The sequence below is a fragment of the Takifugu flavidus genome, chromosome 18, assembly GCF_003711565.1.
Source record: "Takifugu flavidus isolate HTHZ2018 chromosome 18, ASM371156v2, whole genome shotgun sequence".
In the NCBI taxonomy this organism is placed as follows: Eukaryota; Metazoa; Chordata; class Actinopteri; order Tetraodontiformes; family Tetraodontidae; genus Takifugu; species Takifugu flavidus.
This window is the reverse complement of record NC_079537.1, coordinates 4,003,739-4,136,718: the sequence shown is the minus strand read 5'-3', so window position 1 is coordinate 4,136,718 and position 132,980 is coordinate 4,003,739. Positions and strand designations below refer to the sequence as shown.

The 132,980-nt window shown below is 47.7% G+C and overlaps 19 protein-coding genes across 32 annotated transcripts in view; 10 read left to right on the top strand and 9 right to left on the bottom strand.

The window, feature by feature from the left end:
* Positions 1-1,724, bottom strand: part of adsl (adenylosuccinate lyase) — a 4,206-nt gene extending 2,482 nt beyond the window's left edge. The window contains exons 1-2 of the mRNA XM_057013900.1: positions 1,471-1,724; positions 1-188 (exon numbers count right to left, since the gene is read on the bottom strand). The exon at positions 1-188 is cut by the window's left edge and continues 16 nt beyond it. Coding sequence (XP_056869880.1) covers positions 1-188; positions 1,471-1,614 — 332 coding nt within the window. The 5' untranslated portion in view covers positions 1,615-1,724. The remainder of the gene's footprint in view (positions 189-1,470) is intronic.
* A 69-nt stretch (positions 1,725-1,793) lies between these two features.
* Positions 1,794-7,560, top strand: si:dkey-110g7.8 (GTPase IMAP family member 8). The gene is made up of 6 exons (XM_057013899.1): positions 1,794-2,966; positions 3,549-4,104; positions 4,502-4,599; positions 4,683-4,814; positions 5,000-5,590; positions 5,674-7,560. Exons 1-6 carry the CDS (start codon positions 2,936-2,938, stop codon positions 5,745-5,747), a joined length of 1,482 nt encoding a protein of 493 aa, XP_056869879.1. The 5' UTR covers positions 1,794-2,935; the 3' UTR covers positions 5,748-7,560.
* A 176-nt stretch (positions 7,561-7,736) lies between these two features.
* On the bottom strand, positions 7,737-10,455 carry atf4b (activating transcription factor 4b). The gene is made up of 3 exons (XM_057013902.1): positions 10,233-10,455; positions 9,093-9,548; positions 7,737-8,998 (listed from the first exon to the last, which is right to left on the bottom strand). Exons 2-3 carry the CDS (start codon positions 9,439-9,441, stop codon positions 8,043-8,045), a joined length of 1,305 nt encoding a protein of 434 aa, XP_056869882.1. The 5' UTR covers positions 9,442-9,548; positions 10,233-10,455; the 3' UTR covers positions 7,737-8,042.
* A 471-nt stretch (positions 10,456-10,926) lies between these two features.
* LOC130514369 (uncharacterized) lies at positions 10,927-33,566 on the bottom strand. Of its 2 annotated transcripts, XM_057013897.1 has the most exons (13): positions 33,556-33,566; positions 15,712-15,795; positions 14,771-14,863; positions 14,540-14,680; positions 14,312-14,464; positions 13,666-13,779; positions 13,524-13,580; positions 13,309-13,440; positions 12,284-12,397; positions 12,133-12,210; positions 12,008-12,047; positions 11,876-11,930; positions 10,927-11,798 (listed from the first exon to the last, which is right to left on the bottom strand). In XM_057013897.1, the coding sequence occupies exons 2-13, from the start codon at positions 15,715-15,717 to the stop codon at positions 11,063-11,065; spliced, it is 1,719 nt and encodes a 572-aa protein (XP_056869877.1). In that variant the 5' UTR covers positions 15,718-15,795; positions 33,556-33,566; the 3' UTR covers positions 10,927-11,062. The 2 variants fall into 2 exon arrangements, with proteins under 2 accessions (XP_056869877.1, XP_056869878.1); XM_057013898.1 differs by lacking the exon at positions 33,556-33,566 and having other exon boundaries at positions 13,351-13,440; positions 15,712-15,845.
* On the top strand, positions 17,361-20,834 carry napsa (napsin A aspartic peptidase). Its single transcript, XM_057013903.1, has 9 exons — positions 17,361-17,540; positions 17,718-17,844; positions 18,292-18,415; positions 18,856-18,974; positions 19,111-19,304; positions 19,670-19,792; positions 19,900-20,044; positions 20,141-20,239; positions 20,538-20,834. The coding sequence occupies exons 1-9, from the start codon at positions 17,473-17,475 to the stop codon at positions 20,709-20,711; spliced, it is 1,173 nt and encodes a 390-aa protein (XP_056869883.1). The 5' UTR covers positions 17,361-17,472; the 3' UTR covers positions 20,712-20,834.
* Positions 21,008-26,017, bottom strand: mief1 (mitochondrial elongation factor 1). The gene is made up of 6 exons (XM_057013901.1): positions 25,892-26,017; positions 24,823-25,131; positions 24,469-24,622; positions 24,208-24,388; positions 23,531-23,802; positions 21,008-23,414 (listed from the first exon to the last, which is right to left on the bottom strand). The coding sequence occupies exons 3-6, from the start codon at positions 24,613-24,615 to the stop codon at positions 22,575-22,577; spliced, it is 1,440 nt and encodes a 479-aa protein (XP_056869881.1). The 5' UTR covers positions 24,616-24,622; positions 24,823-25,131; positions 25,892-26,017; the 3' UTR covers positions 21,008-22,574.
* si:ch211-256m1.8 (uncharacterized) lies at positions 26,983-34,584 on the bottom strand. 2 transcript variants are annotated; one of them, XM_057013896.1, is made up of 4 exons: positions 34,459-34,584; positions 32,275-32,733; positions 31,651-32,055; positions 26,983-31,149 (listed from the first exon to the last, which is right to left on the bottom strand). In XM_057013896.1, exons 2-4 carry the CDS (start codon positions 32,716-32,718, stop codon positions 27,265-27,267), a joined length of 4,734 nt encoding a protein of 1,577 aa, XP_056869876.1. In that variant the 5' UTR covers positions 32,719-32,733; positions 34,459-34,584; the 3' UTR covers positions 26,983-27,264. The 2 variants fall into 2 exon arrangements, with proteins under 2 accessions (XP_056869876.1, XP_056869875.1); XM_057013895.1 differs by lacking the exon at positions 34,459-34,584 and adding an exon at positions 33,892-34,040.
* A 1,333-nt stretch (positions 34,585-35,917) lies between these two features.
* LOC130514776 (thiosulfate sulfurtransferase-like) lies at positions 35,918-37,641 on the top strand. The gene is made up of 2 exons (XM_057014569.1): positions 35,918-36,672; positions 37,214-37,641. Exons 1-2 carry the CDS (start codon positions 36,081-36,083, stop codon positions 37,507-37,509), a joined length of 888 nt encoding a protein of 295 aa, XP_056870549.1. The 5' UTR covers positions 35,918-36,080; the 3' UTR covers positions 37,510-37,641.
* A 1,113-nt stretch (positions 37,642-38,754) lies between these two features.
* On the top strand, positions 38,755-40,445 carry mpst (mercaptopyruvate sulfurtransferase). Its single transcript, XM_057014567.1, has 2 exons — positions 38,755-39,367; positions 39,885-40,445. The coding sequence occupies exons 1-2, from the start codon at positions 38,779-38,781 to the stop codon at positions 40,181-40,183; spliced, it is 888 nt and encodes a 295-aa protein (XP_056870547.1). The 5' UTR covers positions 38,755-38,778; the 3' UTR covers positions 40,184-40,445.
* A 763-nt stretch (positions 40,446-41,208) lies between these two features.
* On the top strand, positions 41,209-43,812 carry LOC130514777 (SUMO-conjugating enzyme UBC9-like). Its single transcript, XM_057014570.1, has 7 exons — positions 41,209-41,527; positions 41,768-41,853; positions 41,949-42,032; positions 42,273-42,345; positions 42,487-42,596; positions 42,871-42,950; positions 43,036-43,812. Exons 2-7 carry the CDS (start codon positions 41,788-41,790, stop codon positions 43,097-43,099), a joined length of 477 nt encoding a protein of 158 aa, XP_056870550.1. The 5' UTR covers positions 41,209-41,527; positions 41,768-41,787; the 3' UTR covers positions 43,100-43,812.
* Positions 43,813-46,646: 2,834 nt separating this feature from the next.
* il2rb (interleukin 2 receptor, beta) lies at positions 46,647-51,586 on the top strand. Of its 2 annotated transcripts, none has more exons than XM_057015737.1 (10): positions 46,647-47,018; positions 47,438-47,532; positions 47,610-47,751; positions 47,835-47,898; positions 47,980-48,073; positions 48,145-48,287; positions 49,416-49,584; positions 49,654-49,756; positions 49,874-49,952; positions 50,100-51,586. In XM_057015737.1, exons 2-10 carry the CDS (start codon positions 47,454-47,456, stop codon positions 50,727-50,729), a joined length of 1,503 nt encoding a protein of 500 aa, XP_056871717.1. In that variant the 5' UTR covers positions 46,647-47,018; positions 47,438-47,453; the 3' UTR covers positions 50,730-51,586. The 2 variants fall into 2 exon arrangements, with proteins under 2 accessions (XP_056871717.1, XP_056871716.1); XM_057015736.1 differs by having other exon boundaries at positions 46,654-47,018; positions 49,648-49,756.
* Positions 51,587-52,685: 1,099 nt separating this feature from the next.
* On the top strand, positions 52,686-56,936 carry c1qtnf6a (C1q and TNF related 6a). 4 transcript variants are annotated; one of them, XM_057015741.1, is made up of 5 exons: positions 52,686-53,218; positions 54,100-54,276; positions 54,423-54,503; positions 55,763-55,945; positions 56,058-56,936. In XM_057015741.1, exons 3-5 carry the CDS (start codon positions 54,488-54,490, stop codon positions 56,606-56,608), a joined length of 750 nt encoding a protein of 249 aa, XP_056871721.1. In that variant the 5' UTR covers positions 52,686-53,218; positions 54,100-54,276; positions 54,423-54,487; the 3' UTR covers positions 56,609-56,936. The 4 variants fall into 4 exon arrangements, with proteins under 4 accessions (XP_056871721.1, XP_056871720.1, XP_056871723.1 ...); XM_057015740.1 differs by lacking the exon at positions 54,100-54,276 and having other exon boundaries at positions 54,386-54,503; XM_057015743.1 differs by lacking the exon at positions 54,423-54,503 and having other exon boundaries at positions 52,692-53,218.
* A 1,194-nt stretch (positions 56,937-58,130) lies between these two features.
* Positions 58,131-63,438, bottom strand: LOC130515472 (carbohydrate sulfotransferase 12-like). 2 transcript variants are annotated; one of them, XM_057015739.1, is made up of 5 exons: positions 63,339-63,438; positions 61,254-61,817; positions 60,265-60,411; positions 60,013-60,192; positions 58,131-59,937 (listed from the first exon to the last, which is right to left on the bottom strand). In XM_057015739.1, exons 2-5 carry the CDS (start codon positions 61,620-61,622, stop codon positions 59,389-59,391), a joined length of 1,245 nt encoding a protein of 414 aa, XP_056871719.1. In that variant the 5' UTR covers positions 61,623-61,817; positions 63,339-63,438; the 3' UTR covers positions 58,131-59,388. The 2 variants fall into 2 exon arrangements, with proteins under 2 accessions (XP_056871719.1, XP_056871718.1); XM_057015738.1 differs by having other exon boundaries at positions 60,265-60,417; positions 63,339-63,437.
* Positions 63,439-65,280: 1,842 nt separating this feature from the next.
* Positions 65,281-78,803, bottom strand: card11 (caspase recruitment domain family, member 11). 5 transcript variants are annotated; one of them, XM_057015728.1, is made up of 28 exons: positions 78,564-78,802; positions 77,284-77,332; positions 77,127-77,203; positions 76,886-77,035; positions 74,441-74,639; positions 74,174-74,311; positions 73,811-73,987; positions 73,451-73,599; positions 73,185-73,364; positions 72,840-72,986; positions 72,515-72,640; positions 71,743-71,937; positions 71,513-71,668; positions 71,265-71,328; positions 71,013-71,194; positions 70,820-70,926; positions 70,662-70,702; positions 70,461-70,584; positions 70,176-70,377; positions 69,970-70,096; positions 69,641-69,893; positions 69,352-69,436; positions 68,594-68,689; positions 67,484-67,580; positions 67,081-67,263; positions 66,878-66,999; positions 66,260-66,375; positions 65,281-65,923 (listed from the first exon to the last, which is right to left on the bottom strand). In XM_057015728.1, the coding sequence occupies exons 4-28, from the start codon at positions 76,913-76,915 to the stop codon at positions 65,719-65,721; spliced, it is 3,501 nt and encodes a 1,166-aa protein (XP_056871708.1). In that variant the 5' UTR covers positions 76,916-77,035; positions 77,127-77,203; positions 77,284-77,332; positions 78,564-78,802; the 3' UTR covers positions 65,281-65,718. The 5 variants fall into 5 exon arrangements, with proteins under 5 accessions (XP_056871708.1, XP_056871707.1, XP_056871711.1 ...); XM_057015727.1 differs by having other exon boundaries at positions 76,886-77,203; XM_057015731.1 differs by lacking the exons at positions 76,886-77,035; positions 77,127-77,203.
* A 206-nt stretch (positions 78,804-79,009) lies between these two features.
* On the top strand, positions 79,010-85,063 carry ap5z1 (adaptor related protein complex 5 subunit zeta 1). Of its 2 annotated transcripts, XM_057015732.1 has the most exons (18): positions 79,010-79,382; positions 79,724-79,861; positions 80,054-80,222; positions 80,407-80,551; positions 80,663-80,775; positions 80,860-81,034; positions 81,137-81,178; positions 82,097-82,237; positions 82,368-82,405; positions 82,501-82,663; positions 82,763-82,941; positions 83,012-83,154; positions 83,241-83,359; positions 83,706-83,833; positions 83,903-84,000; positions 84,093-84,225; positions 84,307-84,521; positions 84,598-85,063. In XM_057015732.1, exons 1-18 carry the CDS (start codon positions 79,342-79,344, stop codon positions 84,848-84,850), a joined length of 2,433 nt encoding a protein of 810 aa, XP_056871712.1. In that variant the 5' UTR covers positions 79,010-79,341; the 3' UTR covers positions 84,851-85,063. The 2 variants fall into 2 exon arrangements, with proteins under 2 accessions (XP_056871712.1, XP_056871713.1); XM_057015733.1 differs by lacking the exon at positions 81,137-81,178.
* Positions 84,971-91,203, bottom strand: mmd2a (monocyte to macrophage differentiation-associated 2a). The gene is made up of 7 exons (XM_057015744.1): positions 90,412-91,203; positions 88,122-88,203; positions 87,321-87,481; positions 86,935-87,009; positions 86,731-86,832; positions 86,565-86,634; positions 84,971-86,385 (listed from the first exon to the last, which is right to left on the bottom strand). The coding sequence occupies exons 1-7, from the start codon at positions 90,438-90,440 to the stop codon at positions 86,185-86,187; spliced, it is 720 nt and encodes a 239-aa protein (XP_056871724.1). The 5' UTR covers positions 90,441-91,203; the 3' UTR covers positions 84,971-86,184.
* A 2,120-nt stretch (positions 91,204-93,323) lies between these two features.
* Positions 93,324-98,601, top strand: wipi2 (WD repeat domain, phosphoinositide interacting 2). Its single transcript, XM_057015735.1, has 12 exons — positions 93,324-93,561; positions 94,172-94,254; positions 94,678-94,847; positions 94,967-95,063; positions 95,223-95,320; positions 95,470-95,562; positions 95,688-95,758; positions 95,925-96,038; positions 96,178-96,342; positions 96,510-96,617; positions 96,698-96,795; positions 97,279-98,601. The coding sequence occupies exons 1-12, from the start codon at positions 93,488-93,490 to the stop codon at positions 97,389-97,391; spliced, it is 1,284 nt and encodes a 427-aa protein (XP_056871715.1). The 5' UTR covers positions 93,324-93,487; the 3' UTR covers positions 97,392-98,601.
* Positions 98,602-102,989: 4,388 nt separating this feature from the next.
* On the top strand, positions 102,990-114,353 carry smurf1 (SMAD specific E3 ubiquitin protein ligase 1). 2 transcript variants are annotated; one of them, XM_057014613.1, is made up of 18 exons: positions 102,990-103,273; positions 108,255-108,293; positions 108,572-108,680; positions 108,768-108,901; positions 108,986-109,051; positions 109,128-109,203; positions 110,225-110,430; positions 110,543-110,627; positions 110,708-110,854; positions 111,022-111,238; positions 111,310-111,413; positions 111,552-111,666; positions 111,759-111,937; positions 112,021-112,158; positions 112,262-112,382; positions 112,470-112,671; positions 112,850-112,925; positions 113,005-114,353. In XM_057014613.1, exons 1-18 carry the CDS (start codon positions 103,219-103,221, stop codon positions 113,102-113,104), a joined length of 2,169 nt encoding a protein of 722 aa, XP_056870593.1. In that variant the 5' UTR covers positions 102,990-103,218; the 3' UTR covers positions 113,105-114,353. The 2 variants fall into 2 exon arrangements, with proteins under 2 accessions (XP_056870593.1, XP_056870591.1); XM_057014611.1 differs by having other exon boundaries at positions 112,841-112,925.
* A 5,031-nt stretch (positions 114,354-119,384) lies between these two features.
* On the bottom strand, positions 119,385-129,582 carry fscn1a (fascin actin-bundling protein 1a). Its single transcript, XM_057014665.1, has 5 exons — positions 128,538-129,582; positions 123,130-123,286; positions 122,380-122,501; positions 121,880-122,047; positions 119,385-121,127 (listed from the first exon to the last, which is right to left on the bottom strand). Exons 1-5 carry the CDS (start codon positions 129,376-129,378, stop codon positions 120,919-120,921), a joined length of 1,497 nt encoding a protein of 498 aa, XP_056870645.1. The 5' UTR covers positions 129,379-129,582; the 3' UTR covers positions 119,385-120,918.
* Positions 129,583-132,980: the final 3,398 nt, after the last annotated feature.

Sequence of the window (132,980 nt, the reverse complement as noted above, 5' to 3'; positions counted from 1 at the left end):
TAGCAGGAGGTGGCACCCAGGTGGATGATGGGCGCAGCCGTGGGGCAGCAGTGCGCAAAGGTGTGCACGTGGGCCATCACGTCGTGCCTCAGCTTGCGCTCCTCCTCAGCCGCCATGGCGAAGTCGATGTCCTTCTGGTGGCTCTCCATCTCTTTAATCTGGGCCTCTGTGATGGGCAGACCCAGGGACTGAAGGACAGGAGACAGAAAGACAGAGGTCACTGAAGCGTCACCGTACGTCTCTGGTCTCTGGTCATGAGGGGCCTGGAGCGATCTGATGATGACGCAGCTAATTTCTTGTTGTGAGCGTGGTCAGACCTCTTGTGAGGGGAATCAATATCCTGATTAGATTTTAGTTGCTCCCATTACAACAGAGCAGTCATAAGACAGAACCAGTGTGATCACAGTGGTGCAACCAATTAGCAGGAGAGGTCACATGACTCCCATCTTGGTTTCTCTCTTTACGACCCATAAAATCCAGAACAGATTTTTCCAGAATCCAGAATAGATCCAGATTAGACTTTTCCTGTCCTACACAGTCCTCAGAGGTGTGGCTCCATCAGATCTGGCAGACAGCGCCAGATCATCCCAATAGAGCGCTCCGCTCTCAGGCTGTCGATTGATTTTAGCTATTAGCATTTAGCCTTTAGCTTTCCAGATACCCCACAGACATGTGCAAGCCTCCCTAACTGAGTTTAAACAACAGAACCAATAACAAAGTTATGGCAAATAGGAACCGAATGGACTCTGATCAGCCACTATTAGCTGCTGGTCACATGAGACACTGCATGTGGGAGGTTATGTCCATGGACCCCCTTGAGTGAGGCAAAGGATTCAATTTAGGAATTTAGCTTTAAGCAATTTCTATTTTTTATGAATAATCCAAGATACCTAAACAAACTGGCACAAGTGGAGAGACGTGAATGTACTTTTGGAACATATAGGTATTTTTAGTGACAAGAGGATGAAGAAATAAATGTTTAAATTAATTTAGCAGTCATAGAGTTTGTTGGAATAGCTGTTTGAGCCACTAAATACTGCTAATTTATTTATTAACCTCTTTATACAGATTACTTCCTGTTTCAATATTTGAAACCTCCACCCAAATTCATGATCTATTTAAGAGTACTTGTTGCTTGCTTTGCATGGACTTCATACATATACATGTGGAGGCCTAAATACGCTCTTTATCATATTTTTATATGTGACCTAATAATGCAATTGTAAACCAAATGCATTTAGAACTTACAATTGTGCAACTTTGGTTGAATGTTTAAACCTACTGTTTGTTACAGAGTAAAGAGCTCAGGACTGACAGCAGGCAGCATTTACAGATGTACCCCCTGCCTGAAACTATATATAGCTGAGAACTTGATACGGCTCCCTGAAGGTCACAAAGATTGCAAAAGCACAAGTGGCCACGAACATGAAGACTGTTGCGGGGGTCCCCAATTTGTCCAGCATGTCAAACCTTCTCAGCCTTGGCCAGGTAGATCCACAGCTTCCTCCATGTGGTGAATTTCTTCCTGTCGCTGAAGTTGTAGGCCATTTCTTTGCTGGCGTACCGCGACACCAGCGGCGAGCGGTACTTCATGAACTCGTCGGCTCCGTCCATGTTTGGCGGTCTTCAAACGACTCAGCTGGTGTTTCGGCCGCTTTACCCTGCAGACTGATCCACGCACACGCCAACACACACGCTCAGATGACGCAGGCGTGCTGAACATGTGTTTACGTCACATGGTCGAGCAGGCGGCACGGTTTTACGACGCCTCCTGTCGGTGTACGGCAGTGAGATTGGTACACGCATAATAAATAGGTGGGTGACACTGGTGGTCCACTCACAGTTATCTCTTTTTAATATTTGTGGCTTTACGAGGTAAAGGTCTGCGGACTGGCAAAATGTAAAACTGTATTACAATATAATTGAAAAGGACCTTTAATTTGCGACTAAAATAAACTGCTTTCCTTGTCTAATGTCGCCGTGTTGGTCTTTTCCCTCGGGTCAGTGAATGTACCTCGCTCCAGTCTGTGCATAATTAACCTGAGAAGGAGCCAGAGATGAGGTCAGACAATTAGTGCTGCTTTGTACCATTTTCCACCAAAAACTCACATCGCTAAGTGTACGTGAGCAGAATGGGGTTTTACTGAGTGTTTGAAATTCAGCGCGGCTGTCATCTATGCTATTTATAGGGGCATATTATGCGTTACATAATCCCTGTCTCATATCAGCATTTAGGTGTATTCATGCGATGTGGCATCTCCCTGTTTTTCCCACAGCATTAGTGTATGATTCTGCAAGGAGCCTATAAATAATTTTGTTTGTGCATGATGCAGCAGCTAGGGAATACATCCAGCTGTAAACAGAATGGAGTGCTCTCTCTCGCCCACCCCTCTCTCTCCTCTGTCTATATATCCGTCCTCTGACTGCAGTCTGCATACAGTGCTGCTGCTGCTGCTGCTGCTGCTGCTGTCTGGAACGAGTGGGAGGACCTGCTTCCGCCTCAAAAAATGACGAGACATCCTTCTGAGACTGCTGCAGCAGGGCTGAATTTGGCTTCCTCTGTTGCACAATCCCTCTGCTCTGCTTGAGCTGGAAAATAAGAACAAAAGAAGAAGAGGTAAGGGGCTACAGTGGAAGCGGCAGGGGACACGGACTGTTATCAGTGAGGAGGGGGCGTGTGGAAGATTATAAAACAGATGGGGAGAAGTTGAATGGCACGGAAGGTAAGAGGACGCAAAGGGAGGCTGAGGGAGCCAGCGACAGAGTGGCTCTGCAGTAGAATGATGGTTGGAGTGAAGCGTTCCAGGCAGGGTTTCGCAAGCCTCTTGGGTTTCACCGCTTTCTGAAGACTCAAGGAGAGGCATTCACCGTGGAGGCAAGAAGGAGAAGGAGGCGGGTGGCAGAGAGAGAGGAAGCCAGAGGTTCTACACACAAGATGGCTGCTGTGTCCTCTGCTTCTGACACTGGTAAGTGGGTTTTCATCAGTTGCTGCACACCTCTACTACATCTTCACCCTTCACCGCAGCTCCCCGGCTGACAGGTTCAGGGATGGAATCTTTTGGTGCAGCGTGGAAACTGTTGCACCAAAAGAGCCAACTGCCTGTACTTAGTAGCTCATATGGAAAGAGTTAGCATATGAGAGTCAGTGAACCCTCTCATCATTTTAAGATTTACAGGCGTCATTTCCTTGGTTGCCGCTGGAATATATTTTTGGACCTGTGTCATCCAGTTAAGCAAAACACAGATACCATAAATGTAAACTTTCAGCCGAGTGTTGTCCTGGACAGAATTCAACGTCCTCCTCTGTGAGTCATTATTCCTGACGATGGAGATTAATGGGGAGAAAGTAGGCCTGGAGCAGGATCAGGAGTTTAAAAAAAGGACTGAGAATGAAAATGACACAGCAGAGGTAGAAAAAAGATGAAAAGAAAGGGGGGGGGGGGTAGCAATATGTTACAGTCGACAGCATCCCAAAAAATGCACACTGTATAAAGGGATGAAGCAAGGGGGAAAAACAATATTATTATCTAATCTCTATGTTTTAACAGGGGACCCCAGGGGTCGACACCCTCCTGAGCGCAGATTGCTGATTCTCGGGGGTCCACAGTCTGGTAAGACCTCCACTGCCAACACCATCCTGGGGGATGATGTTTTCGACTCCGGGACAGAGACCACGCACAGCAACGTGGGCCATACAGAGATGTACGGCAGACGGGTCACTGTGGTCGACACCCCACCCTGGGCCATCCCAAGTGACCCCACCGCCAGTGGCGAAGCTGACAGCAATGACAATGCTGAAACCGAACCAGACAGCCTGCCACAGCCACCACCAAGCCTTGACAGCGAGGGGCCGTGCATGGGGGCCATCCTCTGCCCCCCCGGACCCCATGCCATCCTACTGGTGGTATCAGTCTCCCAGCCTTTCACTGAAACCCAGAGGAGGGCTGCAGAGGAGCAGTTAGGAGCGCTCGGTGGAGGGACCTGGAGGTACTCCATGGTGCTGTTCACCTGTGTGGACAAGCTGAGTAAAGGTGTTTTCATTGAGGAGCACATAGCGAACACGGGAGAGGCCTTGCAGTGGCTGGTAGAGAAATGTGGAAGCAGGTACGATTCCTTTTTTCTGTCTTTTCTTCTCCAATGCCAAAATATATTTATGGTAAATCTTCAAACGCTAGCAATAATCAAAGCTGCAGCTTAACACACAGGCCATTGTAGCTAACACAGACTTGACTGAGGTCCTGGAAAGCACTGCATTGTGGGTAAAGCCATTGTGTAGTTTTTCGAGGGTTCTTGTCTGTCACGTCATGTCGGACAGGCCTAAATAAAAACCCCTAATCCAAACGCATGGAAGTCAAGTTGTGTCGTGCATTAACATAAGCAGCTCAATTTGACAGGGAATTATTCAAATTAAAAAGGCTTGTGTGCCATCTTCAGCGAAGCGAAGATCTTAAATTGAGCCTTAAATCCTACTGAAGACTGAAAGGATCTTGTTCACTCGTAGGTACCACGCTTTTGACAACACTCGGAAAGACGCGGAGGACAACACGCAGGTGCCAGAACTGATGGAAAAGGTGGAGGAATTGATCACCGACAACCAAGGTTCGCTTCCCAGTGTAGCAACGGCGCCGCTGGCTGTTAGCAGAACTGAAATTATTCAATGATATAACGCTGTCTCCCTGCAGGCTGGTACTTTGAGGTGAATGAGCTGATCTTGTTAGAAGAGGAGCAGGCAAGACGAGCCCTGGAGGAGGAGAGGATGAGGATGGAGGAGCACGCCCGACAGAGGGAGCAGATGATTGGAGGACCTCCCAGAGGTACGCAGGAGCCACGTGAATAAATAAATGAGTGTTAGGGAAAGAATGGGGGACTCCTGTAATGAAGGTAGACAAGTGGGCGTGTCATAATGCTGGACAACAAAGGTCACATTGTGGTGGTTAGGGTTAGCACTCTCCTTGGGCCCCATCTGGTGGTTTTGATCCTCATATCTTGGTCCCTACAGAGTTGAGAGTGCTCTTGCTGGGCTGGAAGGGCGTCGGGAAAAGTTCGGTGGGCAACTCCATTCTGGGCCGCCGATTTTTCGAGTCAGGCCAGGAGACGGAGTTGTGTCTGAGGCGACAGGCCCTGGTGTGTGGCCGCCGGGTCACCATCGTCGACACCCCAGGCTGGGATTGGTTCTCCGTGCGGAGGACCCCAAAGCGCATCCGGCAGGAGTCCCAGCGCGGAGCTGCCCTCCTGAGGCCTGGCCCCCACACGCTGCTGCTGGTCCTCCCTGTCGTTTCGTCCCTGACCGCCAGGAAAAGGCGGACGCTGCTGGCTCACATTGAGACGCTGTTTGGCGAAACTGCGTGCCTCCACACCATGGTGCTGTTCAGCTGTGGTGACTGGCTGGGCCGCACCCCGATAGAGGAACACATTCTCAGAGGTGGACGGGAGCTGCAAAGACTGCTGGAATACTGCGGGAACTACTACCACGTCCTGGACAGCAAGACCCCCGGCAAGGACCGAAGCGTGTCAGTCCTGCTGGATAAAATCGAGGAGATGATCAGGGAGAACGGAGACAAGGCTTTTCTCCCCATACAGGATGAGTGGTGTAAGTCACACTTCCGTTGCCTCGCGTATTCCGAAAAGTCGTGTTTTTCCACCTGTCTAACACACCTCCGTTGCTTTTGACAGTGAGCGAGGAAAGCTCTTACTCCTCTGACAACACGGAGCCCGAGGATGACTGTCGAGGGTGCCAGCTGCAGTAACCGGCTTTAGAAGAGAAGCGCTTCTGCTCCCTATCTACACCGAGTCTTAAATGAGCCCAAGCATCACCTCGTGCAACTTAAACCTCATTAACATATCTCCCTGAAGGGTTTTCAGGAAAACAGTCTCCGTCATAAGAGAAGACGTCGTCGACCCGCCGGCCCAGGCTCGATCCAAATGGTGTGAGGCGCGTTCTGCCTTAAAGGGACCAGAGTTGGATTCATGCTTCTCAACATGTCTTCAGAGAACTGCCTCCAAACAGAGGCTGAGCAACACAATAGGGCGAACAGTCACCTAAGGAGTGCATACGGTGGTTGAGGTTTCACCACGTCCACCCTGGACTCCGAAGATAAAAGTGGTCTACGAAGAACATCTCTAAGGTTTACAATACACTTAACTGCTTCTGCATCAAGTGCCATTTCTATCCTTCAGTTCAAATGAGCATTTTAAGGGCAAAGCCTTGAGGGAGAGCCACCTATTGAATACCGATACCAAGATAATGTCCAGACCTACAAATGCAGGTGACATCTTTGATCTTTGGCACCCGATGTTAAAAATATCTGCGATCATCGACATTTATTTAGTTTACGCTCAGGGATTCAGGAATGAAACGCTGAACTGCAGCTACTGAATCGAGTTTTGGGTTTTTTTGCGAGCTATAAAAACTCCGCGTTTGCACTTTGACGGGGGTTTGCTCCTGCTTGCAAAAACATCTAAATCCATCTCCACTTAATCATAACCAACAGTAGCCTGCCTCAAAGTCAGACGTAGCTAAATTGTGGATAATTCTACGCCACCACCCGGCCGTCATATGCATTTATCAACAATATAGATTCAGCTATGTGCCTCAGTATCAAAGGGGGGGGGGGGGGTGGAGGGTGTAGAACCCCGTAGGCTACGTCAAGCTTTTGCATGCTACACAAACAGAATGACCTCATGACCCACAGGAGCTCACGCAGGACTTTTACTACCTTTTTCTACAGGGCACAGCTGAGACTCCCCGATCCCAGCGCTGTTAGCAGCTTTAAAGATGTACAGTGTACTGAGGTCTCAGTGGCATGTTAAAAACACCGCATGCTAATATACCATAAACCAGTGCCTATAGAGCAGATGGCAACCTCACGTTTATTCCTCTGAGTTCGCAGGAATTTCTGACACCCTTCCACCTTTATGACTGCAAAAAAAAAAATGGGGGGGGACAAGTGAAAGCATATGCCACCAATAGCACTGCCCAGACGCAGACACACATTTTATACTAGCGCGTAGCCTGATGCAGTTTCCTTTCTGCTCTCCCTTTCTTTCTCCTGTGGTGTAGGTTCTCGCAGCACTTTGTGTGACAAGCATGGATGCTACCTGATGATGTGTGTGATGCTCATCTGGAGTCACAGTTAAAGTCACAGTTGAATATATCGTCTAAGTCGTGTATATTTACCGTAGGCCACATTGTACGCTTTTAGGGAAGCATTTTGCACTGTGTGTGAGTTGTGCCACTATACCGTAGCCAATGTGACGTTGCTTACTGTGTGGTCCCTGGTGATTGCAGTCAGAAAAAAAGTTAAATATAGAGTATTTTTGCCTTTCATACCCTTACTATCAAGGCTATTGTTATTGGTTTTTATGAATGGACTACAGGATTTCTAAAAGCTGCTCCTCTGATAGTCGTCAATCGTGTAGTCGCTTATGAAGCGTAGGATGATTTATTTGCCTGTCGAGAAAAGTGTTAGAAAACTCGAGTGTGGAAGAAAGCACTGTATTATCTCCTCCGTAGAGGGAGGGCTTGGATCGTTTAATAAAATCATTTCCAACCATCTGAAAGTTGTTCTGCTACATTCATCAGCTTCAGCTGATAGCTCAGGCCGTTTTAAATACTGACACGGCCACTTTGACTCGTCATTGTTCACTGTGCCGAACCACCTAAAATGGTGAAAGCCTCCAATTTACTTCAGCTTCATACCAACTTCTCCCCTTTTATGTCCAATAAAACAAAACAATTTGATTACATTATACTTTATTGGTCCATAACACACACGGTCCATTGTTTAATACATAGAGCTGTTAAAAACGGATAAATTCAGCATCGTACACATCAGGATACAAGATTACATAATGAGTGGGTTCCTATAAAGGTACTGAGAATAGGACAGGGGTGAGGGGTTACTATCAGTGCTGTAGATTTAAAGAGCATGCACGTTAAAACATAATTTCTTATGCTTGTTTCCATTAAATACATTGGAAAACGATTAAAAGTCGGCTGAGACCAACTTCCCCACTTCAACAGTTCATCCATGCACCAGCAATCAAGGATCTGCAGCCAGCCCCTTTTTTATTATGGTCTGCCGGACCTCCTCCATCAGCTCTTTGAGGTACTTTATCTCTCGGGCCATGGACTCCGCCTTCTCTTTCAGCTCCACGTTCTTCCTCTCCAAAATTGTGTGTTCTTCGAGAAGATCTTCCTTCTCAAGTTTCTTTTTCTGTCTGTAACGTGTGGCTGCCGTCTTATTCTGCTCCATCTTCTTCTGTTTCTTGCCCTTGGATTTCGCAGTCTGCCTGACTTTGACACCGCTGCCACTGGGAGACGGGGGGCAGGCCGTGGGTTCGGGGTACGGTCTGCTTCTGCAGGGCTTTTGTGGCGCACATACACCAATGACTTCTGCTGGGCTGGTAACAGCAGGGGCAGAGAGTGTAACTTCCTTTTTGGGGGCCAGTACAAACACAAGGCGAGTGGGTGACAGAGAGAGGACGACCCGTTGGACTGGGGGCACAGCAGAGCTCACCACCGGCCCCACCTCGCACTCCGAGACGTCGACTTCACTGCCCAGATCCAGAGTGCAGGCCGGGGAGGAGGGGGAATCTAATACTGGAGGAGATGGGTCTGGAGAAGCAGGCTCAGACCTGATTTCAAGCTCTTCTTGTGGCTCAGGGACACAAGGAGGAGGGGAAAGAACCACTTGGTCTTCAATATAGGATTCAGGATCTTCCACCATAACAGAGGGCTCTGAAGTGGGAGCGGGAAGAGTGGGGGTCAAGGTATGGATATTTAGAGGAGAGGCAGATGGAGGACATGTGGGCATAGGTGTTGACGGAGAAGGCAATGAGAGGGAATCGAGCTCCATGGGGCAATCCAGGGAGGCCAGGAGGTCGTCTGGAGAACTGGGGGCCTCATCAGGGCTGCGGGAGCCAATCAAAGACTCCAGGTCAAACTCAACAAGATCCACCCGTTCGGCCATCCAATCCAGGTCACTGAGCATTTCTTCTGTGGACACAAACATTAAAATCAAGTTATTGCTCAAAACCCAAACACGTGTGATTTCTTATCCCATTCCAGCATTTTGTTTTTAAATTAATACCTTTTCCGTCATCCAAAGCCACCTTCAGCGGACCTAGACGGCCTACCGAAGAGAGGGGCAGCAAGTCAGACTCAGTCCCGACTTTATCCTCATGGAAGAGGACAGCCGGTGGTGAAGGAGGTGGGGAGTAGAAGGGAGGAGATGAAGAGGAAGGAGGCGACAAGGAGTTGATGGGGGACACGGGAGGAGTGTCCCACTCCGGTGAGGCTCTCCCTCCTTCCTGCAGTTCTTGCTGGTCAGTGTAAACGGAGAGGAGGTCCACTGCATCAACCATGGGAGAGGAAGGCCCCCAGAGAAGGTCCTCCATGTCTTCCAGGCCAAACTGTGAGCTTGTCATCATCATGGTCATAGTGGCTGTTGTTCGTCACAAAGGGAGCGCGTGACAATGTGGTGTAGGTCTCGAAATCGTTTATGCTGTCAAATGCAGCAGCGGCAGTGAGGGTTTCCACGTAGGACCTGAGGGACAAGGAACAGAGCCAAGATGAGAAAAATCAAGATTTTTTATTTTATTTTTTTATAGAAGAATGAACCGAGTTGACCATTTTATATTTTGGCTTGTGTACATTTCAGAAGTGTTTGAGGGTAACAGACGGAAATCATGGATGAGGAACACTGCCCCCTGGTCTTCCATGTGGTCGGTGCACATCACGTGTTTTGAGCCAGACACCCGTCTTGTGACTGTGACGTCAGTCTGCTGACGTCTTAGCTCCTTGTATCACTTCCTGTAATTGTTCATATCTGCAGCAGCCATTTTGACAGGCTCGGGCACCTTTCTTCGAATGCCACGTTGACTTTGATGTCGTTCAAGACAATCATAACTCGTCTGTGACAGGTTATTATAGGTGACAGCTTGTAGGGAAGGTTATTCATTTTGAAAATAAAACAAAAATCGATTTCAAACTGATTCTGATTCAGTCACGTGTTGCATCATCGATTCTTTTCTCAGATACGATATTGTAACAACGTTGTAGTTAACATTTCTTATTTCTACACGTAAAAATAGTAGTTAAGAAATCATTTTTTAAATGTATCAAGTTCAATTTCTTATTACAAGTAACTTCTGGCTGTCAGGTCACGCGGACAATGTAGGCCGGGCAGCTCAGTCCAACTAGTTATTATCAAAAATATAAAAACACTTACGACATTTTTGCTGAATCAAGTGACTCAGTGCACTGGCTGGATGCACTGTTCTGTTGGCGGCTGTGTCACGGCACACTTTACACTGCCATTTCGGCTCAATAAAGCGATGTTCAACAACGAAGTCAGGCGGTGTTTTGTTCCAAGAAGATGGCGCTGCCACTCGCGTGGTCAACATATAGTGCCAAACCAACGGCTTCACGCGTGTATCCTTCCGCACTGCTCGTTGTTATCACTCCGCCGGGTACACTTTCCTCAGTGTTGGGAAAACTCACCGATTTTAAAGCTCGCAGTGGGAAAGTTTTTTTTAAAAAATAAATAAAAGAAAGAAAGAAAGAAATATGTTTATAAATCCAAAATGGGGAAAAAAATTGGCCCAATAAAAAAATTCAATGAAGAGCGAAGTCTGCACCTCTACTGAACAGCAGAAAAGGATGGATGATGTGTAATTTCAAGCTCATCCTCATCTCTCTGCTCATGGTTTTACAGACTTCTGCATTTATAATTGCAAAAGTCTGTGCTTTGTTGCAGCATATCAATGGTAAAGCTGTAGCCTATACTGGAACTGGATGTCTGATGTGTCAAAGTTAAAACGTTCAAATAAAATCACGTTTTTCCTGAAGTATCAGGCACTTTATGTTGCTACTCTGGTTACTGATATTACTGTATTATTTACTCATACAAAAGGAAGGACAGGTTTTAGAGTCACAACTTCAAGATAATACAAAAGGGTTTATTAAAAATAAGATATTCTGATGATTTTTAACACTGTCTCTCTCTCACACACACACACACACACAAATGAGCACACACGCAGCAGCCAGTTCTTTGCTTCAGCTGAACATTTCCCACATACAGTTCAGGTGATCCAGCTCATCTTGCAGATTTTCCGCCAGCAGGCGGACCCTCCCAGAGAACCTGCTCCTGCACGACTTCTTCAGCTTCTGACCTTGGTTTTCTGTGAAATACTGATCCAGTTCTTTGGCAAAAACCTGAAGCAGTCTCTCAGAGGACATTCCACTAGCGGAACCCTTCCTGAAGTTGTTCCTGCTGCTCATCACAGACTGGGACAGATGCGCCAGCTTCAGTGCTTCGGTCTCGACTCCGGATCTCTGCAGTCTGGGAAGGTCGTGCCTCCTCAGCTCGCTCATCACGGACAGGATGAAGTCCAAGCAGTATTCCAGGTCCACAATAGTTAGCTTATAATCATCCACTAGTTTCTCAACAGCCGTGCGAGTCACATTCTTCTTTTTGGCCTGCTTGGCCGTGTGGGCACCCATGCCCCCGGCGGACGCCATCATACCGGCACCGACAGCCGTGGCGATCAGCGAGGTCCCCATGGTGACGGGCGCCAAGGCGATGCCCAGCACCGCTGTCACGCCTCCCACCGCTCCCGTCGTCCCGCCGGCAATGCCCATGGTTTTGGTCTTCTTCTGCATCTTGTCCAGGCTGGAGGAGATGGAGCTGAACTCTGCGAGGATGTCGCGCAGGCTTTCGCTGCGCTTCATCATGAGGAGGCTGTAAAGGCGGAGGGCCTTCCTCAGATCTGCAGCTCTCTGTTGAAATGATCTGTAGCAGGAAAACCATAAACAATGTGTCTCCAGTCAGTCATAATTGCACAGAGAGGATTCATAGTTCCTGTTCACCTGATTTCTTCCTCTATACTGAGGCCGTACAAGGAAGGAGCCAAAGAATCTGATTCTGAGGAGAAGACAGATTCAGGTGATAACAACTTTTGTCATTTTAATATTGAACTGTTGACAGCAGAATAGGCTTACTTGACACTCTTCTCAACCATCTCAGCATCATGTTGATTTCCTTTACAAAAACAGGTAATTTTCCAGTTAGTGACCCTCCTGAATTCATGGTAACTCGAATCACAGTCGGAGGAGAGAACAGTCACCTCGGTGTTCGATTTGTTTTCGTTCTGAGGAGAATCTCGTGGGTGTTGACCCAAACGTGGCGCACACCTCCCGTTTGTCTGAAAGTGTTTAGTGAATAATGTGAGCGCACGTCGTGTTTAAATGCACGGAAAGGACCTACGACCCTCTCACCAGGACATGGTGATTATCCTCAGGTAGAATGTGCAGGTAGGGTCGGTATACTGCCTCACTGAACGTTGACTGTTCTCCTTTAGGTGGAGGTGTGGGAGGTTGTGGTGGTCTCGTCTGAGACAGAAAACAACAGCAAAAAACATCTTCCAAGATACATTAACATGATATGAAATATGGTTACACACACATCCAGGCATACAAGCAAGGTTACCCTCCAAATGCATACAACGTGTACACTTGGCACTTTTTGTTGTAGTTATTTTTCAAAAAGTTATTTTTCAACACCCCCCTCCTCTTCATCAACACTATGAGGTGGTCAGTTTACATGTCTGTGGGTGTGTGTGTGTGTATATATATTTTTGGGCACCTGTACCACCATTAACGAACTGTATTTCAGCCTTTTCCTGCTGGCAGGGTGGGACATACCATAATATGGCAATGAAATTAAAGGGTTGAAAATTTTAAAAGGCCTAATATTTGATATTTACAAATTAAATCTGACCTTGGTTTAGAAAAATAAAATTCAAATACAGCGGAAAAATAAATCAGCTTATATAATATATATAATATAGCTTTGTGCACATTTAATGTACAACTGTTGACAAGAGAAGTGAGCAAAGAATGATAATAAAATCAGCCAATGTTGCTCCTAATTAATATATTAACATGTGCCAAGCTGCAAGAATTAAAAAAAGTAATGCAATTATGATGTAGTACATTAAAAATAATCACGACATTTTTTTCTTTTGTTTGTTTTTTTTTTTGCTAAAATCTGTGGTTTGTTCATATAAGAAATGTAGCATTTAAAGGTTTGCATGATTCGTAAGTGAAGATTACGTGCTTTTGTTGGTTATTAACGGCCTCACTGGGAGCAATAGTGGGAGGGGGAATGAAAGCTAATGATGGACTGAGATATCACTCTATAGTCCAAAAGCAAGAGCAGAGATAACACAGGCGGAAATAGAGTAATAAAGAGCCGTGTGCATGTCAGCTTCCGTGACGTCAGCAATGACGTCTTCCAATACCTTGGTTGTATTCACGCGTGTGAGGGGGGATTTCTTGTGTACCTGTGCAGGTGATACATCACTCTCCGAGGCTCGCCGGGAGAGAGGGAAGTGTCGAGGAGGAACTACAGGTTTGTCTGCATGTTCTGCAGCCTGGATGTGAAAGACACAGGGTTGCGTAATCATTTCACTTTTCAATGGTTGGTTGCCATCCCAAATTGCTTTATACAACTCACCCCATCATTGCAGCCGATCCACGGAGATCCAGAACGCTCGCTGTCACCTGAGAGGGTCTAGCCAAGAAACGGGAGCGTTGAGATGCCATAAATATTGGGTTAAAGGGAGAGGTCGAAGGAGAGGTGTAAAATGCCGATATACCTCAGATTTACGTCTCATTGTTGGTTCTGTATTGCAGTAAGTGGAGGGAAGAGGAGGCCGCGGGGGTCGGGGTGGGGGGGTGTAATGGGTTCCATCAGTGGTGATAGCTGGAGACTGGAGAGAAACGAAGAGAGAGAGAGAATAGTCAGTGAAGTTCTCCTTAAAATCTTTGAATCATTTGAAATTATGATGCATAAGAACAGATGTGAACACTAAATTTATATGAAAATGCCCCTGGAGCCCCTCCAGTGCTACTATTCTCTCAGACACCTGCTCAATTTCCCTGCACTTGCAGGTGGAGCGTTACCTCCTCTCTCATGGTCTGAATTTGGCTTTAAAACCACCAACTGGGACTTATGATGGAAGGTTTAAACACTGCTGTATTTACTGGCTTGAAACCAAACAAAACTCCCGTTTCTGACTGAAATCATGTCGATTCGTCTGCCTGCAAATTGTCTTGTGTTTTTTATAGCTGGTGAATCGCAGAACCAACATAGAAATCAGACGCTAACTGCTTATTTCTGTCATTTTGCCTGTTACAACACTAAAACATCAGTTTTATTTAACGTCACAAGCTTCATAATGCAGCAGACTAAGGGTCAGCAGTCAAAAATAAAGGCATTAAATATAAGAACAGCTCAATTACCTCCTCAGAATTCAGGCTCACGGTGGAATTCCCCCCGCCCTCACCTGCTGAGGGTTTGTCAGAGGCTACCGACTTGCTCACCGGTGGTTTGGGAGGAGGACGAACAGGCCGCAGCCTTTTGTAGTCTGCGAGGTATTCATAAAAATGGGAATCCTGACAGCAGGACAAAGACGGAAACATCATGTCTCGGTGTAACAGAGACTGCCTGAAAAAAACCGGCTGCCTCACCATCGAGCTGCTGCTGTGCCCTGCGTCCGCTGCATCGGCATCGTTGTGACTGGTCACCTCGGGCTTGGACACTAACTTGGACCTGGGTCGAGGAACCGGCCTGACTTTGACCTCCGTCTGGTTTCCATCGGTGACAGCAGGCTGTCGAGAGATGAAGAGCCACTTTACAGTATAACCACTTCACCGCTCCACCAGCTTTAACCGGTGCTGCTAGCCCGGCTCTGCCTTTACCTGTAACGCATCAGGGTCCTCGTAGAGAGACTGCAGACTTTCATAGGTGATGGTGGGCTTCATTGCATAGCTTTTCCTGGGCGGATTGAGTGGCTGTGGAGTTGAACGTACCATAAGTGTGTGTGTAGAAGTAGTAACAGCTTCAAAAAGATGTTTGCTGTTGCCTGGTTTCTCGTCCATTACCTAAGAAGGAACTTAGGCCACAGCCTTCTTTAGCTCTACTACTGTGCCAACAGAAATCAGCAAAACATTTGTCCTCTGTCCACTCACATCTCATGGACGATCCGATAAAAATATGAACACTCAAAGTAACGTGAGACGGTCTCTTTTCAACAAAAACAAGCGCTAAAATTTAGTGTTGTGAACCGCCATAAAGAACTTCTGATGGATTGTGAGCAAAGATTGTCAGATTTAACAGCGCAAAGAGGCTTGCTTTCCTGCCGTTGTGGGGCGTCTGCACTGTGCTTAATTCATCTCCAAATAACCATGACTTATATTTTCAGCTGTTTATTTATTTTATTTTCCATCCCTCCATTACATCCTCCCCACCGGGCGGAATACTTTCATTGGTTTCAGAGCGAGCGCGCTCATCCTGCTATTACTGAGTGACTTAAAAGATCAAGTTCATCATTCTCAGCCAGAGAAAAATGAAGTGATGAACTAAGCAAACCTTCACCGATATGACGAGCAGTTCATCCAATAAGACTGTCGCTCACATGCTGCTGGATTTTGTAGCAGAGATTTCAACACCCATCCTGCTAATTGCAGTCAATTCCAGAAGAATTTTGGAATTCCGCAGCCAAGTGAAATTTATGACAGGTTTCACCAGACTAAATGGCTGTTTGCACCTTTATAAGAAATGACAGCCATATCGGCCTTTTCATCTGCTTTCTACAAGCCCAATAAATAAATGTCGTAAAGAAGAAAGAGCTGATCCTTACTGTCATAGTACAGGAATGAAGCCTCCACTGTCAATATTTTCTTTAATATTCCTTTAATATTGGAAGAAATGCTCTCAGAAATCCAGTTTGCCCACAAACCTCTCCTGCCTTGTCATTCAGTCTGTATAGTCAGAAAGGTGTGATTCCTGATGAGTCACAGCTCAGGGACAAAATATGTGGGCGTACACTCGAAAATAACTTCAGTGTGTAGGATTAAACTGGAAAGAAAAAGGAAAAAACCCATTAAAATCTGGTGACGCTGTCACTGACACGCCTCTACGTGGAAACTGGTCGCTTCAAAAGTCATTGTTTAAACACGCTGTCAACTGCCTGCAGTCTAACTGATGAGAGCAGGGAAAATCCTGCGCATATGTGGGCATACGCACAAGCCATTTGTGTCAGTGCCAGGTTTTGTGTTTTCTTGGTGGAGAATTTCATCTAAAACACGTTCAACAGGCTGAGTGAGTGTCTGCTCCTCTGTACGCCTGCTTTCCTCTGTGGCTTTCAGGGCTGTTGGGTGATTAATCTTCCAACTTGTTGGTTCTGTTTTAATATTACCACAATTTCAACAATGATATTGTGGCTACTTTCCTCCTAAACTACGAGGGGCAAAATAAGGAGGAAAGCGTAGCAAGAGCGGTCAACAAAAGGTATGAACTCCTTACTCAGCCCCTCAATAACCTAAATATCGCACAGGTGCCCCTTTTTATGAATGACGCCAACTGCTGGTGACGTAAGACGTGAGTCCTCTATACGTGGAAAGTGGACCGTGGCTCCAACCACTGACATGTGACAATGGTCCAATTATTTTATTATTATTTTTTCATTTCTGAGATAACATCGCCTCAGAAAAGGAAACAGAGAACAAACATTCAGTGGAGGGTATGACAGATGGGCAGAGGAAGCAGGGAGGTAGAAGAACCTAGAGGGCACCCTGGAGCACGCAGACACACACACACACACACACACACAAACAAACACACACACACAAACAAACACACACACACAAGAACAGGTTTGATCAGAGAGCAACACAATTAAAAGGGATGGAGCACAAGAAAACACCAGAATCGAAGATGATACAGCTCTTTTGAGTAAAGACGTGTCCAGCTGCTGTCTGAGAGGACACTGGACCACTTAATGACCCATCGAGGGTGAGAGATGGGTCACTCTGTGTATGCTTCTGGACTGGGACAGGAACCTGGGGCAAACACACGCAGGCCACGAGGCTGAGGTGGAATTAAACCCCAAGCTTTCTTCAATGTGCACTCCATCCATCCATCCACCCATCCATCCATCCATCCACCCATCCATCCACCCATCCATCCATCCACCCATCCATCCATCCATCCACCTCACCCTTAAGTGGTACGAAATAAAGAGCAGGCCACCAAATTACACAAATAAAAACTATTCTATCTATCTATCTATCTATCTATCTATCTATCTATCTATCATCTATCTATCTATCTATCTATCTATCTATCTATCTATCTATCTATCTATCTATCTATCTATCTATCTATTATACAGTCTGGATTCTGTCCAGATGCTCTGACTCTTGGGTTATAAAGCCTACTGCCACCCTCCACCAATCAGGACACCCCGCCTACTATCGTTCTCCAACCACAGGGACGTGTAACGCGGGAAGTCAAATACACGCGGACGCAGTCGAACTTTTGGCAGTCCTGGTTTGGCTGTGTGGAGCGCGCTCACCAGGTAGCGAAGAAAAGAACTTACCTGAGGTGTTTCTCTCCCGACATGGCACGGATCCAGGCATTTTTAATCATCGGGGCGCTGCTGATAACAGAAAGCGCCGCTATCACCAGGTAAATAAATGTACAGTACCTTTAGGTCAAAGCGGCACGACTTCATTCATCTTTATTTGTCTTGTTGAGTGAAGGAGGAGGTGTGTGTTATAGTGTTACCTGCTGCTCAATTGCTCATTGTTCCGTTTCAGGATATGAGAGCAACACCAACCCTGACCTGTGTGTCCTTCATTCCAGCATTTCTCTACATAGAGCGAGGAGTCTGCGACCCCGGATGAGCAACAATCAGAGGTCTCTGCTCCGTGTTGCAGCCAGCTCTACGGACCCCGAGTCACCAGCAGTGAGGCTGATCAACATCTATGATGTAAGACCATGTGGACGTGCTGCCAAAGCTCTCCTCCACACTGGAGGAGCTTAAAAAACCAAATCAGCCCAACAGGGTGCCGCCGCAGGGATCAAACTACTTCTCCAAGTTCAATATTTGGGAAGAGGAAGAACTGGTTACATATTAGACTTAAATTTCCATGATCAAGCAGGGTGACGTTGTAATTGCTCCGAATACGTCCACAGAAAGCTTCCTCACATTCCAGACTGTTCCATACACTCCTGTGGTGCCTTTCTGGGTGTTTTGTCATGTTTCTATAACATTGATTACATGTTTACTGCTAATTTCCCTGGTGGACACCCCCTAAAGGGATCAATAAAGTACTCTTGAATGTTTCCCAATTTCACTGGGACTGATCTTATACAACGAACTTAAGTGACGCAGTTTCGATGCAAATCTGAGTGGGGTCGCTTCCTGTCTCCACAGCTCCAGTATTTTGGGAAGATCAGCATCGGCACTCCTCCGCAGGAATTCACCGTGCTGTTTGACACGGGCTCCTCTGACCTCTGGGTCCCCTCCGTTTACTGCTCTCCCCTGTACCTGGCGTGTGGTGAGTTTGGTGTTTTGTGAGATGGACTGAGTGACTGGGAGCGCTTCAAACATCCACTGGATCGGAGCTTTCAGCTCCACTGTTACAGGCTCTCACCTCAGGGGCCGGTTTAGACCGCTCCTGACCTCGACTTTACATAGTTTGTTCTTAAATAACAAACAGTAATTCGTATAGTAACGCTAATGCGTATGAAAGGACCCATAAAGCCTTTATTAATCCCGCAAAGGGAACTTACCATTTTTAACATCTTTTTGGTCTGTGACTGGGACTTAAACCAGAAACCTCCTGACCCCCCTAGTCCAGTCACCTGCAGACTGAGCTCCTGGGGACTTTTTGACCTATAGACCAGGCCTCAAATTGGGGTGTGGAGGGTGGGGGGAAAGTGCCAGATAGTTGAAGGTGAGTGACATTTTCCTCTTCATTGGCTTTCCTCTCTTTAGGCCTCCATCGTCATTACAGGTCCTACAGATCGAGCACGTATGTTCAGTGCGACAGGAGGTTTTTCATTGAGTATCAGAGCGGCAGGTTGTCTGGCTTCGTCAGCAAGGACACTCTCTCCGTGAGTTCCAGACATTTCCACTGACAAACTCCTCCTGTTGAGCGGAACTCCTCAGTTTTGGGGGTCCCGTCATTCCTTCCGTGTATTAAAATGACTGGTGTTTGCCGCTGTCTTCTCCTGGCTCCCCTGCTTGCAGATTGGAGGTCTGCAAGTGCCTGGCCAGCTCTTTGGAGAAGCAGTGAGGCAACCTGGGGAAACCTTCATTTATACTCAGTTTGATGGGATCTTGGGCATGGCCTATCCGTCCATTTCAACCATCGCTCCGGTTTTCGACGGGATCATGGCGGCTAAGCTGCTGCCACAGAACGTTTTCTCCTTTTACCTGAACAGGTGTGTAACAACATAAGAGGAGGGTGCACCCTTCATTTGGTTTACTTCCACAATACACATTCGAAATGCGACCAAACTCTCCTTTACTGTTCGTTGGTTTGGTCACCACAAACAACACCTCAACATCTGCTAGTCGGTCCTTTGGATAAGCTTGGTTGTTGTTCCATGTCACTTCCTGTCTGGTTCCCTGGATAGTCCTTTTGCGTCCACGCTCTAAGCAAACCGCCTCAGGGTTCACTTGCAAGCGTTTTCAGGCTTAGTTAGTTAGGTTAGTTTAAAGTGGAACGAACAGTTCTAGAGTGGAAGCACCACGAGCTGTTAAAAAGTTGCCCTTTTGAGCATATTCTTTGTTCTGTTCCTTGCAGAGACCCAGAGGCAGCTATAGGTGGACAGCTGATACTAGGGGGGCTTAACCCGGAGCACTATGCCGGAGAATTGCACTACGTCAACGTCACGCGAAAGGCCTACTGGCAGATCGAGGTTAACGGGTGAGACGCTGTGAATGAGCTGGGGCACTAATGCTTGTTGACACACTTTCGGCTCCTTCTGTTTGTTTTGGAAGCGGAGAGATGCAACTCTGTGTTTCTTTGTAAAGGATCAGTGTTGGTGACCAGCTGAGCCTCTGTAAACCCAGTTGCCAAACCATCGTTGACACGGGAACGAGCCTCATAACCGGTCCTTCAGAGGAAATCAGAGCGCTGCACAACGCGATCCCAGGCATGTCGAGGCAAAAGGACGAGGTGCAGCCGGCTCTTTCAAGACCAGTGAGGAAAGGTGCTGCCCGATGATTGAAACACACCTTCAGCACCGTCTCCTCTCCCCTGCCTCCCTTCTAGAACATCATTGACTGTGAGCTGATTCCCTCTCTGCCCGTCATCTCCTTCAACATTGGAGGGAAACTGTTTCCCCTGAACCCAGAGGATTACATCTGGAAGGTAGAGCGCACGCACACACACGCATCATTATCGTGCCAAACAAAGCAAGTCTAAATTAGAACCTTGGGAATTCTTGATGAACTAAGGAGTTCACAGAAGATTGCTTGATACAAGGGCTTATCATTTCTACCTGAAATACTCATTTCTGTTGGTTAATCTGGGAGTTTTCTAGACTTTTTGGCATTTATGAAAAGGTTTTGCATCAAGTTTCAGAATCCTTCCTCAGCTCTATATTAGCAATACCGAGATCTTAGCATCTTGGTACATACGGTGGTCTAAACAATTTCTGGGCACACAGGAAATGGGCAGGGGTCCAGCAGTCTGTCAGTCCCTCTTCATGGCCTTGGATATGGGCCCTCCTGCAGCACCTTTGTGGAACTTGGGAGACGTCTTCATCATGAAGTACTACACCGTCTTTGACAGGGATGCGGACCGCGTGGGCTTGCCCTCGCAAAATAGCCCGCCGCTTTAGCGATGCAATGTTTCAATCACACCCAGACGAGCCGTGGTTCAGTAGATTCTAAAGAAAGAACAATCCTTAAGATCTAGGGACTGCTCAGGTCAGCTCATTCAATAAAGCTTGTGTTTGAATCAATTTCTTGCAAATGAAGGATTATCTGGCTAAAGCTGCTCTCCGGGAAAGGTGTACTAAGCAAATATTAACCAATGCAACCTAACCCCCCCCCCCCAAGCCAAGAAAAACAAAACCAAGACAACAAAACCCTCAAGTTTGAAAAGGTTACAGGGAAATGACGGAGATACAGGAGCTTAGTTGCAACATTTAATGAAAGTTACAAAGTGCTGCACAGTCCTCCAGACCTGGAAAATATATATCTACATAGCATGCAACACAGCATTATGGCCAATATGTCAGACATATAGCGACTTTGGGGTTTTATTTTCTTGCGAAGAACATAAGAATGTGGCATTGGGACCGCCCCCACCCAGGTCCAGTGGTGATTTGTGACATTAACCAGGTCTTATGGGACATACGGCTATATTGATTCAGTAGAATCAATGGAAATAAACCTCTTTTTGGTAACAAATGTAGAATAAATACAAAAATATTTACCCGTTTCGTCATGAATATTGAGAATATTCAAAGAACTCATGACAGATCTACAGAAATATGGTACACTTTACAGACAGGGAGTCTGGAGCCAGGAGGAGGACGCGTCAAAGATTCTTCTCAAACTAAGGCTAAACGTGAGAACATAAGACAGTTTAAAATCCTTGGCTGTCAAAGATTCTTCTGTCAAATGGTCCCTCTCAGAATGATCACCTATAATTACAACACAGAGACGCGACAGGTAGAACTACAGTCCAGGTCGGCACCTCTGAGCTAATTAGGGTTTAAATATGGCCTTCAGAATCTGCAGAAAGCTAGAACCATTAGCAGAAAAAGGCTCAACACACTGAGCAAGGCAGGGAACTGAAATTAAGACCAAGACGAATGGGTCTGACGACAAAAGCGGCAACGTTAACAGCGTTTTGGTACAGCAGACTTCTCCAACTCCAGCCAGCAGCTGCTACAGAAGCTGAAGCAGAAGTATGAAGAGTGGCTGAAGTTGATCCTGCGGCTCAACAACACTGAAGAAATTAAATTCAAAAAGCAGCTTTGTACTCGGGGATCACATGATCTCGTGTCACAAACAACCCCTTATACCCATGACGGGACGGTGTGAGTCACACATAGACAGCAGTACATTATTCAAGTGTATCCACATCTGGTTCGGACTTACAGGTCAGATAAATACTACATGCACTCTGCATTCACTCCTCAAAGAGCCCAACGCTTCGTTTTCAAGGACCCCCCCCCCCCCCCCCCCCCACACACACCCCACACACGTGCATCCAAATACCGCCGGTGTATTAATGAAGTTTTCTTCGCAGGAACTTTGGATTCTCGTAGGACGACTAATTCATTATTTCAAAGTTAAAAGAATGTTGAGTCTTAAAGAAAGATCAACAATTTATTAGCCTTCTAGTTGTCACACATACATCGTTACAGAATATTCCCTGTCACATAGGCACACGTCCACCTCGGAGTAAACATTTGATTGTATCGGGCACGTCCGTCCTCTCTGGAAGGTCCTGAAAAGCAGCCAGAGTTCGCCGCGGCTTTTCTTAAACTTCATTAATACGACGCCTTCTGCCGCGGCGGCGTTATATCACACGTTACGCAGGTGTTGTGTGAGGACTGACCTCGACACTGAGAGGCTGCTATCGTGGTCGTCACCGAGGCGTTCACGAATGAAGAGAGATGTTCCGGGGACCTCCCTACAACCACACTACCATATGATACTTATTTAGAATTAAGAATAGCATGAGGTCATCACGGACTGGAGGGCTGCATCGCAGCGCTTCTCAGCAGACCCTCTGGATCTGAGAGGGCGCAGTAAAGCGTATATCCCAGCTCGTCCACTTCCTGTTCGGTAAGCTCGCAGAACAAGTTCACTTTGGGACTGAGGGCGCAGGGCAGTGTCCCAGCCTCCAGGTGTCCCACCAGCGCCCGTAGCAACTGAAGGAAGCGGTCGGCCAGTGCTTCCTGAGTCCAGTCGCCTTCCTTTTCACAGAGCAGCAGTATGGCGTTGGTGAGCTGGCTGGCGTTGAGCCGGTTCAGCGCCGGGTTGAGCTTGCACACCGCTTTCGCCACCTTTAGGCAGGTGCATCGGCAGCCTCCGTCCTCCTGATCGAGGGCCCTGAGCCGTGCCGTCTCGGCCACGCGGAAGCTCTCCCGCCACAGGTTTTCGTGACGCTCTGCGGCAAGTCGGTGAGGTTTGGCAATCAGCGACGTTCCGTCCTCCATCACAAGCAAGGGCAGGAAATCCACGTACAGCTTTCTATCCGTTTCATACTGAACCTCCAAGGTGAGCGTTTCTGAGGGTACCACGGGACGGATGACGTAGTCCAGGATGCTCCCGATGGCTGGCCAGTTAATGGATCCAGCTACAAGCTTGTCAAAAACCTCCAGGACCGACTTAGGAGAGAGGTAACCCCCGACCATGCAGCGGTCCCAGTAGCTGCTGTTGCGTGGGAAATACTCCAGGTTCTCCCTGCGGATGAGCCAGAAACCCGGAACGTTCATGATAGTGTCCTCTCCAGGGATGGACGACCACAGGTTCTTTTCCAAGACGAGAGGTACCATGAGCTGGGCGTGGTCTGCTGTCACCACCTGCACAGGTAGTAAATACTATTATTAAACATTGAACGATATTATAAAAGTAGAATATGTAGCCACAACTCTTGTAAACATGCCGTACCGACAGTGTGGGATCTCTAATCTCTCACCTGGAGGTCATCATACAAGCTTCCACTGAGGTACATCTCTCTGAGGGGCATGTCGGGCAGTTTGGCGTGGAGGAACACTCGGAGCTCAGCGCAGATGTCGAGGGCCGCCTTTCTCGCCAGAGCCTGCTCTTCAGCGGGGATGTTGACATTGCATTTATAAAATTCCCACAGGTGCTCCTGCAGCGACAGACGCATCCGAGCCCGCAGCATGTCTGACTGGGAAGGGCCACTCCCTCCCGCAACGGCTCGGCCCACGGCCCTCCGCAGACAGTCTGAGGGAGTTCAAAATCATCACCAACAGCGGAAAAGTATCTATTCTAACACACGTTACATCACCAGACTGTTTATCACAGCCCAACTGCAAACCGCTAATATTTACTCTGGATAAGTAATCTGGAAGGGATACAGGGGTACAGAATGTGGGAGACATAAAGGTTGGATTTCAAATATCTGAGTCAATACAATCTAAGACATTAAAGTGTTTATGGATGTCATATTAGTGCAAACTAGCTGGTGACACTACAGCATTAGCTAGAGCCAACACCCACTGTAAAGGAAGAGCAAGAATCCTCCAAAGAGTCTGTCTGTCAGAGAGAAGTCATATAAAACACAATTGACGGGCCTATTTTGGGTAACATAATATGGCCGACATTTAATCTACACTTTCTTTCACTCACCGGGCTCCAGAGCGTGTGAAGAAGTGGGTAAAGACTGCAGTGACCTGCTAACAGTGGACTTCATGTCATGGTTCAACACCCGCGGGGAGGAACCCATCCACACTGGCTCCTCCCAACTTTTCTTTCCACTTTGCTCCATCTTGGTGGGGCTGGTGGGAGCGCTGATGGCACGGTCGTACATCTGTGAAGCAACACAGCGTCCATGACATTATGCAGAAATAAAAAGCAGGAAAGAATAAAGGGTCGATGCAAAGCTCTCACTCTTTTGACAGCCAGAGTTGCTATGCCAAGCATGGCTGCTCCACCCACTCCCAGCACAAGCTTAGCATTAGAAAGCATGAAATCAATGGCTGTGCCAATCCCATTGTCATCTTTCTTGCCTTTACGGTTTCCATTCCACCCTGCCATCCTGCCACTAAACACAGAGACAATAAAAGGGAGGAAAAAAAGAATGAGACAGAGATGAACACTCTACAAACCTAAATGTTGTGTGACAATGTTACTTATGGCTTAATCCAGTAGAGAATAAATAAGTAACCACACTCTTCAGTACAACCTTATAAACTCTATTTATCTACTGTCTTTATGTATTAGTATATTACATTGTAAACCTACCCGGTGTGCCTCCAGATGACTGTTTAACCCACCTCCTGATGACCTGTTAACCCTTGTGCCTACATAAGACCACCCAAGCGACTTTTAAGGAAGAACTGGCCCCTCTTCAGGGCTTCCTCTTTCTCCTCGGGTGCGGTCAGGGCTTGGCAGCGGCGGAATTCTCGAACCACAGCGTGACGATAGTAATTGCGATCGGTGTATTGAAGGTGACGCCCTGCGCGGAGCAGCGCCCGGTACAGCTCCAGCACAGCGCTGCGAGACCAGCCGCCCATTAGGAATCACACATGAAGATGGGGGACACCCTGGCTCCTGGGAAAGTGATAAGATGTATCATATTTAGCTTAATTTAAAAGCTTTATATTGGGCCAAAAGGAGTTATAGACAAAGTATATTAATAAGGAAGGAATAGACTTGGGTGCTGTGCTGATCTAATCTGAAAGACTATTGCAAGTACACACTGACTATCATGTGATAGCTAATGGCCTGCAACTAGTTGTTAATAATCAATCTGTTGTGAGACAAACATTCCTGGGAGGTGGGGGGCTTCTTTATGCCCAAGCTCATCTATTACAGAGGCAACAACTACATTGGTTCATTAGATTCTTACCTCACAGTTAATTAATGAGCACCTACAATAGCATTGTGGTATAACTCAGAACCGCCGCCAGTATAAAGTTTGTGTGTGCTGTGGTGATGAAATCAGTTTAAGAACCAAAAAAGCCCCTCAATAACAACAATATATGAATACAAGCAATATCTTATAAAATACTAGCTAGCCTCAAAAACTTCTCAATGACTAACCCACTTCAGACAAAGAGCCATTACAGTCCAGGATTTCTAGAAGCCGTAATTCGATTTTGCCTTAAACGAAGTTAAGGTTAGAAAATGGCTGTCTGAACGCAAAGTTACACATCTCTTGAATATTGACTTGGCTATTAGCTTAACGAGCTAACTAGCCATTAGCCTGACCTTACCGTTAGCCATGCTTGGTGACAAGACACGCTCGTTTATGGACACGTTGGAAGCTTAAATACCAGAGTAAACACAAAAGAAATACGAACAAACTTACGTTTAAGAAATTACATCAAAGGTTTTTGCTTCAAACAGAGGCGGAAAAATGTCCAAGCCGGGGGTCAGACGCGACACTGACACCCGGAAATAATAGTCTGTTGGCGGATTACATCCGGGTTGATATTGTCCTGTTCAAATGTATATTTATAAATATTAACCGTGATTTTATCTGCATGTTTCATTATACATACATCATATACATCTTTTTTAAACACGAGTCATGCATTTTAGTGGTTTAACGTAATTGAAGTAATATGTTCTCATTTTATGTTAAATAAAGACGAACAAACGACAACAAACGGGCTCCAACTGTCGAAAGTCGACTTCGCTTCTTTCTTCCCTTGGTTCGATTATCTTTTTGCGAAAAGAATGACCAAGACTACCAGAATTTAAGACCAATTATTTAACACATGGAAAGGCGCAGAACCACGTGTGGGACTTCCAACTACCCAAAGAATGGAGAGACGCTAGTAGAGGTTCTCAGGTCTGCTGGGCTCTCCCCATGTGAGGGAGCAGCTCTCCCCCATATGTGAGCAGCCGACCCTGCTGCATTGTGCTTTAGCTTGCAAGCTGTTGACATTGCAGTTCAAGCATCATCCACAATGAATTACTATTAGGAGTAATGGTTTCACATTTGTCAAACTCAGTCCTCGAGGGCCATGATCCTGCCGGGCTTTCTGTCCTACCAGGCTGAAAATGCATTCAGTGGGAATAGAAAACCCGGCAGGATCGTGACCCTCAAGGACTGAGTTTGACATGCCTGATTAAATTTAAAAATTTGGGGAAATTAAATTTCTATAGACCGAATTGAGAGAGACAGGCTGCATTCCTCCCCAATCAGAACTTAAATGTCATGTGATGGAACAAAAGCCTGGTCATGAAGTCTGGTTACAAACCAAATACTGTATGGGCCGTTAAGTGTTGAAAGACTTGAATGCATCATTGTAAAGAGATCAGTGACTACCCTTTGTGATGTACTGTACTTTTGGGAATTTGTGCTAAAAATGTCATCAGGTGTTTAATTTTAAAGAACCCACCTACATAGTGACAACTTTAAAGTTGTATTAAATGTACGAAGAAATCCAGTAATTTCATGCAAATTCAGTTTATTCATAACAATTCAGAAGCTTAACTGCTAGACACAAGATGGCATTTCAAGATTACAGCACAGGGAATGTGTACAAAGCAACCTTAGAGCCAAAGTCAGAAGATACACAGTCACAATGTTGAAGAGCAGAAAAATCTGCATTCACACAAACTTGGCATTACAAGTTCAAGTGTCCAACAACAAGCTGTGGGTGTTTTCTGGCCATCTGTATATCCAAGCGTTCAAGACATCATCCAAGACTGAAAGGCAATATGAACTTGCACTCAGGGCATGTACTTTATTCCTTTCATCCTGGGAATGATGACAACATCTCTGATATCGTCATGCTGAAGGAGCCAACACAAATACCTCTCGGAACCCATGCCCCAGCCACTAGTGCGCATGGGTTTCACCTGCCGCATGTTGATGTACCATTTGTAGGACTTGACCTGCACAGCATGCTGCCTCAGGGCAGCCTCCACCGTCTCTGGAGCAAGATGACGTTCACCCAGTCCCAAAGTCTCCCCCAGTCCAAAGAGAAGGTCAGCTGCTTTGGCTTTCTTTTGCCCTGTGCCCTCAACGTATGCCTGGTAGAACGGAACTCCTAAGTGATCCATTTCAGTCAGCCAAACCACGCTACCAAATTTCTTAATCAGGAAGCGCTCCCCTTTGCGCGTTAGCTTTCTGCCATACTGGGGCTGACCATCCTGCACCCACTCAAAACAGTCAGCCGAGGGCATCATGGAGATGGCGTCATCCAGTGGGACTTTTGGAAGTGGGGTCTTTCCATCCAGCTTCTCCAGCAGGGCAGTGACATGCTCAAGGGTCCCAGCAGTGTTGAGGATCATGTCAGAGTGATTTTTCAACATGGACTTGGTAAGGTGAGCCAAGTACCTCTCTGCTATGGCAATCGCTTGTTCAATGCCACCCACAAGTTCACACTCCACATGGTAGAACTGGTTTAAGTGAGTGGAATCAGGATCTTCGCCTCTGAAGCTGGGAGATATGTAGTACACCCCGGGTAGATTATCCTGGAAGCGAAGGAAATACTCAAGTGAAAACTGCATCGAGTCAGCCAAATAGACATCCTGACCCAGCAGGTTAACAGAAACAGGCTCAGAGTCAGATCCAAGGCCCAAGGGGGAGGAGATAGTATCTGATGTGACTGGGGTTAGGGCATAAGAATACTGGCATGAAGTGTGAAAATAGTCCACTGTGCTGTGGAACAGAGTGTTCTGAATCTGGAACAGGTTGCGATACCAGTGGTTATTGATGGCCAGCATGGAGTGAGATTCTGGGTCTTTCCATGAATGAGGAGGACGGCACTGCATAATCTTGGAGTGAAGCTTTTCAATTTCAACAGGGTCTGCAGCTGGACCATCCAGTGAGGAAACATAGCCAGGATAGTTTTTGTGGAATTCTGAATGCAGTTCAGTAGGAATGCTACCATCAGGGGACGGCAACAAAGGAATCAGCTTCACATGGGCGTAGTCGATCTCAAAGCCCTCAACCATCAGGCCAACATTTTTGGTTTTCATCGTGTTTTCCAGGAGCTTAGCAACTTTATAAGTGGCTAGGACTAGAGCTTTGTAGTCATCGTCCTCCAATTTAAATATGTTGCTGGACAGTGGCTTGCGTGGCACCATAACAGTAAGTCCTGGAGAGTTGGGGTATGGGGTCAAAAAGGCAATATGCTGATCATCTTCCCAGACTCGCCATTGTTGTTGCTCTCCACGTACAATACGACTGAACAAGTTTTCACAAGAGGCATCTCCAAAGAAGTCAAAGCACAACTCCCCAGCTGAATTTGGAAGTCCGGTTCTAATCTGGATCTGAACCTCAGCCAGCTCTTCATCGTCCCAACGGGGTCCACTTTTTGAAGTGCAATAACCTGGACTGCAAGGGTGGAACTCTTCTTCAATGGAAAGATAGGGCTGCCATTTTGCCTCCAGGCCATGAAGTGGAAGGATTTTTAGGCAAGCTGGTTCCCCTGGGGTTGGATTGAAAACCAAGGCACATCGCTGCACCCCCAGTCTCTCACATAACAAGTTTGAAACTGCTCTTGCACCATGTAGCATAGCCACAAAATCATGTACAGCCAACTGAAAGATACTGCTTGGCCCACCGAGAGTCTTTCTAGTCAGAATGGATGACCCAGGTGTCCACGGTTTGGGATTAAGATATGCAACCAGATCGTCAGTTTCCCAGATTACATTTGAGTAGCTTGTCATGGGCCTAAGGACCTCCACCTTTGAAATGCCATTTACCACTGATGCCACAAACATGACACTGCCATTTGTTTCAATAATTGCCTCACCTTTACCATCCACAGCTATAATGCCTGCACAGGTTCCATCCAGGTTCTCTGCCATCACCTCTTTACATGCCTGCCTGAGATGGGGTCCTTTGTGGTGGTAGAGACTAGCTATTTTCTGTGCAACCGTGTGTCTCAAAAATATATCACCATCACCAGAGCATGCAAGCGCAACCTTGTCATCAGCATATATTCCTGCCCCTACTACTGCTGTATCTCCAACTCGCCCTTTCAGCTTTCCAACCAGCCCACCTGTTGAGGAGGCAGCTGCCAGTTTTTGAAATCGATCAAGGGCCACAGCACCAACTGTCTGAGGGTGAACTTTAGAAGGATTTATGCGGTTGATCTTTGCCATGAGCTCTCTGTGACGTACATCAGTGTAGAAATACTCGGGTGCAACAAACTCCTGTTTTTCTTCCAACCCACTCAAAAACTCTTCAGCTCCTTCTCCAACAATGAGTGAATGTGAGCTTTTTTCCATGACACATCTGGCTGCTTTTATGGGGTTCTTCACACTTTGCAAGCAAGCAACTGACCCAGATCTCTTTTCATTGCCATCAACAATGGTTGCTTCGGTTTCATGTTTTCCATCTTTGTTTAACACAGAGCCTTTACCTGCATTAAACAAGAAACAGTTCTCCAGAGCTTCCACTGATCTTTGAACAGCATCCAGGCCACTGCCTCCATTTTGAAGCATTTGGGAACCTACAGTTAAAGCTGCCTCCAAGGCAAACTCTACAAGCTTCATCTCTTTGGTGTTCAGCATCATGTCTTCTCCAGCACCCCCATGAATGACCAGAGTGTAGTCCGAGTTAACTTCAGAGCCTAGACCCTTTGAATTCTCTTGGCGACGAGTCATCTCACCATCCCGTTTGTCAGTTTGACACTCTTTGAATATAGACTCCTGTGCTCCCATTTGGTGTGCAATAGCATCCTGGACAGCAAGCAGCATCATCAACTCCAGGTTTTTCTTCAGACTTTTTTGAAGCTTCCCCAATGACAGGCAAAATTTTCCATTCCCATTTAGCACAATGCAAACCTTGTCCCGTCTCCAGAGGTAGCCTACAGCCAACTGGTTGGGGGCATAAACATTTCCTACTAGACACTCCACAGGCTCCATCACGTCTGTGCCTGTGATGTAGACAGGCGGACAACGGAAATGATCCAGGTACTCCTTCAGGGGGTTGTCAGAGGGTAATGATTGACGCAGGGTGGCTATATGGGGACCAACACCTTGACCTTTCTTGGTATTTTTGATCAGGCGTTTATGCTCCATAAAAGCAACATGGAACAAGTGGAGCAGATCAGTTGAGTACTCAATTGTGTTCTCTGAACCAAAGTAGGAAGCCAATGCATCTACTAATTTGCGAGAGTGCACTGTGATCGAGTATGTCGGATCACAGCGGCCATGTTTGTAGTGGCGCATGTGGGTTGGGGTGACAATCAGGAAGCGATTAGCAGCAGACTCCCCAAAGGTCTCTCTCAGGGAAAGCTGCAAGGAGAAGTTGATCCAAGCATCAAACAGGCCTCTCTGTCCTCTGAGAGCTGAAAAAGCATCAGGGTACGAGATCACATCAAAAGAAAGCACTTGTTGGGGTAGTCCTGCGTCAAGGCCTGATTTTTGCATGTTCAGAGTGTTGAAGGAAAACATCAGGGGAGCTGGAAGAGCTGTATCACCATTTTCTTTGGAGGGTCCATTCATGTTTTCTGTGGTATTGCAGACCAGGTTTAGCTCGCTGGTTTCTGACAGGGTGTAGACACAATGGGCCACAAGGCAAGCCACCATTCCATCCACAGCACTGTGTTCAAACAGCATTCCAGCTGTGCCATCTTTGAACACCACCACATTCAGGACCTGCCGGGACAATACACATGTTTCACTCGTGGTTTGAACACCTTAAAAATCAGACTTGAGTTTCCAGATTCCTAATGCCAATTTTAGTTGTCGATTCTTTTCAAGGCACCAATTCAACTTTAGTGTTGATGATTTTTGGTCTGTATGAAAACAGTTCTACAAAGAAATGTCACTTAGTTTACATGTTACCAGCAGATGGCAGCACTGGTTATGCAAAATGAAATCAAGGTAGATGTACATTCTGCCTTTTGAATAATTTATAAGACAATAGGTAGTATGAATATTAAGATGGCATCCTTAGCCATAAGGGGCTTAAGGAGAACACATGTCTGTAGCCACCAATACATTTTAAGTAGCAGTGAATGTGGTATCAAAGTTTGCAAACATTAAGAGGGAAATGTTGGCAGTGAATACAACCACAAATACTTTGCATCTGGTGAGCAAGTGTTACAAAACCTTGTTGCGGTTTGGAGTAAGACATGTTTAGAGTCAGCACATTACCTTGTCATAGTATCTGAAGCCTGGACTCCCTTTTCCTCCACCTCCAAGCTTAAGTGCATCAAGGATAGCAGCCATCTCAGGGGGTGCATTGCTTTCATCCAAACAGAGTGCAAGCAGGGCACTTTCCATCATCCCTAGAGAGACAGCCGTGTCCTCTCCTTGCTCCAGAATGTCTTCCCTGGAAGCAGCCCAGGATTTGCGGTCCAGAGCTGAGAGGCTGCAAATGACAGAGGGATCATTCTCTTTGGCCGCTCTGGGCTGATCCATCACGCCGACCAACTGGTTATAGATGTCACGAAAGGGTCGAGCTGAGAGCGCGCTACCATCACAAGGCCGGGACATTACATCAATGGGGAACACACCACCGCCACAAATGACGATGGCATGGGTGCTATCAGGATAGACCTGAAAATGAGAAGAGTCAAATGTTTACAATATCCAAGCTACTTCAAGTCTAATACATTGTCCTGAACCATTGGATGCGTTGTAATTAACTTGGTGCAACCTGAACAGTATGACATGTCGTGGCACATCCTGACTGATAAGTGAATTGCAAATTGAGGCCGTCTTTGAAGAGAAAGCCAAACAACCCTGGCCAGAAGTTGTTTCTGCTGCATACTTCACCTTAATCTCATCTTGATTTCTGCCAGGAATGCGGGTCGCAGCAAATAGCTCCGACTGCTGGGTGCACTCCAGGGACGTGCTGCCCTCCAGCAAACAGGGCTCGGCGCGTAGTTTTGCCGCTGCCCAAAGAAGAGCAGCCGCCCTCCCCAGCTGGGAGCGTTGCTTGGCCTGGGAAGGAAGGAGCACAAAAGGGAGCGCCGTGGAGGTGGGCAGGGGATCGTCGCAGGACAACAGGCTCCTCTTGAAAATTTCAGTAACCCAGTTCTCTTGGTCTTTAGCGAGAGTTGTAAATTTCTTCTGGACTTCTAGGAGGACTTCCCTCTGGTGTTTCACTGAATTTTTGAAGTCAGAAAAAAGCTCCGGGCTCAAAATAAGCTCAAGGACACGATTCACTTCCTGCAATGTCACGGCCAAATCAGGAATGGGGAAATTGAGAAGGGCCATCTTGTTATGTGGAGGCTTGAGAGAGAAGGTGAAAGAAAACCACTGTTAATTATAGTTACATTACAGAATTAAACTAGGAAAGTGTGCTGGGCATAAGCAGGTAAATGTTTAATAATCAAGTAGTTTTGGTGTCCAACTAACCAAGTGCTTTGTTAGCCAATCAAGTTTGTAGATCAACCAAACCAAGTCTACTTTGTGTTAGTATAAAAAGCATAGTTACCTCAGACATACATTAGCACCATATACAAGCAACATGTTCCCGTACAATACAGCACCCTTGCTACAGTTTACATTATTGAAGCATGGTGCTCAGGTTCTGCCCCAATTTCAAAAGCCACTGGTGTATCATTCAATGGTGGAAAAAAATAATCCATGTCCAGGAGTCTACTCCTGTTTGGAATCTGGATTTTGAGGGGGCAGTTTCTCAATTTCAGTGTTCCATTTACTTATTACTTAACCTTAAATATCAGGGTTTGTCACCCCCCATATAACTGAAACAGGCACAATCTGGAACCCTAGATGCAGCCAAGCATATTGTCCACTTATTTAAATGACCCCTGAGCCTAAAAAAAAATAAGTAACTGGATGATCAGGCAACTTAAGGAGTGTCCATCATGGGCAGACTTAAATGCTTGTCACAGGCCTCTGAACGAAGAGTCAAACCAGGCCAGCCCTCAGGTGCGTCTTACAGGCCACAGTAACCAAGCTCATCTGCTCACACGTGAAATCAATCTTTCCTGTCAGACTACGTGCGTGGCGTCCATTGTCCCAGCGACAGCGGCATTCCTCGCTGTACCACTGCTTCTAAATTAGATTGCTCTTCATTTGTCTCACCAGTTTGCCTACAATGCCGTCTGTCTGAGAACCAAAGTAGTCATGCGACTGCAGGAGCGCGCACTGATGAATGCGGACAGCACTGAAACACTTAAAAAAAATAAAATAAAAAAAAATAAAATAAATAACCTGATTTGATCTTGAAACCACTCGATTGAACACTTTGAGTAAAACTTGGCTTTATTCAGCAAGTGCTTCAGATCAGATTTTAAAAAGCTGCTGGCATCAGAGAGGCTTCTGAAGACGATCTCTGATCAAGTCTGTGCCGTGAAATATCGACTTTAACTTAAACAAGCGCTTTATTTCGTCAAAAAGACTGATTAGAAAGTTTTAACGAACCTGACACGACGGCTGACAGCGGCGAGGAGGACTCCACACAACCCCGCCCACAAGGCTCCCTCTAATAAAGAACTTCTGACTCCAATTAAGCAATCAAATTCCTTCTCCCCGCCCACAGTCCTGCTCTTTGATTGGCTGCGTTAATTGTGCCTCATTAGGAACATTATGAAAAAGCTGAGTGACGTGATGATCGATAACTGCAGGGAAACTAAACTGGACTTTTATTTATTCACGAGAGAGACAAAAATCTAAAAAGATATTGTTGAGTTGAGTTGAGGATTGGTTTCCATTTGTTCAAAAGCGTGTTTGACCCAAAACAGAGCTCTTTTTAAAACACACAATACAGAAATAAGGGTTCTAATTTGCCTGTGTTGTTTTAAAATCATAATCTGATGGCAAAGAGAAGAAAATCGGATTCGTTTTACTTAAATTATTGCTCTATGGTGACGAAGAAGTTTGTTTTTTTAGACCATACTTTTTTAAAAGAGCAAACTGATGATTCACCGGGTGCCAATATTCCTGCTCCTACCTAAATTATTGATCATTTTAACAGATAAAAACACTCACCAGAGCACAGAATCTTCCGTAAAACCTGACCAGTCGACAGCAGGGCAGTCACTGACAAGTAAGCTCTGGACTGGACACACCAGTGTTCATCCCTAATAAAAAACTAGTGATTCCAATTAAGTTACCCCCCCCACACACACACACACACACACAGAATCTCTCTCTCTCTCTCTCTCTCTCATTCCAGTTTATTTTGTTCATTCAGAAAAGCTTCATGTTGATCCCACAATGATTCCATGAGGTTGGAATTAGGCATACACAGATTTATTAAGCAGGGAGCGAGTGAATGTCTTAAGATGAATGCCGTTAGTGAACATGGGCCTCAGATATCCAAAAGATGACAAAAGTGTTGGATTACTGGCAATGGCCTATGACACTGTCACAGTTTGGCCCAATGAATTCCACATATCTGACCTTAATTTTAGGAACACTTTCCCTCTTACCTCTTTGTAAGTCTAAAAGGTTGCTGCTGACTTAATGGTGGCTGAATTCTCCAATAATTATGCATGTCTGGCCTTTTCTTTCTCTTCTATTGCAGCTAGACGGTCAACAGCAGCACAGCACACCTTCTGTCACCCAAGAACAGGAAAGTGAGGCAACAAAATACACAGGCTCCCCAGAACAAGTGAGGCTGCCTGGTCTGACTTGTCCCAGTTCGAGGTGCATTCAGACGGTTGGGTCAGAATTTGGCATAAACAACCTACCTGATTGTTGCTACTGACCATGTCTGTATCTTTATGGCCACACAGTCCCCATCTCCAGCAGGGTAATGCACCATCTCCCATAGCTCATTTTATCTCATACTGGTTTCTCCAACATACCAATGAGTTGGCTCTAATCCAACGGGGGCCCCAGTCACCAGATCTCAATCCAATAAAACACCTTCAGGGTGAGGTAGAATAGGAGATGCACATCAAGGATATGCAGCTGCCACATCAGCAGCAAATCTCTGAGGATGCCATGAAGAATTAAGGCTGTTCTGAAAGCAAAAGGTGGGTCACCATTTTACGAGCAACTTGTGCCTAATAAAGTGGCCGGAAAGTGTATAGGGTGTGGTCATATATGATGTAACGAATGATCTGATTATGTCTAATTCAATCTGTAATTTTCTTCTCTTCCGGCATGTTTAACCTTAAATCACATGGGTGTTTTGTTGAATGCTGTTGCTTCTGTTTACACATAAATGATTAAATAAAGTCACCAGTATGAGTGTTATTTATTTTGGCAGAAAGAAATGAACTACAGGTTAAGGCAGCTGAATCTTTTCTGGTTTGAGACGATGTTAAGAAGGGCTGTGTGGGAGTTAATGGGAGACGTTATGAAACGTTTTCCCACAGGCCGGAGCTCAGATTAGATATACGATAACTGTTGTTCAGTTAAACGTGCATTTGCTCACATTTTTACTTCTTTTTTGAGGGTAGGATTACTTTTATTTCAGAATAGTTAACTGGTGTTGTAATAAAAACGTGTGGAAGAATTTGGTTTCACTTTGCTTTGTTTTAATCGTGATGCAATTTTTTTAATTCATGGTTCCAAACTCCGATTGCGTTGCATATTCAACCCAGTGGGGGCGCTGTTGAGCAGGGAGGTCGCAGGCTTGTTGCACAGAGTTCTGCTCCACAATGGGAGCACCAAGTCAGGTTCTGGTTTCGGCTAAATGGCTTTCGGACATGGTCAAACGCAACTTGGTGGGTCCGCGCCTGCGGATCCTGGATACGTCCTGGTACTTGCCAATGATGAAGAGGGACGGGAGGAAGGAGTTCGCCCAGGCTCACATCGCGGGCGCGTCTTTCTTCGACATTGACGAGTGCGTTGACCCCGCTTCCAAGTTCGATCACACCCTCCCCAGCCCGGACATTTTCGCGGACTATGTGGGGAACCTGGGGGTCGGGAACAACAGCCACGTGGTTGTGTACGACGCCAGCGACTTCGGATCGTTCACCTGCACCCGCGTCTGGTGGATGTTTCGGTTCTTCGGACATTCCAACGTGTCGGTGCTGAACGGGGGGCTGAGGAACTGGGTCAGAGAAGGTCACCCGGTCACAGCGGCTCACAGCAGACAAGAATGGGCCCGATTCACGGCCACCAGGAATCACCCGTCCTGGGTGAAGTCGTTTGAAGATGTCACCCGAAACATCAGGGAGCAGGAGTTCCAGGTGGTGGATGTGAGGCCGCACCAAAGGTTCCTGGGAAAAGAGCCGGAACCAAGAGAAGGCAAGTTTCTTTTATTACAAAACCGGAATCAAGCCCAATTTGGCGTCATTTTGAATTTATTTATCTGTTTTCTGCTACGATATTCGGTATTTTACACGGTTTTTCTTGTATTAATAGTTTTTCTGTACTTTCAAATAACAGATATTTCTGTTGTGATCGGTTCACTTGTGCACTGACCTTTTGTTTGCATTGGTTTATCAGGAAAATATAAAAGACGGGCATGATAGTTTGTAACCAGTTAAATAAATGTTTAACAAAAACTGCTTCTGCAAACTGAGGAATTCAATAATGTTTTACCCTATTTCAGGGTAAAATCTGTCATTTATCTGAAGTTCAGCCAGTTGGTACTGTGTTATCTAATAAACAGTGATATGATGGTGACCAGGGTGCCATGAACTTTTCACCTGTCCTCCTTTTAACTTGTGCCAAGGAACAAAAAATACAAATTAATTTGCGTAGGTGTTCTGTTGTGTTTAGTGGTAGTTGTGTGGTTCTTCTGGTGTGGTATGGAGGAGCCACACTGATGCTCTGCTGTCTCCAGGGGTCCAATCGGGTCACATCCCTGGCTCCAAGTGCATGCCATTCTTCGGGTTCCTTGACGATGAGGGCATGTTCCTGTCCACTGAGAAGCTGAAGCAGTTTTTCGAGATGTCGCAGGTGGACCTGAAGAAGCCCCTGTGCGGGTCGTGCGGTTCTGGCGTGACTGCCTGTCACATGGTGCTGGCTGCCCATCTGTGCGGGGCCCCCGGGGCGTCGGTGTACGACGGGTCCTGGTACGAATGGTTCACCAAGGCTCCACCGGAGCATGTCGTCTCCCAGGTCAAAAGTCAGCTTTAAGAAAAAACCAAATTCAGATCCCGACTGATCATGTTGATCATGTTGATTAATAACTGTGTAAATCACTTTTGAGAATCACTTTTTTATGCAAATCTCTAACTGAGAGATAAATAAACATACTCTTCTTTCGCAGGGTGTTTGACATTTTTCCAGTTCTTGATACCTCATTCTCATGTTATGTGTTACAACAGCTAGATAATAGTACATTTACACTGTATTTGACCAAAATGCAGTTAAGATGTTTTCTCTCCCACAAAATAATGCGGCATGCAGCATTGAAACAAACTAAATATCAGCATCTAAATGTCTCCCCCTGCTGGTCGCTCTCTGGTAAAATACTTACATAATTACGCTCCTGTTTCCAGTTGATGATGATGATATGAACACATGGATACATCTGTTTGGTTGCTGAATCATTTACCGAGGAGGATTTTTCTCATCTTAAAGTAAATAATGCGTCACATAAGTATTAAGATCCATATCAGAAATCATGTAATCATTTTAACTTTAAGAAAAAAAAATAGATTATCTTTATTTGGTTTACACAGAGGAACTTTTCAGCATTCCAAGACAAAACAACAGACAGTGATGGAAGGGAATAAAACATTAAATTTGCAAATAATTTACTGTTCAAAACATATAGGCCTGATTATGGGGAACACAATGATTTATATCATAATCATCTAAATTATTTGTGTCATTCATAAACAGTAAAAGACTGTAAAGGGAAATTGTAAAGAGTCAAAAATCACAAACATCCCCTTCATCTATATTCTAGTAATTTGTTACGCACTGATGCAGAACCAGTTTAAATGACAATAACACTGTTAAACATACTGTGATAACCACATTTTTAAAAGCAGTCATTTGCTTGCTGCATAAGTGGATTCTTCATTTGGAGGGGAAAAACTTTTCTCCGGGAATTTCCAAAATTTCTAATATTGTTTAATTAATTGTGACACATATTTTTACAAGCCATAAAATAAACCAGTAAGATAAAACTAAAGGTATTAAATAGTTTAAAGATTTCCACATCATGTGGTAGACTGAAGTTAGGGCCTAAAATCAAAATGATGGAGGAAATGTTTTTTTTCTTTTTCAAAAAACATCAGTAGTACAATTTTACTGACATTAATATGATTATTATTGCTATTATGGTGTTAATGGTTGGATGTTGTGGTAAAAGTGTGACGGAAGTTAAAAAGGGGGCAGCGCCTCTGACACTGGTGACCAACTCCACCCCCTGGTGGCGGATCGTTGTACTGCATCATGGCGGCTCAGACCCGGGCTCTGGTGTCGGCCCAGTGGCTGGCAGATGCCATCAGAAATAGCCTCATCGGGCCGAGGCTCCGCGTTCTGGACACTTCGTGGTACCTCCCGAAAACCAAGCGGAACCCGAAGGCTGAGTTTGCACAGAAACACATCCCCGGATCGTCCTTCTTTGACATCGACGAATGCTCCGACAAGACCTCCGCGCTGGATCACATGCTGCCCAGCGCCGATCACTTCTCCCGGTATGTGGCGGGTTTGGGCATCGGCCACGACACGCACGTCGTGGTTTACGACACCAGCGACTTCGGCTCGTACAGCGCGCCGCGGGTGTGGTGGATGTTCCGCCTGTTCGGACACAGCCTGGTGTCGGTGCTGGACGGGGGGATGAAGAACTGGCTGGCCGAAGGCTTGGAGGTCACCCCCGAGTACTCCCAGCCGAGCTGCGCGGAGTTCTCGGCGACCCTCAACCGGGACTGGGTGAAGAGCTATGAGGACGTGCTGGAGAACACCAGAACCGGGCTGGTCCAGATTGTGGATGCCAGGTCAGCGGGACGGTTCAGGGGGACGGAGCCGGAGCCCCGAGAGGGTAAGATGGGCCCTTAAACCTGTTGCCTGCAAAGTTTTGGATTTATATTTTCTTGTTTGTTTGTTTGTTTGTTTTTAAAGTAATTTATATGAGAGGGTGTTTAGATAGAAGGGAACGTATTCTGTGGGGCCTCCATCAACATGTTAAATTTTTTGCATATATATTTATAAAAGTTGCTCATTTTTCCTTTAAAATTCCATCAAAACCTGTAAATCTTTACATTACGGGCTTGTTTTGAACAGACTGCAGCATTTCCGCCAGGGTCAGTGAGTATTTGCTGCATCCGTGCTGCCTGAACCTTTGAACCATCATCACTTTATTCACTTTATTAGAGGCTCAAGTCTTTCACTGAAGTCAGGAAGGGTCCCTTTCTTTGGACATTTCGGGGCCCCTGGCTGTTCTGCAGAAGCCCTTGGCGTCGGTTCAACATTGGTTGCTAACGTTCATGTGGAGTGTGATGAATTTGCATTAAAGGTGGGGCGTCGTTGTGTCCCCCTCCTCTGTCTCGCCCTAACAGACACCCTCCCGGGTCACTTCCCCGGTGCCGTCAACATGCCCTTCACTTCATTCATGGATCCTTCCGGAAAGGAGCTGGGGAACGAGGACCTGATCAGACTGTTCCGGGAGGCGGGGATCGACCTGAACAAGCCTCTCTGGACCACCTGCGGGTCAGGCGTCACCGCCTGCCACGTGGTGCTGGCTGCTCACCTGCTGGGCCACCCCGGGGCGTGTGTTTACGACGGCTCCTGGTCCGAATGGTTTAAGAGGGCTTCTCCAGACCTGGTCATCTCTGAGGGAGAGGGAAAGAAGGTGTAGAGCGGGGGCAATGTTTAGTTACCGTGGCAACCCCAGTCAGAGCTTTTATAAACTATGCATCTTGCCTGAAGTTAAATTTACTTTTCCTTACAGCTGGTTATTTTACGAGTTTACATAGCTTATAATACCGTTCTATGTTTTGTCAATATTGATATTAGGACATATCAACATGAAAGTATGAAAATGGGAGCTTTTCCTGAAAGAAGTGCACTTTCTGAACTCATCTGTGACTGTTAAAATAAATGAAACGTTCAGCTTTTGACTTGGTGTTCTTCATTTGGGACCATGTTACGACTTTCACTGGAGAATCTGCCATGTCGGCTCTTTTATTCAGTAACCAGGAATGTAAATATTTACTCTGTTACGGGACCACTAATGTCAAAAGGGTAAAAAAAATATTTCAACCCATCAGAAGCGCTAAAGTCTGAATAACAGACACTCAGAAAAAGACAGGGCCAATTCAGAGAACTTAAAAAAAAAGCAGTTTGATTTAATTCCTGTGTATACTTTTTCTTTAAATTTATGTAATTTGAACTTTTAGTCATGTTGATTTTATCTCCTCGTGGGCCTTAAAGTGTTTTATTCTAAATGAGACATAAGAAATTACTCCAGATGATTGCAGTGAAAGCCAGCTTATTTTATGGCCCAGCTGGCAGGTAGCGAGCGAGGCTGTTGCTATCTAGTGTGTGATAAGAAAAACACACAAACCAGAAGAATATGCCTTCCTCAGCTGATATCTCTGGGGAACCAGCCTTGCCTGATTGACAATATCACTGACAATCACCTTTAAACTGCACTTCTTCGTGTTTTTGGTGTTCTATTCAACAGGTGACATCGCTTTGCAATCGTTTTATACAAGTTAAAATCTAATTTAATAGACTATTGAAACTTTGACCGAGAAATTCTGAGTAAATAGGACAAAACCTTCATGAACGTCACAAAAAATGTCCGCCTCTCTCTCTTTCTTTCTCTCTCTCTCTCTCCTCGTCATTTTTAGGTGTCCTGTAAACTGCCTGAAGGTCCTGACGAAATAAACAAATTGGGGTCCTTCCTGAGTAGCCACTCTAGCGGTGTTAGCAGTCACATTTTTTTAAAACCTAATTGCTGTATTCTGTCAAAGAATAGACGAATATATGTCGAATAGGGTTTGTTGGTGTGCGTTACATAAAGCGAACAGATATTCGGTTCCATTATTTGCGCTCTAACTGCTTCGTTACTTCTGATTTTGGACATCGAAGGGTGTGATTATCGCCGTCAACAAAATAACAGTCTTAGCGAAGCATTCAAGCTAACCCAACACGCCAAATCTCGAAATTTTACTAATAAGTCGTACCAAACCTATTGGTAAGTATTGTAAAATTGAAAATACGATGTTGCTACATCGCTCTTATTGTGTTGGATTTTCTTTTTGCGTCGTGTAACAAGTTAACCTGTTATTTCTATTTCTCTTATTATCAATACAGCTGACTATAAGTCACCTATAGCGATTGGAATTTTCCACAACCCCTAAGCGGAGCTAGGTTACCAGTCTGTAAACAGCTGGAAATGAATATTTTATGTTTTTGTGACGCTTTTGTTCCACAGGGAGGCGTTGATGAGAAGCAATGTCTGGCATCGCTCTTAGCCGCCTGTCACAGGAGCGCAAAGCCTGGAGAAAAGATCATCCATTCGTAAGCAGCACTCTCACCTAAATGCCCAAAGGTTCTTTTTTTTGGATCAGATTGTCATTTTGAGCAATATTCTGTGTTTGACGTGGTCTGAACAGGGTTTTGTTGCTGTGCCTACTAAAAACGCGGATGGAACCATGAATCTGATGAACTGGGAATGCGCCATTCCCGGGAAGAAAGGAGTAAGTTTGAACCTTTACCAAAAAATACAACTCATTTCATACCTGTAAAATGAGCAGCAAATGAACACTTGAGAAGATAGTTTTCCAACCGGATCTTAGGTTCAAGCTAACTTAGCCTAAATTTAAAGTTTAAGGCAGCAATCACCTGTATAGATTTTAATCCATATCAGCAACAGTTTGTGGCATTTTCTATCTATATTTTACTTCTAAATTTTTAATTACTCTTTTTATATTTGATAGACCTTGTGGGAGGGAGGACTTTACAAACTCCGAATGCTTTTTAAAGATGACTACCCCTCCTCACCACCAAAATGTGAGTTGTTTTTTCTTCTCTCGCTGCGGGTGTTGTTATGATTATGGGCTAGTTGCCATGTCCATTTTTTTAAACAAAATTCTTCAAGCTTTCTATTGTACTGTATTGTTGTTTTAAAAAAAAAAAATTATTTACACTCAGGCAAGTTTGAGCCACCCATATTCCACCCAAACGTCTACCCGTCTGGTACCGTGTGTCTGTCCATCCTGGAGGAGGACAAAGACTGGAGGCCTGCCATCACCATCAAACAGGTCACAAACGCTTGTTCGGTGGAGCTACACACTCAAATTTAGCATTTGTGTAGTGCAAAAAGTAAAGGGTGAACTGTCATCAGAGCAGAAAAAAAGGCTGCTTTATTCTGACAAATCCAATCAATTATTTTTAAGGCTTTTCACATATATTTAAATAGTAGAACTGTTGTGCAAAGATAATGAAGGGTTGAGGGTCAGCCAGACATGCAGTTCAACAGCAGGCCTTTATTAACCACCTCCTCACTGACTGGAGGATGGCTGATGGTCGTTTCAGATCCTGCTGGGTATCCAGGAGCTGCTGAATGAGCCCAACATCCAAGACCCAGCACAGGCAGAGGCATACACAATCTACTGGTACGTGTGCCCTCCCACTGCGTCATCGGGCATGCCTGCTCGACTACAAGAGATCGCTTAAATCTCCCTGTTTTGTGCGTTCCAGTCAGAACAGGGTGGACTATGAGAAGCGGGTAAGGGCACAGGCCAAGAAGTTCGCCCCGACATAGAGAGGAGAGCCCTGCTGAAGCGAGGAAGGTTACAGACAGGCAGCACCTGACGGACCACTCCAATAACAATTCAGTCTCGAGTATTAATACACAGTACAGGTGACAAACCTGTGCTTTATTTCTTTTCTTCTTTCTTTCTTGTCTCGTCACTCGTGTCTCCATTCATGCTTAGTCATCCTCATGTATTACCAGATCTGTAGATGATCATCCATAATCAGACCATGTGTTAAAGTCAGTCTTTTGTGACAGAAGAGCTTTTGCTTCCAGTTTCTATCAAACCCCATCAGATGTAGAAAAAATTTAAAAAAAAACAAGGGGGGGTGTCGGAGTCTCCCCGCCGTCTAAATTTGATCGCAGTGCAGCTTGGATGTCCCTCCAACAACCTCAACACTACAGCCAGCTAGAGAAACCCCAACACCCTCAGAGTTCTGTCCTCCAGACTGGTTAGAAATGGCAGAACTGGTCCTTTAAAGCTCCAAACTTCAAGGTCCATGTGGTCAACCGGAGCTGAAGGACGCTCATTGGAATGGCCTCTCACCCAGCCGAGAGGAAGCGGCCGGACCTTTCTCTGCCTCCGAGTTAATGTACATAATATAAATAAATTATGTGGGGCTTATGTTTTATATTGTTTTAGCCAGTCGACATTTGTGAGTGGTATAATAAACAATGGACACCATAAATGGCATAAAACTGTGGAATAAAGTTGAACAAAAGATGGTTTTCTGCTTTCCTTTTGAACGCAAACAGGATTGATTTGATGGAAAATGTCCAGTTTTTGATTTTCAGGAGAGTCAGGGAGGTTTTTCCAAATATAATAAAGCAACAAAATCTTAAAATGAAGGTTTTAAACAATTTTTTAAAACCTGTTTATTGCAGGTGAAGCTCTCGCTGTAGTCCAACACTAATCCAGGTGGTTATTTTAAGGTTTTTGAAGTGTAATGAGCGCCCCCTGCTGGGTCAAGCATGCACTTCGGCTGGAAAACGCTGCAAAGAAGATGGAAAAATAACGTGTTAATTAATTGACCTTTCAGCTCAACAGTTACGAAAGCATTTTGGTGAAGATATGTATCATAGCAAGTTTGGTTATGATGGAGTGCAGAAACCAGCTGATTTCTCCTTTGATAAACAGCAGTTTAATATTGTGATTTATGGTTAAACATGAGTCAGGACAAACCTTTCCTTCCATGCTATAAAGGCCGTTTCCTACTGATACTTGCTGATATTTCTTCATGCACTGTGTTTAAAATGGGAGCTTGCGACCCACAGTGTATTGCAAGTATTTTTGTGCATGGTGGAGGACTCTTAAAATACTGACAAATCGCACCGTTTCCTTCTGCCGGAGGCGGTAACTTTAATATCACAATCGTGGCTCGCAGCATTCTTGAGAAATATAACACCTTTTTTTCTGACCTGCTTCTCGATGATTTCACTGTGACCACGGAGTTAACAACTCATACTAAAAAAACCCAAAATACTCTGTTATCGTTGTATGGTGATATTGACGCACGCACCTGTCTCGAGTTTATTTAAAACAATGATTTTAACTTTTTTTTTTCCACGAAAAAAAAATCACAATTAGTATTGCACTCAGGCCGTCCAATAACTTTATTTTTTTGGAATTTCATCTTTTCCGTAATGTCACATTAAAATATCAAATAAAGGCAACAGGGAAGAAAGAAAGTTTAATCATAAATTCAAACATTTTTAAACATTTTCTCATTTATTGCCCAATGTTCCAATTTGTCCTCATTAAGCACAAAAATCATCTAGAAATTTAACAATACTGTGATCTTTTGTTTATGATTTTCTTACTTTTAGATTATTTCCTGTATTTTTACAGTATGTGTTGAATATGTTCGCACGCTAACATTTTTAGCCACTAGCCCAGCTCTGTTTTCAGGAACTGCTTCCCAAATAAATTGAGTTTGCATCTTTAATTGTCCGTCTGTGAAACCCCACCACAAAGATTAAATGTTGTGATAAATCTAATCGAAGCACCACCAGAAACAGTCTCCAAGTCAGATTTTTGGTGAGTGCAAAAGGAAAAAGTGACCACTCTGACCAAAAACGTAAAGATCTGAATGGTTCGTAATGCAGGCAGCAGCTGAAGAGGTTATTTTGTTTACCTCCCTCTGTGTGCATGTGCGTGTGCGCGCGTGCGTGTCCACAATCGCGTGTGTGAGGTGTAAAAGCAACAAAAAAAGACGGTTTCAGCAAAAACCACAAAAAGTCCCTTTTCGTTACTACCTGCTGCTTCCTTTCATGACTAGCTGTAGATGTCGTCACCCGTGTGTGTGTGTGTGTGTGTGTGTGTGTGTGTGTGTGTGTGTGTGTGTGTGTGTGGTGTGTGGTGTGTGTGTGTGTGTGTGTGTGTGTGTGTGTGTCCAGAGGAGGACTGCTGGCCTGCTAAAGCTGTCATATTAAACCACCTGTTTGATTCAGCGCCCATAGATGAACCATGACGAACAGGAAAGGGAACATTGACGTTTGTGCGAGGTGAGTCAGCAAAAAGTCCTTTTTTGACCTTGACGGCCTCCACCTACACAGCACCCCCCCCCCCCCCCCCTCCTGTGGTCTGCCAGTGGAGACTGTCGACTCGATGCTTTTCGAGCACTAACTGTGGTCTCCTGCGCAGCTTCCTGCCTCAGACATGGCGGGCTTGACCTTTTCGCCGAGACCCACGCACCTGCAGGCCTCGGCGCTCATCTGCGTGATGATCTGCGAGGGCACCAGCGGATCAACCTCTGCAGGGCCCAACGGCAAACCTCCTGGGTCTGATAACGGCAACGGTCGCGTGTGGCGCTCTGTGATCTGTGCAAGAACAACGTGGGGGAGTGTTGCACAACGCCCCGCTGAAGTTCAGCGCTGAGATGAATCCGTCTGTCGGCGTGAGCTGCTTGGCGCCGCCACAACGGCTCTCCAAGACCATCAATCTAATTAATGACTCAACACAAATGTCGTTATAACCTCAAACAGATGAACACAATTTGGATTAATATAGAGGCATAACAGATTGGTCTGTGTTTTTGGTGCCAGAATTGGCGGAGTAATGGGGCACAAATGAAAACACTAAAGATAAATCAACACTTTCCACTTGGGTGATCAAGGAAAGCTGCGTTTCTTCTGAAAAACACATAAAAGGCAGCTAAAATGACATTAAAATAACCATTCTGAAACAGCCGCTTCTTGTTTGCGGCGCTTGTGGCTGGAGCAGCAGCAGTTCTGAGGCGGTTCAGTTTTCTCGGTGTGTGTTTTCATGCACGTCGCTGTAACCGAGAACACTCACAGCCGCCCGACACGTCAACCTCTTCATCAACAACACGTCTACAGAGTGTGGATTTAATTCATCCCCTCCCTCCCTCGCCCGCTCGCCCGCCCGCCGCGGTTTCTTCAATTAGGTGGGTAGCCTCCCTTGAAATTTCGAGCCGACACCGCTAATTTCCACATGTGTGAGTTCTGGTTTGTCGGCTTTAAATCTGGCGACATCTTTGATTATCATCAAATGATGAACTTCTCTGATATCGACCACTTCACAAGAAAAAGCTGCTGGTTCCTCCTGCTGCAGCCTGACCCGCGCTCCGCCTGAAAGCGGATGTGGTTGGCGTTATATGACTAGTTTCCAGGCACGTTGATGATGGGGCCCGGGTCCCAGCTGAGGGGAGGCGCCAGGTGACCACCCCCACTGCCACCACCTCGGTCCCCTTTCTCGCCATCACTCATCACCATGTAAGGTTTCCTGTGTGCGACAGAAACACCGTAGCTGCAAACAGAAGTCGGCACGAACACGAAAAACCAGAGAGAGAGAGAGAGATGGAGGGATGAGTGGCGGAGAAAGAGATCTCTTCAGAGAGTCAGGAAACGAGACCGAAGATGAGCTTCCTCCAGAGGGCCCCTGAGACCCCACGGCGACGATCACCAGGTAATCTTCTAAAATGCCTTAGGAACAGGTTTAGCATCCGTCGTTATTGTTTCAGTCATTTGGAAGATGAAGGTCGGTAGCGGTGACCGACCTTCATCAGTTGGGGGGGATGTATTCACTCGGTACTGCGTCACGTCGTCGGGCCAACTTTGTCGCCGGTTTAGCGCCACTTCCTGTGTTCTCATTCCGGTCAAGTTTCATTTCAACACCTTCTTCGCTTCAGCGGTTTTTTGCGAACCCGTGGATCTGCTATTGTTCTGTCAGCCCGATGGCGATTGGCTGTTGAGACAATGAGGAAGACATTCACCTACCAAAAGATGGGGGGGGTGGTTTCGGGTCATCATTTTGCACCGAGTGCGAGCTATTTTTACACAAGAGGTTCTCTGGTCTCAACCTGATGTGCTGTGTTTACTCCTCAGCGATTGTGTTGTAACTATGGCGACCCACCGCTGTCTGCACCTGCTGATTCTCCTGCTTTCGTTGGATGTGGCCTCTCCTGCCGACGGCCCCGAAGGTAAAACTGCAGGGATGGTGGGGGGGGGTAGATCATCAGGTGAAACAGACGGCTCTTCCATGTCTTCTGTCTCTTAGTTCCAGGTCTCCTCTGTGTAAATGACTACGTCAACACCGTCACCTGTGGGTGGCACGGCGCCGCTCGGGCTCCAGGCGCTAACTGTTCCATATCTGGCGTGGAAAAAATCCGGATTGTGAGGAAAGGGAGCAGAGAAATAATGTACTTTCTATCCACCGTGCTGACATTTCCCTTGAGATGAAGCATCAGCCTCATTAACACTTTATTAACCTTTCTTTTGGTAGTCGCTCCTGCAGTTTGGAGCAGCTCGGCAACTCTCCTCCTAGCTGCAGCGTTGTTTTTGAAACGGTAAGTCACCGGATCAACAATCAAAACCCTGTAATTCATTTTTATCCTTTTCTGACCCGCTCACCTTCCATCACACACCAGGAGTTCAACCCCTATCGTAAAATTCCCTCTATCAGGATGGAGTGTGACGGGGCGCTGGTGGAGAACCTGACCGCCTACCAGCCGCGCAGCCACAGTGAGGCCCTTTCAGAAGGTTACGCCTGGCTCCTTGCACCCTCGATAAACACCACGTGTCTGTGTGCGCAGTCAAAATGAATCCCCCGACCGCTCCCGTGGTTAATACCACAGCCAACGACAGCTGGATATCCTGGGGTCCCAGCGCTCCCTGGTCTAGATTCGAGTCCGGCGAGTTCCACGTTCAGATCAAGCAGACGAATCAACAGTGGGAGGTGAGTGCACGGAACAGTGCACGGATAAATGACCATTTTAATGATAATGCAACAATATGTACAGTGTTGGGCTGAGACCTCTGATCCACCATGGTACCCTTGAGCAAGGTGCCAACCTCAGATGGTCCCATAGGGCCCTGCAGTGACTAATTCAGGGTGGTACCGAGCCTACGCCCATAAGCAGCTGGGATCGGCTCCAGCGCTCTCACCCTCAGAGGGATGAAGAGTTTGGACCTTAACCTCTAACAGCGGAGGTTAACCTGTTCTGCATCTCTTCTCTAATCAATCAATCAATCAATCAATCAATCAATCAATCAATCAATCAATCAATCAATCAACCAATCAATCAAATCAATCAATCAATCAATCAATCATCAAGCAACACTCAATCAATCAATCAATCAATCAATCTTTATTTATTTATACAGCGGCTCTTACAATCAGAATTGTAACCTAAACCAACCTAAATGTTTTGGTCAGCTAACTGTACTCTGCTTTGGAGTCTTATTGGGGTGGCGATGTCCTCTAAGCTGCAGCTGCGTAGTTGTTTGTTTGTTGCGTAGTGTCTATGTTGGACGTGTTCGTGTCTATGTTGGACCTGTTCGTGTCTATGTTGGACCTGTTCGTGTCTATGTTGGACCTGTTCGTGTCTATGTTGGACGTGTTCATGTCTATGTTGGACCTGTTCTTGTCTATGTTGGACCTGTTCGTGTCTATGTTGGACATGTTCGTGTCAATGTTGGAGATGTTAGTGTCAATGTTGGACCTGTAACTGTCAATGTTGGACATGTTCATGTCTATGTTGGACCTGTTAGTGTCAATTTTGGACCTGTAATTGTCCATGTTGGACCTGTTTGTTTCAATTTTGGACATTGTGGACCTTTTCCCTCATTTCTCTCGTCACCACTGCAGCGTTTCTTTGCTGTTTCTCGGTGGCTGCAATTCAAACCTTTTGTCCTGCGAAGCCTCACTGTCCAACTCCGCTCAATCACTGTCCCTCTCCACCGTCTCTCTATATACATTATCAGACCCTGTTCTGCACATCTGGGGGGTTCGTCTGCTCCATTTATGGCAGGTTTATGTCCTCGTAGAAAAAATATCAGGCTAATTCAGTGTCTCCCGTCACAGGAGGCCAAGGACCTCTATACACAAGTTCAAAAGCTCAGAGTTCCATCCTCCAAGATGACGGGACTCTGTGACGTCAGGGTGAGAGTTCGACCAAATAAATCCCCAAACAAGTACTGGAGCAACTGGAGTCCGACGACCTCCTGGTTCGTGGAGACAGAGAGGGACGAAAGTATGCTTTAGATCCCAGGTCCCGATGTTCTGGTGTAAGATGTGAGCTAAAAGGAGCTCTTAGTTTCAGATTGGACCCTGGATCTGATGCCGCTGGCGACGAGGCTGATTTTGAGTTTGGGGGTCATCTGCGTTGTCATTCTGGTCCTTTATGCCGGATGTTTCAGGAAGAGGTCATTATGTGTTCCTGTTCAAGCAACATTTTAGTTGCTTTACGTCTATGAACGTCCTCACAAACATAGTACAATCGCGTGTGTCTTTGTGGTGTGTTTGATAATTTGTTCTTTCAGCGTCTACAAGAAGAAACCGGTGCCAAACCCTTCAAAATACTTCTGCACCCTTCAGTCTCTCTATGAAGGAAATCTAAAAGTAGGAAATCCATCCATCCACCCACCCACCCAATCACCCATCCATCCACCCATCCATCCATCCATCCATCCATCCATTCATTGTCTGATTTTGAGGTTCAGCTATTGATGGCTGGATTTGAGTTTAGACCATCTATTTTGCCTCCAGGCTTGGCTCAATCCCGCTGAGGCCTTCTTCATCACACAGCCAATCGACGGCATCTCTGCGATCGAGGTGTGTGACGCCGCCGTGGCCTCGGTCTCTCCTCCCTCCTCCGTCTTCCCCAGCGCTCCGATGCAGTCAGACGCCAGCGGCTCCTCCCCCTCGTTGTCTTCCTTCTTCAATGTTGGCTATTTCCCGTCCAGCTCATTCAGCGGCTCAGCTCCAGCCGTGCACTCCCCCGCCTCCTCCGCTTACCCGGATGAAGGCGACAGTGGGGACGCCGGCGTCTCCGGGTCTCTCTGCTCCTCCTTTGGGAACACTCGCAGTTACGAGAGCCTGAAGCGGGAGTCGCAGAGCCCCGACTCTGGATTCAGCTTCAGAAAAGAAGATGAGTCAAAAGAGACGGACAGTGAAGTTTCAGGGGACCAGATTTGTCCTCTCCTGGGTCTCCTTCCTCAGCGCCCTCCCAAGCCCCCTCTGCTCAGCCCCCCTCACCTCTCCAGCGGCGACCCCCCGGTGGACTCGGCTGAGGGGGGCAGCGTCTGCAGGTCCTCCTCCATGAACGAGCAGCCTTGCAGAACCGGATACCTGACGCTCAAAGAGCTCCACATGACGTTCAGCAACAAATCCATCTGACAACCTGCAGAACACGCATCACGGGGCGACTTGTTTTTATTGTCCGGCTGTTATTTTAACAGGCTTTTTTTAAACGTTAATGTAATCTTCCAGTCTTAAAACCACTTCCAGGGGTGTCTGGACCATGTCGTGGTCCTGGAAGGCACACAGAGAAGAACCAACGAGGAGCCGTAGCAGGAAAAAGCTTTCGCAGGCTTGTCGCACTTGTGCTGGCTGGTTCAGCACCGACACCTTTTTTCATCATCTTGACTCTGTTTATCTCCACACACCCTGAATATTTCCATGACACGGCATCACGTGAGCTGCAGGGACCCAACCAAAGCGAACCTGCGGTCAAAACGGGTCAACGTTCCGCATCCTGCGATGCACCCTTGTGTTTACGTGTCCTGTCAAGTGGTCATGGTGGTGTGTGTGAGTGTGTGTGTATTAGATTGTGGTTTGACATTTAACTCTGCCCCCAACCTGCAACATCCGCTCAACATCATTGACATTCAGCCACGGGGCGGCTTAAGGCACATTTTCCACTTTCCATTTCAGCGCAAAGGTTCATGCTCCAAGTGTGACTGACACACAGTAGTAACACAAGATGTCCCGACACAGGAAATGCACCGCACACCACATTCTCCTCTCCGAGGCCAGTTTTTTGATTTTATTTTCACTTCGTAAATGCGCAGAAGCACATTATCAACATCTGCATCTCAGCATGCTGGAGAAAAACAAGCAGACGTTATTTTCATTCATTTCACGGCTGCTTTTATCACTTGTATCACTGCGCCGCCCGTTGTCGTCATCCAAACAAGATGACTCTTTGTATCGCTGACAGTCAACACCAATAAAGACGTAGAAGTTTGGCTCAACTCTGTGATGTCAGGTTGGATGAGTGAGAAAGAGAGAAAGAAAGAAAGAAAGAAAGAAAGAAAGATTTTTTTTTATTTTTACACAAACACTTTATTTACAAATTTCACACCCTGTTGACAACACAGTAGTGACAATAAGGTACGATAAATAGAATTCAACAAAAAACAGTAACTCCACAAGGAGTTTGTTCAATGTGCAATTAATATTCAACGTTCAAAAAAAGTACAGTGAGTCTCTCGTGTTCATCGCACACTTGAAATATTGTCTCTCGCTCGGAACAGAAACGGGCACTGGTCTGACACAGAGATCCATCCTAGAGAGGGAAACGGTGGTGGCTCGTCAGGCAGGCTCCAGCGGGGGGGGGGGGGGGGGGCTCCGTCCCTTCCCAGCCAGTCGGCCTACGAGCTGGTGCTCTTGTTGGACAGTTCTCTGAGCTGTTTCCTGGCTTTGCCCGTATGCTTCCTCAGCCGAAAGATCTCAGGGTCAGTCAGGTCCGACACCGCTCTGTGTTTGATCCAATGACCGGCTGACTGGATGAAGAGGAGCTTGTCGGGGAAGTAAATCTCCAAATCAGGGCCCCTCATGCCTTTGGTCTTCATGAGGACTTCACGGAGCTGTGACCGATTTCCTGGCCCACAGCCAGGGCCACCTCCTCCACACTGAGCACGGAGCCCGCTCCCACCTTCACCCCGTGTCTCCGGCTCAACCCGTTCAAGTTGGCGTTCGCCGCCATGACGGCCGCACGCGGTCGGCCGCCCCACAAACTCACACACTCGCTAAACTAAGGAGCAAATAATTAAAAACGAAACGCACAATAAAACAAACTATGTTCACAAGCATTCACGCTCACATAAGAAAGGTCAGAAATAGGAAAAACACGTTTTTTTTCAGTCTCTCGCTCTCTCTCGTTCGCACTCCTTCCACCACAGAAAGAAAGAAAGAAAGAAAGAAAGAAAGAAAGAAAGAAAGAAAGAAAGAAAGAAAGAAAGAAAGAAAGAAAGAAAGGAAGAAAGAAAGAAGAGTGTTGGTCAACCTTCAGTTCAAGATAATTGGGGGGGAAAATGAAGGAATGTTGTTTTCAGCCGACTGCAGAGGAGCCGTCTGAAGGCCAGTGGTGATAATGGGCTCCGGCTGTGCACGGCTGTGCACGTTCCAGTGTTCTGGTATCTGCAGCTGCAGCAGAGGCAGACATGGAGCTCCAGCCAGCTGGATTTGTTTTAAAATGAGCTGGTTGGCTATACGGCTGTGCACGGGACTCGCTATGGTCTTGTTTTGGATTTGTTGTAACGCATTCCTGACTGACTCCCTTCGACATCCGGGAAGTTCCCTTTATATTCATCGTCTGACTAGCAAAGTCCTCGCTTTATTAGATGTTCCTCAGAGTGTGTTTCAGGCTGAGAGTGAGGATGGCGAGCTCTGTTTTTCCTGGATAACCTCATCCCGCCGCCCCCTTTATCATCGGCTGCTGGACTTTTTCAGATCCAGACATCTTGTGCAGAATCCTCCAGCTCACTCCCACAGTGTGAAGGAGGGGCTGGGGGGGGTGTGGGGGGTGGGGTAGGAGGCGCTGACTTGGGAGCCCGGCTCTCCAGCGTCGCCTCTTCGGCGGACTGAAGCGGCTGCAGAACGAGGTGAGGTTGATTCCCATGAAATGCTGCACGCAAGACTTTAGCGTTATTGTGGTCGGATGTGTGACTCAATCCACCCCCCCCCCCCCCACCCCCCCCCCCCCCCACCCCCACCCCCCCGCGCAATAGCATTTGTCTGAGGCAGGATAAACCTGTTGGATCTGACAGGAACCACCTGCTGGAAACCTGCGATTGACATGAGACCTTGGCTTCTGTGTGGTGAGATGTCGGGAGTGAGAAAAGTGCCTCAACAAGATGTCTCATAGAATCAAGGATGCTTGTAAAATGATGTAATGTAAAAATGCATCCCGGCTCTGGTCTGGTCTCCGGACCGGTCATGTGATGCTCTGTGTCACAGTCCCCACGGCAGCGGTCCTATGTGCAGACGGACTAAACTAACAGCTAATAATCTCACAAGGAAGCAGGAATCTGCAGCGTAAATCCTGTTAACTCAAACTTCTAATAGGTCCCAAACTAACTTTTTACAGCGTGGTTGGAGTTCTGTCCTGATTGTGTATATTTGCTGCTGCTGGGAACACTGGTTTCTACCTCCTGCTGCTGGTCTTCAGGGTCTGATCCGAGTGTGCTGCGTCATTTCTCGCTTCCTCGTTTCTGTGCAGTTTGACGTGTTTTATTCCCCAGAAAATGCAAGTAACTATAAGAATACCAGCAGGAAATGAACACTCAACTGACTCTGTGTGTGTGTGCGTGTGTGTGTGTGTGTGTGTGTGTGGTGTGTGTGTGGTGTGTGTGTGTGTGTGTGTGTGTGTGTGTGTGTGTGTGTGTCCATCAGCCTTCTTCCACTGTGTGGGAACGCTGCAGTTTTCAAACATTCATTCATTGTGTGTGTGTGTGTGTGCGTGTGTGTGTGTGTGTGCCTGCAGAGCTGCTCCGTCCTGCGTGGATGCAGCTGTCCTGTCCAAACACACACACACACACACACACACACTGTTCCAGCTGCTGAGCACTGGGAGTTTGGCAAACAGCCGTGGCCTTTTCCTGCTGGAAAACACTCAGCTCGCCTCAACCTCTCTGGAACAAACCAGCAGGAGTCAAAACGTGTAAATAACTGTTGATCAATTGGTGTGTGTGTGTCTGTGTGTGTGTGTCTGTGTGTGTGTGTGTGTGTGTGTGTGTGTGTGTGTGTGTGTGTGTGTGTGTGACCTCTAGTGTGAGCGACCTCTGAGTGTGAGTGCCTCTGCTGCAGGATGGGCACCAATAGGGAATAAAACCTCTGCATCATCGCTGTGGATCAGTACACAGGGAGGAGGGATGTCAGCCGAACGAGGTTAACAATGTTTAATGTCGTCAGTATAAAGAGCTTAAAGTGAACCGCTGATATTTGCACTGATTTACATACCCTGTATGCTTGTACTTACTACATACAGGATACCAAAAATACTCATTCTTCTAGCAAAGTGAGGACATTTTTGGAAAGTAAGGACATTTTGGCTGGTCCTCACCATTTCAACTAAAGGACTATTTGAGGGTTAAGATGTGGTTTTAAGGTTGAGTTTAAATTGAGATTTAGGTTCATGGCCAGGGTCAGGGTCAGCATCGGGATGAGGGTCAGGGCCAGCGTTGGATAGGATAGTTAGGGTCAGGCTTAGCAGCTGGAAATGCATTATGTCGATCTAGGTCCTTACAAAGTACGAAGATGTGTGTGTGTGTGTGTGTGTGTGTGTGTGTGTGTGTGTGTGTACTGAATCTGGAAACACAATCATCTCCAGTAAATTCTTTTCTACCTCTGTCAGCTACTTTTCTACCATTTGTTTATGACAGGGGTGGGCAAACATTTTGATTCGTGGGCCACAATGGGTTCTAACATTTGACAAAGGGGCCGGACCAGGAGCAGATGGATGGATGGAGTGCTTTGGTAACCTCACCTCATTGGAGAAAAAATACACATCTTGGGATATGGAGAAAACATGTGCTTTAATTTCAAATGAAAATGAAGAGAAGCATTACAACAAAATATCTGACTTTGGAATGAGTCTTAAAACACTTAAAATCAAATGAATAAAATGTGCCTTTTTAAAAAAAAATTAATAACCATTTCTATTTTAAAGCACTGAAAGTTCTGTTATCCTTCAGGATATCACCATCACTCTCCTCCTGACTGTCTTTTTTCTAGTGGGAAAACACCAGAATTGCAGAGAAAATTTAACATTAACAAGGTTTATTCATTTAATTTTTCAAGTTTGGCGGGCCGGATTAAAACGTTTAACGGGCCGCGTGTGGCCCCCGGGCCTTAGTTTGCCCATGCCTGGTTTATGATCACGAAAAAGTGACCCAACCCAATCAGTGCACGCTGGCCTAATCGCTGAAATATTCCTGAACGGTTAGGAAGCTAACAGCGCGAGCGGCGTCTCACCCAGCCTGGGGAGAAAGTGCTAACGCGCTAAATGTGATGAGGAATCTTTATATCAGTTTAATCAGCGGTTCCAAAGCTGTTTAATAAATTCATGTCAGTGCAGATCTGGATCAAATATCTGTACTTCAAGCACTCATCTGGCACTTTTTTTCCTGTTTTCCGTGTGAGCGCAGCCATGTTGGGTCTCCTCCTCCTCCTCGTGTCCTTCACCTCCCCGGTGACCTTGCTGCCTCCGCCCTGCAGGCAGTGCTGCGATGACCTGGAGCTGCTGGAGGGCAGCGGATCCCCACCTCCTACAGCGAGGTTCGGCCATGTTCCAGAGGTCCGCACCTACATCAACATGACCATCCTCAAAGGTACAATATGAGTCCGCCTCATCTAGTCTTAGATGGACAAGCCCCACATGCTATTTTGAGCTACGCCTCTATTGAGCCGCCACTTTATTCTGATGAGGTGACTCATGCACAGGTGACAAAGGCGACCGCGGCGACAGAGGAACGCCTGGGAAACCTGGACATGAAGGCCCCACGGGCTCGCCAGGTCCCACGGGCTCCAAGGGCAGCAAAGGTCAGGCAGGTCCACCCGGAGACCTGTGCAAACTCCAGTACTCGGCCTTCTCCGTGGGCCGTCGCAAATCCCTCCACAGCCTGGAGTCCTACCAGGCCCTGGTGTTCGACACGGTGTTCGTCAACCTGGACCACCAGTTCGACATGTTCAGGGGGAAATTCGCCTGCCACGTGCCGGGGGTCTACTTCTTCAACGTCAACATCCACACATGGAACTTCAAAGAGACGTACCTGCACCTCATGAAGAACGACGAAGAGCAGACCATCGTGTACGCCCAGCCCAGCGACCGCTCCATCATGCAGAGTCAGAGCGTGATGCTGGAGCTGGAGCAGGGCGATGAGGTGTGGGTCCGACTGTACAAGAGGGAGCGGGAGAATGCGATCTACAGCGACGACGTGGACGTCTACATCACTTTCAATGGATACCTCATCAAAGCGAGCACTGAGGGTTAAGAAAAATAGATTCGGTCGTCCACAAATTCTAAATCTGAATATTTTGCAAAATCCCACCATCATTTTCATATTCTTTAGAATTTCTTTAGAAAACAGGCTACAACTGAGCGCGATCCTGCCAAAGCTCAGGTTGTCTTTGTTTATTTTTATCCACACGCTTATGCTAAATCGAGCATCTGAAAATGAGTTCCTCTGATGGTTCAGATAGTGCTCATGAGGTTCAGGCTTTTTTATTATTATTTTTTCATCAGTACTAAAATGTATGAACTGCAGGATTGGACTGAAGACGTCAGTTGTTAATCATAAAGATTAAAAAAGATCAATTCCATCTCTGACCAAGATGTTATAAATGTTTATTAAAGGCATTGCTAAATGCCTGCACCTGAGATGTGTAATCAGTGCCACAGTGCAGTATGAAATACTTCTCTAATGCCGTTAAAATGTAATCTAATTACTTAATTTCAGTAGTTTAAACAGTTTTTTCCTTACGTTGTTGTAGTTGCCCATCCTGACCACTAGAGGAAAGTCGACGCAACTATGCTATAAATTAGTGTTCAAATATTGTAGATTATTTAGAGCAATACAGGTGAAACTTTATTCTTTTTGTAATAAATCACCACTGTATCAGTATAGTTACTAATGATGATTACTAATGAAAGTATCAAATAGGAGCCAGTGTTCACTGAATATCAATGTTGGAATTTGATGAACGTTTATCCAATGAGTGTTCCGACCCGGTACCTGGTGCCTTTGCGCCTTTGTCGGGACCTCAGAGCCTCAATTTACTAAATATTTTACCAGAGAATTAATTAGTGTTCTTAAAAATCTAATATGACCTCGTTCTGCTTCGCAGATTTCTCTTTAAGTTGTCCGTTGCATAAACATTGGCAACAACGCCACCCTGAGGAAACTACGGACCATCGCTGCTGATGGACTTCATGATAAAATCATATTCTATATCCCATCCAGTTCTCACATCCGTATCAGTAGTGCTCAAAATCGTAGCAGAGGCCTTTCACAAGATCGCGCCTGTTTTAAGATGTCCATTTTAAAAACCCTTGATGTTCCCATCACTCAGGAATGCACTCATGATCTGCCTGACATGTCTCATCAGCGAGGAATTACAAGCATGCACGGTCACGCAGGGCCGTAAGCTGCTGGGAACTGTGCGTGAGTCCTGACCTGTTGGCGTGGCAACAGATGAGCTTCTCAGAGGTGATTTCTGATTCTTCCAAAAGATGAAAAAAAATCAATAATCTGTGCAGATCAGATACTGACGCGACTATAAATGAAGCTTCACTTTATCACTTTATCTAAACACTTCATCTTGATATTTTCTGCTGCTGTTTCTCCAGCCCATGAATGTAAACTCCCTGCAACCCTCGACCTTGGCGATGCCAAGGACTATTCGAGATATGAATACTAAAACCAACCATTAACGATGTTCTAAATGTTTAGAATGGTTTGTAAAGTCTGGCTGTTTAAAAATGCAACTATGTAAGAAGACAGTGACGCCACTGAGTGACCAAAGCAAGATACTGACGGCATTTATTCTGACAATATATAAACTTTTTTCTTTACAAAATAGTTCTGTGGTTCCGTTGGTCATTTGAACTCTTGAACTGCTCGAGTTTAAAGAAATGCAAAACAGATGAAGACTGATAAAAAAACCCAATAAAAAACACATTTGTTTATATAAAACAAAAGAAGGCAGAAACAACAGAGTCAAACATTTATGTCCTGCACGATGGTGACACCACACACACACACACACACAGAGACACACACAGAGACACACACAGCTGTTGAAGGGCTCTCATATCATCCAACACTTTTCTTGTCCGTCGCTGGGTTTGTCCATCTACAAAAATACTCCTTTTTGTGTAAACTTTTACAACCCAAAGGCACTAACCCCAGCTCCCAGGCCGCGCATAAACCCTGCGCCCGAACCACACCCAGGAGGCGGAGCTTGACCCGCAGCCTCATCCACCGCGGAGCGACGCATCCTCCCGACAGAGCACTGGTATCGCACTAATGAGGGAAAATGCTGCTCCCCAAGCTCCTCGCCTCAAATAATCCCGATCCTACCGTAAAAAAATACTTTGTTTCGGTGGGAGAAGCAACACCGGCGTCCTCTCCAGGGTTACATTTTGTCCTACATTGTTGCCTACAAAATGTAGCGTGACGAGAGGCGCGTGGGAAAGGTTCCTTTTGGAACTGCTGCATGTTTGAAAGGAACGAGCCTTGTCCTTGTGCATCGAACCGGGATGAAATTAATATTTAAACGGTCTCCTTATGGAGCTGCTGCTGCTTTTCTTCTGTTACGCTGCGAAAATGATTCCTGCAAACGGGAAGTACGTGAAATGAGGTCGGACAACGCGCTGCGTCTCCCTAATGAGGCATGAAATGCTTCTGTACGGTGCTGACTACTGTCACGGGTTCCGTTTCAAAACCTTTTTTAAGGAAATCGCCCTGAACGCTCGCTGCACTCGACAGCTGGGACCACTGGAACATGTAGGACAACTCCGCCGAGGTCAGAACCAAAAAAAAACAGACTCTTGTGACGTCATTTCCTCCGTCTCACTCAATTATTACGAGTCTTACATGCAAAGTGCGATATCACAACCACCAGAGATGGCATCAAAGAGGGTGTTGCTGTGTGTCGTGGGCTACACTGACCGTGCACGGTGATGTGAGGAGCGTGTGCTTGTCATTTCTGTGATTATAAAAAGAAAGCCAGGTGCTGGAGCGTTACGGAAGCCATTTTGTAGGAACAAGAGTCACTCGTTGAGGACAGAGTCTGGTTTTTGGTAGCCGAAGAGCCTGAAGTCGGGCTCGTACAGCTTGTAGAGTTTTCTCCGTGCTTCCACGGGCACTGTGCTGAACCAGTCGGTTTCCCAGCTGCTGGCCGTAAGGTTCCTGCTGGAGGTGGGGAACTCCACCACATTATCCACGCGGAGCAGGCGCAGCAGGTGCTCCGCGTCCTCCTCTGCCGTCTCTAGATGGCCCACAAAGTCGTACTGGATCTGGCAAGGGTGGCAAAGCCGGTAAACCTGCCGCCAGTGCTCATTAAAGGGCATCTCCTTCTCCGTTTTGGGGTCCAGCAGGTACTGGATGAAGTTCGAGAACGAGGGATGGATGCCCGCCTCAAACGCCTCATCTGCGGAGGCGGGAGGCGTTGGCTGGTTGGCGTAGCGACGCAGCATGACCTGTGCAAAACGCCGGTAGAACTCGTTGTTGGGCAGCTCGAATTTGTTCCGGTAGGCGGAGATGAGGCGCACAAAGGGGTCCCGCACGAAAATAAATTTGGTGTACTTCTTCAGTTTCACCTTCGAAAAGAAGATCCAGATTAGCACAGGGGAGAGCCGTTACACCTCGCCGGGCAGTGCGGCGTTTGAACCCACCTTCATGAGGTGCTTCGCAAACTTGCCGTAACGTTTCCAGAACTTGTTAAAAGTAAAGTGCATGCTGCTGTTGTGGACCAGGGCTCGGGGAATGGCCAGCGGATCCCTCTGGGGCACGCCGTCCTTCAGCAGGCCTTCGCTCAACACTATCATGATGCGCTTCCAGTTGCTACAGGCTACCTGGGGTGGGGGGCAGACGCGCGGCACCGTTAGCGGCGCAACGCAGATATCACAGAGCAAACAGCTTCTCACCTTGGGGACGTAGCAGTAGATGATCCCGTGGCGGTCGTCCACGATGAGGTGATCCAGTTCCTTGTTGGGAATGTCATCGAAAGAACGGTTTTTGCCGGGAAAGGCTACGCTGTCGTTTGTGCACATCTCCTGCAGTAACTGCCGCCGCTGCTCCTGGTTTCACACGGCCCAAACACAAAGGTGGAGAAGTTAGACATTTTGTTTCCTGGAAGCCAGGACGGTCTGAACGGGCTTCCGAAGCCTTCGGTTACATATTAGAGAGAATGTGTCAGAAGAACCAGCCATTCACAGACCAGGGAGGTCAGCTGATCACACTCATCTGAGGCATCACTGAGATCCCTGCAGCTTAGGCCATCTCGCTCTCTGAGTAAAGTCCTGACAGCTTGGAGAACTTTCCTTTTCAGATGGACCTAAAATATTTATCCCAACAATGATGACTGTTCAGGCACCATTTGCGGATGATAAATAATGGATTCACAGTTTGGAGCTGTTGGAGGAAATAACCTAAAATGGCAGAGGTGGATCCTGCTGTCGGGGCACTTCACACTTCCTCCTTGGAATGTTTCCAAAATAAAAGTCTAAATATATCTCCCAGATGAAAAAAAACAACCTTTTTCACTTTTTCATCTTTACCAAAATCGGTCGGCCCTCCTCTGCATGTCGGACCTGCTTCCATCATCAATATGCATTTTCACCCATTTCATCCTCTAAATGTTAGATCTCCTGGGATGGTTGGTGCAGGAGGCAGAAAAAAGCCATATCGAGCATGTTTGAAAATCCCTCTAAAGCGCTGGGATCTACTCGGGGATCCCGACTAATCTTGCTGTTAAACCTGGTTCTGCTCCTCTCTGAGCCCCGATTGTCTAACTCCATTCATCAGGAGCCTCTGACCCAAACAGACGCAAAACAAGGAGTCAGCAGGGAGCCGAGCATCTGCTCCAATGCTGTTAGAGATTCCCCGCACAGACGTGATGATGATAAAAACCCACCTGTCGGTCTCGGAGCTCCGCCGCCACTGGGCTCAGGTGAGTCTTCCACTCCTGCCGTGGAATGTACCTCTCCTCCGCCTTCTCCGACTGGTTGCTCGTGTCCACGGGCACCTGGTCCGTGGGCTCGCCCGTCCCCGGCTCAAGGAACTGGTTAACGAAGGCGTCGATGTCGGACAGGAAGGACGGGGCGCGGGAGGTTTGCGGCCTATGCGGGACAGCGGGGGGCGGGGACATTTTGGGGCCAGGTGAGACAGGGGCGTGCAAATACAGATGAGAGGCCCCGACATCGTCCCAGTAGATGATGATCAGGAGGATCATGAAGACCGTGCCAAGGACAACAAAGATGCGAAACATCCTGGATGTTCCCATGGCGACTGGTGCTAGCTACGGGGTCACCATGGCAACAGAGCGAAGGTCCAGGAGCTCTTGCTCAGCATAGCAAAAGATGACAGCTACAGCGGAGTCGGTGGTAGGAGGGAGCTTATCATGATGTCGTCGCGCCACAGGAAGTGTAATCTGCCATCCGCGGATTAGCTTTTACCTCCACTCCATGGCTGCAGCTCCCTGCAGACACAGGCAGAAAAATCACCTCTTAGAAACATCCCAGCTCCATTTCTTAAATCAGATTATCAGCTCGGCTCTCCGCCAGCTGGCGCGTCAAACAATGAGGCGAGTTCACAACCCGGCGGGTATTTTTGCACCGCCCTGCAACAAAGGCTGCCAGAAACGGGTCAAACATCGGCGCGTTGACGGAGCTTCGGGGCCGAGGTCAGAAACCCAAACAGGAAACACAGCGAGGCAGTGGAGGCGAGCCCAACATTTACAGGCGCCAGTTTTCAACAAGGAATGAGCTCAATTTCTCCTTCACCTCTGGGTGGACTCCCACTCCCTGCAGTAAAATCACAACCGCTTGTCAAACCTCTGCATTCCGCGACCTTTGTACGGCACAGAGCTCCAGATTCTCCCTGCCTGAGCACTTCCCGCCGCTCCCGACAGGCTTCCCGTGAATCCCAGCCCGGCACCTGAATCTGAGGACCGCTGAAGTCATAAAAGCCTCTGTGTCAGCAACCTTTGAGAGCGAGCCAGCGGCAAATATTTTACACACCTCACCAAATAAAAACACACTCAAACTCGCCGTGTTCGTGAGACCCACAACGCCGCCTTCACGGAGACCTGCAGGATAAGTGATCTGGTTTCTGGAGTGACTTCAGTCGCAACCCATGTTTTTCCTCCTTATTCCATTTCATGGAGTTGCCTTCCTGTGTGGCTCGGAAGTCACAAGGATTCACTTTTCCATTCAGACACTAAATCTGGAGCCAGCTGTGCAACAGTCCTCCTATTATTTAGTCTTTCCTGCAGCTAAGAGGACTTAGAAGATCCCAATTTTCCTCTCCAGGGGCTTCTGGCTGCTCATCCATTTACAGTAACTCACCGCTGCCCTCTCCACGTTGAGAAATGATTTATGCATCTATTGCAATGAGGCTCGAGGGGAAAATATGCATCGCACGTGCATTTTACACAGAAAACTGCAGTGATGTAATCAGCCGCTTTTAAATGTGTTCGCGCCAGTTGATCGATTACAAAGCCATTTATCAAACTTCATTAGAAATGGGAATTTGCGCGCAGTTGCCGGGGGGGGTTGGCTCTACTTTGGCGTCCCTCCCGCGGACTCAGCAGCAGCAGCAGCCGCTCAGAGCAGCCGGAGCTCCGCATGATCAGATATAAATCAGCCCGTCCTGCCCCCCGCCCCCCCCCGCCCCCCTCTAGGGCCAAACACAATGTGGCCTTTGACTGGAGGGTGCCCGGAGGAGCTGCTCATCGCGCCTCGGAGCTCTCGGTTCATTTTTATTTTTTAAATAAACGCGGAGGAGAAACGCGCAGGAGAAACGGAGCTCGCCGAGCTTCCGGTTTGTGTCAACACCCGCTGCCCGCGCGCCAACAGCGCTCCCGTTAAAGTGCAGCTCCCCGCTGAAACAAAGGAAGGTAGAAGATGTCCCTGCTGCGGGGAAACCGAGCGGCGAGCTGACTTTCGCCCTTCAAATAAATAAGAAAACGCCAGAGACAACAACAACGACGCCCTCTCACCTCTTTCCGTGGCCGCAGCTCGCAGCGCCGCGTCAGCCGCTTCTGATGAGCCTCTCTTCACTTCACCCCCCCCCCCTCCCCGACCCGTTTTCCAAGCGATGGGGTGAGGTCACGCGAAACATCGCGAGAGTTCGAGGCTGAGTTCTCAGCACGGTGAAGCGCAAAAGGAGGGGGATTCACTTTTTCTGGGTCAGCTCCAGCAGCGGAGCGACTGTAGTTTGGGGATGATTTATGTCGACAGTCTTTCCACACACCCCCCCACCCCCATCCACGAGGCCAGCGTGCGGGGAACGGCGTGCTGCAGGCGACCCCGCAATAAAAAATGTCTTCTTCTGTCATGAAATTAGAGCATGGAGAAATGATGGCCCCGGGGACCTGTCAGCTCCTGTTGCCCCGGGCTGATGCGCCCGAACCCTCAGTGAGCTCATCCTGAGACATCAAACACGAGCTGAGTCCCAACAACGCTCTCTCTCTCACACACACACACATGCGCACACACATACACACATTGTATCCGCATTACATTTTTCACCATCAGCACGTGTTCTCATAATAACGCTTAAAATAACTACCTGCAATGCTGACACACACGTTTGGACTTCTATCTTTGTAAGGACATTCGTTGACATTAGGCATTCCAGCTCCTCGTGCCAGACCCTAAATCTGAGGCTAAGTCACCCTCACAGTTTACCTTAACCCTTGAATTCAGTCTTAACCCTCAAACAGCCCTTTCAAGATGTGAGAACCAGCCAAAATGTACACACACACACACACACACACACACAACACACACACACCCTCTGCCTCATAACATTTTTCATCACCAGCACACATTCTCCTGAGGAAGTAATTTAAAATAACAACACCTGCAGTAATGCTGGAACCCTTTCTACTATCTTTATGAGGACTCAGACTGGCATATTTCATTTCACAGCCTCTCACCTTAATCCTAACGTCACAATGAAGTACTCAACCCTATCGACACCAATTCCAATCTTGACCTTGAAAATTCAGAATGTCCCGGTCCTCATTAAGTAATAAATATCATCTAGAAATGAACTGCAATAAGGCTACTTTTAACATACACTTGGATGGTTTCTACTGGTTTAGCTGAGCAGGAGTCTCAGATTAATGGTGATGTTTTTCTTTGCAGTCCTGGTAAAACTTGGACCTATTTCTGATGAGTAATGCAGTAAATGTGTGATGGACTGCCCCGTGGGTGGGACCTGTGGAGGAGGATGTCCTGGATGTCCGTGGAGAGGATTGGAGCACCTTGTGGTCTGGAACCCTAGGGTGGATCATTCTGTCCATCGTCATGGTGACGATGAAAGAGAGCCAGAGAGTTGCTTGATATGTCTCTCTCCGAGGAGATTATCTGGTGGCCTCCTGGAAACGGTAGTTAAATCCCCCTCTGACCTGCCCCTGTTCGGCCACATCCACCCTTCTGCTGCCCCCTGACAGTAAACGTAAAAACTGAGTTAGAAGCTGCAGCGATCAGCAGCTCCCAGCATGCATCTGTGCTGCAAACAGAAGACACTCTACACAAAATGCAGCGTCCTTTCGTGAGCGTCCTTAGAGGTTTAAAGTTTCAAATGTATTTTTAAGATTTAAATGTGTTTTCTTTACTGGTGGCAATAAAGATTTGGGTTCAGACCTCGTCCTCCAACCACATCTGGATTCTGTTAGCACACAGACACAGCGGCCAAAAATGATTTCCTCCCATTTGAAGAGCATTTTGGAAAAAAATAAATAAAAAAAACAGATTTCCTTTTTGTTTTGTTTTTCCAGAATGATTTCTTTCTGTTTTCCAGAGTACCGGTACTTTATTTCCATGCTTGGTTTTTCAGTGACATTTTTTCTGTTTTTTTTCCCCCCAGTTTTTATTTTTTAAACCATGAATTTATCTTATGTTTCGGACTAATTTTCACACAATCACACGTCATTTCTTAACGGAGAGCTCGATTTAATGGTAGACTCGCAGGTTCTTGGAGGTTCTCATGTAACCTGTCTTGATAATTCAGAATGAAACAATTACAAATTCAATTTGGTTTTCATGTGAATGCATTATGCTTCAGTAACGTACAGGTGATTCACGCTCTTCATTGTTTTTGCTTAAACTTGGAAGACTCAAAAAGCCACTTCTAATCAAACCTACATTGTAGTGCCCCAAACCGACCATAGGGGGGCAGTGTAGACCAGTGAGGGTTTTTTATACGTTAATTTATTTATTTTTCATCAACGTGTCTGAGCTTACAAATATACACTAAAGTATTTATTTTACATTTATATCAGCGTCTGAAACGTCGCATCTGAAAATAAATATGACAGTATGGTGAAAAGACAGGCTTGGTTTTTCGGTTGCCTGGCTACATATTACATGTTACAGGAGGTCCTGCTCCACCCACACCACCTTCTTCTGCTCCTCCAGGATTCGCTCTTTGATGACCTTGATGAGCTCCTCTGGCCCCGCCCAGGCGTCGGGCTCCAGGCTGGCGTAGAGACAGGGAATGCCCTCCAACTCCTTCTCCTTCGCCCGACACATCCTCACAAACTCGTCCTCCGACTCCACACGCAGCGGCAGCTTCCTGCACGGACAGGAAACAGGAAGGAAGCAGTGTCACGGTGGTGAGTGTGGTGACGTTTGGAACCCGTCCTGTAGACGCTTTTGCAACAGTGGTGTGTGTTGTAAGTCTCTGATCTCACTGACTGATCAATCATCAACGATAAAGGACAAAAAAACAGAAAATCTTCAGCCAGCAGAAGAAAAATTGTTTCCTTTGTGGTCTTTGATGTGTCGCCTTCCTGATTTAGCTGCAGGTAGCTTTGTTAGTTTGTACAGCAAAACAACAGCCTTGATGTGTTGCATTGTGGGTAAGAAGCCTTTAGTTGGTTAATGTGTGAAGCAGCTTCAACCTCCTTACCGTAACTTCTTGATATTTTTCTCACAGATCTTGATATGGATGATGATTGGATAGATCTCTCTCCTCAGCAGGTCTTTGACACAGCTCAGCTCAGCCTCCAGCAGGCAGTGTTTCCCCTGGTGGATAAATGAAACCAAATCAAATCTGCGTCCTTATTGTCTCCGTTATTACGACACTACAGTCTCGGAAGCTCAGATATTTGCACGGTCAGCCACGGTTTAGCTGTGACCAACTAAGCTGCCAAGCTAACCAAAAAGAGGAAGGACTGTTGTGCTTTAATGTGTAGCGAGGTTTAAAAAAAAAAAGAATATTGCAGGAAAATTAGTAATTGTTGAGTTGTAAAATAAAATGAGATCAATGTCTAATTTGTAAATCTATGTTGTGAATAAAAGGGAGGAAAACCTTCAATATCTGGATGGGATAAAGGGCTGTGATGGGGAACTCCAGTCCTCGAGGGCCAGATTCAAGCTGGTTTTTGTGTCCCACCAGGCAGAAACCGCTTTCACCAAATAAGGTGGCTCCCCAGATGAAAGCGATATCTACCTGTAGGATAGAAAAGCCGCCCTGAATTCGGCCCTTGAGGACTGGAGTTGCTGACGGCCGTCAGTGGCGTCGCACCTTAGCAGCGACGGCCTCGATGTTTTCTCGCGTGATACATTCAAAGGTGGTGTGTTTCTCTCTGTAGTGGATGAAGGGCTCCACGTTCTGCTTCAGATGGAACTCTTCTTTGAACAGCATGTCTACAACAAAGCCAGATTTTAGTGAAGAAATAAAGCACAGATCAAAAGCAAGACGTATCCTTAAAAGAGGGGGGCGCTGACCGGGTTTACAGATGTTAAAGTCCATGGCTCCGCCCATGTTCAGTAATTTCTGGATGATGGTTGTTGAGAGGGCGGCCGGAGCGAAGAGGACGGGCCTCCTCCTCTGCGTCCGCTGGAGGGTGACCTGACTGTAGGGAACCAGGTTCAGGCTGCGGCTCAAGTCGCTTTCGGCCTCGCCACTTTCTGTTGACGACATATCGCCGTCACATGAACGTCAACTGACTTTCCAAGATTGTTTTTCAGGACTTTCACTTCATTTTTTTTCCCCCCAGCAGCGGGTCAAAACTCAAACTTCCAGCTTTGTGACTCAACACACACAAACTGCGAACTCATCGAGTTCCCCGCGTGAGGACGTTTTGTCCCGCGAACTCTTCCATGTCCACCTTCACCACGCTGTGCTCACCTTCTGCCCTGGGGATGGTCACGCTGCCGGGGTTTAGGATCCTCACCCGCTCGTTGCTGTTCATTCTCTTGTACTTGATGTCCACCCTGCTGACAAACTAGAAGTGAAAGTGCATAAAGAGCTGAGTCGTGGTGTTTAGATGATTAAGGACATCTGAACGGATCATTTCTTTTCCTGCTTTTGAGCATTTGCTCAGCTAGCGACAGATTTTTTTTTTTTTGGGCACATCACAATGGAATTGAGATTAAACAGTCAACAAAAGAATTAAATATTGACCAGTTACAGCTAATTCATACAGATCATCCCCACTCAAATGTATGAGGATAAACTAACCTACTTGTTAATAAAACTGTAGCTTTTTGTGTTTAGATGTCCGACCTTCGGCTCATTTTTGAACGTCCTTCCTGTAGAGTTTGGATTCGGTCGATTAGCAACATTTATTTCTACTCCTTCATCTTTAAAAGTCTTCCAGTACTTTTACAGCACTGGCAACGATCCATCTGCACCGTGTAGCCGCAGCATCTGTCTGTGACTGTGAGCAGAGTTGAGGGCTCGATACAGTCCAGAATTCATTCAATAACACAGCCAGTTGCTATAACAACCAGCCCAATAATTGTTCTGTTGCTCTTGCAGCTGTTTTGTTACACATTTATTGACTCAACCAACGAAGGTCCTCCAAAGCTGAGAGTCGGCTCTACAGTCAAGGGAAATTGTTGTTTTATCAGCACATCAGCGGAACCACTTGTTTTATTATCTGCGCTATCATTGTGTCTTGTGTGGTGGTTTGGAAACCTGTCACTTCAAGCTAAAAAAGTGCTTAACCGAATGGTAAAATGGTGGAGCGGGCTGGTTGAAGAACCCCAGCTTTATCCAGCCTCCCTGTACACAAACCACTTACAGAGGATGGCTGGCTGTGTCTAAACCGACAGCTGTCACCCTCTCAACGCTGGCTTGCTGGTCCCATTTGTGCCCTCTGCATAGGTCACAAACGGGACCATTAAAGTTGATTCATCCCAAACAAAACATACCTGAAGGTACATATAAAGTAACCTAGGACCTGATTTACAGCAGATACACAGTGGCGGGAGGTGTGTCTGCGTCTCATCTTACCTGCAGTATCTGCGTGAGGAAGATGCTGGCCCGAGACAACCGCGGGCTGGTCTTGGGATCTGGGGAGGCGCTGGCTTCGTCCGGCTGCAGGTTGAACTGCGCAGGAACAAACGCAATGTTTTCAGAGGATGACGACACATCGTCAGTGCACTTTTTGACACACCCCAAACTGGAAGATCTCCTCTCATTTATTTCAATCTATTCTAATCTGTTTAGATCTAATTTCCTCAGCTTTTCATGGTCGAATCTGCCCGTGCACGCCAGCACTGAGGGCCTGGGGTCATATTGGAACAGCTTAAGCATCCACCTGTTGGAGGTCATGAGGCGTGAAGGGCCACACTACTTGCTGGGATTAGCAAGAAAACACTTTTCTCTACATCCGCTGCCCTCATAGGTTCCATCACTCATTGCTCACTGAGCCTGGTATCTATAGAAAACACATGTGAGCGTTTATACTGAGAAAAATGAAGGATATCAAGAGGCTATGTAAGATGGCGGCTGTCTCTGCAGCTAGGCGCAACTCTGACTTCCTACAAAAACCCAAACGCATCACCCCATGACACCTCGAGAGGACGCATCAGTTAAAGGCACAGTTCCATATCTGTGTGTTAGCCCACTAGATGAGGAGATGTTTGAAGGGGAATCTAAAAAAAAAGGCTTCTTTGATGGTTTTCTTTTGTTTGTAAGAACAAAATAGATATTTTATTTGTAGTTCATGAGGCACTTTGTTTTCCTTTTACCTTCAGGAAGCTTCTTACCCGACTGTTGCGGCGGCTTTCGCTCTCCTCTCTCGCCCCTCGAGACATTAACTTCTGAATCTTTACCATGAGCAGCTGCTGGGCTCTGCACACACGACCAAAATACTCTTAAAAGTGCGACACTGTTCAGAGTTTGCCTTCATGTTGAGCAGCTTCCTGTGTGACAGCAGTCAAGTGTGGAAACTGTGCGAGCAAGTTGAAGCTGCACAGAGGAGGTAAACTCGGAGTGTGACCCGTGCACGTGAGCTTTTTCAGCCAGAGCACAGAGGCCTGGCACCAGTGCTTCTACCTTGAGCTGCTGGGTATGGTGCCGCGGTCCGTTGGCCGGGTCAGGTCAGCACCACTGTAGGGGTCCACACAGGTGCACAGCCACTCGGAGCGATTCTGGTACCTGGTATCCAGCACGTGCACTATGTCGTCGCAGCGCACGCTTAGCGTACAGTTGTCTGATTGGCTGGAGATGTTGAGGTTGAGACGTATGTAGAAGGAGTCCCCTGAAGCCAGCAGGCCATCCGTCAGGTCCCGCTGAAGACGGCGGAAGGCTGCGAATTCACGCAGTTGAGTATTCGCATATGTTTGAAGCTCCGTGAGCAAAAACGCAACGTGAATCCCACTCACAGTCGTAGTTGGGGCGATAGTGTAGCCTGACGGGTCCAGAGCAGTGCTGCAGCATCCAGTGGGCCTCCTCTTGAGTGCTGGTGTCCAGGGAGACGCTTTGCTGCTCGCCACGTATGCATCCCTCGAGCTGTCGGAGACGCAGGTCAAAGTACCCCCGAAGAGACACACCCTTCTCTTATTGTTTGACTGTCTCCTCCTGTTCTTACCAGAAGCAGATGGTGGCCCTCCCGTAGCCCCGCCTTCTCTGCCGGTGAACTGGTCTGGACGGACGAAACGAAAATGCCGCTCTCGTTGCCGCCCACCAGAGTGAGGTCCTTCAGCAGGTCGTCGCCCATGAGCGACAGCTGCTGCACCGGCTTCAGGGACGAGCTGACCCTCGAGAAGGAGGACAAAGATGGACGAAATGGCCTGCGCACACACACACACACACACGAACAGTCATTTCAGCCGCTGAACCGGCACAAGTTTCCAGCCGTGTCCGTGCCCCTCACCTCTCCAGCGACAGCTTCCTCCAGATCTTGGAGACCTGCTCCAGGTCGTACGTGTCCATCACTTCCGACTGGTAGGATGATGACGAGGAGTGGATGGACGGAGGACCCTGCTGTACTTCATCCTCTGAGGGAAAACCAAAGGTTAACCAACAGTTGGAGAAATGTGACGCACAAAAGTAAAGAAACGCAAGCCCAATTTACCAAACTCCGTCTCCATGTTGTCACTGTCAAGGTCCAAGATGCTAAAGGAGACAAAGCAACAGGTTGAAATCTGTTCTCAAAATAAAAATGTAAAAGAAACTGAATCCAATATTATTCATGGATTAGGTGTGTTTTTATCTGATTAGACTGGGCCGCACCTGTGGGGGTGGAAATCATGCTCCTTCTCCCGTTCCCGCCGATAAAGCGACGCTTTCTCTGGTGGCTCGGGGAGCGTGCTCAGGATACTGTCGTTACGGGTACGAAGCTGGAGGTTCCAAACAGGAAGTGTGAAAGTGTGTGAAATATTCCAACTCTTCATTACGCGACAGTGGCGGGGAGAGCGACCCTCACCAGGTTCGGCCTGTTGCTCTGGTCCGCGCTGGCGAAGGAGACCGGCGAGGGCGACGGGGAGTGGGAGGATGCCAGGGGCATGGCCGAGCAGGGTGAGTGTAAGGGGGATGTGGGAAGGGAATGACTTTTGGCGTGCAAGGTTGTTGGCATCTGGAGCTTCAGATAGCCGCCATTGAGAGTAGCTGGTGAACAGAAACGTGAGAGTTTACGGAGCATCAGGGTGGGAGCTGAGGCAGACGCTTGCTATGATACCTGCAGCTTGACCGCTGTCTGAGAAGTGCTGGTCTTTGTTCAGGACTGGACACTTCACTCTGTTCTGAAATGCAGAAATAAGTCTTTTAATGAACGTTGAAGTCCGCTTCAGCACCCGTCCAGACAGTTCAGCTTTTCCGTCCCTCAGATCCAGAAGATTCCCAACAAAATTTTTAATTTCACTTCAAAATTCTCATTTCCTTGTACTGATGATAATAGAGGAAGTGTATGTGTGTGCAGCAGCTGACCCCTGCTTTTAGGTTGAGTCTGCGTCTGAGTCGAGGCTCTTCAGATAGGAACCTGTCCTCAGGTGACTCGTCGCTGGACCACTCTGATTGGCCCTGGACCGATTTAAACTCCTCCCCCAATGAGCTGATGGTTTGGGGCAGATCTCTTGAAAGGCTCTGTTAAAGGGAAAAATGAATCCCATGGAGACCATGCAGCCAGAACTAAGACCTGAGGAAGTTGAGGTACCAACCGGGTCCAAAACAATGTCTTTGGAGAGCCGTCGGAGGCGAGACTCCAGGGTGACTAGCCTGGCCTCTTTGCGTACCATCTCAATATGGAGCTCGTCGCTCTTCTCCTCCAGCTCCCGGATCTGCTTGCGGTATTTGTCTTTGTCAAGTAGACAAAGGGAGAACTGGTGCTGCGCGTCGTCTCTGGCATGAAACGCCTGTTACACACGTTACAATTAGCGTGTGTGTGTGTCACGTGGAACACAGTGATGACCAGAATACACCTTTCACCATCAGAGTGAGGTTGTTTGGGGAGGGGAGGGCAGTTGGGGTGACCCTGGCTGTTTTAAGACGCCGGAATTAGGCCCCTTTAGGCGCGTTTCCGCCAAAACTACCTTGGAAAAAAGTTTTTGGATTCCTTTTTAGATCTCCCTGGGATTCTTGGGGGCCAGGTCTATGTTGGGGTTATGCCCTGTGGGCTCGTTAGCGTTTCCTTTGTGTTTCACGTGGAAATGGAGCAGAAGATGAGGGCCAGAATCATGTGAGTATTAGCTTAAGAAGACGCCCAGCCAGACTTTGAATCTGTGACTACAGACGACAAATTTGAAGAACCTTAAGAAACAAAGTCTGACCACAAACGTCACCAGACTTGCATACAATTTGGGGAACTTTAAGCTGTGGTGAAAACAGCCCAGCTGGTAATACATGTTGCAAGAAATGATGTCGGAAATGCAGCTATTGCGTTAATGAAAGTGCTCACGGAGATAGAAGCAGTGTGTGGAGTGTGTGTTTCACCTGGTCCCGCTCCTTCACCACCTCCTCTAGCTGGACGGAGATGGTGTTGATGCGGTTGCGATACATCTCGCAGTCCTTCTGAAGTGTGGAGCTCTTCAGCTCCAGTTCCTCCTTCTCCTCCAGGTACTGCACACACACACACAAACACACACACACACAAAAGCTGCTTTTGAATTCGCAGGTGACAATAAGCGAGGCCAGAGTCGGGGGTTTCTGCACTGGGTGTGTTTCACAGATGGTCTCATGGGCATTACAGTTATTAAGAGGTCTTTTTGCTTAAACCTCCGTGCGTTCCCCTCCGCTCTTGGGTTCCAACGTATGTCACCTTATCTCGCAGCTCTTCTGCGTGTCTCAGTTCTTCGTGGAGGTTATAGAGGCGGTTGACCAGATCCTGTCGGTCCTCTAAGGCTTCTTGTTTGTCGTGTTCCAGAATGTCGACGATGGTCTTGTCTGAGGCCGGTAGAGAGCCCGGCTGAAGGATAAGGAACAAGTGTAGGAGATTAGCATTTAAGCTTTTTTTTATTCTATTTTACATCCCATCAGCTCTGATGAGTCGGTGGTCAGTCAAGGTCTGACTTGGCGCTTTCATCTGATGCCACAGTGACAACTTCCTGTATGTTTAATCCCGCCCCCCTCGTGTAGGCTTGCCCATGCTGGGGGAGGAGGTCACCTGGATGATGGACTGCAGGTCCTGTAGTTTGATCTTGAGCATCTCGTTCTCTCTCTCCAGCTCAAAGATCTGCTCTCTCTTCGGCCGGTTCTCGATGTCGTTCTTCAGCTTGAGGCTCTGCCGCCGCTCCATCTTGCACTCCTCCTCCAGCTTGTTGAGTCTGTGCTTCAGCTGATCGATCTGCGGAGAGCCACCAGAGAGCGAGCTGACCAAATCAGTGCACATAGAAGCGGTGTGTCCCGTCATGGCCGTCGGTCGGCCGGTACCTCCAGCTGCAGGTCCCTGCTCCTCATCACGGCCATGTTCTTCTCTTCGCTCAGCGAGGCGTACCTCATGGCCAGTTTGTAGTTTTCGTCCTTCACAATCAGCAGCTCGTCACTGTACGTGTTTCTCTCTTCTCTCAGCTTGTTGTATCCTGCAAAATGTTTGGAAGAACTGAAAACGCGAGTCGAGAGTCTTGTGAGAACATTCACCGACACAAAACGTTCAAAAGAACATCCTGCGGTGTTCACACAGGTTATTGAATCAACAAAGCTAAAATGGATGTGATCTAACACATGATGACTGTTTTGAGCAGTTCTTTATTTTAAAAAAATCCTTTTCGGTAGAAAAATAAGCATGTTTACGCTGTTGGAAGGCCTGAAGCTCCTGATTGGCGAATCGTAGTTTCTTCTTCTCGTCCTCCAGAGTGCAATTCTGCCTGCTGAGTTCCACGTGTTGCAGCGTCTTGAGTTTAAATTGCTGCTGCAACTTCATCACTTCATTCATCAGGAACTGGGTCAGCCCCTCGTGACCCTCCTTCACTGCGGGGAGCAAACAAACGTGTTACACCGATGTTGTCATTTTTAGATCCAGAACTGAATTGGTGCAACAGGAAATCACCCAAAAATTCTATTTCTGGTGGTCAAAAGGGTCAAAACTCTGTCGAAAACAGATTCTTTTTCTAATATCAGATGAACTACGAGGCCCCCAAATTGCTGAATTCTCACCTACGATGGTGGAGAAGCGGCGCGTCGGTTCATTCCCAGTGACCAGCTTGTAAAGGTCGGGGTAGTAAAACTCCAGGCTCTCCAGAAACGCCACGTAACCTCGCTCCCCTTTAGTGTGGAGGATATCAAGTAGACGGCCTAGAAGAGGAGCCATTCGCCATCAAATTTCAACCCACGAAAACACAAAACGGCCATTTTCAGTGGCCATAATCACAGGTTACCGGGGGCAGAGAGGATGGAACACGCGTGTGCCGGTTTTCTACCTACTTGTGCGGTTGGCTTTAGACACCAGGAGAATGGAGTTGAGGATCTCATCCTCGTCCTGTTCGTCCAGGACTTTGCACTGACGGAGGTAGGGCGTGAGCTTCCCTGGGGAGATGATGCGGCACAGCTCGAAGCGCTTGCACTCCACCTTCTCCCACAGCGCCTCTGCATCATCTTCCTGCCCAGTTTCCATGTCTCTGCCCTGAAATCCCATAAAACCAGTTAAGCCATGGTATGCTAACCACAGATACAATTCATATCATACATGTCACACCAATAAGCTTGATAAAAGGACACGAAACTGATGTCACACAAAAGCCTGTCGGCATAAGTAAGTGGGCCTAAAGAAGACAGAATAATCCTGACCTTGCCAGCTTAATCTCCTCAGGAAGGTCATTCTAAAGTAAAGCTCATCAAGCTCACCTTCGGAACGGCCAAAAACAGGGACCGCTGAGAGTGGCCGGAGTCTAACCCGGATCCACAGGTGGACTGACAAGAATGACAGGACGAAGAGGACATGATGAGCCTAACACTAAGATCTCTGGGTTTGGATTGTTAACTTGTGAGAGGTTATGAGCCATCCTACAGTTTACGTCAGTCAACCACAGCAGGGAGGTCTCATAGGTCACTGGTTCCCAGTGAGAAGGAAAATCCGTGTGTAATCTGCATAGCTGTAGAAAGACACGCTGTGCCTTTGCAAATTTTCTACTGAGCAAAATAGAAATAGAAAATAAATTGTCTATTTTTATAGCGGAAGGTTAGTGGGTAACAAATAAGGTGAGTGTGGAGCTAAAATAAACATGACGTTTTCAGCCTACTGTGGCGACGGTTACTCTGAAATCCATGTTCCAGCCCAAACCTAGTTTCAGCTGCCAACATTGCTCCTTGACCTATAAGGCTAGAGCAACACAGTAACAAGAACTGTGACACTTCATGGTTATCTTACCTGCTTTTATATCAGCCTGACCCAATCAAAAGGTCATAAACTTTAGTAGGTGGGATAATTAGGATGAAATGTCAAATTAAACCTCATGAGGAATAAAAGAAGCGAGATATGATGTAGTCAGATTTGATCAATTAAACTGTAATATGAAGTAAATGAACATGGAACGCAAACGCTCGGGTAAAGTTACAACTGCGTCGATAGAGATTGCGTTGCGTTTGCATTAAGCTTTAGCAGTGTACAAGTTGCTAGTCAAGAAAATATGTTGTTGGATTCTGTACTGTGCTGTGTGAGGGTGCTGTTCAGGCGGCGGTAATGAACGGAGACGCCATCGTATCTGTCCCTATGCTAGCATTAGCATTTGTCCTGCTGCAACTGTAAAAGTGGTGGTGATGCCGACTCACAGTGTTTAAGGTCCAGGTTGCTCCTGTCAAATCGAACGGGCTTTAGGTCTGTTACCGTGGTGCACCTGATGCGCCTGATCTGTCCTCTGATGCAGGGGGGTCAATGTGATGCGTTAACAGGACGGCGGGAGACGCTGCTGGTTCGGGTCCCACACATTCAACCGCTCCATCTCTCACTTATAAACACACAACTGACATCTTTCCATTTGCTTCTCCTTTGTTTTGCGTTTCATTCAGCAACACATTTCTACTCTTTCTGTCTTCCTCCGACTCCCACTCAATTTCCTCTATCATGCACACACACACAGATACACACTCTCTCTCTCTCTCTCACGTACATATTTGCATGCTATCACACAATCAAACAATTCTGCTTTGTGACACGCTTTCATGTATCATACATAGACATGCAAAACGAGCCTGAAACCATGACTAAATGTGTGCACGTTGTTGTACAACTGTCACCATGAGGATGGAACAACAACACATGCAGACACAGGCCAAACTTGACACATTATTGATCACGTCTCTGCAAAAGCACAGAAATGTAAAGGTGTGTGTGTGGTTGCGTCTGTGTGTGTGCGTCTCATGATCAAACCACAACAGCGCACACCAACTGACACCCATATGCACTCATGCAGAAGTACACAGTCTGTGTGCACACACAAATTTAATGCAATTCACACACACATACCGAGAATCCCCCAACCACACACACATTTCCTCTTCTCTCTTCTCTTATTTTGGAGTTCATTACCGAGAAAATGCATCCCTGCTTCCTCCTTTTTCAACCAGATGTGTGTAGTAGTTCTCTTCCGGTGCTCTGTTTTAGTCCTCTCTGTGGGCCGCTATTGTCAATAGTAATGTGGTCAATGGCGATAGAGAGCGAGTGTGTGTGTCCTCAATCTAAATGTTGCATATTTTCCTGTTTCCGTGCATAAACATACTGTCCACTGCTGTGCCCGATATTTGGCCCCTCACCCACATCCCTTTTTAAGTGGTTTATGGGCCAAACATAATCCAGATTTTTTTTTTGCTGTCAGACAAGAACATCGTTCACCTTCCAACCTAATTTAACGATAGAAGATTAGCGAATTGTACCTGTGTGTTGTGGCCGCGATGACGCAGCATCTTTGATCCCGTCCAGTTGTCACGTTTTTAGGATTTGTTCAGTAAAATGAAAAATGATTCATCCAACTGCGTCAGTCTAAAATGCAGTCTGGAGTCTGACTTCACGTGTCACCGACTAATCTGTAATTGGAAGCCACAGAGACTGAGTATCGCCATGGAAACAAGCCTTTCAAAAAGGCTGCACTAACTTCCAAACTTGATGTCACTTTACTGGGACATGGAGCTGGATACGGCACTGACGAGCTGGATCTCACGGAGGATTCCGACCCCCAGATGATCTGAGGTAAACTAACGAGGGCAGATTTACTGGTCTGCAACCAACAAATGCCTGAAATAAAACCTGTTTTGTTATTCATAATTTCACTTACAGTTTATTCTTTTGGTTTTCAGGCACTTTCCTCTTTTTATTCCTGTTGACTGAATAAAGATAAACACTTTATCTATCACAGATAAATCACCTTGTCTCAACCATTTCATGAGCTCAAAAATTATTATTCCAATTATCACAGCGGGTTAGTTAAAGTCAAAACTAGCCAGCCTGTTCAGTGATGCAGACCAATGTTGAACGATCAATTATCTCTTTTATTCTGCCATTAAAGCTAACATTTCGGTGACGATAAGCAATAGGCCGTCTTGATTTTTTCACTAAAAGGCCAATAAACCCTTCAGATTTATTGCACCTGCATGCGTAAACTGCACATCTAAACAGTCTCGTATGATAAAGAGTGTGTTTGCACAGATGAGTGCTTGAAATCTGAACAGGAAATGATGAGGGTGATTATTAGAATTTCATGAAACACACAAACAGATTGTAAAAAGGAGCAGTACTGAGAAGTGCTGTGGTCTTTCACCTTCCTGTCCTGACTTCTGCCAGTGCCAGATTTGTTCAGTTTCCTGTCATTTTGTCATCTTTGAACAATCGATGTTGCCAGGTATTGTGTCAATGATGGTTATAAAAGGTCACAGGGCATCAAAGACAGTCTGCACTGCTCTGGGATTGGCTGGCGGGTAGGATGATGGACAGATACGATTAGTTCGGGTGTGGTAAATGCCATAAAGGCCTCATTGTCCAGCAGCACAGGCCGATGGGAATCTGATACATCCCCACGTATACGGAGCACAGACATTCAGCTTTCCTACTATGTAATTATACAGTGTTTTTATATCATGCAGCAGACAACACGTTTTTTTCATCTCTTTCTTTCATCAAATCAGTGATATCTGACTCTCTGACTGTATCTGTCCCCGTTCTGGGATCAATAATCATTATTTAAAAGCTCTGCAGCTCAACCTGATGGTCCCCTGCACCTGCTGCGCCCTGACCCCACATGTCTGGATGTGTGTCTGCTGATGACAGTTACTGTCTCGCTGCATTAATAACTCTGTTATGAGGTGTTGGCAAAGACAGGGAGCCGTGCACAAGCCACATTCCACACGCACGGGCCAAAAGGCTTCTGTAGGAGCCTTTAAGGGGACAGATGTGAATGGGTCTAAAGTCTGTACCTGCGCTCGGATATTTCAGGCGTCAGTCAATAATACTTCCCACGCTACCTCGACACGGACCGTCAAACGTTTACGAGGACGAATCATTACTGTTTTTATTCGCACGAACCTGAACGAAAATCGTGTTCCGACAAGTTTGACCTACCCAAAGTGTCGCGCTGCGGTGCCAAGTGTGGAGAACTTCAACGCAGCCTTTTCTCTTCTTATTTGTGGAGTTTTGAATCCGTCATAAATCCTTTATGGTCATGCTGCGGCCATCTATTCTTCTTTAGTCGTCATCTATTTTGCGACAACTTTCGGACAAACAACTTTCGGACAAACTTCTGGGGCGCACTGGAGCGGTGGCCCAGGTAGCGTGAGAGACAGCGAGAGAGCGAGAGAGAGAGAGAGGGACAGATAGAGAGAGACAGCGAGAGAGCGAGAGAGAGAGAGAGGGACAGATAGAGAGAGACAGGGGGAGAGAGAGAGAGCTAGAGAGAGCTAGAGAGAGGGGGGGGGAGACAGATAGATGACAAGGGGAGAGACGGGGGGGGGGAGAGGGACAGATAGAGAGACGGGGAAGAGAAAGAGAGAAGGGGCGGGCAGATGGAAACAGGTGGATTGCGGAATCGACGGCTCCATTCGGTTCTTCACCCCTTTAATTATTGGATGTCATCTGTTTTTAATTTACTGCACTGATCAAAATGGTTAGCTAGGTGCATGATATCTGTACATAAATCACGTTCTTATTATCCACATACCTGTATGTTTTTTTTTTGTTTTTTTGTTTTACGATCTATTTAACATACAGACCAAATACGTCACGGATGCGAAAGCGGAACTAAAGGGATGGTCGTGTGCTTCTAGTCCGGAAGAAAATCAGCACCGCACTGTTTACTTATTGTAAATTAAAAGAGCCGAGTAATGTGAGATCTTCTGTTAAAATGTACTCTCAGGGCTCAGAGAGTTTAATTCGACAAGCAAGGTAAGAAAACTAAAAGATGTCAAATTGTACTACTGCAGATTTATACGCCTTTCGCTGTAACCCCCTGTTGTGAGCTAGCGAGGCTAATACCAGGTGACATGTCACAGCAATAACTCGCTTTTACATTTACTTTCGTCTCGATGGCTCCCGGAAGGCTCTGTTTAAGTTACTTTTACAGCAGCAACGTGACTCTGCAACACTGTAAAACGAGAAATTAAAAATTGAGAAACAAATTCATCTTCCGTGTGCATATACAATATTGGAGATGATGAACTGACATACAATCGCGCTTTAAGGACTTTTAATAGCGTGAACAGCTAAACGGTTTGTGTTCTTTCCAGAGACATAGAAGAGTCTGAGCTGCAGAAGTTTTACAGCAGATTGATCAAAGTTCTTAAAGTAAAGGAGCATGGCCATGAGACTGTTGACTCCCTGCAGAGGCTGCACCTCATCCTTTCTGCCAACAAGTACTCCAGACAGTAAGGACTTCTGTCAGTTTCCACTTTCAGTTCATTCCCACTATTTAACTCTGCATCTTTCTTGCTGTTTCATTATGTCATCTCCAATCATTTCACCTCATTCCATATCCATCCCCGTTTCACCCATTAATCTGGCTTTAGTTAGTCCCTTCTCTCTCAACTGTTTGTCTCTTTGTGTGTCACCAATTAAAGGTTACCAGCAGAGCTTCAGAAGAAGGTGTCCTCACTCCTCTCATCACCTGTTGAGCAGCTGCAGGTACTGAGCTCAGCTGTGCTCAGAGAATCGTCCCTGGGTTTGGAGTACAACCAAAAAAACTTCAGTCCTTTAAACAGCCATGCGGCTGCTCTGCTGCTCTCACAGGTCAGGTTTATTTGAATTGTTCCTGTTAACATTGAGATGGTGGAAAAAAAGTGGCTCGGGTTGCAATTACAGGTCGGAGGCCCCGTTCATGCTTTCAGCACACAATAACAACGATTCTGGTTTGCTTTAATTTTTGTGCTCCTGACCCAAAAGCACATTTAGCAAAATGTGACTCCCCCAACAGGTCGATTCCAGGACTGATCTCTCGTCTTACTGCACCCAGCTGCTGCGCAACCTTGAAAACCGACAGTCAGAGGGGCTGTCGCTCACACACACCCTGCCCATCCTGAACAGTGTCATCACTCACAGCCCCGACTGTCTCACTGAAGGTGACGAAGACACGTTTCGTACTGGGACTAAAGTTGAAAAATCGTCAGGTGGTTATCAGCAACCGTACCAATTTTAACCCCTACCCCCCCCCTTCCTTTTTTTTGGCCTAGATCATGTGACCTTCCTGAGTAAAAAGTTTGTTGACTGGTTACGTTATGCCAGCATCACTCAGGGGGGTGGGGCTTCCTCGGGAGGATTCTTTACGGGGCCTAGGTCACGGCAGGTGAGTTGGATCAGCATGTTTTCATCTTCCTCCATCACATCCATCACTTTTCTCTTCATTGTGTGTGCACACCTTGTCCGTCAGCCGCCACCCATAACCGAGTTGGACGGCACCGTGTCGGGGGATTTCTTCACCGTCCTGTGCGTGGGCCAGGGCTTCACCGAGGACCAGTGGATGAATGTGTACTCCTTCTCCATGCTTCGCCACTGGCTTCTCACTTATCATTCTGTTTCCAATGGCAACAGCACAGTCGACACAGGTAAGGCTGCCCCGCGGCTAATGAGCAGTTTACTTGATGTTGGAGCTACAAACGAACGTCAGCCTCAGCCTCTGTTGTTGTTTTTTTCCCCATCCTCTCCAGTGAGCAGGCTGCAGCACAGCCTCTCCCACTCCTTTTCTAATGGTAAGACTTGTGAGCAGGTGGATTCTCTCTGCTGTCTCTGGGCACAGCAGATACGCTCACTTCTTAGCACGTTCTTAACCTCAGGGTGTGAGACATCAGCTCACAGCACTTTGCATGATCTTGTTTCACAGCCACATGTGGTCTAACACAGCCTAACGTCTTAATTAGATTCTGAATCACATCCTTTTCACCTTCCTTGAGTATTCTGAAAAGTTTATAGGTGAAAGAACCACACTAGGCAGCCAAGTGATTTTTTTTTTCCTCTGTAAACAAAAATAATCTTTACATCTCCAAAACCAGTCATTGTGATCACTGATGTGGTTCCTCGTGTCCTCTGCTGGGCTGAACAGCTTTGTGCCTCCTTTACAACTAACAACTTCAGTGTTTCCTCCATTTTTGTCAGCACCTGTGAATGTTTCAGCCTTCGTGATTGTCTGTAGGCCTTTCTCTCACTTACACGTCTATATCAATCTACGTAGTCATACGGGCGGAGGATTTATCTTTTCATTTGAGGCTGTCTTGTGGCTTTGCAGGCTTTTGCAGCTGCACAGCGACACCTGCTGGTTGGGACTACGGGTCGTTCAGCTTTAAAGCCAAATTATTTTGTGCAAAACGTAATCTGAGGTGTAGCTCCTTTATCTACCCTTTTATGACCCTTTCAATTTCTCCTGTATATTTTATCGTGCTCCTGTGAGTTTTCAGCGGTTTGCTTTTGTAGTGTCATGCAGCCAGGTGCTTCACAGGAATGTGAGTTAATAAGTGAGCAAATGTGAATTTTTCCAAGACAGGCTACATGCTTTCAGGTTATATTACAACTCATGACCCTTAACCATGTGGTCATCCTCTAAATTTCAATGCTTCTGCAGCAACAAAGATCTACGTATTCTGATCACACTAACTCGCTCTTTCATGCTGCAGATGACCGTTCCGAGGTGGACGGTTCAGTGGTTTCTATGGTTTCGGCAACTTCCTCCTCCAGCCGCCTGTTGCCTCCAAAGGAGCGATTGAGAGAGAAGGCTTTCCAGTACTGCCAGCGCCTCATTGAGCAGTGCGATCGCAGTGAGTTTGTGCATGTTAACACCAGTCAGTGTGTGTGAGAAATGCAAAATACGCAAATGGGAATGACTGGCACCTACTGATGTCACGGTGTGTGTCTTATATTTCACCTTTCTGTTCTTTCTTGTCTCAGAGGCTCATAAAAAGACAGACACAGACCTGCAGAAAGCCGTGAGTGTATTAAGTCCAGACGCTAACTGCTGTCACATGACCGCTCGGTGCTAAATCAGGTCAGATTTCCTAATGTCACCCTCTTCCTGGTTCAGTGCCTGGTGGAGGCCGTGTGCATACTGGACTGTGTGTGTTCAGAAGACACGTCGCTGGTCTACCGGACGTTCCCGTACATCAAAGCGCTCTTTGGACGGCTCAGCTCTGACCTGTCGTTCGCCAGAGTCCTGCTGCCTGTAGCTCAGTTCTACCTCAACCACGGTGCTGACAACTCGGGGACGCGCATGAGATTATGCCTTTGTGCTCGGTCCATCTGTTAACGGTTCCGAGTTGTATAAAGCTGTACTTGAACCTATCCAGGTGAGGTCGCTGCGGTGGATTGCGACGTCGTGTGGAAGCTGGTTTTTGGCCGCTTCCCTGCCGAGCTGTTCAATGACAACTTCCTGGCACACGAACTGTTGCGCTTCCTCCGTCTGAACCTCGACAATCTGAAATTCCGAGTCCCTCAGTACACCCACTTCTTTCCAAACCTGCTAAAGGTGAAAACCAGAGAACTTGGACCTTCCACATACATGATAAGAACTGAGCATCCCTTCTCTGTGTCTGCAGATGTTGGCGTGGAACAGCCCAGCGTTGGTGGATGAGTTTGTGGATCTGATGCCCTCTCTGGTGACAGCGGGAACTGCGGTGGAACTCCTCCACACTCTGCTGGACCTACCCTGCCTCTCTGCCACACTTGTACTGCAGCTGAGGTGGACTTTAGCCTACAGCTGGCTTAATAATTTGTCTAAAGCCCCTCTCACACTGACACTTTACTACCTCCGTGTCTGTGTCGCAGGGCGGCCTCTTTGCCCATCGCTGAAGCCGGCGCCCGGGGCCTCGTGCCACTCGAGGCATTTCGAAACCCCTCTTTCAGAGGCCTTTTCCTCTTCCTGCTTCGAACCGAGGCAGGCACAGGTAGCACAAATCATGGTGCTTTAGGTTTTCCTCATTTAAAATGACGACTGTTACACTCTTCCTACTACTGTAACCTGTAGCACTCTGGAACAGGGAAAAACTTACCTCCCAGGTCCTCTTTTTGGGAAGACTCTTCTGTCTCACTATTCACGTCTGAACCTCCTGTTGTGTCTGGTCGTTGAACAGCGAGCGCTCTCGTATCGATCAAAGCCTGGAAAGAAATGAAACTTTACTCTGATCTTTTTGCTCGGCCGTGCCTGAACAGACAAACTCCAGCACAGACGGGAGGTCTGGATATTTTGACAGATTATCTGTTTCTGCATTGTTCTTTTTTCACGCTCCGCAGGCGACACCATCGATCGACTGAGCACCCTCCATGAGCTGCTGGCCGAGGCTGCTGATTGGCCCAGAGTCGTCCGGTGCGCTCAGATCGTCCCCGTGATGCTGCACGTTTTTTTCAACGCAGTTATTAAGGTGAGACTGACTTTCTTTACAGATCAGCACGCGCAGCCTCGGCCGGTTAACGACTGTTACCTCTCTCAGGTAGCTGACGAGCAGCTGTTGGCTCACTTGATTTTGGTGATTCTGGAGAGAAGCAGCCTGCTCCTCAACATCCCTTCTTACAGCAAAGAGATACACAGGTTCTCACACACGCACGCGGGGCAAACGCGTTCATCTGCTGCTTCTCAGTCCTCTGTCTCCTCACTTTCTCCACCCCTCCGTGTTTCTGTAGGGTCTTCAGCTGCCACCTGCTGAACCTGTGCAAGCTGCACCCGTCCCTGGTGGTGGACCAGTCCCACGAGCTGCTGGAGTTTGCTGGGACCACGACCAACGTCTACAACAAAGAGGAGATCTACACGCACGTGGTAATGAAGCTGTGGTCCATGCTGACTGGAGGATATTTTGAGTAAACTGGATGTTGAAGTAATACCTCCGTTGGCTTTCAGGTGTGGGTGCTGGGGGAGTACCTTTCGGTGTCATGTGACTCTCGCTGCTCCGTGAACCTCATCACTTCCTGTTTCGAGGCTCTGGAGGCGGTGCTGTTTGAGATCACCTCCTCTACTCCGCCGGCAGGAGGCTCCTGCCCCGCCCCGAGGGTCATCACCACTCTGATGAGCGCTATGGCCAAGCTGGCGTCCCGATCACATGACCTCATACCCAGGTGACCAGCTGATCAGCTGCACCTGGTGATTAATGTTGAAAAAGCCTTGCGTGATGGTAATTCTGTGTTGTTTCAGGGTGTCTCTGTTCCTGTCTAAGCTGAGAACGGTAACTAGGGGTGGATCAGTTGCCTGGTGCGCTGACGAGGAGGATCTGGTTTCCATAGTAACTCGTGGTGAGGAGTTGTGGTCCCTGCTGAAGACCCCCGGCGTGGCTCAGAGCGTCCTGACACCCCCATCATACATCACAGAGCCCCGATGGCACAGAGACACCAACATGGCCATGCCGCTGAGGCTGCGGCTCCTTACCCACCTCACACATTCCCAGTGATCTGTTACGCTGTACCTGAACTGCCAACCGGGAACCAACTTTGGTGCATTTCTTGAATTAATAGAGTTCTACTTGATAAAGCACTTTCTGGCACCCAAACAAACCACAGACACAGCACAGTGTGATAGAGCATCTCTTTTTCTTTAATGGTGATTTTTTTTTCTTCCTCAAAATAGATCATCTGGTTTAAAAAATAAAATGCTTATTACCTGAGTATATGCTCTGTTTTCTGAGAGGAAAAGAAAACACTTTTCTAAAGATTAGACATTAGATGGTGCAGAATTCAGTGCAAAAGTGATCAAATGTTAAAAGTGCACCCTAGGAACAATAGAGAAAGAGACTAAACGATACAATCCGACACCCGTGCAGGATTAGCTGTGCAGCCATCCTGGATGCATCAGTACACTTGAGGCTGACAATCACAGCGAGTTCTGTCAATGTGGACAGGGTAGTTCCAGATTTGTTGGTGCCGAGTGACTCTTCCAGAGCTACCAGTGATAAATTCAGTTACGATCAGAGTGAAACAGAATTCATTCTTTAAAAAAACACCCAAAATCTATAGATTCATTGTTTGCAAATAGGGTTGCACATTTCGGGAAATATTAACTTTGTGCAATAACAACAGGATTTGGACTGATATGCGTGTGTTCAGGTCATTTCCAGATTCCTACCAAAAACATCCATTGTCTTCTGCTTTGCTAACTGATTCAGCTAACTGTGTTTATCCAGCCAGAAGTGTGGATTACCTGCTCTGTTAATTTAAAAGTTTAATTTCCAACTAATTTGCAGCCTTATTTGCAACTGTGTAAAGAATAAAGTAAACGATGTTCCATTATTGAACAGCACCAACAGAACGTGGATTTGTTGTGTGTTTTGGCACTAAATGTTGGTCATTAACAATTGCCTGATTAAAGTTCAGTGTTGTACATTAACTTTGCTCATAGAATTTACACCTTCATCCTGTGTGATGACATAATCAGAATTAAGACATTTTATTAGTGCCGACACACTGTTTTCTTGCCTTTTATGTCTAAACTCCATTAGAATGTGAATCAGTGTTTGTTTTTTTTGGAAAATCAACATCTAAATTTAACACATCTAAGTACAAATGATCTTCCATCAGGTGATGAATACAAACAGGTCTCCGATCTTAGCATATAGCTAGCATTTTAATTCAACACCAAGAGTTTGGTGGGAGAGACCTGGCCTTCTCTGACCTGAGTCGCATCTCACTCATCCTCTCTCCCACTGAGGTTGTTTTACCATTTTGTGTCTTTGAACACACTTTTCTCACACGCCACGACAACACGCCATCTCTGGCGGAGGGGCATTTGTCACCTTGACGTGTGCAGCATCGACTCCGGTAAGTACAGGTACCTCCAGATGGCGTAATAGTGAACACTCGCTCCCGCCGCCACAAAAAGGTGCCAGATGGCGTGGGCAAAAGGGACCAGACCGTCGCTCTTGAAGAAAACAACGCCCACCACGTACAAGACGCCTCCCACTGCCAGTTCACACACACCTGCGCGCTCCACCTGGACCGGTCGAGTGGAGAAAACCATTATTCAGGAACATCCTGGTGTCAGTGATGGTTTCACAATCAGATTTTTATGGATTTTACATAAGAGCGCCCAGGGTTTCGGTTCAGACACATGCTACAGTAACTAGCGATGGTGGTCTAGCTGTTCTTCTTCCATTAAAAGCTGATTATTACCATAGACAATATGACGAGGGCAGGAACCGCTCCCATGGCCACATACCCCAACAGCTCCAGCAGTTTATACCTAACAGTTCCAGGAGACATGTGAGGATATAAAAACTCATTTCAAAATGTTAGTGGTTCACGCAGAAGTGCGGCATTTAGCAGGTGTCGGCGTTACCTCTCGTGGAAAAAGAAGACGTACACAGACCCAACACAAGCCATGACCCAGATCAGCCACCGCATGTGGCACGACCAGGGCCCCAGCTCCCTCAGCATCAGCCTGAACACACACACACACACACACACACACACACACACACCAGTTTCAGCTTGAGAAAACTGCCAAACTGCACAAGGTACTGGCTGCTGTCAGGTGACCCACCATGGAGAGTAGGAAGCAGCGATGAAGAAGTAGATGGCCATCCGGTCACACATGTGGAACCGCTGCTCCACCTTCCTGCACCGTGACGACAACAACAGCTCTAATTAAAACCATTAACAATGTTTTTTGTTTAATCTCACTCTTCCAGGTGAGGGAACCGGTCTTTACTTTCATCTGCCAGGATCATTTATGATGTTTCGGTTATAAAAACACGATATTCCAGTTCAGTTTCTTCAAGGTGAATCAAACATTCATTGTGTATTTGGCTCGGGCCCTCAGGTTGGGACATATTTCATAAACACTGTTTATCGAAGCAGAACACAAACATGCACATGTGCCAAATGCCTCACACACACATACACCCACGTGCACCCGTGTACACACACCGGAGGTGACTGATCTTCCAGGCAGCCGTGTGGAAGAGCGTGGAGGTGACAAACAGACCGGTGAGGCCGCTCCCGTAGAGCCAGGCGGCTGTGCGATGCCATTGGTCTACAGACAGGAAATACAGCACAGACCCGCCTACCAGACTTGGAAGGATCCAAAACTAGATGGAGGAAAAAAAGCGTTGTTTTTTTTATTTTTCCTTGATTAGTAAATGCAAATGTTGTTAAGATAATTGTGTTTCTGCTCTCAGTCTGAAGTAATTTAGGTCAGCAATTAGACAAGAAACACTGAGCCTTCATGCATAAACAGCAGATGCTAATTATCTCCCTTTAATCCAAGATATTAGAGCATAATTTAGGCTGATATGACCACAGCAGAGGTGCGTGGAAGCACCCTAAGATTCGCAGATTTTTGGATTTTCATTGTTTTACATCAGAATTTAGCACCAGAAAGTTTAGATGATTTCAGTGATTAAACTTCTCTTTAAGACGCTTAACAGAAGGTGAAGTTGATACTTGATGTTAGCATGGGCGTTTGCAGGCGCCGGTCTCTGCAGCCCCTTGAAATTCATTTTTCTGTTTTCTCTTTCACTCTCTCCCTCCTGCTGTGTCACGGGCACATGTTCACGTGGATTACAGCAGATTAGAGAAATGCTGCAGGCTGAATCACAGATTACAGCCCACTTCCTCTGCGCCGCGGCCAGAAATCCTCCTGCGTTCGGCCTCATTCCTCACAATCCAATCCGCTCCATCGCTGAACCTCCAGTAACTACAGGAAAAGTGGACGAGAACCCGGCTCACCCCGTGTGTGGCGCAGTTGGCCGCGTGCTCGTACTCGGTGGGCTGGTATCGCTTACTGGCTGGGACCCTGCAGTTCATGAACCTGAGAGGGGGGGGGGGTAGCAGAGAGGGGGAGATGACAGAAGCATGAGTACAGGTGAAGAATCAGGTATCACTGTTCTGGTTAATAATTAGTGTGCTGAAACCATGAACTGTGTGTGTGTGTGTGTGTGTGTGTGTGTGTGTGGTGTGTGTGTGTGTGTGTTGTGTGTGTGTGTGTGTGTGTGTGTGTGTGTGTGTGTGTGAGATTGCCATTCTTCAAGGATTTGCAGCTTTGTAATCCACATCATGCTCTCTGAATTCTAGTGTGATCGCTACTCTTAAGTGTGCATGTGTGTGTGTGTGTGTGTGTGTGTGTGTGTGTGTGCGTGTGTAATCAGCAAACATTCCGTCTTGCGAGGAACATACCACATCTGGCGATGTTATGAAACCACAGTTTATATTTCAAGATGCATGAATCGCCAAATCTGATTTATTCTCTAAATCTGGATGGTTGAAACATAAGGATGTTGTAACAGACACGATTTGTGTGGATATTCTGTAACTCGAGGTGTTTAAAAGAAGGGGGCTCACATCCCAGCTGTCTATATTCACACAAACATAGAACAGAAACGTTAACGCACGATCCTCCTCGGCCACATCCGAACCCCTACAAAGAAGCTTATTGGAGGAACATAGTACACAGTACGTCCCACCTGAGGGGAGGACGCCTAACTGTGTCAGGTAGCGTGACAAAAAAAGAAGTAAAAACCCGTTATGTTATTATACACAGATGTCTGAATGACTCCCCTTTACAAGTAGGTGCTTATATTTTGTTGGAGATGTTTGTGCAGTTTAAGAGATAAACTATGAGTAGAAGCATAATTGGACCATTTTATTTCATTTTATTTTTAAATGTTATTTTAGATGTGACTTAAATCATCACATAGTGAGCCCACAGTGCTCCGTCACACAGCACATCTTTCCTTTCATCATAAATTGTTCTGATTTTTAAGCATGCTCACGCTGATGCCACTGACTGATCTGGAGCTTTAACCATTGTGTAAGTGGAATGTTTGTGAATTCCCAGGCTTCATGGAGATAATCTAACAGTGAGCTCAGGTGTGTGTTTAATTCCTGACATTTGTCTTCTTCATCATCGCCTCATATGTTGAGGCACACTCCCTCCTACACACGCCCTGCACAAACAAGCATGTTTTTCCTGCAGCTTTCTCCACTGCCTGCGGCGTGAAAACGGGGATTGAACAAACCTCCCGTTGCGATATTGTCACAACACGCTCCGTCTCCACCTATTGTAGGTGTCATAATCAGCAGATGCATTTAGGCAACACGGCCATCACATTTGTTTTCTGTTTTCCAGGCCAGTGAAAATGTGTCCCAATCATTCATAAGAGGCTCTGTGTGTGTGTGTGTGTGTGTGTGTGTGTGTGTGTGTGTGTGTGTGTGTGTGTGTGTGTGTGTGTAATGAACTGAAAACAGAGGACAGGGATTGGGATTCTCTCCAGATTTTGTGTTTCTGTAAATGTGTGTGTTAAGTAATGGTTCATAAATTCGTCTGAATGGCCCTCAACGGCACAGGATTGACCGTGTGTGTGTGTGTGTGTCCTCTGTTTAAATACAGGGCCACTCTTTTAACGGAGAGATCAAGTTTATCTCTTGCGGGTCTTGAACTCTGGTTCTCACGATTGTAGTCATCTCCATTTTCACACACAAAGGCTGGAGCCTGGATGACCGATAAAGGCAGCCATGCAGAATTCAAAGTGATTGCTCTACTGTAAACTCTCGAGTGTGTGTGCGCGTGTGTGTGACACACTCGTGTTACAGCCACGCAGTGGCAGAATGTAACCATGTAAACAAGCACATTTACCCAAATACTGCACTACTAAAAACATCTGTGGCCCATTTCCTGCTGCTGTTAGTCTATTTCTTCACATCATGCTGTTCTTTTACTGGTCCACTTTCAGATTAGGGAATCTTTTTGCAGATTACCTCCAGCATCAGAGCGAAGCCAAGATTTAGAAGCCGAAACGCTCATTTAGAAATGAATTAGCATGTATATTTTGGGTACACTGTTTCAACACGCTTGAACTTTCACCTTTCGGATTTGGATGTTATTACATGACTGAGATGGATCAATGAATAAGTTATGGTGACAGAAACACACACACAAACACACACACGCAGTCCATAAACTCTGGTTTTGTGCGTCGTTACGCACGGCTATCGGATCCAAACAGGAGGGGATAATTACCTTCCGAATTTTGTCTTCTTGAAGTCCATCTCGTGCAGGGCTCTGCGCGCGCCCGCGCGTGCGTCAGGCGCCCGGCGCTCTGTTTACCGTCGGCACATCCGCGAGCGTCGTCCCCTCCTGCGGACCCGCCGCTCCGGATGTCCCATAGAAAAGTCGGCCGGGAGAGTCGCGTCCGCGGAGCGAGGCAGCGGGGCCACAGACGGGGGGAGTTTGACCCAAAGTCGCGAGAGTTTCCGCGGCCGGAGCGAGCGCGCGGCGGCGAGCGCAGGTCGGAGGGTGCAGCGAGTTTTGTTGGCGTCTCGTGCGTTTGCGGGATGTTCCGCGGGACTGGGTCTGTGAGCCCTCCCCTTTCCTCTGGACGGATGATAACAGAGCAGCAGCCCCTCCCGACACCACTTCTCCGGCCTCGGTTTACATGTCGGGCCGCCTGCTGGTATTTAAATGTTGTTGGAACATGTTGGTATCCAGGTGATCATTTCAGCGCTGGGTTTTATGCGTTAGGATGAAAGTGTCCTATAATGAGGTTGTGAGAGAGTGTTGCGTGTTTCACTCTCCTTCCTTATGGAGTATTCCAATTATTGTTATTCACATGATTCAGCATCATCATCAGCGTCATCATCATTACATTCCGGCACTACAATTGCAGCTAAACGGGTCATTTATGTTTTTCATCACGCAGCTGTTCTTTTTGCACTTGTTTCATGTGTCAGTGTTGATATACTACCAGTGTTTAATGCATTATTAATGGCGCAGCCCCTGTAACAACCTAGCTTCCTTCAAAGTGTCCATCTTGAAATAAAATACGTGCAAACAAGCATACACAAAAGATACTTCTGTAGTACTGACTTGGGTTTCTCCTCCATGGAATAGTATGTTGTCTCATGGCCACCTGGGCATTGAATACCCACTGAAGTATTTCTTCATGTTAGTAATTTAACAAATAACACCATCAAATGTCCCAGCTAATTTCAGAATGTGTCTACAACATTAAAGTAGCCTGAAAATGAGCCTGTATGAGGCTCTACTATAAAAGATGTGTTCCCTGCGGGCCACCGTAGCTTCTAATGTGCTGTAACAGGAAGGAAGTTGAAGACACATGGTGAATTCTTGGAATCCAAATTCTCAGTGGTTTATGTGGCCTTATCGTCCACACAGAGCTGCTGCACAATGATATCTTTATTTGGACATTTGTAATCATTTCCAACAGTTCAAAACACAAAAGTGATTAACATTTAAAATAGGAAAAATTTGGCAGTTTTTCACATGTTGTTATCTTCTGCCTGTCCTTCACTGACCCTCTCATATTTGCCTTCAAACAACAGAGGGGGAGAGAGAGAGAGCACGGGGCTCAGTGGAAAATTAAAAATTATCCAACAACAGTGGCGGCAGTGGCTCTTTGTGGGACTGAGCAGCAGCTGTGTGAGACGGAACAGTTACATTCTGCAAACACTCAGATGACCAAACAAGTTTCCCCTCTTTCAACAAAGCATGTGACATATTCACCACGGGCAGGCGGCTTTATTTACGCAAGTAAATAACAACGTCCACCGCTCGTTCTCTGCGTTGATACAAACAGGTTTTACAGTTTAACTAACTTCAGCATTAGAATTTAAACACCGTAAATCTTCAGCAAAGTTTCTGGGTCTCAGTTAAAAACATTGGAGGAAACAAAATCTTTATTGGACTGACTCTAAAATTACCCCTTGACCATGCAAACTCCACATAGAAAGATCTGAACTGGAATATTATTTATGTTCTACCCTTGAAATTGCATTTATGTTGTTTCTGTGGGAGAGTATCTCTCAGTCCCTGAAAACATCCAACTGAAAAAAAGATATATGTGATGGAGACACTGTTTCCAGCCTGGATGATGTCACTGTCAGTGTAAGAGAAGAAAAATACACTTAAAAATACCAGAACTCTTTGGTCATCACTACTGAGAACAAGTACCAGGAAGCACATGCACTTCTAATGATAAAGCAACTGTCTGCTAATAAGCGTTTCATAGTACTAAAGGTAATCTGTCTGTCTGTCTGTCTGTCTGTCTGTCTGTCTGTCTGTCTGTCTGTCTGTCTGTCTGTCTGTCTAGTCACACAGTAATACCGTACATGTTTAGTTATTCATATTTTAGTTATTCATATATAAGTGACAATATATTGTCAGTGTAAGTGATTTTATTATAAGTGTATGTTGTTATGTGTTGACGGCATTAAACAATAATGAAACTTTTAATTAAACATTCAACTTTTGAGTTGTTTCCCCCCCCAATGAGCACATGTAAAAACACAGGTAAAAACACTGAGCCTGTGTCTACAAGTTCTCAACCATCTTTTAATGTTCTTTCCCATGGTCCAAATATAGTTACTGATTTATGCTTTGTTTAGTTTAGTTTCTTTTTTTACCAGCACTGATCCTGCTTGGCTGAATACAGTAATCTACTGAGTAAGGGTGTACTCAAGCTTCAGCTCTTTGCTTTTAAATGCTTTCCAAATTTCTGCCTATCGCTTAAAAGAAAAACTATGGGCTGACACATTAGACTTTTTTTAACCATTAATATACAAATGTCCCAACCCTCCAGCACAACACCACAAATTTATGTTAAGATCTTGTTTGGTTTGTAGGAACAATTTGAATCATAATTTGAATTGATAATTCATGAAGTCCCATTCATTTCCCCCAGCAGTTGTTCAGGTGGCCGGTGGGGGCGCTGTTACATAAAGCCGTGAGTCGCTAATTTTCCGACAGAAAGTTTCCAAAAGTGTTTTTCTCCCGGATGGACCCGATGATGGAGAGTTCATCTGTCCTCTGTCACATCTGCTTTTTGATCATTTTAAAGTTAGGTTTTAATCCCACGTCAACTTTGCACGTACCAACGGTGCTCTGCCTCTTTAAAGACGCAGCACGCGGCCTGGACGGCGCATGCGCAGTAGAGGGAGGCCAGCTCCATGAAAAACAACAACAATCACAACAGCGGGGCTCGCAGGAGACAGCCCCGACACGGACAACGTTGCTGCTTGAACCCGGTCGAACTGCTGCTATTTCCGCCAGAGCTTTACATGTCCATGGTGCCGAACCCATGAACCTGGCCAGTCAAAGCGGGGATGCGGGCGGAAGCCAGCTCCTCTTCGCCAACTTTAACCAGGACAACACGTAAGGCAGGGCCGGGGGGACTGGAGAACCGTCGGCCTCTGCTGTCAACGCTAGCCGTCGTTAGCAAGCCCAGTGTGGGCGCCTGGTTGGGTGACGGAGTGAAATAGCCTCGGTGCTGATACTCGCATTAGCAGTGACCTCCAACACAAGGCGATGTTTAAGGATATCTTGCTAGAATGCCCCGGCGATGTGTTATTTTCCCCGCTTTAGAATAGCTTTGTAGCTAACGCGAAGCTGCATGGAGAACGTGGCTAACTTTAGCCATAATTAACATAGGAGGCAGGCATCTTTTCCAGAGGAATAGATAAAAGTTGCAATGTTCGATGTATATTTTACAGATGCGTACGTGTTATTGGGTGTTCACTTAATCGCAGTGTTTGCCAGTTTCGTGTTTCAGAAGGTCAAACGTGTTGATTTGGGCTGCGAATGTGTTGGAAAAGTCTCAAAGTGGGTCGGTGTAATTGTTGGAGACGTAGCATAAGTCCCATCCAAAAGAGTGAGGAATGCAATGTCGTTTTATAGCCAAGCAATTTTAAGCCAATTAATAATATCATGGTGCAGTAACAAGAAGATAATTGTGTTCTTTTCCTTTCTATTTTGCATATTTTAGGTCTTTAGCTGTTGGCACCAAATCGGGATACAAGTTTTTCTCACTGTCATCAGTGGATAAATTGGAGCAGATATATGAATGTAGTAAGTATTGACCAACATCTCCTCACTTTGTACACTCACTTAGTTTATCTACACTTTCAGAATCTATAAGAATGTAGAAAATGCCTTTCCTGTCTTTTAAAATATGTTGTCATTACTCTGTAATGATATAGCTGAGTCATCAGATCCTTGCTTTAAAGAATAAGGTTGTATTGTGTATTATCAGCCATGATTTTCATACTGAGTATATTAGATTTGTTTAAAGTTTTAATTAAAGATCTTCATAAATGTTTGCAACCTTTGTCCTGCAGGGTCTGACTCTGACTCTTTGATATAAATGGAAATGTGTAAATGGTTATGATGACCATTTAACTATTTTGGCAGCAAATGTAGCAATAAAAGGAGAAATGCCACCATTTAAATGCCAGAAAGTGATGTTTTTGCATGTTTGTGTGTTGCTACCAGTGGACACGGAGGATGTGTGCATCGTGGAGCGTCTGTTCTCCAGCAGTCTGGTGGCCATCGTCAGCCTCAAGGCTCCGAGAAAACTCAAGGTCTGTCATTTCAAGAAGGGAACTGAAATTTGCAACTACTCCTACTCCAACACCATCCTGGCTGTCAAGCTCAACAGACAGGTGAGGAAATCGCTGTGTCACCACATCAGAAAACACATTTTCCTTGCCCAGAACGGGAACAGGTTTACACATTTTTGGTCGTCACACTGATGGCGATGTTGTCGTGCTTTGCTGTTCAGAGGCTGATAGTGTGTCTGGAGGAATCACTTTATATACACAACATCCGAGACATGAAAGTGTTGCACACGATCCGAGAAACCCCTCCGAACCCATCGGGTGAGCGTCATAACCAAAGCAATTTCTTTTCTGATTTCGTGGTGGCTGCAAACTGACGCTGTCACTTACTCGGAATATTAAATCCACAAAAGAGGAGCTGTTCAGTGACGTCAGAATAATCATTTTTTCCCTGAATTCCTTTGGTGTTTCTGCTCACAGGATTGTGTGCCCTGTCCATCAGCAATGACAATTGTTATCTGGCCTACCCAGGCAGCGCTACAATAGGAGAAGTCCAGGTGTTTGACACAGTCAACCTGGTAGGTGACAGATGCACCACCACAGGTCCTTCACTCTTATTCTTTGCTGAAGGAGATTTATGCCTGCTATGATGACACCGTCTGGTTTGACAGCCACTGTTTGCTGTCATCACTCACTTGCGTTCATGTTGTCCGTATTCTTTCTGCAGAGAGCGGCTAATATGATTCCAGCCCACGACAGCCCATTAGCCGCTCTGGCTTTTGATGCCAGTGGAACCAAACTGGCCACAGCCTCAGAGAAAGTAAATGATTATTTTGAGTGTTGGGTGTTTTTTTTATCCACCCGTGTGTTATTTCATGCTACACAAATACTGTTCCTGCCTCCCCTCCGTGCTTTATCATCCCTTGTGTATCTTTCACCCCTTAGGGAACGGTTATCCGTGTCTTTTCAATCCCAGAGGGACAGAAGCTCTTTGAGTTTCGAAGAGGAGTGAAGAGGTGGAGGATTTCTTGCTCTTTTTTTTATTATTACTTCAACTGCTTAAAAAATTGAGTCTTTATAAAGTCAGAAGCCTCCATCTTAACACTGAGTGCACCTATTATTAATTTTATTTATGTGATAGCAACTGTTTGGAGAAAACCTAAATGCTTCTCTTTGTTTTAGGTGCGTCAGTATCTGCTCATTAGCATTCAGTATGGAAGGCTTGTACCTGTCAGCTTCCAGCAACACAGAAACGGTCCACATCTTCAAACTAGAGACCCAGAAGGAGAAATATGTGTGCGTACTATTTCATCTCCCTTGAATAACTGAAAGTTAGGAGGTTCTTTATGTTTTCTGTATTGTGTGAAACTATTTATTCTGTTTGTGTGTGTGTGTGTGTGTGTGTGTGTGTGTGTGTGTGTGTGCGTGCCTGTAGTCCTGCAGAGGAGCCCACCACATGGGGAGGGTATATAGGCAAGGTGCTGATGGCATCCACCACTTACCTGCCGTCCCAAGTGACTGAAATGTTCACCCAGGGACGGGCCTTTGCCACTGTGCGTCTGCCGTTCTGCGGTCACAAGAACATCTGCGCCTTAGCTGTGTGAGTGTCTGCAGAAGCAGACTTGTCGCGCGTCGTTCAAGTGGAGATGTGGACAGTTTTGATAGATGTTTAACTGTAATTTCCAGTCCAGGTAGAAAGAGTCCATTTCACTCAGAGCATCGCGTGTGTGAATTAAGAGGCTTTTTATGGTTGTTATTTTAATTTAGGATTCAGAAGATTCCCAGATTGTTGGTGGCTGCGGCTGATGGGTACCTGTATCTCTACAACTTGGATCCACAAGAAGGAGGAGAGTGCACACTGATGAAGCAGCACAGGTAACACACACTCTCACTCACTCTTGTCAGGGGGCTAATCCGAGAGTTGGTCATCCAGACTTTTGTGTCACTGATTTCAGGTTAGACGGCAGTGCCGAACCATCCAATGAGATCCTGGAGCAGGGATCACATGACCGCCCACTCGTGGCTCAGACCTACAGTGCTGCAGTGACTAAAGGTATGTTTCCCGCTGGATTTGACATATCGCTTATGCAGATAATCTTTGGTAATCTGTAGGTTGTTTCTATATCCATGCTGAGCTACAGTTGATCATTTTTGCACCTTCAGAATGTTCTCCTACTTTAAAATGTTTAAGTTGATTCATGTAATTTAAAACAGATTGTGTCTGTGTTGTAGTTGGACTTTATGGTTTCATTCTTGTTCAAATAGTTGGAGCTTATAAAGTGGCTTCTTGTCATTCTTTCTCTTCTAATTATTAAAAATAGGATTAAAATTCCAAACATTATTTAAGTTTGAAAGAAAACATATTTCCAATAAAGTATTGTTGATATATTCTCATGAGAAATAAGTGAACTATGATATGAGTTAGTCTTTAAAAAAATAATCCTCCCCTCTGTTGCCTTCAAAAGAAGATCTACAGTTGTTTTTTTACTTCATAGCAAACTATTTTCCTTGTTTGCCCTCTGACCTTGTTTCCTAGGTTACTGTGAAGAGCAGGGTGCTGTGGGAGGGGCTGGCCTAGAAGATGACCTCAATGACCTGCACTTGGAGGAAGAGAACGAACAGCCTCCGCTCATCCTGGAGACGGACTGAGCGGCCGGATCCATCGATCAGGGGGACTCCTCTGGTGCTGCTACGGAAAATGTGACACACAGTGTGGGGGGGGGGCAGGATCAGGAGGCCAGGGGTGTTTTTAAACGCTGTTCAGGAGCCCGTCTGTGCGTTCATCTGCTCGCATACGTTTGTCATTTTTCTCCCTCAGTTTTGCCTCCACAGGTCAAACTGATGCTTTGCATGTACATGTGCCAACCGCTGAAAATGCCCCCCCCCATGCGAGTGTCTGAAAGCTTGTGTGTTGGACGTTTGATTCAAAAATGTTAAAAATGTAGCTACGTCTCTAAAGGCACACACTGGGACCCAGGCACTCTGTGAAAAGATCGTGATTGTGTAAGTGCCTCGCAGCTCCGATGATACAGTTTCCTCTGTCTCGGGGGGGCTCTCTGTTTTGGCTAAATAAAAATATGTGTTCAGTCTGATCTTAATGCGAAGGTTATGTTCGGTCTTTTGTTACCCTCGCGTATCTCCAGTCCGGGTGGGAAACCGATCCGATCCCCCCTCCAGTGAAGGATTTGGAACTTTTGGTACAAGTGTGTGTCAGTGCGCCTGTGCAGAGAGCGCATCTGTAGGTGTTTGAGTGCTGCGCGTGTACATTAGCAACACACAAAGTGATTCGCTTCTTGTCCTATTTTTACCTCACTCAAACAGGGGCTCAGTGGACCTTCCTGCCCCCCCCCATCATTGGTTGAATTGAACCTGATATTGTTATTGATTTCTTTTTTTCCTGCTCTATAATCAGTCATAACCAACGATGTATCCTGTGTTCAAAAACATGCATGGTGGTGTTGACGTACTCTGTCCATACATCTCACACCTTTGGCAAAAAGCCGCCGTCAGCGACGGCGTCCTGCTGTATTCGTCTCTGCAGTGCTGGATGTGACCAGGTATCGGCGGCCCACCAGGAAACGGCCGTGACATTTCATGCACCGTGCGGTAGCGACCATCGAAGGGAACCCGTGGATTTACTCTCTGAAGCTCAAGCTGGATTCTCATCAACCGGTCAGGGAGGCTGCACGATTCCCCATTAATCCTGTGGTATGTGTGTGTGTGTGTGCGCGTGTGTGAGGGCGCTAAACGGGGATTAACCACAGGATTTTGGTGTGTTGAGCATTTTCTAATGATTTTTGTATGAAATGTGAAAACATTCATCTAAAACTGAAATGAGAATAAATCCCATGTTGATGTACGATGCTGAGTTGGTGGCGTTTGTTGGGGCAGGAGCAGTTCTAGGCAGGAAGATTTCAAATAGAAGTGACTGATTCCTTTTGAGCTCCTCTGAATATCCTGATGGGTCTGCTTATTGCTTCCAGAGCATCTCAATGTGACGCGTGCAGCCACTACATCCTTTTTTATGAATGTAGTGTCAACAGGACATAAGGAAGAATATGACTGAAGATAAACACTGTAAAAAGAGAGGTGGAATTCTGGGACATTCCGCTGACATTCTTGATGCAAAGAGGACTTTAGGAAGACAGCAGATGGATCTTATTGAGCTCTCAGATTTGAATTATATGAATAATGCATCAAGCTCATTGTCCACTCCTATCCTGAGGTGTGTCAGGTGTTTGTCAGCCACAGAAGGGCATCTGCATATTAATGCGTCAGCAGCGCATGTCGGACAGGTGGACCGGAGCACGGTGCGCAAACATGATGCGGGAGGATGAGAGGATCAAAAGAAAAGAACACTGACAGATGGAGAAATGTGAAGTGTGACACCAGAATAGAAGTGGAAAGGTCCACCCTGAGCAGAGTCGACAGCTGCCGGCACCTTGATGGGTTCCAGTGTGAACTTCAAGCTGCTAGAGCGCATTTTAACTTGTACTCACCGTCTCCTCAGGAATTAAACTCCTCACATCAAAGCATCACTGTGGGGGACACACACATGCAGGCAGGAGAGAGCGAGACAGAGAGCACAACACAGGGAGAAGCAACAGCGCCGTCGACAGGCTGGTGCATTCATTGCACCTGTCCTCTAATATGGAGGGTGTTGTTCACAAGTGCAACTTCACTTCCTCCGTCATCCATGTTGTCCACAACAGTGACTCCCTGTTGTCTTCCAACACGTGCAGCATCTTGGGTCTGTATCATCTCCAGGTGAGAGATTTGGCTCCATCTAGTGGAGACTACACAGATTGCAACATAGAGTGTCCAAAGAGAGTCGCCACATGGATTTAACTATGCAAATAGGTAAAAGCCTGCTCTTGGATCAGTACTGCACGGAAAATGGCAACACGTTATTTAACCCCAACTGATGCAATGAGGAGCTTCCCATTTCTTAAACAACCATGTTGAAGGACGTCGTGGAAGAGATGTTAGTCCTTTGAGGAAAAAATCTTAGGAGATTGCAGAAACTACTAATATTTGGTTAAGACCTGCCAAACACATTATTAAAAACTGAAAAGGATAGAGGGGAACCATTCTCTTCAAATCCGGAATGACTGTGATCGAAGAACACTTAAATACTGTATTTGCTTAAATCAAATTGAGAAAAACAACAGTAGAACTCAGGGCTCAAGAGTGGAAGTAAGAACACTTCCTCTTGCACAATGTGGAGGGAACTCAAGGTACTGGGACTTAACAGCTGTGTAGCCTTCAGAAAACCACTAATCAGTGAGGTTAATTAGGGGGAAAGGGCTTCAGTTTATTAGGGAGCATAAAGTTTGGACTCTGGAGCAATGGAAGAAGGTCGGGTATTCTGATGAGTCCACATTTACCCTGGTCCAGAATGATGCACCCGTCATGCCCACTGGACAAGCCTGTGGGGGCAGCTCTGATCTGAGGTTGCTGCAGTTGCTTAGATCCAGATTCAGCAACGTTTTACGCCCGAAGAATGAGGTCAGCTGACGTTCTGAATACACTGAAAGACCAGATTCTTCCATTGATTGATTTTTTTCCTCCTTGGTCACTCCAAGATTCCAAGATTGTCCTCTTGGGATATGCCTATGCTCAAATCATGAAAGAGTGGTTCAGGGAGCATGAGACATCATCTTCACTCATGGATGAGCCACCAGAGTCCAGACCTTTACACCAATGAGAATCTTTGGGATGTGCTGGAGAAGACTTTGTGCAGCGTTCTGACTCAACAAGATCTTGGTGAAAAATCAATGCAGCACGAGATGGAAATAAATCTGGTGGCACTGCAGAAGCTGATGGAAACTGTCACAGTGAATATGCGCCTTAATCTTTCTCAAACCTGCGACAGTCTGGTGGCCTTTCCCACAGCTGTATTCCCTTCCCACCCTGTGATTCTGTGCACGTATTCACGAGGATACACAGCAACACAGGTGACTTCAGAAGATGGTTCTGCTTTTTTTAAAACAGAACCACCACCCAACCTCCTCCGTGCAAACCCCCTATATAGGCTTTGCATGGAAGATCTGGCCCTCCAGAGACCTGATGGTGGTTCCAGAACCATCTTCTGAAGTCACCTTTGTTGCTGTGTATCCTCATGAATACGTGCATAGAATCACAGGATCGGCACAGACTGGTTTCTGGTTCTCCCTGATGATGCGGCACAAGGAGGGTGGAGGAGGACGAGAGGCTGAGGGAGATGAGGATCATCAGCGCGGATCAGACGACGCCTGATGTTGGCTGTCAGCCGCAGCAACAGAGAGGCTGGCCGTGGAGAACATCTGCCGAACATCATCCATCTTCATGACAAGACGCCAGCCGATTGCTAATCATGAAAAACCGGTTCATTAGACCACATTAGTGAACTCAAGCAGCCTCGCAGCATCCTTTGTCTCCATCCACAGCGATGAAGTCCTCCAGTCCTCATGTCCACATTCCTCCGACCCAGCGAGGCAGCAAACTCAGTCAGCCCCTGACAGCTGAGCAAATGAATGACAGTGAAACATTTACAGCAGGTAAGCGAATATTTGAACGTTTACCGACGCAGGAGCTACACACAGGACACCTACAGGGCGCGCGTGCGTGTGTGTGTGTGTGTGTGCTTCTCCCTCCTAAAATCCTCACAAACTCTAAAGGCAGCTATCACCGCGAGGTCTCGCCCCCTCCAATCTGCCTCACAGCATGAAAATCCGGGGGTCCTTTAATCAGCCTCCGTCCTTTTACGGCATCAGTGGAAAGTCATCACTCAAGCTGAAACCACCTCCAGTCCTCACGCCGTCCCTGTTATCTGTTAGAGACGGGGGACGCTCTATATTTGCCCCTCCTAATGATATCACTAAGTTTGTTTCTGATATGAGGGGAAAGCTTTCAATTCAACTTGGGGGTTCTATTGGCATGCAACAACTTTTAAACACTGTGTAGACACACACACACACACACACACACACACACAGGCTAGTTAAACAGATGGTGCATGATTGGGTGATAAGTGGGACAATGAGATGTGGGGAAAAGGGGGACAGAATAAGTGTGTTAACCTAGCTTCCTGAAGAGTTTTGTGTCCCATGAACTGTTTTACTGCTGATGTGGATTTACGGCGTCCTGTAAACAGGCCGCCCCATTGTTCCGCCCGTTAATGCTGCAGTCAAGCAGCTGAACTCTGGGTTCCATTAAAGACCCAGATCTGGCTGTTATCCCTGCCCACCTGCTTGAGCCAATTTAATGGACTGAACCATTTTCTGAACACTCCCTGTGCTTAACATTCCCGACAGCGCAGATATCAGAATGTCAGTTGTTTCACTGATTTGTTGTAAAAGATGTTCAGAAGAAGAATGGTAGAAAGTGCGAAGTTCAAAAAGCTGGACAGAGCACCAGTAACTACACTGTGTAAAAGAGCTTTTCATTAATGGAAGCCTAAATCCGTTTGGAACCTTTTAAAGAAAGGTGCAGTTTAACCAGTGATGCCACTGAATTGAATTTGCCTTTATTTAGGTTTTTTTTGCTGAAAGTTACTTTTGAAACCCTTTTTTGATGAAGTTTCATTTGAAGTTTCAACTTAAATGGAAATGACAGGATAGTACTAAGTGGCACAGACCAAAAAGGCTCATTAAACTTTACTTCATATAAACTGCTTAATATAAATAAAATAACTTGACAACATGAGTATGACGTGGCTAAAGGTGGTGGTGGTGGTGGGTGATAAAACTACATGCTCTTTAGAAAGGATTATAGATATTAATCCATACAGTCACTATCCACATAAATACTTAAAATATCCCGCAAGTAGAAGAATTTACCACCGAAACTTACAATGTAGTTTTATGACCTATTATAGCGAATGCGTAATAATGAATACCGGGGTTCATATTCAAATCATTTTTACGCCTATACGGTAAACACAGAGAGGACTGAAGAGGAGGACCTGTGTCAAAATTTGCATAAATATTTTGGCAGGCTGTATGCTTTATTTAGTATGTGCAATCAAAAGATCTGCATATACTCTTTTAGATCTGTGACGTTGTGCAACAACCTCGGACCTTTAATCAACCTGTAAATGCGTGTATAATGTGCTTTAAATTACTATTCAACTCCTGTAAAACGTGTAATAATAGCTCGTATAAAGGGAATAAATAAAGAAGAGATCTCGAAAGAATTCCAGGAATCTGATCCTGACGGGCGCGCCCACGCTTCCCGGACGCGAGCACGTAAGCCTGTGCTCATTAAGGACGTGACGTCAGTACGCGCTTGAGCCTGCCTGAAAATGTTCGCTCGTGTTGTGAGCTTCCGAGCGAGCGCAGGACTTTGCGATGAAATAATACATTTTTACTCATGAGGAGAACAAAAACGGACCGCATGCTTTCAAAGTGAACTTTCTCGCTTTCCCACTACGGGGCTAAACTGTGTTTTCGGGGAGAATCCAGCGGGAAGTTTGTCTGATCGTCCTCCCGGAGTGATGTCGAATCCTGGGAGTCGGAGGAACGGGTCCAGCATCAAAATCCGCCTGACAGGTAAAAACCACAGCGAAATTAAACAAAAGCCCAGTGTGTGTGTTTTAGTCGCATCCCAGATAAACGAACACACCGCCGCAGCTAAGTGTTGCTGGTATCGGTAAGCCTTGGAAGACAGCGCGAAGTGTTTTACGGGCTCTTGTCTTCGTCTTTGCCCAAACATCCGGTTTTTGTGTGGCAGACACAAGCGCTAGCTTTTTAGCCGAAATGCTAACTGAATTTCCGAGAGGACAGTCAACAAGCTGCCCGCTGCGCTTCCACCTAAAACTACCAACTCGTCGGCTGCCTTTGGTCGCAAAAGTCTTAAGAACCCAAAGCTGGGATTTAGATAAGTGCGGCATTATCGTTTCAGCTCCAGCAAAGAGCAACATTTTTTGGGGGAAAGCTGACCGCTAACGCTAGCTACACCCATTTTACAGGGGTGGGGGGGGGGGGGGGGGGGGTCAGACCACCAGTCGAACCCTTAACTTGACCTAAAAGCGGCTGCACCAGCTTCAATAAAGCTGGCGTCGAATTTCAGCCAGTGAAAAATCAATCGGTGGGTAGGTTTTGACACGCCAGCCTAGATTAACCGTGCGCATTGATCGGCGTGTTGCTGCATTGGCAGCTGGAGCAGGACAACTGTCGGAGTCCTTCAACTCGTCACTGACCAGGAAGCCTGCTTCGCCCCCCACCCCAACCCGTCTCTCTCCATTCTGGGCTTCGGGCTGCTCAATAAGCCGTTTCTGGTCCATTAGTGGTTCCGTTTAGTTTGAGGCGCTCCGACTTTTGGAACGCGTTTCGTTCTCACACTCGGGCGCAGCTGGAACAATGGCTCTTACTGTAGCTAATGTAACCCCACCGGGCACACCGGGGCCCCTATTCAGATGGAAATGACCCCTCCGAGCCGCTGGGCAGACGCCTTGTCCTTCTGGATCAGGAGCCAGCAAATCCACACCAACATTGGCCTCCTGGTAGTCGGGTCCCCTCGCCGGGGCCATCTACGGTTTTGGGGTTGGGAGTTTTCCCTTTTAATAAGGAAACGCTGAGGTTCCCTATTTCTGAGCAAATGTCAGCCCACACCAGTCGTTTCTTCTATTGTGAAATTGGAGAATTTTATACAGTGCAAACAGACAAATGTCCCAGAATGGAGTTTATAGTGGAAAGAAATAAAGAAAGAAAGGGCCCTGTGGAAACTAGATACTTGGTTTTAAAGATTGCTGCCGTTTGGGGCACCAGCCCCTCCAACGCAGGGTTTGTTTGGATTTTCATGGTTTTGGAGCCACAGACAAAGAAACGAAAGGGAATGTTTGAAGTCGCCACAGTGTGACCATTATCTTTTGGCGTAAAATGAAATTAGGGCTGGATAAAATGTGCATATCGGCACGCGTTTTTAATATGATTCCGGGCGCACTAGTAATAAATGTGTCGTCTGTCGGGGAGGGGAGCGGGCACGTGCTGCAGAGAGGTTTTAGAGTGTTTGTGCAAATCAGCCACATGTGATTTGGGATTGGATGCGAACTAAAGGTTATTGCCCCTGAGTCTGCTCCACCTCCACAGGTATGAGTGGAATTCTAATTGGGTGAGGAATGTGCAGGGAGCCAATGGGAGCGCGGCGCTGCCTGGCTGGCCGGTAGTCTGTTTAGTCTGTCAGAGAGAGGGTTTGTTTGTCCTACATCTGAAAGGCCCGTGTGTCTGTGGCAGCGACGCACAAAGAGCGTGCCAGTCCGGACTTCAGAGACAGGGCTTTAAATGTTGTGGCTGGCCAAGGCGCGATCGAGGAGCCCGGCCGTGCGCTTGTCTGGCGAGTGAAAACGACGCGGTTGGGTCTTTCAGTGGATTGAAGACGCCTTTCCAGTCGCTGTTTGTAAAAATAAAGGCCGTTAAAATCTGCTGTTAAGATTTCATAGTGTTGTTTTTTTAACCAAAAGTGTGGTTGAGTTCAGAGTCTTTGAGGCTCTAGAAATGTAAAAAAAAAAACTGGGTCAGAAATGGCAAAGGGCTCCTTTTGAAATGAATAGAATTTATTGTGCACCTTGTAATGAGCATGGAACCTAATTCCAGGTCCGGGATAACGTTAAAGTGCTTGTGGAAGCGGCACGTGCCGTCTGTATTCCGGTGCCATGGAGCAGGATTGAACTCTGGACCTGCCCAGGAGCTGCGTCAGGAGACTTAATTCTCTCACGAGAGGGACGAAGATGGCGGCTGTAAACAAGGGCAGGAAAGTGGAGGGATCCAGACTCGGCTCAGGGTGAAAATAACCAGATGCACCAGTTAACCAAAGCACTGGGGAGAAATATATTTTCTAGAAAGAAAACAACGGAATCGGCTTTAACGAGAAGGCGGCATAATCGCTTCTAACCTAATTTTGCAGACGCGTATATAAAACGCAGGATAAATCCTGATATTACGAGAATGTTGACATAAGAAAGTGGCAGCGCAGGTCAACCGGCCCACACGTAAGGCAAACACAGCAGTTATTTATTTGCGTACTTAACTTGCGCTTTACGAGTTGTGTGCGTCTGTTTAACCTGCTGTTTTTGTTTAGTTGGGGGAGCCTTTATCCTCTGTGTGTTTAAATAATGTTATGAAGTAGGTGAGATATTTGCTCGCATGTCCTCTGGCTGCTGTGGTGTTTGCGGAGCCAGGAGGAGGGAGATTAGCAGGAAGCGGCGTGGTTGTAATCCCGCGGAGCTCTTGTTACTTTTACTTCAATCTCAGCTCCCTCTGAATCGCTGCGCAGCAGTCATTTCGTTGTTGTTTTGTGTTTGTCGCTGCGGATGTTGTGTACCTCTTGGCCCGCCCTCGCCACCGACTGACCTGCGAAGCCGCACGGCCGTCTCCTCCCCCCTGACAGACCCCCACCCCGACTCTTCCCCCTTCAAAACGCCCGTGCGTTGGCAGTCACGTTGGCGCCGGACGGCAGAAAGAAGAACAAGCGAGAGTAAATTTAAAGCGCGTTCTGCTTGGTTGTGATTGTGCAACCAGCTAACCTTGAAAGTATCGCATCAGCAGGAGCTGGTTGTGCTCCGAGAGCCGCTGCGTCTCAGACGTCGATCAGAGCCGGGAGGGAAGAATGTCAGCCAACCTCCACTTCCTGTTGCTTTTTGCTATTTTGTAGCGCAGGTCACTGGAACCGTCCGTTCTCCCACGGAGGCAGAAAGTGATAAATGGAGGTGGAAATGCTCTCCACCATTTTCTCTGTTTACTCCGGAGAGCCAGGTTGAGCATGAATGTGTTCTGTACCCTAATTAGTATCACGATTATTGATTTTTCCCTGAACAACGGGCTGGCTGCGTCATGGCAACAGCATAAAAGAGCTTAACAATTATCTTTTGGTAATGAATGTCGGAGAGCTGTTTTGGTGATGCAGCTCAGTTTTGTATCAACTCTCCTGATTTCATTCTGCTTATTTCACTCTATCCTTTGTTTGGGTGAATAGAATTCTTCCCTCGCAGGTTCACCGCAGCTGTGGGGGCTTTTATTATTTTTAAGAATGGGGGGGGGCAAAAAGGAAGCAGCAGTTGGAGAAATTGAGAAGCGACGGAGCTGCGACGTCTCCACCACCCATGACCTCAGCAGAATGAGGAATTTCCTGAGACCCTGAGAAAGGGCCCGTCGCACAGTCGCAGCAGGAGAGGAGCCGCTCCGGGGTGAAATTAGAGGCCTTTGCTGAGAGATTTGAAAGGGAGGGGCACGGCAACACGAGGGAGTGATCGTCTGAAAGGTGAGGCAGGTGGCGTTTCGCACACCGGACCCAGCCCCCACCACTAGCCACGTTTCCTCGCCGCGTCTACGGAGAAAAGATGAGGTCTCGGCGTGGAATGCGTGAGTCAGGAGGATGAGTGTGGACAGCACTGATGAGGAAGGATATCCGGTGCTCATTCTCAACAGTTTAATCACAGGAAATAAACCGGGCCGTGCCAGACGCTGCCGCCACGCAGTCACCACGTCCTCAACCACCGTCTGATGACTAACTTTGGAGGGAGCGTGCAGCCGGTTCATGCCTCAAACAACCGCTCACCCTTTCATTGGAAGCAGAGTCACTGTGATAGTTTTCCCAGGTCTAAGCTGATAGGCGGATTAACACTCTAGAGGTAATCTTCCGATCTTTCCAGTTCTTCACTGGGCTGAACATCAAATGCACGCCTGACGCCGGCCACGTTACTGACACGCGAGGAGCGGAGGCAACATCTCGCTGTTCTCCAGTGTTTTTCTTGGCCTCCTGAACGAGGTTACTTTAACACCTACTTAAATAGCGCTTCAGCCCAGGAACCCCAAGGTAACACAACAAAACCAGCAAACACCAGGATGCTTTTTGTCCTGTAAATGCACATATGTTGAACGAATCGCAGCCCAAACCCTGGATTCCTGCATCCCGTTCCCTCTGCAGCCCCGCTGCAGTGGTACCGGGGGGACCGTCGTAAGTGTGGTCGACGTGTGTGTCGTGGCGCACACACGACCTCTTCACACACGGCTCTGGTCAACCTTGCTGTCTGAGACCGTGACACTGAGGTTGCAGAACTGCGCTTTTGTTTGTTTGTTTGTTTTATCTGTACTGGACAACATGTCAGCTCATCGTGTGATTAATCCTGCGACCTCCGCTGCCCTTTTAATGACATTTTATACATTTTGCCTGTTAGCCTTCTCCGGTATGTTTGCTTATTTTAAATGTGGAACAGTCTTTTTTGCTAGCATAGCAGCATGGATTTATTCTTCCTGTATCCCCGGTGTATTAGAAAAACATTTAAAACTTTTGATGCTGTTTGAATAAAGAGCTTCTTACCCTCCGTGGGGGTGTTCCGTGCCGGGGGGCTGACTCTGCTCCTGACCACACTGCAGTCATCCGCCGCGTTAGCGCACCCTGGCTCTTGTGTATTGTCCCCCGCCAGCGCTCACTCCTCCACCAAGTTCTCATTTGCTCAGCAGCAGAAATCTGTACAAGCATTTACATATTTGTGTTTATTGCATTTAGCTGACGTCTGATTCTCATCTTTTTCAGTATTATGTGCCAAGAACCTCGCAAAGAAAGACTTCTTTCGTAAGTGCTTTTTTTTTCTTCCCCCCTCCCTCCCTCCCTTGCACGTTTGAATCACGGGTGTCGGCGAGGGTCTGAGCAGACAAAAGGGAGACTGTAGGGCAACCAGGATTTTCATTCTGTCACATGCAACATCCAAATGTTTGTGGGTTGGCAGCTGGAAACGGTTGAGATCGTTTCTTTAAGTTTGCCCAAGTTCAAATGAGAAGATGTTCTTCAGATGTTCTTGCTGCTCGTGTCTGTGAAGCGCAGCAGGTGAACGAGGGGTTGTTTTCCCGCAGGCCTCCCGGATCCCTTCGCCAAGGTGGTGGTGGATGGATCGGGCCAGTGCCACTCCACAGACACCGTCAAAAGCACACTGGATCCTAAATGGAATCAGCACTATGACCTGTGAGTGCCCCGACCCCAGTCGGGTTCGAGCTCAGTCCGTGATCCTGGTTTTCTCCGTTTTTACCAAACCTTGCGTCCGGTTTCTAGTTACATCGGGAAGACGGACTCCATCACCATCAGTATATGGAACCATAAAAAGATCCATAAGCGGCAGGGGGCGGGCTTCCTGGGTTGCATCCGTCTCCTTTCCAACGCCATCAGCAGGCTAAAAGACACAGGATGTAAGTCTGGTTTTGTGTCAGCCTCTGATCCCAAACGGATAAAGGAATACTTTGTCATGGATTTCCTTTGTCTCCTCCCTCCAGACCAGCGTCTGGATCTGTGTAAGCTGAACCCCTCTGACAGCGACGCCGTGCGGGGTCAGATCGTAGGTAAGGACGGCCGCGCCTCGCTGCAGAATCGCTGCCCCGCTCACGTTCTCCACCTTCACCGCCGCTCTGTTTTCAGTGAGTCTACAGACGCGAGATCGTATCGGCAGCGGGGGCCCCGTGGTGGACTGCAGGGGGCTGCTGGAGAATGACGGGTCAGTGTGTCCTCGCTACAACTTCACACGGTTACTGGAGATAAACTGCGTTGTTTGCTGCATTATTCCGATTGGTGTGTGCAGATTATTCCATAAAGCTGCCTCGTCCTGTATAGGGAAAAGTGCACGACTGGCACAATTCCTTCTTTTTGGCATTTTTATTACCGTAATCTCTGGTGTATAGGCCACTACTTTTTTCCCCAGGCGTCGGAGCCTGCGGCTTATTTACTGTATGCTCCCCCCCCCCCGCTCACAAGCTTCATGCAGCCAAACACACATCAGAACACTAAAATGACAGGAACAGGTCACAGTGGGCCAATCAAACGCACTCTGTAAGGTTTTTCCACGTAAATCGGTAGCGTCATCAAGATTTTTCTGCTGAGTGGCCTTTGAGAAAACTAGATGGGCCAGTTCATGTTATGTGCTAAAGGGGTCTCCCTTCATCTGGAATGCAGCTTATATATGTGAAAAGTTTATTATTAAGTAAAGTGCTTACCAGCTTATATTTAGGTGTGCGCCTATAGACTGGAAATTACAGTAATATGTTGAAACATGCTTGTCCACTTGTAGCTTCTCTACTTTTTCCCTCCATTTTCCATCCAGTCAAGACATAAATAAAGTAACACGTGTAGAAACAAGTCTGCAGCTGTTCGCATGGCTTGAACGTGGCAGGTGAGCGGAGGTACGGAACACTGCGAGTGGGTTCCACCAATCGGGATTCGTCATCCCCGCCCCCTTAGGAATTCCCAGAAATCTACCTCTTTTTCCTCGGTACTTTTTCATGGGAAAGTTTGGGACAGAGGTTATTTTTCCCCCTCGGGTAATTTCCGCGGAAACCAGCCGAAGATTTTCAAAATCCCGAGTAAACAAAAGTTCCTGCGGTGCAAAAGTGGGACACAATCTGAAATGAGCACTCAGCTGTGTAACCAGTCCCTGTTTAACTGTAAGTCTATAGAACGAATGCCCTCAATTTAAGATGTTCCTTTATTAAAAGTGGAAAAATATGGTTGTGTGTGTTCAGGCCCGTGTTTGAGGGATGTTTCAGCGAGGAGCCGCTGCCATATTCTGACCCCACCGGTGCTGCAGGGGGCGGGAACTGTCGCCTGGACTCGCCCAATCAGGAGAGCCGCATTCAGCGGACCAGAGGGCAGGACTCGCGAGGACTCGGCCACACCCCCCAGAACAGACCTCACGGCCACCAACCACCTGACCTGCCGGAAGGATACGGTCAGTTACAGTTTGGTTTTTGACACAAACGTCTCGGGGCAAATTCTGTTGTTCTTCCACTTCCCTTTTTATTGACGAGGGTCTGAAAAAGCTTCTTATTGTGTCCAAACAGAGCAGAGGACGACGGTGCAGGGCCAGGTGTACTTCCTCCACACGCAGACAGGTGTCAGCACCTGGCACGACCCCCGGATACCCCGGTATGTTCACGCACTCCTCCTGTCCAGTCCAGACGTCCCGGGACACGATGGTTTGATCGGGTGCTCTGCTGCTGCTGCAGGGATCTGGCCAGCGTGAGCTGCGAGGAGCTCGGGCCGTTACCGGCGGGCTGGGAGGTTCGGAGCACCGTGTCGGGGCGGATTTACTTTGTGGACCACAACAACAGAACCACGCAGTTCACGGACCCACGCCTACACACCATCATCAGGTACAGCACCATCATCAGGTACAGCACCCTGGTCCCTGGTGGGACGTGGCGGTAAGCTGGAGTCAGACCAGCTCTGGACCGTTATCGACCACCCTGGAGGTGGCCCACTCTGGGCCAAATACACACCTGGAGTCCGGACTTTCTGACCTCTTCTTCTCCGTCTCCAGCCAACAGTCCCAAGTGAAGGAATCCTCCCAAGCTCCTCCGATGGACGTAGGGGGCGACGACGTGGGCAGCGGCGGGGGAGGCGGCGAGGGGGATCTAGCGGCGCGCTACGAACGGGACCTGGTCCACAAGCTGAAGCTGCTCCGCCACGAGCTGTCCCTGCAGCAGCCGCAGGCGGGACACTGCCGCATAGAGGTGTCCCGGGAGGAGATCTTTGAGGTGGGCGCGAACTCGGGAGCCCCCGCTGGGGAAGGAGCGGCGCCTATCTCACCGCGTGTGTGTTGATACAGGAGTCATATCGGCAGATAATGAAGATGAGGCCCAAAGACCTGAAGAAGCGTCTGATGGTGAAGTTCAGGGGCGAGGAGGGTCTGGACTATGGTGGGGTGGCCAGGTAATGAGCCCTGGGGAAACAGAACCTATTCCCTATCATTCGAGCCCCAAACCCTCCGTTGGGCTCTGTTGACACGGTTGTGGTAATGATCTCCTGACGTGAGTGTCGAATGTTTGTTGACCATGTGGTTGTCTGTAGGGAGTGGTTGTACCTGCTGTGTCATGAAATGTTGAACCCATATTACGGCTTGTTCCAGTACTCCACGGACAACATCTACACGCTGCAGATCAACCCCGACTCCTCCATCAACCCCGTGAGTACGCGCGCGCGTCAGCGCTTTACGCAGAACAATGTAAACTACGTCTGACCCAACGTCCCGCCTCCGTTTGCGTCGCCGTGTCTCAGGACCACCTGTCGTATTTCCACTTTGTGGGTCGCGTGATGGGCCTGGCGGTGTTTCACAGCCACTACATCAACGGCAGCTTCACGCAGCCCTTTTACAAACAGCTGCTGGGCAAACCCATACAGCTGAGCGACCTGGAGACCACCGACCCCGAGTTACACAAGAGCCTCGTTTGGATACTGTAAGCGGCCCCCGCAGACGATGTTCGACTTCCTGTCCCGTCCCCGGCACGAGCAGAGGGTGACTTTCATGATCTGTCCGCAGAGAGAACGACATCACGTCGGTGCTCGATCACACGTTCTGCGTGGAGCACAACGCCTTCGGGAAGCTCTCGCAGCACGAGCTCAAACCCAACGGCCGGAACATCGCAGTAACCGAGGAGAACAAGAAAGAGTATGTGAGGTAAGAGGACCGGGACCTTCCCCTCTTTGTTCGGCCCGACACATCCGCAGAAACACACTCGTGGTGAGCCCGGAGCGTCACCGTCGGCCCTTTTCTTTTCCAGGCTGTACGTGAACTGGAGGTTTATGCGCGGCATCGAGGCCCAGTTTCTGGCTCTGCAGAAGGGCTTTACTGAGCTCATTCCTCAGCACCTCCTCAAACCCTTCGACCATAAAGAACTAGAGGTAAACACAGCGTCCGTGCTCACTGAAGCGCGACGGCCCGGAAGTTTTCCCTATATCTTCTTGTTTTTAAATCCTTCCCTCCTTTAGCTCATCATCGGAGGGCTGGGGAAGATCGACATAGCGGACTGGAAGACCAACACCCGCCTGAAGCACTGCACGAGTGAAAGCAACGTGGTGCGGTGGTTCTGGCAGGCCGTGGAGGCCTTCAACGAGGAGAGGAGGGGGCGCCTCCTGCAGTTCGTCACAGGATCCACCAGGGTCCCGTTACAGGGGTTCAAGGCACTGCAGGGTGGGTCATGGATTGGCTCAAAGAACACACACACACACACACGACCCTTGAGAGATCTGACCTGGAGATTATCCACTAAAGAAGCGGCAGCTCTCATAAATGTGTCCGTATTGACGACTTGTCTTTGCACCGGCACAGAGCAGTGATAACTAGAATGTATGTGTGTAAGGTTCTACAGGTTCTGCAGGACCAAGGCTTTTCACCATCCACTTGATAGACGCCAACACGGACAACCTGCCCAAGGCTCACACCTGGTAAACGCCCGTCACAGAATGTGCTGCTTTAACGCCCCAAAGCCTCAGACTTGCTGCAACGCCTCTCCTCTGTGTCCAGTTTCAACCGAATCGACGTCCCTCCCTACGAGTCTTACGAGAAACTCTACGAGAAACTCCTGACGGCCGTGGAGGAGACCTGCGGCTTTGCTGTGGAGTGACGAGCCCGCGGCCCAAGCGACGCCCACGCAGACCGGCGCTTGTACTTGCACAGAACCTATTTGACATTTTTACATGTATACAAACACACATCGAATTATCAAGTATGCGGAGTCGCTCCAACACCCGGGGCCGTCGGTCGGAGGAGGAGACGGCCCCAGAGGCAGCAAGAACAACAGAGAAAATGTATTTTAAAACTATTTCCAATTCTTTTTGAAGAACAGTTTTTATCCCTCAGTTCGAACAAGCTATGATGTCACTTTGGAACGTCTGCTGCCTCGGCGACTTTGACTCGCCAGCGGAGAGAATCAGCCGGGAGCCTACGAACAGCGTCTTTGAAAATCGGACCCCGTTGATCGACCAGCGTCCCGCGCTCGATGTTTAACCACTGTTGCGTGTGTGTGCGTGTGTGTGAGCGCGAGTGTGTATGTGTCAGGCATGATAGCAGCCGCGCTACGTCATGGATCCAAACGAGCCTGCGCCCTCCCCTCGCCCGCCGTTCGTCTCTTCTGTTTGTACCTGCAACCACTCTGACCCACTCTGATATTTTATTATTTATTACTAAGTGATTACTGACCAAGCTGCTATGCGCTCTATGGAGAGCCCACACTAACCTCCTCACCACCCCTCCACCAGAGTTGAAGGGTTGATTCAAGTAACCCACAAAGTGGGTTTAATTGAATTGTTACTTTTTTCCTTTTTTTTTTAAACGTGGAGAAGTACTCTTACAATTGTATGTGTGTTTGATTGCCATGTTACATTAAATTGATGTGAAAGGGATCCATCCGCCCAGCCCTGGTTTTAAGATCAGACTCGATGTCTTTGAGGTCTGTGACCCGGATATTCAACGAGGAGCGAGACGAGGAATTTTAATCCCCATTTTCAGATGGTTTTTTTTCTAGGCAGTCAGCCCCCCCCCCCCCCCCCCCCCACCCGTGCCCTCCCATCGCTCAATGTTAGACACAAATGTAGTCATCATCCTCAAGCCCTCCAGGAAGAACAAAATCCCATTTTGGCTGTGATTTTTCCCTCCTGCGAGCAAAAGGAAACGAACGAGAGAAGTGCTGTGTGAAGCGCGTGACAGGTTCAGAATCTCGTAGGTTGAACGTGGACGACTGTTAAGCGGTAGAATTTCAATCAGCATTTTCTAGGTTCTGATTTCACTGTGTAATGGATGCAAGAGTATTGTAACTTACTAAACATTTATGAAAATACCATGTAAATAAGATTATATTAAAATAATTCAAAGTATGCTTGCTGTGGTGTGTTGATTTTGAACTCTGTCATCCAAATAAATCAAAAATAAAGCATATTGTATATTTGGGTATAGGATAGAGAAGGGAACAATAGTTGATGAATCCACCGCGCCTGATGTGACACCCTGCAGTTCTACCGGTTGTCCAGCAGGTGGAGCCAGAGCCTCGCTGTCGCCACATGTTCTGCATTTTCAGGGCGCAGCTGCATCCTGTTACAGCCCAGCATCGAAGTTCTTCTCAACAGTGTTCTGCAGACAAAAGTAGGTAATGAAGGGTGTCGGAGGCGGCGGTGCCCGTGATCTCGGGGATATTTTTAACAGGAAGCACGTAGGAACTGCGGTGACGGTGCGAGTGTGTGGCTGCTGTGGTGGAAACTCCCTCCCAGGCCCAGGAGGTTCAAACGACTCAGACCAGCTTGAGTTTGGGTGTGTCGGTCGTGTTCTCTGTCAGCTCTTTAACAGTTGTGATGCGACTGCAGTTCGCCTCAGTTTTAGGGGCTTTCTCCTCAGAAACACTGAGAAAACCAGACATCCTGGTGGAAGATGGCGACACAGTTGGTCCCAAGTCTCTTCAGCCCTCAAGTCAGGAGGGGTGTCATTATGTAATCGACACACTTTCCTGCCCCCCCACCCCACCCCACCCCACCCCAATGTACCTCTGCTCATTGGTCGACTCCCCTGGTACTGAATTCCTACTGGTTGGATGCACTTCCTCCACCGTTTCAAATGTGGTTCAGAAGCAGTCTGACCCAGATTCTCCAGCCTCTCTTCTCCCCTCCTCCGACCCTCCTCCCGACTCTGTCTGACCCACGCGCGCACAAGCTCGTGCTAATGTATTCCACATGTGCCTGGGAGGATATCTGGACTCGTCCGGTAATGCGGCGCTGGAGCAGGACGGGTTGCGCTGCAGCTCTCCACATGTGTCATGTGCATCGCTCGTTAATATTTGATGAGCAGGTTGAAATATTCATGACAACACCACTTAGCTAAAGGTTAGCGAAGGGGACCCCAGGCTACTAATCAGAGTATTTGAAGTCTTTCCAGCACCTTAGGAGGAGCAGGCCTCGGGACGACGCATCGGAGGAGGCTGGAGGTTAGAGGATGGAGCTTCTGTTACTAGGCAACCGAAAAGTAAACCGAGCTGGTGCTGCAGTCACCGTGCTGCCACACCTTGCTGCGTCTGTACGGCTGCAGTGGCAGCAGCAGCAGCATATAAAGTAGAGGATTTCCTGACTGCAGCAGGTTCCGCCCAAACTGGACCGGTGTCAGAGGAGGAGGAGGAGGAGGAGGAGGAGGAGGAGGAATGATGGATGGATGTGGAGGGAAAAAAGAGGAATGCCTTAAAAATAAAAAAAGCATCAACTTTTTACTTGCCCTTTTCAGAATCTCTTATGTTGGTCCTTTAGACCAGGGCGTCAGTCCTTAGGGGTGGTGATCCGGGTCGGGTTTTCTGTCCTCCCAGGCAGGAAGCGGCTTTCACTGAGGCGAGTGGGGACCCAGGTGAACGGGTCGACCCGGTAGGTCAGAAAACCCGGTTGAATCGTCACCATCGAGGCCTGTATTTGAACATTACCCGTAACGTAGAACCATTGTGGGAGGAAGTGTTGGGATGGTGGGACACACTGGGATTCTGGGTACACGGCCCTGTTTCCCCGGGATATGGATCGTCCGGCTGTTTCCTGCGAGGCAGCTGGCTGACCGACGCTGCTTCCTGTTTGGGGCCGCTCGCCGACCCTCTTACTTCCCCGTTTGAAAGAGGAAGCCTCGTGTTTTTAAAAAGAGGAGACCAGGAGCGACCAGATGAACTTAACAGATCGGCCCAGTTCTGTTCTGTAAGACCCTCGATGCAAAGGATCCAGATGTTTACACAGCTGCTGGAATAATTCAATCTGGGAAGTCCAAAGTTTTCCTGTCAGATGTTCCGAAAAGAGTTCCAGAATTCGTTTCATATGATTTGACCACGCACGGACGCACGCACGCACGGAGGGAGGGAGGGACGGACGGACGGACGGACGACGGACGGACGGACGGACGGACGGACGGACGGACGGACGGACGGACGGACGGACGGACGGACGGACGGACGGACGGACGGACAGACAGACAGACAGACAGACAGACAGACAGACAGACAGACAGATAGATAGATAGATAGATAGATAGATAGATAGATAGATAGATAGATAGATAGATAGATAGATAGATAGATAGAGCACGTTGACCCCTGCTGACCTCTTCCTGCTGTGTAAATCAGTCCGTAACGTCTGAATGGGTTCCACTAAAATATCAACCTGGCACGACCTGAAAACATCTGCAGGACAAACACCGTCTCCATGGCAACTTCCTGCTATTATGCATTCATCTTCCTCCAGCGTGTGTGTGTGTGTGTGTGTGTGTGTTTAAGCCTCCCCCCTCTGGTGTCTGCCAACATTTGCTCCCCTGACAGTTCGTCTCTGCTGCTCTTGTTTGACTACATGAGTGTTTATGTGCGTCTGTAATGAATGTGTGTGTGTGTGTGTGTGTGTGTGTGTGTGTGTGTGTGTGTGTGTGTGATTGTGAGTTTAATGAGCGTGTGAGTGTGTGATGGTGGATAAACAATAATCTCACACATGAGGTCACCGTCTCTGAAGGAGGATTCTCCATCTTTAATGAGCAGGTTTGATATGAATCTGGCCTGAATCAATGACATGATTTATTTGTTGTTGCTTTGTTGTTGTTTTTACAGCCATCATCACTATCTTATGTTCCATCGCCATGCCGACCACCCCCACATGACCAAATTCTACTCTAAAATGGTAGAAACAAGGTTTCATGGACGCGACAAAGTCAGCGTAGTGATATATGATGAAGAATGATCATTTTGTGCTACATTTCTCCTGATTTCCTGTTGTGGTTATTGTTCACGTATTCAGCTCTAATCTCGTATTTTCCTCCTCACTGATGTTTGTTTGTGATTCATGATTCATCGTCCAATCAGAAGAGAAAAATTACAGGAGGATGAACCTTGAATTTGAATAAAAAGAGGTCTTTATTCCTTCAGTTAGTGGTTTTCACACCACAAAACAAAGCACCTCTCTTTACATGTGGGACACACCCGGGACAGGTCACCGGTCCATCACAGGACACACACACACACACACACACACACACACACACACACACACACACACACACACACACACGCTGACGTGCACGTGATCTTTATGAATGTTTGCCTTCATAACTCCCCAAATCAGCCGCATCATATAAGCACCATGAATGCTAGCGTGATGCTAACCATCACAGAGTCCGCTTGATATTCTGGACTCTCAAATCGTCTCCAGATTTTATACCAGCGGATCTAAAATGCGATTTAGGACATTTAGGATCTGGTGTCACCTCCCTGAAAACAGACGAATACAGGATGTTAGCATGATTACAGATGCAGCCTCTGGGATCCGTTAGCATCGCTATTCTAGTATGAATGTGTCAGAATCTTTGCCAAAGGTTTTAAAGCAGAACCTCGTTGACCCAACATGGGGATCAGGCACCCGTGTGTCTGGGATCAGGGATCTATTCACCGCGCAGGGACCCACGATGCTCCTTCACGTCCGTTAAAGAGATCACTGGCTGAGCCACTCAGCCCCTCGTTATGAGGGGAATTTATAGATAGATGAGATGAGATCCGATTAGAGAGAAGAGCATCTGCAGAGGTTCCCGGGTGATGAGGTCATTCCAGATCAAAGTGGATCAAAGTGGATGCCCACTTCCTGCCGTTCCTCTCACCCAGAAGCCTCTGGGAACCACACGAGCGGCGGCCCTTCATCATCTCACATCTGGGCTGAAACAAACATCTGCCCGAGCCCGCGTGCGCCACGTGCTCCTTCGCCTCTGTGCTCCCGGCAGCTGGGGTTTCCGTGGCAACTGGAGGATTTCTGGGGGAGCGTGGACGAGGGTGGAGCTGGGAGCCATTTTGCACAGCCCCCCCCCCTTCCTTCCTTATTCATTTGTTCCAACCGTCTCCTCCTGCAACGTCACATTTTACCCACAAACCACTGCTGCACCCACGTTCCAGACCAGCGTCATGGCTGAAGTAGTCAGGTTTTCACGAGCAGCGGTTTAGGGGGGGCGAGAGAATAATCAAGGAAGACGGGCGAAGCGGGCTTCAGGGGTCCGACGGTGGTGGTGGGGGGGGGGGCAGATTAGGTAGGAAGGCTGGGCAAATGGTGAGCCTTTGTTTTGTCATGTTGGGGTTCCTCCGGGATCTGTGAGCTATGGGGGGGGGGGTGGGGGGGGGGGGGGGTCATCCAGGCCTGCCTCCTCTCTATCCTCAAATAAATGTTTCCACACAAAGGCTCCATTCAGGAGACGGGAAAACGTTTGCATGTGGACGCGCGAGCCTGGGCGAGGAAACGAAGCCGCTGTGGTGAGAAGAGGCAGCGGAAACGTGCCGGAGCGTCGGGAAGACGCCGAGTTTCAGCGCAGCAGGTGTGAAGTCACCACGTGTCGGAACGTCGAAACCCTAAACTGGGTCTGATATGGCTGAGTTTATCAAACCCACAGCCTGTTAGCAGGTTTATTCGGTCAGAACCATTTTCCCGTAACTATTCTGTGATTGGTCAGAAACTTGGAGTGGGCGTGGTCACCGACCTGGAGTGGGCGTGGTCACCTGTGCGTCTCCACTACTGGCCCAAAGAGTGAGTGATGGTCGGGAAGACCGAGGAACAGCTGCCGATGAGGCGAGGACGTACGAACATCTGGACAACACGTTGCCTAAAACAGCAAAGATGTGTAACGACTGGAGAGCGTTAGCCTGAACGCTGGGCAGCGGCGTGCTAAAGGGGGAGGGGCCTAGCAGGACTTCCCAGGAGTTCCGCACTTGGGTCCCAGGTGAGGTCTCAAATCCTTCGACCAGAAGTAACGACAAGCTAACGACTCCAACAAGCGTTAGCCTCACCCTAAGTGTTTACTAAAGCTGTTCAATGTTAAGTTAGCTTACGCTGTAAAATGTGCCTGAAAGTTTGGGAGAACACCACATGACACAGGCGAGACATTCCAAATCCCAGTTTTATTGGTGGTTAGGTTTCAGGTGGACCAATGGCACAAGAGAGTTTAATCCACAATATCATACAAAAAAAAAAATACAAAAAGAAGTTCCAGTTATACAAAGCAAAGACGTGGACTTTCTTCTTCTTCTTACATCTTTAACCTTCCTACCGCCCAGAAACTCAAGAGTAAGGCACAGTCATTACCACACGCTCCCCCTTCCACCGCCCCGGCCCGGCCCGGCCTCCGACCCGGCCGCCTCGGAGCGTCGCTCTCTACAGAGCAACTCCCCCAGTTTTCAGCCTTCATATTCCCGACCCCCCTGAGATGAAACCCGAGGGTTGAGACGGCGGGCGGGACGGCCCGGAATGCCGTGGAATGGGGTCTGTGGCTGCAGTGCGCTACATGACTGCACTATTTAAACTATCTTAACAAAAACCAACGTGTTTAAGCTTTTAAGGGGACGCCCTTCGCACTCGCGGCTACGCAAAGAACGGAAGGAAGGGCGATAGCGGACGGGGAGCGGACAGGTTTGTAGCACCGGATTCCAGTTTGGTTCAGGCGAGATAATGGTTTAGTCCAGTATGAAAGTTCGATTCAAGTAGCAGCTTTCAAAAGTGGTTCATTCCGCTGCGGCTGCTAGCTCCACCCACCCACCGACCGACCACGCCCACCCATGATAATGTCTGTGCCTCGGACATGGAGAAACCAAATCAACCCCAACGACGCTAGCCAGTGCGCTTTTACTTCCAGTACTTCTTCGGACTTTTCTCGATAGGTTTAGCTCATGCTAGTGGCGCCTGTTGCTTCCTACATCCTGGAAAAGGCCCACAGAACATGATAGCAAACTGGTTTACATCTTTCTTTTTTTACATGTGAGATAAAGAGTGGGTTAGCGTTGATATCTTTCATTTATAACAGTCATCACACAGAGGCAACTTGGCCCGCTCAACAACAACCACGCTGGACCTGCTCTGCGCGAGCTCGCCGTTTCTGCCGGATTCATCCGCCCCAAAAAATAGAGCCGCTGGACGTGGCTAACGGGAAGCATGATGGGGTCTGATTTCAGCGGACTGGATCTGGCAGAAACGGATCACACAGACCAGGTCGCATACCATAAATACTGCCACCATGTGCTGCTCGGAGGGGGTGGGGGGGTTGGTGGTGGTGGGGGGGTGGGGGGGGGGGGCGGAGGGGGTGACAAGGCTGTTTCAGTGTGGCTCTGCTCTGGAAGAGGGTCGGTCAGATCATAAGGCGAGGAGGTGGAGCGAGTGGCAGGACAAGCAGCGAACCAGATCGGAGCAGGAAAAAAGTGCACGCCCCCCCCGGTAACTATGGCAACAGATAAAGGTCGATGCGGCAGAGCAGAGCTGGGAAAAAGGGAGGAAGGAAAGGAAGGAGGAGAGCAGGAACGGGAGGGAAGGGAGCGCCTCCTTGTCTTCCGTCCTTCCTGTCCTCAACACGGAAAGTCAAACACGAAGAAAACGGGGGGGAAGGTCGGGGGGGGGGGGGGGGGGGGGGGTGTCGGCGCCGCCCTCAGTACTCCCAGAGTGTGGCGGTTTCCAGGTCGTCTGCGTTGGCCTTCAGCACGCCGGCGTGGTCGCCGCGCAGATACTTGTTGTCGGCGACGTGGCGGATGGCGAGCTTGTTGTAGTCACAGAACTCGAACAGGAAGTCGACGGGCGTGTCGCTGCTGCTCACCACCGACTGCTCGTTACCCACCATCCAGTATTTCCCCGTGGAGTCTGTGGAGGGAGAAGGCGAGTAAAGGTCACGCTGCGTGATGTCACCGACCACCAACGCCGCCTCTTCACGTCATTTCAATCTGAAAACCTTGGGGTTTTATTTCATCGAGCTGTGGTTCACATGATGCAATCAGACCCCCGAGCCAGCAACAGCTCCCCCCAACAGGAAGAAACCACGAGCAGGACCTTGCTTATATGGTCATTTTGACTGGGTTCAGTTCCACTCTGTTCATACAACATCTGCTCCAAACTAGATTGTTTCTAGGGGCTCTACAGAAACCCAAACCAGCAGGAGTCTCCCTTTAACAGGAGGAAACCTCCAGGGGACCCACCTGCTGCTGGTAAAGGGGGAGAAGAGGAGAGGGACAGACGCATAGAGCATAAATAACATTAGACGTTAAATCGGGTTGTGTGAGTGGACTTGGTTCATCTGGTTCCTCTAATTCCAGTCCCCCCCCCCCCGTTTAACAGCAGCATCCGGCATCAGGAAAATTAGACCCACAAAAAGGCTGAAAGCCATGTCGGAAAAGCAGAAATGAGGCTTAGGGTAAAATAAAAACAGAAGGGATCAAAAGATTTGCCTTAAAAATTGCTTTCTCGTTACATAATGAGAAGGCGGCGCCAATTATCCGCATCCAATCCCTCTTTCTTGTCCCCCTGAATGGGTAAATCCGGAAAGACAATCCCTGAAAGGCTAAATGCTTTAATCCCGTGTGCCTGCAGGAGGTCCCTGCACACGCTCCCACACCCACCTTGCAGGCTGTAGGCCCCGTCCATGAACTCCAGGCTGAAGTAGTCGTAGGAGGAGCGGTTGGAGTCCAGCGTCCCCGTCACCTTCCTGCAGCCGATGAAGCCGTGCTCCCCGCGCAGAACGATGATGGGACGGTTGATCAGCTTCATGACGAACTCCTCAGTCTCGCCTGGAGAGGGAGGCGATAAAAACACAGCAGGTTTGGGATTCGTTTCAGGAATAAAAGGCCAAAAACCGCAGCGCCGGAGCGCTAGCTGGCAGCATCAGAATCTGATCCTGATGTCTGAAGCTAAAGGACCTAGAACCACTTTTATCAGGCTCAACTTTTATTTTGATCGGACTGCAGCAGCAACATGCTAACGAGCCACAATAATCTGAAGCTTCACATACATTTTAAAGCTAAACCAGCCGTCAGAGGCTAAAGCCACCAGAGAACAAAGGCTAACACCCGCCTCATTTAAGGTCATTCTGGGAGCGGCTGAATCAACAAATCCGACCGACCTGCAGAGTCGATGGTAGCCGCTAGCTGCCCATTTTTCTTGGCGGCCACGTATTTTCCATTGGCGGCCCGGAGAGTCAGCCTCTTCCCACGCCACTCGATGTCGAAGTAGCAGTTCGCTGACCTACGGAGGCAAACAGAGACGGGCGAGTCAAATGAGGGGAGAGATGGATGATGGCGTTAGCGCGGCACTTAGCCGCCCAGTAGCACTCGTGAGAGTGTAAACACAGAGTCACATTTAACTCTCCGGTTGCTCGGAGACGGGAGCCAGCTGCTGAGTACAAATGGTCAAACGGGTCACGTTTGTACAAGGCTGCGCTCGATTATCTTTGTGGAGGCTGCGCTGATCTCCAGACGCGCCGTTTTCAGGCATTCTTGAACCAGCGGCGCTACTTCTTTATTTCTTCCCAACGGCGGCCATCTTTAAAGGCAGGAATCCCACTTTGGTGCTTCTACTGCTGCATCTGTTCAGGGGCCTCACAGTGAAATCATCCAGCGACTCAGGGGGCGGGGGGGTCAAATGGCAACAGCCGGCGCTCCCTGGGGGGGGGGGGGGCATCTTCTGCGGAACGTGGCATCACCTCCAACGCGCACAGAAGTGATGAGTCAGCTCGGATTACCGGATGAGAAGAGACGCTGGGAAGCGTGAGGAATGAGTGTTACGCTGTCTGGACAACGAGGGAGCGGACGGACTGGCCCAGGTGTGCTGGGGGGGCGGGGGTGGGGGGGGGGGGGGGGGTGGGGGTGCTTACTTGGTGGAGGCTGTGCACTGCAGGCCACCGTTGGCCGTCAGGGTCCAGTACTTCCCAGCCGCGGTGCGGAAGGCGCACTTCCGGTTCTCACGACAGATCTCCACCTGGAACACCTCTTGATCACTTTCCTCATCCTGATTGGCCGACAGGTCCATACCTGCATGGGGGGCGGGGGGGGGGGGGGGGGGGGGGGACACAAGATGTGGAGTTAATCAAGAATAGTGGTTCAGTTAGCGATGCTATTAGCTGCAGGAGATGCTAACGCTTACGTCTCTGGTCAGGATCAGATGGTCTGGATTAGAGACGCCCCCCCAAAGTGGGTTTCAGCACCAAACACACTCCCACAAGGCTCCTGACTTCACCTACCATGAGTTCAGAACCAACACCCCCCCTCTACCACACACCCACCAAGTACAATGGGTCCTGTGTGATGAGCTCATGGCCTGGACGGACCTACAGCCGGGGGGCTGACAGACAGATGAGCTGGACCGATGTGTAAATGTAAAGTAAGTGGGTTGGGGGGGGGGGGGTCATGTTCTCCATCCACCTCCCCTCTCATGCGTGATGCCCTCCCCCACAGCCCACATTTTCCATGTTCTCAACACGGCGGCACCTCACCCCCCCCACGACAGAAGGAGGAGCTTAAAGAGCCTCAACTCTGCGTTTTTAATCAGGTTCATGTGAAACGTGGATCGTTTCTGGGGCATAAATCATCCAGATTTCCTCCCCAGTCTGACAAGAACCAGTCACACACACACACACACACACACACACACCCCGGGGGACTTTAGAGCCCACGCGTTGAACTGTGGGAGCGAGCGGGAGGTGCAGAGGCGGCGCAAACTCAACTATTTCAAATCCTCCCACCGTTGCGACATGGAGCCGTTTAAAATAAATTAGAGGGCGCCGAATCAAAGGCGACCGTCTCGCTCTCATCAGACAGAAAGCTAACGTGACGGTCTCAGCTGGGCCGCGTGTTCCCGTCAGAGACGGATTCCATGAAGCGTTGGCGCCGATGTCCGAGCTGTTGTGAAGAAGAGAAAGGACGCGGCCGTTCGGCGCTCCCTCCACGCTGGATCCAGGCTCCGGCCTCAGAGGAAGGATCCAGTTTCCCCAGAAATATGCAGCGATGCTCACATAAGAACCCAAAACATTAAAAGGGGATATATAACCGACCATAATGGGAACCACATGCTGCGTGTGTTCTTGTCTCCGCTACATAGTGGGGAACTAAATACTCATTCTACTAGCAAAGTGAGGACATTTTGGCTGGTCCTCACAAGATTAAAGGAGTGTTTGAAGAGTTGAGAATGAGATTTAGGTCAGTACTCACAAGTATAGAAGGCTCTGTGTGTGTGTGTGTGTGTGTGTGTGTGTGTGTGTGTGTGTGTGTGTGAGAGAGAGGTGAAAGCACACTTTAAACGGAGGATTTGAGGGAAATGGGGAGAAAACCAGGTTGACATTGAGGCTCAGCTTCAGGATCTTCAGTCACATTAGTGAACTGTGAACACTTCAGCCCAAATCCTTCGCTCGAGAGCTCCGGGGGGGGGCCGTTCCTGACCGAGGTGGGATGCCGGAGCGGGAAAACAGCTGAGTCAACGCTTAATCACGAAGCAGCCGAGTCGAACAAACACTCCAGCAGCAGAAACTCATTTGGAATCAGCCAATTTGGGGACGTCTACTCGTCACATTCTTGCAGTTGTGTCTCAGTGTTCCATAAACCTGCTGTTTCTTCTCGTTAAAAGGAGCAAACGTCACCAAAAAAGGTCATTTTCCACCGTTTGAAAGATCCAAATCCTCCATTTGCCCTTCAGCTTCACACAACCACTAATTTCAGGTCTTACTGCTCACAACTCTGCTCTCCCACAGCCTGCGCGAGTCCTGAACTCTGACATGGACGACTTCATACGAGATTAGATTCCACCACATAACACACACACACACACACACACACACACACACACACACTCCCTTTGTGACGCTCACGGGGTTAAAGGGAGATGAAGAGGGTCTGCAAAGCTTCCACCACACCAAAAGGTTGTGGAATCCACCCAAACCGCATCAGAGCATGAACACACACACACACACACACAGATAGACACACACAGATCCATCTTTCTGTGCTGCCAAGCCATCTCATTTAGCAGAGCACAGACTGTCGCCCTGGCTGCCGCTGCGCACACACACAGACACACACACACCATTGTGCAGTCATGGTGATTGTGTGTGTGCGCGTCTCCTATTGTTCGGCGGGCCTGACCGAGAAGGCGACCAGCTGAGACACAAACGGAGAGCGGGCTCGTCAGCTTTTGTCCTGACCCAAACACTCGCAGACACACACGCACAAGTGCTTCACTGCCATCAAAACAGGAAAAAAAAGGAAAAAAATGAGCCATAACCGTATCTTTAAAATAAAAGAGGTCAGAGTGGCGAGCGAGACAGAACGCCGTGCGTGGGGATGTCCCACATTGGTCGGTGGATTGACTTTAACCCATTCTGTGTTCAGAAATGGAGCGAAACACAGGACATGTGTGCAGAGACACACCCAGAGGTGCTGAATGACAGGCTGGAGAGCAGCTGAAGCGGGCCTGTAATCAGAGGGACCTCGTCAGGACTGGTGCCACACACACACACACACACACACCACACACACACACACACGGGAAGACACAACAAGGCTCTACAAACACACGAAAGGACACAGTTAGGCAACACTACCAAGGATGCGTTCACTGGCTGCTCATATCTGTGTGAGCGGAACACGCAGAGCCGCACCAGTCGGGGTCACGGCTGATAAAGGGTGTCAGGGTCCGAGTCACGGCCAGACACAACATGGAGCCAAACTTTGTGCCGCCTCCTCTAAAACAAGCCACAGATGTTGTTGGTACGGGAACCACAGGCCCATTTTATAGAGCTTCCCAAATACCGTCTGGTTTTTGTTTTAAATGGCACCACAGTATCAGCATGTAAACACAAACAGAGGATCTTTTTGGTCATCGCATCAGAATGGTTACACAATTCTGAACATCTAATATTTATAGTCATTTAAGCTGCTCACAGGGAGTAAAGAATAAAGTATACAGGGGCGTACAACCAGAGAGGACACGTGTTAGCCAACACAGATCTGATGCTAATGGACGCCAATGTGCCACATGTGTGAAAAAGCATCCAATTCCCAGGGGACCTGCTGGGCTACATGTGTGAAAGGAACTTAAAGGGCTTTACAGTGCTTTTAAGTATAAACAGAGCTTAGCCATTATTGTGCTAATGGAAAAACACGACATTCACTGTCCACTCATTTCCGTAGCTGGGTGATGCTGATCACTTCCCCGGGATAAGACAACATTTGTGCCGCCTCCAGTTACAGCAGCGAGCGCTCACAATGGCGGTCGGCGAGATACGACGGCCTCTCGTCCAATTAGCCGAATATCTGGCGCTCCCACTTAGCGGCAGAGACAGAACGGCCCACTTAAAAAGGCCGCTGAGCTCCAGGCCGACAGCATCCGCACGGGGTGGTTACGCAAGACGCGTCGCGGGGAAGGAAAGGAGACGGTGATTGTTGCGCCGTAGATGTCACATTTCTGGGTTTCCACCCAAATCTGCGGCCCTGATCTGGATCTGATCTCCAAAAGCATCAAAAATCAGACGTTCAGACTGGGCAAAGCCGCTTTCAGGGTGACCTACTTCAGCCCGTCTCCAACAAAACCAGAAACCCTCTGGCTGTTAATGAAACCCAGCCAGCTTTAGCTGCCACGCTGGTTCAGATCTGCCAGGCAGACGGCGTGTGGACTCATCTGCATCACAACCATCCTGTTGTGGGAGGGGGGGGGCGCTTCCGGGGCATCGGGTTACACCAGCAGCAATGTCAACTGGTCTGCAGTGGAACTACAACTGAAATCAAGGCGGGGGTCGATGAAAATCCTGGATTTTAAAGGGCGCAACTCACAGGAAAACCACCGAGCGCCATTTTCCCACCAATAAAAGCTTTTAATCAACCCTTCCAGATGTGCTGGGGGGAGGCGACGCGGCGCAGGTGCACCGAGTTGTGGGAGCTGAGCCAGTCCAACAGAACCAGTGAGATACATGACTGATACAAGCAGGGATCCATGTGAACATTAATCGGTCCCACCCGCCACATGGTGGGAAAGTCGCAGCTGAGAACTCCCATAAATCATCGACAGAAGGAACCGAGCGGAGACGGGACGAGCTGGGAACACAAGCAGAGCGATCGGAGGCCGAGGAGAGGAAGCAAAGACGTGCACAGGGACCCCAGCAGGCCCCGGGACAGGTTCAAAAAGCCCCCGTCTGAGTGGTCCCATCAGTTGTTACAGCAGACGGACGCCACGCGTCACCGCACGGTTCTAAACACCAACCCGGGACTTCAAACGCTTCCGTCAGGGATGCTTCCGTTAGGGACCCTCGGAAACACACAAAAGCCAGGGCCTGCGGGTCTGGGGGGCAGGGGGGAGGGGAAACCTGCAGGGAGGACGTGAGCGAAGCGCGAGGGAGGAAATTATGGTTGGGGGCGCAAAAGAGGAGCGGAGGACGGGTCGGAGGTGACGGGAGGGGGCAAAATTAAAGCCAGGGGGTGTCGGGGAGGGACGTGCTCGGATCCGTGGGGATTAACGTCAGACTCATGGAGGAAATCACAGATATTAGTGGAGGTGCAGCAAGAAAAGAGCTCCCAGCTACGCTGAGTGGTTCCTGCTCAATCTGGGAACGCTGCACGTGTTATTCTTTGTTACACTCAGATGTTGAAAACAGCATCCGGCTCTGAAGCTTTTCCTGACTTCCTGTTCAAATTACTGAGTGTTGAGGTTGGATACAGTAAAAGAACAGCTGAGGAGCTGAGGAGCTGAGGAGCTCACACTCTGCCCTCGACAGACATGGTTAAACTGCTGGATGTCCCGTTGTAAAGCTAATATGGGCATACATGCAGTTGGCTATTGTGATATGTGGGTCATTTATGTGCTCTATATTCGTGTGTGTGTGTGTGTGTGTGTGTGTGTGTGTGTGTGTGTGTGTGTGTGTGTGTATGGGGGGGGGGGAATGCAACCTAACATTCCATCACTAACTCTTCCTCTACCCGGGACTCAGATACTAGCAAAGACACACACACACACAACACACACACACACACACACACACACAACTTGGATTTCTCCTCTGCATATCCTTTGACCCAAGCCTTTAATCCAATTTCAACCCCCATCTTTACCTAAATCTATACCACGTCTCCAAATTTAACCCTGAACCTATAGTTTGGCATATTGGCACCGGCCTTTGGGCCCCACGTGCCCCCACTGGGCCCAACCAGGCCGGTGCCAGAGGTGGTTCCCAGTCTGAGCTCTAAACAGGTGAAGGTACCCACCCACCATCCAGTCACCTGGACCCCCCCCCGCACCCACCTTGCCGGGTGGAGACGTTGCGCTCGTTGGCGGCGGTGAGCACCACCTGCGGGTGGCTCTGCTCCAGCACGAACAGCTCGTCCTTGCCCACGCGCGCGCTCTTCCCGGACTTCATGGTCCCGGAGGGTCCGGAGGGGGCCAGGTACCGGCCGCCGCAGTCCCTAAAGGCCACCTTCCCCGAGCGGAACTCCAGCGTGTAGCCGGTGCTCTTGTCCGCGGTGGCGACCAGCGCGCCGTCGTTCTTCAGGAAGCGGTTGTCGGAGGTCTGCAGGTGGTACCGCTGCTCTCGGAACACCAGCGTGATCATGGAGTCCACCCCCCACGGCACGTCCCGGTCGATGGCGATCTCCTCCACCTTGGAGCTCAGGTGCGCGTAGCGCTTGCGCGTCATGCTGAAGATGTTCACCTGCGGATGCATGGCGATGTGCACGCTCCATTTCTCCGCCACCGAAGCGGTCTGGGCGAAGCAGATGATCCGGTCCTCGGTTCCGCCCAGGTAGCGCCCGTGCGCTTCGGACTGGAGCGACCAGCGGCCGTCGTCGTGCGCGGTGATGACGAACCGGCACTCCGGGCCCGGGGTCTCGCTGTCACCGGTGACGTTGCCGTCCTTGTCGGCCGCCATGTACCGGCCCAGATGTGACTTGAGGCAGAACACGTTCCCGCTGGTGTCGTCGCCGCTCTGCTCCAGGGTCCAGATCTGCTTCTTCTTCATGCTGGTGGCGGACGCGTTGATTTTGAAGCCGAACGTCTCCGCCGTGAGGTACTTGTTCCCGCAGTTGATCAGGCCGAACTGGATCTGCAGCATGTCGCTGGTTCCGTTGGACGCGCCGTTAGTTGTCATGGTCGCTTCTCCGCGCTGGATCCTCGGACCGGTCCGGTTCGGTTCTGTTGTGAGGGATGGGGGGAGGCGGTTCTGCTAGTGGGCTCGCGGCTGAAAGGGTGGGATGCTGAGCTGCCTCGCGTGCTTCTCTTTGTTTGGGGAGCGCGTGTGTTGGTGTGTGTGTGCGCGCGCGCCGCCGGTCCAGTGTCTGAGCAGCGCGAGCCCGCCGCCACAGCTGCAGCCTATATAACCATCAGTGACGTGACCGAGCGGCCACGCCCCTTCAGATTGACAGTCATCGGTGAAATAGCGCAGGATTGTGTTGGAAAAAGACGGATTATTTGGTGGGTCGAGTTCTTTTATAGTTCCTCTGAAGCGAACTTTATAAAATTAAACAGCTCAGTGGAGATAATATAGTGACAGATAATATAGGAGACGATGTGTCTTCATTAAGTGACCAGTAGGTGAAAATAATGATTTCAAGATCTGGGGTTTGATTTTGAAACATTTCCTCTCATTTCAATAATATATAATCTTGCGATCAAGTGATCCTCAGGCATACCTGCCTTTTGTTCAACCACTCTTTATCTACTAACACATCTGTATGTAAGAAACCTGCTTAGCAGCTATAAATTCACCATCTCTGTGTGTGTACAGCTGAAACTACCCACCTGATCTCAACTCAGAATAAAATATATAAAACCCAGTCAGACTCATCCGCACCTTCCTTCAGAAGCATTTTTGATTCTCTGACCGTACAACCTGCCGCCTCACCCAGCTGTCCTACAAAGGTCTGAACTGTGGGATATAAATATGAGATAGCAGTAAACAGAAGTGACATCGATAGAGCAGTTCATCGCAATTCAGTTCCACTTATATAGCATCTGTTACAGCCAGGATTGCCTCTAGGTGCGTTTCAGAAACAGAACGTGACCCCTGAAGCAGCTAAGCAAGCGATAGTAGCAGGAAAACCCTCCCTTGAGTGGGAGCGGGGTCATTTGGAGGGGCCCATCCTGTTGCTGGAGGAGCGATGCGTCACATCAACTGTCAGTAAAGTCGAGCGATCCTGAAACGGTTTTAACTGTTTTCCAACAGTCACATGTTGATCTTTGTCTGTCTGTAGTTTGCAACAGTACGGGGGGGGTCACAAGGATGGACCTCCCCCTCTAGGCCACAACTGTGTCTTTGTTCTAGCAGCAGACATCATCATATTTTTTCCCCTTAGTTTATTATTTTTAAAATCGCTCGGACTCGGCATTGAAATCATGAGGGTGGCTCTGCTGTGTGTTCTGAGCACAAAGCTCTATTCATGGCCGGAGCACACACACATCTGAGGGCAGGAAAGGCCCGACTCATAAACAAAGAGGCCAAACAGATCGCTCTGGCATCCTTTGGATGCGCCAGCACAAACATGCGCATAAACACGCATTTATAACACGCATATAACACGCATGCACCAGGGGACAAAGCACGGGGGTCATATCAGTAGCAGCTGCGCATAAAAACCATTTCAGAGCAGAAGTAGTTTATGTAGCTCCTCTCTCGGCGAATGAATGCAGTTATTCTTTCCAACATGGCTGCTGTAAACCAGGGTCAAAGGTCAATATAATGCTCCAGTCCTCCACAACGCTGCAGCAGGGTGTGAATTCAGAACTATATAATCCTTTATAGATAAATAATCGTCATAAATGATGACAGAGCCAAGGCGCCGCCACTCTCCTCACTGCTGGGTTTGTCCAATGAAAGAAATCTGAGCCCGACATGTAATCTAATCAGCAGTAATCTCGCTCTCCTACAGTCTGCTCCAGTTCAATCTCCAGCCCAAACATTTCCAAGCAAATCCTGCTTTAATGCAATTTCAGCTGCAGAATTACACAGTAATGAAATCAACAGGCCTGCTCCGACACGTGCAGCTTATTCTCTGTGTTGTGGAACGTTCCCCTGTGCGGCGCAGGTCATTCACCTTTAAACGTTTGAAGACGAAGAAGAGGAGGAGGATCCCTTGTTCTCCTCCTCTAGGTTTCTGCTCAGTGACGCCAATTTATTAATTTATCAACCAGAACTCTACACTGTAAAGGGTGTTTTGAGTGCTCGTGACATGCATTTGAACTAAGTCATAGTTTGTTGGCACTGAGTGTGTGTTTGACCAAAAGCTGCAGGATGCTGCAGGATTTTAGTTCCCAACATTTCTGGAAAAATACTGGACCCTTCATACTGATCCTCGTGGATCTACCGTCAGGAGGATAACTTAGCATATGTGATTTTGAGCGGGGGGAGGTTGAACCTGGTGAGTAACCTGGTCACTAACCAGTGAGTGGCCATAACTCCCACAGCACCGTAAAGCGTCTTCAGCAGACGAAATGATTTCGGAATCAAACGGAGGGGTTTAGGGATTTTAGGCTGATTGAGTCTCTGCATCCATGAGCAGGGGCAAATCCCCCCCTTTATCCTAAACATCATCCTAAACTAAGAGGATTCACTTAAATGACTGACTCAGTTTTTGTTGTTGGAGCAACAGACTCACAGATGGTCTGTGTCATCAAATGTCACCAGCATCCAAATCCCGACCCAACGTGCTGGAAAAGCCTTCCTCCAACTACGCCGCCCTCTATCTGCCTCCACTTCCTCTTATCAGAATACTCATCTGCTGAGGCAAAGGTGCTGATTTCATCCTCGCCACCATTCTCACCACTCGGCGGATAAAGTATTGACAGTCTGGCGACATTACTGCCCCGAGCTACAGCGCTCGTTTCAAGTAAATTGAGCCACCGCGATGGTGATCTCTGATTACTCTGATTAGATCCGGACTAATGAAAGGGGGGGGGGGGGGGGCTGCAGAGCCATAGCTTCAGTGAATTTCAATCCCAGGCCCTATAGTCTTCAAGTGTCCTTGAGGGAGATACTGAAACCCAAACAGCTCCTGAAGCTGCATGTTTGGAGTTGGACCGTAGATGATTGGGCAGCAGGGAGCAAACGTGTGAATGGATGAATGCAGCTTTGTAATGGAAAGAGGTTTGGAAAGGTTTTGAACTCTAAGAGTATTACGAGGTTAAGGATGGAGCAGATCCACCCCCTCCTATACCATCACTGTATTTTGGGAGGGGGCATCTTGTTTGTCTGTGTCTTTTGCCCCTTTTCCACTGTAGGAACTTTGATCATTTACCTGGGATTTTTTAAAAATCTATTTACACCATAATTATGCTGAGAAACCTTCACCCCGCCCAAGCCCCAAGCTTTCCCTGAAAAAACTATTTAGGAGGCGGGAGAAGTTTTCAGGTCCCCGTGAGTTCTTGAGGGGCGTTGCTGTGCTGAAGAACCCTGATTGGTGGAACACATTTGCCACCTCTATTTCATTTCTCCAAAATTATAAAACCCGTCGCAGAGGGTTCGGCTCGCCCATACTGTACGCCATCAACCTGATTTAAAGGGATTTTTTTTCATCTACGTCAATAAAATCCTCGAAATAAAAGTTCCTGGAATTTGTGGAACCTTAAAAACCAAGTCTTGATTTTTCGCATTTGAGTTTGAGGAGCCAAAATGTCCACGCTTCCCAGAAATGTCCTCACTTTGCTGATGAAATGGGAATTCTGGTCCTCGCTATGTAACACGTGCGAGAACACAGT

Coding starts and splice junctions, on each gene's coding strand:
- si:dkey-110g7.8 (XM_057013899.1), top strand. CDS start 2,936: ATGGCTGCTGTGTCCTCTGCTTCTGACACTG. Junction 4,600..4,682: donor ATTGATCACCGACAACCAAG/GTTCGCTTCCCA, acceptor GTCTCCCTGCAG/GCTGGTACTTTGAGGTGAAT. Junction 4,815..4,999: donor GATTGGAGGACCTCCCAGAG/GTACGCAGGAGC, acceptor TGGTCCCTACAG/AGTTGAGAGTGCTCTTGCTG.
- atf4b (XM_057013902.1), bottom strand. CDS start 9,441: ATGACCATGATGATGACAAGCTCACAGTTTGGCCTGGAAGACATGGAG. Junction 8,999..9,092: donor GGCTTTGGATGACGGAAAAG/GTATTAATTTAA, acceptor TTGTGTCCACAG/AAGAAATGCTCAGTGACCTG.
- LOC130514369 (XM_057013897.1), bottom strand. Junction 14,465..14,539: donor GGCACAGCAGCAGCTCGATG/GTGAGGCAGCCG, acceptor TCCTGCTGTCAG/GATTCCCATTTTTATGAATA. Junction 13,441..13,523: donor GGATCGGCTGCAATGATGGG/GTGAGTTGTATA, acceptor TTTCACATCCAG/GCTGCAGAACATGCAGACAA.
- napsa (XM_057013903.1), top strand. CDS start 17,473: ATGGCACGGATCCAGGCATTTTTAATCATCGGGGCGCTGCTGATAACA. Junction 17,845..18,291: donor GGCTGATCAACATCTATGAT/GTAAGACCATGT, acceptor CTGTCTCCACAG/CTCCAGTATTTTGGGAAGAT. Junction 18,975..19,110: donor TCAGCAAGGACACTCTCTCC/GTGAGTTCCAGA, acceptor CCCTGCTTGCAG/ATTGGAGGTCTGCAAGTGCC.
- mief1 (XM_057013901.1), bottom strand. CDS start 24,615: ATGGCAGGGTGGAATGGAAACCGTAAAGGCAAGAAAGATGACAATGGG. Junction 24,389..24,468: donor CAACTCTGGCTGTCAAAAGA/GTGAGAGCTTTG, acceptor GTTGCTTCACAG/ATGTACGACCGTGCCATCAG. Junction 23,415..23,530: donor GCTTGTATGATGACCTCCAG/GTGAGAGATTAG, acceptor CTACCTGTGCAG/GTGGTGACAGCAGACCACGC.
- si:ch211-256m1.8 (XM_057013896.1), bottom strand. CDS start 32,718: ATGGCCCTTCTCAATTTCCCCATTCCTGATTTGGCCGTGACATTGCAG. Junction 32,056..32,274: donor GAAATCAAGATGAGATTAAG/GTGAAGTATGCA, acceptor TCTCATTTTCAG/GTCTATCCTGATAGCACCCA. Junction 31,150..31,650: donor GCTTCAGATACTATGACAAG/GTAATGTGCTGA, acceptor TTGTCCCGGCAG/GTCCTGAATGTGGTGGTGTT.
- LOC130514776 (XM_057014569.1), top strand. CDS start 36,081: ATGGGAGCACCAAGTCAGGTTCTGGTTTCGGCTAAATGGCTTTCGGAC. Junction 36,673..37,213: donor AGAGCCGGAACCAAGAGAAG/GCAAGTTTCTTT, acceptor TGCTGTCTCCAG/GGGTCCAATCGGGTCACATC.
- mpst (XM_057014567.1), top strand. CDS start 38,779: ATGGCGGCTCAGACCCGGGCTCTGGTGTCGGCCCAGTGGCTGGCAGAT. Junction 39,368..39,884: donor GGAGCCGGAGCCCCGAGAGG/GTAAGATGGGCC, acceptor TCGCCCTAACAG/ACACCCTCCCGGGTCACTTC.
- LOC130514777 (XM_057014570.1), top strand. CDS start 41,788: ATGTCTGGCATCGCTCTTAGCCGCCTGTCACAGGAGCGCAAAGCCTGG. Junction 42,033..42,272: donor CCATTCCCGGGAAGAAAGGA/GTAAGTTTGAAC, acceptor TATATTTGATAG/ACCTTGTGGGAGGGAGGACT. Junction 42,951..43,035: donor GAGGCATACACAATCTACTG/GTACGTGTGCCC, acceptor TGTGCGTTCCAG/TCAGAACAGGGTGGACTATG.
- il2rb (XM_057015736.1), top strand. CDS start 47,454: ATGGCGACCCACCGCTGTCTGCACCTGCTGATTCTCCTGCTTTCGTTG. Junction 47,752..47,834: donor AAAGGGAGCAGAGAAATAAT/GTACTTTCTATC, acceptor TTCTTTTGGTAG/TCGCTCCTGCAGTTTGGAGC. Junction 47,899..47,979: donor GCAGCGTTGTTTTTGAAACG/GTAAGTCACCGG, acceptor ATCACACACCAG/GAGTTCAACCCCTATCGTAA.
- c1qtnf6a (XM_057015740.1), top strand. Junction 55,946..56,057: donor CAACATGACCATCCTCAAAG/GTACAATATGAG, acceptor ACTCATGCACAG/GTGACAAAGGCGACCGCGGC.
- LOC130515472 (XM_057015738.1), bottom strand. CDS start 61,622: ATGGGAACATCCAGGATGTTTCGCATCTTTGTTGTCCTTGGCACGGTC. Junction 60,193..60,264: donor TCTACTGCTACGTCCCCAAG/GTGAGAAGCTGT, acceptor CCCCCACCCCAG/GTAGCCTGTAGCAACTGGAA. Junction 59,938..60,012: donor TTGCGAAGCACCTCATGAAG/GTGGGTTCAAAC, acceptor TTCTTTTCGAAG/GTGAAACTGAAGAAGTACAC.
- card11 (XM_057015727.1), bottom strand. CDS start 76,915: ATGCTGCGTCATCGCGGCCACAACACACAG. Junction 71,329..71,512: donor GACTCAACCTAAAAGCAGGG/GTCAGCTGCTGC, acceptor TCTGCATTTCAG/AACAGAGTGAAGTGTCCAGT. Junction 67,000..67,080: donor CTTTAACATCTGTAAACCCG/GTCAGCGCCCCC, acceptor GCTTTGTTGTAG/ACATGCTGTTCAAAGAAGAG.
- ap5z1 (XM_057015732.1), top strand. CDS start 79,342: ATGTACTCTCAGGGCTCAGAGAGTTTAATTCGACAAGCAAG. Junction 80,223..80,406: donor CTGCTCTGCTGCTCTCACAG/GTCAGGTTTATT, acceptor CTCCCCCAACAG/GTCGATTCCAGGACTGATCT. Junction 82,406..82,500: donor ACACAGACCTGCAGAAAGCC/GTGAGTGTATTA, acceptor TTCCTGGTTCAG/TGCCTGGTGGAGGCCGTGTG.
- mmd2a (XM_057015744.1), bottom strand. CDS start 90,440: ATGGACTTCAAGAAGACAAAATTCGGAAG. Junction 88,204..90,411: donor AAGAAGACAAAATTCGGAAG/GTAATTATCCCC, acceptor CCCCCCTCTCAG/GTTCATGAACTGCAGGGTCC. Junction 86,386..86,564: donor CCCTCGTCATATTGTCTATG/GTAATAATCAGC, acceptor CGACCGGTCCAG/GTGGAGCGCGCAGGTGTGTG.
- wipi2 (XM_057015735.1), top strand. CDS start 93,488: ATGAACCTGGCCAGTCAAAGCGGGGATGCGGGCGGAAGCCAGCTCCTC. Junction 94,848..94,966: donor CTGTCAAGCTCAACAGACAG/GTGAGGAAATCG, acceptor TTTGCTGTTCAG/AGGCTGATAGTGTGTCTGGA. Junction 95,321..95,469: donor TGTTTGACACAGTCAACCTG/GTAGGTGACAGA, acceptor TTCTTTCTGCAG/AGAGCGGCTAATATGATTCC.
- smurf1 (XM_057014611.1), top strand. CDS start 103,219: ATGTCGAATCCTGGGAGTCGGAGGAACGGGTCCAGCATCAAAATCCGC. Junction 109,052..109,127: donor CGTGCGGGGTCAGATCGTAG/GTAAGGACGGCC, acceptor CTCTGTTTTCAG/TGAGTCTACAGACGCGAGAT. Junction 112,383..112,469: donor TCGACCATAAAGAACTAGAG/GTAAACACAGCG, acceptor TCCCTCCTTTAG/CTCATCATCGGAGGGCTGGG.
- fscn1a (XM_057014665.1), bottom strand. CDS start 129,378: ATGACAACTAACGGCGCGTCCAACGGAACCAGCGACATGCTGCAGATC. Junction 122,502..123,129: donor CAGTGCACAGCCTCCACCAA/GTAAGCACCCCC, acceptor TTGCCTCCGTAG/GTCAGCGAACTGCTACTTCG. Junction 122,048..122,379: donor GGCTACCATCGACTCTGCAG/GTCGGTCGGATT, acceptor CTCCCTCTCCAG/GCGAGACTGAGGAGTTCGTC.